General features: G+C 44.5%; 2 protein-coding genes and 1 pseudogene across 2 annotated transcripts; 1 reads left to right on the top strand and 2 right to left on the bottom strand.

Annotated features, from left to right (window-relative positions):
• Positions 1-55015: 55015 nt before the first annotated feature.
• Positions 55016-66849, bottom strand: FIGLA (folliculogenesis specific bHLH transcription factor). Its single transcript, XM_045548884.1, has 5 exons — positions 66595-66849; positions 63665-63817; positions 61710-61931; positions 55354-55388; positions 55016-55088 (listed from the first exon to the last, which is right to left on the bottom strand). The coding sequence occupies exons 1-5, from the start codon at positions 66844-66846 to the stop codon at positions 55073-55075; spliced, it is 678 nt and encodes a 225-aa protein (XP_045404840.1). The 5' UTR covers positions 66847-66849; the 3' UTR covers positions 55016-55072.
• A 6394-nt stretch (positions 66850-73243) lies between these two features.
• CD207 (CD207 molecule) lies at positions 73244-77995 on the bottom strand. The gene is made up of 6 exons (XM_045548885.1): positions 77864-77995; positions 77660-77776; positions 75483-75857; positions 74763-74914; positions 73898-74016; positions 73244-73394 (listed from the first exon to the last, which is right to left on the bottom strand). The coding sequence occupies exons 1-6, from the start codon at positions 77937-77939 to the stop codon at positions 73244-73246; spliced, it is 990 nt and encodes a 329-aa protein (XP_045404841.1). The 5' UTR covers positions 77940-77995.
• A 20512-nt stretch (positions 77996-98507) lies between these two features.
• On the top strand, positions 98508-101773 carry LOC123637437 (annotated as a pseudogene).
• The last annotated feature ends 10443 nt before the right edge of the window (positions 101774-112216 follow it).

The following is a 112216-nucleotide window of genomic DNA, read 5'->3' on the forward strand; positions in this document are numbered from 1 at the left end:
TGCCCAACAGTTCTCTATAGTTTGAATTTTCTCATGGAGATAATAAGGAAAGAGCTGTTTCAACTTCTGTATGTTTCTGCGTGTGTGTTTGCATATTCATGTGTCAGAGGTAATGCTATGTGCTCCCCAGCCCCCTTCTATCTGGATAGGACCGCATGGAGTGTGAGCAGAAGTGCGGGCACCACCTGTAGCCCAGGTGATTGGGAGCAGAGGTGCCTTCTCCGCTCTCTTTCTCCTTCCTTGCCTCCCTGCTGGAGGCAGAGGCTCCAGTGGAAACTCCCAGGCCCTAGGGAATGATGCAGCCACCAAATGGGAGGAGCCAGGTGTCACTGCAGGCAGCCCCCTGAGCATCTGATTGGCGTCTCTGAGGTTGTTGTAACAGCAGGTTGCCTACCGTGAACAACATATTCCCACCATTTCCCACTCTTCTCTTAATTCTATTCCACTTATTCTAGTGTCTCCTTCAGGATCACCAATGATCCATATGTTACATCTCTGTTCTCTAAATTTATCATTTTTCTTCTCACTAGTTTTATTGTTGACACTTTCCTTACATTCTGACAGTTTGTCACTGTTATTTTCTACTTTGCTAATTTTAATTCCCCAAAATTAATGTGGATTTTAATTCAGATACTGAACATTTTGTCTTTTTGCATACTTTCCTTACTTTATGTCCATTTTTACCCAAGATCTTTTTATCTTAGTCTATTCTCTCCTTATGACTGTCCTCTCCCATTTCTTAGAAACCATATTTTTTTTTGAACTATATTTATTAAGGACACAAGTTTTCTTACATTTTTTTTCTGGTTCCCATAGCAGATTATTGTCAGAAGTAAATGCCTCTTTTGAGTCTTCCAGATCATTTATCTTCCTCTAAAGTGTCTTTTCTCAAGACACTTCTAATTTTCTTTTCCTGTATTCTCCAATAAGGTGAAATAAAGTCCTCTAAGATACAACCTTCAGAGAAAATAGCTTCTAGCAAAAGGTGATAAGAAAGCCACATGTTTTCTGGAAATAAAGTGTGGTACACACATAATTAATAGTGACCTTTAATACTTCCGGGCAATTTTTGCACTAACATGACCAAAGCAATTACCTTAGTGATCAGTTCACTTAAGATTAGAGGTATAAAAAGATGGCCATCAAGGAAACAGGCCCAATCCCACAGCCAGGTTATAAGTACTCCTTTTATAAGAAACAAAGTTCAGTCAAACTCATTTCTGGGTGGTGCAGCAATTGGGCTATGAACATAAGACTCAAGGAAATAAATACTTACATGAGCCCATAATTCTTAAAAAATGACTCTCTGCTTCACAACTTCCTAAAATGCCATAAAAGTATTAATAAGATAGAGGAAGGAGGAGATGAAAGAGAAACAGCATGATAACAATTTGAGGGCTATCAGATAGATACTGGAGACCCTGGTCAGCCTCACTTCTAGGACATCTGCTTGAAGAAATGACATGTGAGGTGAGTCACACAAGTGAGCACAAGGAAGACCTTTCTTTGATGCAGGTCTCAGAAGTGAAGGCAGAGAGATACAGCCCAGGTGTTGATTTGATAGAGGGATAAAAATAAAGTGAACATTGGCATCTTGTATTTCTTCAATTCTAAGACATCCTTGATTGATTGTCACACCAATTATTTTAAATATTACTAAGAAAAAAAACATTGCCAATTATAAGTCATCACTGATTGGAGGACATATCCTAATTTCAAAGATGTTGAAATGTGGGGGGAAAGGTGTATCTTAGAATCTATGAAGTACAGAAACTCAACTTAGAATCTGGTGTCACCAACTAATGGGACTGCCTCTTGCATGGTGGGTGGCATGTCATCTACTGGGGCAGGGAACCAAGGGATGAGACAAGAGAAACAGGCCACAAGCGCTTGAGGAGAACCCCTTGACACCCTGATTCAGGGCTTATCGGTAGACCAGATTGGTTAGCTATCAATCCCTGCTTCTGCCCAGTACAGTGTCCTGACATCTACAACAACAAGGCAGACTGGATAAGCATGGCTTCCAAACAAGTTCTCACGCAGTGTACATCCATGTACACCTCCGTACATCCGCTGAGGAGGCATCTTCCTCCTCTGTGAAGCAGCACATCATGTCATAAGGCAAGGCCAGACTAAGACGAGAAAGCCAAAGCTTAAAAGACAACAAGAAGCGATGAAAGTGGAGATGGATCCACTACCGGGATTTCTGATGGGCTGGGCCCACATAAACCACACTGGCTGGAAGCATTCTCCAGAGGGCCTTACCACATAGTAGGTGCTCAACCAGCGCTAGCTCCCATCCCCTATACCTCTCTGCAAGAACCCTCCCAGATCTGCCGTTTGATTCTTCCCTGCATCTTCCCAAAGTTAGGAGTAGAGAGATCAGAGAAAACGAAGGACTGTGTTGGGGAGGGGTAAATACCTATCTCACTATATGAAGGACCCGGGGAACTGGCTCCACTCTGCAGGATCATGGCCAAGAACCCAGGCTCTGGATGGTACTAAGGGCCTAGGACTGAATCCCAGCTCTGCATCTTTTGGTTATGTGACCTTGAACAAGTTACTCGATTTTTCTAAACCTCAGTTTCTCCGTCTGTACAATGTGGAGAGGAACAGTCCCTCCTTAGAGGATTATATAAGGTAATATATGAAAGCACAGGCTTTGCACAGGGCCTGACAAATATTAAAGACTCCATAAATGTTAGGTGCTACTATTAAGTCATTCCTTACATGATTTATTGACATTGCAACAATTGAATTTTTTTAAAATCACCGTCTGGATTCCATCTTGCCAGCAAGTACGCATCTGGGCTGACTGCCCCATCAAATGTTCTCAAAGGAATGCCAATGAATCTGTGAAACTGAGCTTAATAAAATTAGACAGGTGGACTGGTCACGGTAGCTCACGCCTGTAATCCTTGCACTCTAGGAGGCCGAGGTGGGAGGATCGCTTGGGCTCAGGAGTTTGAGACCAGCTGGAGCAAGACTGAGGCCCCGTCTCTACTAAAAATAGAAAAATTAGCCAGTCATGATGGGGTGAGAGTGACAGCTACTCATAAGACTGAGGCAGGAGGATCGCTTGAGCCCAGGAGTTTGAGGTTGTAGTGAGTTGTGATGATGCTACTGCACTCTACCCAGGGCAACAGGGCAAAAAAAAAAAAATTAGGCAGGTTATGTCTGCTGCTGAATTTCTGTACTAAAGGCACAGGCAGATTTTTAGGTGATCTGAGTTTTAAATGGTGGGCTCTGCGTTTCCATCTGAGCAGGTAATCTAGAGCCTCCAGTGCTGGTGACAGTGTTGCCTGCATCGCTGGTGAGAATGCCTCGACTGGGTTGCAGGTCTTTCCAGCTAATTCCCTGTCCCCTTTGACCCAGCCACTTATTACAGGCACAAAAGGCCATGCCCAGCCATCTCCTGACACACTTGTGCCTTGGGAAGGGCTTCTTGGAGCTTGGAACTGGTCTGGGGAAAAAAGGTGGCAAAGGACTGCAAACCAAGGCCAAGAATCACAAAGGGTATCAAATGGGTAAATGCAAAGGAGACCCCACCTCTTACCACTCAAAAAAGGGCCTTTAAAGCGAATTCAGTGAGGCTTCACACACTGGTTAATAAGCAAATGGAATGTGTTACAGCCCAAGGGAGGGTACAGACAAAACGTGCCAAGTGATGGGCCACATTAAATATCCATCCAACGACCTTTGATAATGAACACCCACATGGCATCTAGCCCTTAAAAGCTGGCCCATGGAAATGTGTACCTACATGGTGTTAAACGAAAAAGGGTTTAGGGTGGAATAAATACATATACTTTAAGTGCCTGCTATGTCCAGGCACCATGCTAGGCACTGTCCTGCCATGAGCCTGTCATTCCAGAGTCCACCCTGTGCTGAGGGGAGAGGGGCCTTGCAGCTGTGTGACTTGGGCAACTCCCTGCACCTCTGTGTGTCTCATTTTTAGATGGTGACCTAACAGTGCCCCTGTCATAAGAAATGTCCCACCTGCATTTCTGGGTGGCCCCTTCATGAGGGATTCAGAACTTGGCTCAGTGGCCGGCTTCCTAATGAAGCCATGCAGCTATACAGGGCATAATGTCTCTGCCCCCCAGTCCCACTCTGACCCCCACAAATACTCCTATGCACGTGGGCCTTCCAGAGCTCAAGCCACCCGTGTGACTCACCTGCTCACACCAGAGGAGGCCTGGTGTCATCCCCCTTGCCGCTCTGGGTCCCACTGCCGGGCTCTCTGCTTTTGCTTTGGGTCTCCTTGACGTGGACCCCCTCTCGGGGCCGTAGGACTCAGAGCTGCTGCTGGCCATGGCTGTGCATGTGCTCCTCTGACACAGACGCAGGGCACTGTGCTAGGTGCCAGCCACTCACTAGTGAGGGAGACATGCTCCGTTTCCTCCAGGTGCCAACAGCTGGGGCCCTCCGACCTCCATGCAGTGTGGGGTGCAGGCAACACAGCTGCCCACGTTATATCTTGGCCTTCTTTGTGCCCAAGCCTCCCAGGAAGTGGGACAAAGGCCCCTGATGCCATCTCTCTCCTCCACCTCCTCTCCTTTCTACCTGGAAGGCAACTTTTTAAACCCTCATGATCTCAGAAGCATCATTACATAACAGTGAAGAACAAAGACTGCACAGGCTGCCTGGTTTATATCTCGAGTTCACCTTTACAAACTGTGAGCCCTTAGGCAAGTTACTGAACCACCCTGTGCCTCAGTTTCCTCATCTATAAGGCAGAGTGGCAATTATGGTAGCCACCCCAAGGGGTTGTTGCAATTGAATGGGTTCATCCAAGTACAACACGCAGGACAAGGCCCATCACAGAAGCAGCATTCAGTAATGCTGGGCCTATCCGGCAGTTCTCAGTCAGTGTGGGTAAACCAGGCTGGGCCAGCAGAAGGTGGGCACTGGCAAGGGGCTGGGAGGAACCCCATCTGGGAATGCTCCAAGGGGTCTGCGGTGGGTTGAATGGTGTCTTCCCCACCCACCAAATTTGTCTATGTCCTAACTCCCAGAACCTGTGCATGTGACCCTATTTGGAAAATGGATCTATACAGATGTAATAAAGTTAAGACTCTAAAGATGAAATCATTCTGGATTATCCAGGTGAACACTAAATCCCATCACAAGTGTCCTTATATGACACAGACACAGAGGAGAAGGCCATGTGATGATGGAGGCAAAGACTGGAGTGATGCAGCCACCAGCCAAGGAACACAGAGCCACCAGGAGCTGGAATAGGCAAGAGGGGATGCTCCCCTAGAGCCCTGGGCAGGAGCACAGCCCTGCCGCACTGTGATTTTGGACTTCTGGCCTCCAGAGCCGTCATGGCATGTCTCCAACCTTAATGTGCATACAGATCACCTGAGGCTGTCACTAAACTACAGGCTCTGATTCCGCAGGTCTGGGGTGAGGGCTGAGATTCTGCATGTCTCAAAGGCTCCCGGTGATGCCAATGCTGCTGGTCCACAGACCACACTCTGAGCAGGGAGGGCTTAGAGCATAATGTCATCAGCAGTACCATGATGACAAACAGAACCACTTGAACAAAGGGACAGGGGCTGTAGATCCCATTAGCCACAATGCTGGGCCACTGTGACAGTGTGTGAGAGCCCAGCTTGCAGCTGTGGGATAGAGAGTGGATGCAAGTCATTGACCTTTAGTGGCACTTGTCCCTGGCTCAATCAATGCTTCTGAATTGAACAGCAACTTACCCAGGCAATGCTAATGGATTTTGACAGCTCCAGTTCATCACTCCCTAACAGGGTCAACCAAAAAGTGGTTTCATCCTTATGGCTAGGGGGAAAAAATATTTCTTCATTCCTGGCTTACAAAGGGCCCAGGACAATTCCCGGGAGAATGGAAATTTTGGTGGCAGAATCCCAATTTCCTAATTTCAAAAAACTTGATGGAAACTTACAAATCAGGACTCTTGTCCTGTTTTTATGGGATAAAAAAACACCTGATCCAGAAAGGAGACAAGAATTCACCTCCAACATAACCTGGGCTCTTAGATGACTGGGTACGGAGAAGCTTAGTTTGGTAGACCAGAGAGGAGAGGCCACTGGCATAAATGCCCGAGGATGAGGGAGGAGGGGGTGGCTTTTCCCACTCACAGAGCCTACGTCAGGGAAAAAATGCTGGTCCACCAAATCCAATGCAGGAAGGGGCAGGAGATACAGATGTCAATTAGCCTGAATTCTCACTGCATTTTCCCACTGATCTCTCTCCAGGCCACCACCCCAATCCAGCCCACATACATGGTCATATTTCTAAAATGCTTCATAGAAACCATCCATGACTTCTCGTCTATAGCCACAATGGTCACAAGGCTTTCTATCAAGTACCAACTCCAAATGATCAATAGCAGCTGCCTTAGAGTTTGAGTCCTTCTTTGCACTCAGTTGGAAAGAACGTTAGGATCGATTTCCAGTGTCTGCCATGGGCTCAGGGCAGGGGGACTGACACCACGCCATTTCTTTCGGGACAGCAGGATAAAGTCATCTTAGCTTTCAAGCTCCTCAAGCTGCCATTAAGACATCATCTCCCACTCTTCTTCTACATGCAACGGGACCCCCTATTCCACCCCACACCAGTGCCCAGTGCTCCCCACCAAGTGACCCTGCCTCAGCGGCTGGGCTCAGGCCAGACCTTTCCCCTACCCCGGCCATTTCTTTCCATTCTCCAATGCCTAACTCCCCCTCGCTCTCCACGGCTCTAGTGCCTCTCATTCATCACCAGAACCTTCTTTCCCTGCTGTTACTCGTCTCTGCATATGAGTCAGGACAAAAGTGACTCATGCATGAGTATTCCCAGCTTTTCCACTCCCCTCAGACCCTTCTCCTCCCTGAACTCTAAGAGCCTGCCGTACCTCACTGCTCTTTTGAGCTTTGAACAGAGCGAACAGAGGACAGGACCTTCAAGGAAGAATATGCATTTTTAGAGGCCTTGTGTTGACAGAGGAGTGGCTTTGTGAGGTTCAAGGGCACAGGGTGGCAGAGAAAAGTGGATCTGTAAGAAATATTGCTGTGTTCCACAGTCTCCTCATTTCACACTCAAGAAAGGCAAGCAAAGCCCTGGAGTTATTACAAAGACTGCTGCTGGTCACCTCAGGCCGTCCTTGAGGCCACAGCCGTGCTCTCAGTCTGGACCTCATAGGATGTGGCCATGTGTGAGCATGACGGTTACCCAGCATGTGCTCTCACCTGGGGTGGCCTAAAGGGCCATTTCCTGCAGCTGTGGGCCAGGGTCTGGGCTGGGCCCCAGAGTCACAGAGTTGGGAAGGCCCTCGAGGCTTGCCCAAGCCCCTTCCTCTACAGATAAGAAGGTGCCTGAAGCCCAGGGAAGGGGGTTGGTCCACACCTTAAATTCCACCATGGCTGAGATGCCCACGAGAGGAGGTTGTCCTGGGCTGACGTCAGAGCATGCTTGTTAACGTCACTCGCCCTCCTTCAGGAGGAGGCCCACTAGGTGAGTGGAAACCCAATCAATCCCGCTTGACAGGTGTCGATTAAAGACACTCTAGGAAAAAGGTGCTATGTGTGAATATACGTTAAGTATTCAAGAAAAACCTGCTATGGACATTGCCAGGACCCATCTTTCTGCATAGATAGTAATCATCCCCAGCCCTTTGACCTCTGTGTCTTTGAGTTGGGCCTTGTCTGTCCCTCTCCAACCCACAAACACAATCCCTCTCCTGTCCCCTTTCCTCCTCCTCTCCCACTCTCGCACCTTCCCCTCCGCCCTCTGGCACAGACACCTTCCCTGAAGGCTTGCCTTGTCTCTCCCATGTAGGCAATGCAAAAAGGAAGGTGCATTTCTGATGGTGGGGTAGGCGAGTCTCACTAAAGGCCACTCTGGCCTGTTGGTGTGATTTTCCCTTTGACAAACCCTCAAGGATAGGTCGGGCTTCCAGCTCTCACTGAGTGACAGAGTTCCAGGGACTTCCTGGGCCTTTGCTGGCCTAACAGTTCCTCTGCCTTCCCTGCTGACCCCTGCAGGCTCCAGTGTCAGCCAGCTTCCCACCAGGTTGGGGGCAATGGAGGGCCCTGGCCCGGGACAGGAGGGGACACCAGGGCATTGCCTCTCACAATTCAGCTCAAGAGGTGTCTCCATGGCCCCAGCTTCCTCCAAAGAGGCCCCCATGTTCCAGCTTCCATGGCTCCTGGGCTGGACTAACACCAGCTGCTCCCTTTCTCTCTCCAGCCTCGGGGTGGAAGCGGCTTCCTGCTACGGCTAATCCCTGTGCCACCTCACCATGCCCCGTTTGATGGTTTTCAGCTCCTCCATTACCTGTGTAAATTTCCTGTGTTAAATTCCCAGTTGAGACATTTGAAGAAGTTTCTATTTTGCTTGTTAGACTCTGACTAATATATAGCCCAACACTGCCCCCCCCACCCCGGCCTTTCATTAAACCTATGGAAAACCAAGGCCAACACAGGTGTGACTGTCCAAAAACAGACACACTGATAGCTCGTTGTCAGGGAGTGGACTGGGTTTCTTGATTTCTGCCCTCCGCACCCCTGCAATATATGGCAGGAAATGCTTCCTTTTTATTTTTAATCCAAAAGACTTGAGAGTCACTGGAATCAACAATTTTGAAATATGTGATGTCTAAGGAGCAGCCACAGCAGTAGTTCTAGGCCTTTTGCTTTCCACGCATGCCCTCTGGGCGTTAGGAACATTTACACCTTCTCTGGGAGATGGAGACACCTCAACTAGAACAGCCCTCAGCCAGGTCACTGCCTGCTTCCCAGCCTCCGTTTCAATATTTAAGGAAATAAATGTGATACAAAAATGGCCATTTCCAGAAGCATTTAACAATTTCTTTTAATATATGCAGCAAAATTCAAGTCCTCAGATTTTTGGACCAGATGGCTTCTCAACTCTGCAAAGTAGGTTTAATTTAATAGTTATTTAAACATCCCATATATTTTAAATACACACAGCTTCTGCTAATTAACACTTCATAATTTCTCAAGAGTCCCACAGGCAATAGTTACCATTTTGTAAATGGTGAAAGATAGTGTCAAGAAAATGAATCCTATTTTGTTCCCAAATTGCAGCCCTGGGATAGTATATGTGAAATATCTCATCTCTTCCCCTCCCCCACCCCGTGTGAATGGAGTGGTGAGAGAAGATGACAGTGACTCCCCCAGGGTTGGATGACGGGGACATGTGAGCATGGCTCCACATCAGGCCCTTGGACACAGATGGTCTTCAAAAGGCAGACCCGCACCACGGGCCTATGGGCCAAGATTAGCTACACAGACCCATGCAAGTTAAACAGTGACCTAAGAAGAAGACATGGGCACACATGTGCACATACGTGCACTCACTGCACTGGCAGGGCGAGACAGCCACAGTGAGTGTGAGCTGAGAGGCAAGGCAAGTAACCCCCAGGCGTGGAGCGGGGCTGGGGCGCTCTGCCTCAGGTCTCCTCAGGCTGCTTACCCATCCTCCCCAACTCCCCTTTGCCTGAAGTTCAATCATTTGGAAATTTATTTGGCTGATATGTCTCCTCTCTGTAAAAGTCAGTGCCCCTGGGAGAGTAGATCAGATACAGTCATAATCTGCATAATGACGATTCAGTTAATGATAGACCAGGTATATGATGGTGGTCCCATAAGATGAAAACACCATATTGTTACTGTACCTTTTCTATGTTTAGATACACAGATAGTTACCATTGTGTTACAGTTGCCTACAGTATTCAGTGCAGTAACACGCTGTACAGGTTTGTAGACTAGGAGCCATAGGCTAGACCATATAGCCTAGGTGTGTAGTAGGCTGGACCATCTAGGTTTGTGTAAGTGCACTGTATCCTGGTCACACAACAATGAAGTCACCTAATGCATTTCTCAGAACATAGCCCCATTGTTAAGCGACACGTGACGGTATTTGTTAATCCTTCCTACCTCGGTGTGACCTAATGAGACAGCTTTCTTCCTGGTGCTTTGCAGACATCAGGGGCTGACAGGACAGGAAACCCAAAGAGAACACGGAGCGCTTAGGGAGACACACTTGGAGGGCTCAGGCTGCCTTCCTTTGTCGTAATGAGGGGCCTTGGACACCTGGGAAAAGGGGTACTTAGAGACTGGGGTGGCAGCAGAGAAGGAGGGAGGAGGAACGTCAGCTTACCCGGGGTCTGCCCAGGACCACCCTGCCTGGACGGGCTGCCACCATGCACAGCTACTACCGCCTCGGGACTGCTTCCTCTTTGGGGGAAAGGAGACATAATAAGCAAAAGGCTGACACTGAGGTAGGGGACAAAAGTAACTACAAAGGCCATGTGTGACTGGGGGAAAGCTCACTGTGTGAAAACTTCTTTATTGAAATCCTAAAAATAGCAAAGAACCAGAACAGGCTTTCACCTATCATGGGACTGGGAGTTCTAAGAGGGGAGTCTGATTTTGCTTATCACTGGATCCGCAGCACCTAGAATCGTGTTCTAAAAGAGGTACTCAGTAAGCATTGGTTCAGTCAGTGAGATCGTATGGATCTAAGTGCAGTGAGATCACACCTCAAGACCCTTCCAGTCCCCTCCTTCCTCAAGGCGCACTGACCGCGTGTGGCTGCACAGTCTTGCTGGAGTTATGAATGGGCCTCTGGGGAAAAGACAAATCCCTCTGCAGACCCCTGCAGAGATGCACTACTGAGCTCTGCTGGGTTTCTGCTGTTCCCTGGGGTCACTGCCTCCATTAGGTGCACCTGCTAGATGGCCAGGCCCCATGTGTCACATCTGGCAGTCCCACAACAGGAGGTAGACGCTGCACTAACCAACATTAAGTTTCCTTAACCAAACCTTCCAACAAGCAGCAGGCTCTGCACCAGAAGACACTAAAGGAAAATTCTTTGAGGTATTTTCCATCCTTCATTTTTGAGGCACCACAGGAAAAATGAAATTTCTGATACTCTGTTGAACCCAATGTCCCAAGGTGATGTTCACAGTCATATTTTCCATCTTCCCCTCCCCTCTCCTCGGGCTAAGAGGATGAAGTGGTGCAGGCAGCAGGTGAGAACCCAGCCATGATTCTGAAGGAAGGCTGGACAAAGTTGGTGGTTTGCAACCAAATCATGAAGTAGTACAAAAAATATATACTAGGAAGCCTTTGCATCTTCACAGTTTGCAAAACCATTTTGTCAACCCACCCAAAGCAGCTCTGGATGTAGCCAGTGCTACTCCTACCTAAAGCTCATCTACAAAGATCCAGATCTACAAGCCTCGCTCAATGCTAGGCTTACGGTAAGTCATCAATCAATTTGTATCTGATTGAGAAACATTTGAATGCAATGAGTATCTGGACCAATCAGGATCACATACATACGAAACAGAAAGCTTTTCCTGATCCCTGGGTGTACACTTGAACCATATACCATACAGAGAAGCCAGGGCTTGAAGCTGGCATTCCAGGCACTGCATGGGGGAAAAGGCTGGACAGACTAAACCCAGGGGTCTGGTCCTCAGATGGCCCTCAGGGGTGTGGGAGGTAGGAATGAGCAGGAAGACCCTGTCTGGTTAGAACCAGAGCAGCAAGGTCCCCAGGGCCAGGAGGTTGCCTCTACACAAAGAATCGGCCAAGTAAAGCCTCCCCTAAGCTGAGCCTGTTTGCCTGGGGAAGTCAGCGTCTTTCCCTGGGGACATGAAGGAAACAAAGGAACTATGTGGAGGGCCTTGAGTGCCACAGCTCACCCCCTGGTTACTGGGGGGAGGGAGACATGCAGGAGCTAAGTTTGAGCCCCAGAGCTGCGAACTTCACAAGAGGAGAGAGTTGCTGAAATGTCTGATAGAAACGGTGCAGGGTTCTGGCCTCCATCTGTCTGTTCATACATCTGTCTGAAGCCGCCTTCCGCTGCTAATTAATTCCCATCTCATCACAGTCACTCTTGGCACATAAGTCCTGCTCACAATTTCCCATCTATGTTATTTAGCATTCAAGAATTCAGTACACTGACATAGATGCAAAAAAAAAAAAAAAAATTGGCCATGTTTGAACAAATTAGCTACTTTTGTAAGCCCAGGGTCCAAGGGCCATCTCTATTAGATTTGCCATAGGCTACAATTTTGCAGAATCTTTTCCCTGAGTTTTTCCAGCAGCAGATGTTGCTTCTCGCAGGGAGATGTGAAATCACTGCTGCCTGCTCTTCTCCCCAGTGATCCCTAGGCTGTTTTTTAAGGAGGCTTTAATAATGCATAGGAGGGAAGGCGGTGCATGAATAAAACACCAAGCCACGACCAAGACGTGCTGCCTTGAAATCGGGCCTCCTGGTTAAACAAATGGACCAGCTTTTAGCAGGAGTCTTCTGATTTGCACCAAGAATGAGGGTTTGGATCCCAGAGCCTTTTCTTAGGGTGCCATCTGACAAGTGCAGCTTCGAGCCAACATCAGCTTATCAAGTGCTGAGTTTAATTTCCTCCCAGCAGCCTGGCCACACGAATCATTGCTAGTTGAGGAAGGAAGAAAGGCTTTTGCTTTAGCCTTCAAGATATGTAAGGGTGAGTACGTGTTCAGCTGACATTTTAAAACATGTTATCAAAAAGGGGTTGTGGGTCTGCTAAAATACATCAAGGATCAGAGGCAACGCAGTGGAAAGGAAGGAAAGATTCTATATCTGGATTCCCAATTTGCAGATTACGTAACTGATGTCATTGTGCCTCCTGGGAGCGTTTTAATATTGTTAATAATACAGTGAGAGTTGGCGAGTTTTCAGAAATGGCTTGCTGTATCGATAAAGAAAGGATTGCCTTTCTTGTCCCCAAGTCCCAGAGCTTTCCACAGACACACAAAAGCCCACCCCCAGCAGCAGATGAGCAGACTTCATCTCTGTTGTCAAGGAAACCAGTCTGTTCTTAGCTCTAGAATTAGAAAGCCGGGGCCTGGCCTCAGCAGTGCCTCCCGCCCACGTCTGCTGACGGGGCTGCTACCTCCCTCCTCCCCCCGGGACACCAGAGACCCTTTCTCTAGCAAAATCTCCTGCACGCTGCTGGAGTGACAGCTCCAGGCAACCAGTGGGTGGGTGCACGGGCCAGATGAACAGACTCGTGGGGAAAATGAGTTTATGTATACAGAAAGGGAAAGGACAATCAGCAAGTGTCTGGGACAACATGGTGATTGACCCATGTCATCAGGAATGGCTTAGGGAAGTAGGTGTGACCACCCAATCCTGGCCCAGCACTCTCTCCCTCCAAGACATCTACCTCCACATTGCTCTACATGGAGAGTCAGCCCACTGGTACCAACGGGCCAAACCTGGTACTCTGAGCTGACCCAGGGAGTGCAGCCCCCGAGAAGCCTAGGGTAAGCCCAGGTGGGGGCATTTAGAGAGTCAGGGGTAGCACATGGGTCTGGGAGGTGAGGAGAAAGGACCCCAATATCACTACTACCAAGGAAGGGGCAATCAGATGGAAAGGAAACAGAGAGGCAGAGGAGTGTGCTGCCGCTGGCAGGAGACAGGAGAGGGCGACCAGTATCTTTGGGGATATGCCCTGTGGAAACTAAGGGTGGGGAACAAATTGAAGGGGGCTCTGAGATGACACCCGTTAAGGACAGTCTTACCCAAAAAGCAACCCAAGTGCTTGATTTTCTGAACTCCCCAAGCCAATGTGTGTCCATACCCCTTTCAGAATTTAGCGCCCTCTACCTTGCACTACTCGTGTTATACCTGTCCTGTTAAACCAAGAGCCCTGACCCATCTTTCTATCTTCCATAGCCCTGGAAGAACGGCTTACACATATCAGGGGCCAATGAGGGTTTGCCAAGTATTCACGAATAGATGAATTCTTATTTTAGACACTGTGAAATCACCTACAGAAACTGTTCAGAATTTTGAAATTATTATCAGAAAGAATTTTAAGATTTTCACCTCTAAACAGTATTTCAAACAGTATTAGTTGGGTTTTCATTTCTACTAGTGCTTTATCCGATCGTCCCAATTATTATGACTGCCTTCTGATAGTGGTAATTTTTGTTAGCACAAGGAAAGTACAGTGAGACACCTGAACAGAGAAATGAAGGAAATAAAAATGTCCTCTGAATTACACCCTCCAAACACACGTGGTGCTTTGGGACAGAGAATTACATAATGATTAACTGAACAGAAAATGACTCCTAGGCCAGCAGGACCAGACTCTAATCTGACAGTGTATTAGCACATCCAAACTCCATGACACACATCACACACCTGGGTCTGCCCTGGAGGGATGTCATAGTCATGGGGACACAACACAGTTCATGCAACTCAAAATGTAAAATATCTCAAATCCTTTGCTAGAATTTCTCAAGCACCATGAAGAATAGAGAATCTCCTGGGGAGCTTTTTAAAAGCTTCCCTTTCTTCTCTGGTTCACTGCACTCAATAAACAGCCTTTTTCTTCTTGCCTCTATCTCCCCACTCCCAAAATGTCCTCTGCCGCAGCCTGCTCTGCCTATTCCTACTTCCCTCCTCCCTCCCTTCCTCTCACTCTTTCCTGACAATCTCAGTGTTGCATGCAAATGTAAAAGCTCATTGGATTTATCCTTTCTTTACCCCACCCCTGCCCACCTCTCCTCCCAAGCCCAGTCAGATCCCTCCACTTTGCAGCACACGAGCCTGTCGAGGCAGTGGTGCCAGGTACACAAAACCAGAGCCTTTCACTGCCAGGAGAGCAGGGAGGCTGGGAGCAGGCAGACAGATGGTGCTGACTTTTGTCTCATCACATAAAGGAAGACTATGTCAGGAGGAAGGAGAAGTGGGCAGGTATGAAGGCATAAAGGAGAGAGACAGAGGGGATTGAAGCGGGATTACAGGGTGCACCAGCTGGGCAGATGCCTGGAGAACTAACCATCGAGTCGCATTAAGACATCCTTGGTGTAAAGTAGAAACACAGCCCCAGTTAACTCAGGTTTCCATACATGACTCCTCACGTTGTAATGAAATGTAAACTGGTTCTTCTCCCATTGAATAGGTAGAAAACTTATGATAGCTCCTTGCCTGCGCTGACTTAGAATTTTTAAGTATTTTTGCAAAACACCCCTCCAGGTTTCATGGTATATGCATCATGGTCCCCTGAAGTCTGTGACAACATTCAGCTGAAATTTCTAAAGGAAGTAAGACATGACACAGTGCTAAGTATTGAGATAAGTTATTTAGCTGATTATATAACTTGTAAAACTTTTTGTATGCCTTTCAAGAAGCTGCCTAGTTGAGAAAATCTTATTAATGTTTTCCTGATTTTGGACATGAACAGAATCTATTTATCTCCACTCTGCTTTAAAAAAAAAAAAGTTTAACAAATGCTTAAATAATTTCAGCTTGGAGGTAGGCAGAATCATTAGTGCACCCAGGATGCTCACAGAAACAATTCAGGAGAGAGGGAGAGCATCCCTATTATGAAAGGCTTGATACTGTCCTGAAACATTCAGTTCATTCTAGTTCCCCTGTTCTGATTCCATCTCCCCACGAATTCTTATGATTGTGATTCAGCTTCTCACGTACACATGAGGCCAAAAGAGATCAAGTCCTGGGTGACGCATCACAGATTGCCTCTGATCTTCATACCACTCTTTAGAGTGGAAATTATTATCTCCGTTTATAGAAAAGGAAACTGAGACCCGGCAAGTTTTAGCAACTTGTGCAAGAGCACACAGCTACTAAGTGGCTGAGCTGAACACTGGACCCAGGTTCCTCTGATTCCAAAGCCCAGTATATCATGAGGTCTCCAGTTTCTACAGCTTGTTTAATTTTTAAAATAAATTAAATGCCACTTAGGAAACTCATCCATAAACAAAACCAAAAATCCAGTAAGAGAAGACCGAAATTTTCAAATGAGTACAAATATTATAAGAAATTCAAGTTCAGGATGGTGTCTGGCTAGTGATCCATGACTTACCCTTCCCCAATTTTTCACTAAATACCAATGTCAACTCACACACAAAATTAGACCATAACTCATAAGAACTCCAAATGTGAAGGCCGACAATTAGCCTAGAGCCAGAATGATGGATGAACATTTACTTAGCCATGAGATGGAAAAGAGAAGCACAAAGAGTGGCTGATACAGACACTTGTCTTTGCACTTGGGTGAAAGAAGGCTCATCCGCTGGAAGGTGAAGCTTCATTCCTCCCCCACTGCCTGCCTTCTGGCTCAGGGCCGGTACCCTCCAGGAAGCTTTGCTACCTTCCCACCATGATGTGGAAGCTGCTCCTTGAGAGGCCAGAGCCAGTTCACACACATATTACCCCTATGAGTATCTCTCATGCTTCATCTGCCCCAGGATTGCTGTGGTCAGTCACACAGCCTGGCCAGGGACAGACATGGATTCCAATGCTGTATTGCAGCCAGAGATTTGAAGACACAAATAAGAAGTGGCTGTGACAGGATGGGTGTGGGAGCCAGATAAAATCCACCTCTAGGCTACTTGGAAAGAGATATATCTAGGATGAAGCCATATAACATAATTAAAAATAATTAGCAGATAAATATACACCAGGAAAAAATAAATGCAAACAAACTATGGGTTATAATATTTATATGAGAGATAATAGAATTCAAGGTTAAAAGCTCCAGATGATTCAAAGATTATTTCTTTTTTTTTTTTTTGAGACAGAGTCTTGCTGTGTTGCCCGGGCTAGAGTGAGTGCCATGGTGTCAGCCTAGCTCACAGCAACCTCAAACTCCTGGGCTGAAGCGATCCTACTGCCTCAGCCTCCCCAGTAGCTGGGACTACAGGCATGCGCCACTATGCCCGGCTAATTTTTTCTATATATATATTTTAGTTGGCCAGATAATTTCTTTCTATTTTTAGTAGAGACGGGGTCTCGCTCTTGCTGAGGCTGGTCTCGAACTCCTGACCTCGAGCAATCCACCCGCCTCGGCCTCCCAGAGTGCTAGGATTACAGGCGTGAACCACCGCACCCGGCCCAATGATTATTTCTATATTTGAAAAAAGTAAATCTCACAATGAAAATATCATGTTGAACTATTATGCACCAAACAACATAGCACTGGACCCTCTCTCTCTCTCTCTCTCTCTCTCTCTATATATATATATATATATATATGTATATGTATGTATAGCAAAAACTGTTGAGAATCAGTGAGGAGATAACAGAATCACAATAATAATGGATTATATTAATATGCTTTTCAGTCCCTGACAGATTAAAGAGGCTAAAAAAGGGAGAGGGGGATAGAGGGAACCTGAATAGTTTGATTAATTAGACTTAAAGGTATCCCTCGCTATCCATAGTCTCACAATACAAACTCAGGAACCTAATAGATTTGGGTGACAAGATGTATATTGAACAATTACATTTTAGTAAGCAATTTTACTTCAAGCATCTAGAGCAGGGTGAAATCCTAGCTTAAAACGAATTCTTCAACAAAACATTTCTTCATTCTAGGAGAAGCATCATTTATCTTCAGGGGGATAGCGGAGTTTTTGGTCTTATTTTTTGTTGTTTTGGTCTAAGAAAAATTTTGATGGGTCTCTTAAAATATGAAAAGTTAGTTCCTGCCTCCCTTGTCAACCCTCACAAATCTTTATGTGGGAGAGGATAATGAAACAAAGGGATAAACTGCCCTGCAGAGAAAGTAACCAAAACATCAGAAGTGGCATGCCAACAGAAAATGGGAAAATCATGGGAGATATAAGGATAGTCCAGAGCACCAAAATAACACGACAAGAACAGAGGCACATAGAAAGGAAGAGCCAGTGAGAAATTCCCTGCCACAAAGAACAACCAATAAATTCTGAGAATCATTGATGTCTGACATTGAATTTAAAAGTTGTTTATGGCCTTATACTATAATTACCTACTGATATGCTCAATCCATTGATTAAAAGTCTGACATGCAGAAGAGCCTTGGTTAGTGGTGCTTGGGGAGAATGAAGCAGAAAGGACAGTGTTTAGTGAGGGCAAACCTATTAACAAAGAGGGCAGCTCCTCTGGGAGGCAAGCTTTCAAGCGTGAGGGACCTATTGTTCCAGGATGTGTTTCCTCTTCACTTTCACATATAGGGAGACGATGGTATTTCCCCGCCCTCTTCCAGTTCGGCATTGCCATGTGTCTTTTTGTGGTCAATGAAATACGAACACAATTTCTTCTGGGAAGAAGCATTTTAGCACCTTCCTCCTGCTGCAGCCAGCAGCAAGTTCCAGATGGTGCTGACTCCACCAGCTAAGTCTCTACGTAAGGAAGACATGGGACAGGACCCCCCACACACACCAAAACTCGACAGACATGCAGCAGGAGCAGGAGATAAATCTCTGTAGTGTGTGGCCACTGAGATCATAGGGTGGCTCGACGCTACAGCGCAACTTGGCCTGTTGTGATCAATAGTCTGGGTGAGGAGGTCACGGTCAGCCACAACAGTGACACAGAGTAAGAGGTTGACTGAGTGACTGAGACGTGTGAGCTCCTCCATCCAAAAAGCCTTGAGGAATCTGTGAAAGGCACTAGCCTTTTCGCAGTTTGTAGTATAGGAGTTTGAGCCATTTTGATCGCATATTAAAAGAAAAAGCAAATTGCGCATTAAAAACAGGCTAGAGATCTTAGAGATATTTGGGTTATATATTAATGGAGCATTTAGAAAAACTTATTACAAATCAGGCCACGAAGGATCCTCCAATAAACCCTAATAATTGAGAAAAACATATTCTCAACACATTAAAACCAGGTAATAAGTTTTAACAACAATAACAATGAAAAAAACTGTCACCTAGAAATCTTAAAACTCTCACTCTCCCCTAAGAATGTTTGTTCAGAAAGGAAATCTAAACTGCCATCTTCTATTATTTAGAAAATAACAAAGAGGACACTCTGCATCAATAATTAAGTGTCGAATATTGGGCTGCACTATGTATCAACAATTAGGGGACAGAGCCTTAGCTAGAAACAAACTTAGAACCTTTAATACTTTTATTAACAAGAATGAAAATAAAATATTTAAGCATTCAACTTTAAAAGTTAGAAAAAACAAAATAAACCTAAGGAAAGAGTAAGGGAAATAATTAAAATAATATAATTGGCCAGGTGTGAACTGGTCAGGCTCACACCTATAATCCTAGCTCTCTGGGAGGCCGAGAGGGGAGGATCGCTTGAGGTCAGGAGTTCAAGACCAGCCTGAGCAAGAGTAAGACCCTGTCTCTACTAAAAAAAAAAAAAAAAACAGAAAAAAAATAGCCGGGCATGGTGGCATGCACCTGTAGTACCAGCTACTCCAGATGCTGAGGCAGGAGTATCACTTGAGCCCAGGAGTTTGAGATTGCAGTGAGCTACGATGATGCCACTGCACTCTAGCCAGGGTAATAGAACAAGACTCTGCCTCAAAAAAAAAAAAATAATAATAATATAAATTAATAAAAAACAAAAAAGAAAATTGATAAATATAAGAACTGGTTATAAACAAATAAATAAATAGACAGACACATTCTTAGCAACTCATTAAAGAAGTAACAAATGGCCCAGTGCAGTGGCTCATGCCTGTAATCCCAGCACTTTGGAGGCCATGGCAGAAGAATTGCTTGAGGCCAGGAATTCAAGACCAGCCTGGGCAACATAGTGAAACCCGTCTCTACCAAAATTAGAAAAATTAGCCAGCAGCATGTGCCTATAGCACTAGCTACTTGGGAGGCTGAGGCAGGAGAATTGCTTGAGCCCAGGAGTTTGAGGCTGCAGTGAGCTATGATGACGCCACTGGCCACTGCTCTCCAGCCTGAGTGAGAGAGCGAGACTCTGTCTCAAAAAAAAAAGTAGCAAATATATAAAATGGGATTCAGAATATGGGAATATATCAGTATATATACAAAAAACAAAAATCTATGAGGGCTGCCAGAGGCGAGAAAAGGGGGCAGGAGGAGGCAGCCTGCAGGCAAAGCCAGCACAGCCAGGGAGGCTGGGGGCAGGACAAAAGGAGGGAGGGAGGAATGTGTGAAGTTGCTGGGGGATGGACTCTCTTTGGAAAGTGGCTGCTTTTTTGTGCAATTATTTGTGATGCTAGCATTTAATCTGACAACTTCTAGGGTGGGTCAGATTTTCAACAAGCCGCATGCATAATGAGCCTACGAGGAGCACAGTTCTAAACCTAGAAAACAATCCAGTTCTGGTTTTGCAGTTGTTAGAGAGGGAAGAAACAAACGTTTCTATGACTGGTTCATTGTACATCACACTACCTCAGATCAGGATAGTCTCCTCACACTAGGGCTGACTTACAAAGTACCACTAGTTACTGGAGAGGTAGGATGGAACCACAGTCCACCTGGGGAACATCCTGCCCCCAAGATGTGGTACAAGAGGTACATGCCAACCCTCTGTGGGTAGTCAGGATCGGGGCCCTCATTCTCCTTCCAGGCCAGGTCGGGCCCCTCCTGCAACTTGAACCTTTACTCAGTATCTAACTCGTGACCATCATTTGCAGCTCTCACTAAGCAAATACTGTTTATCGTCGTCCTTTGGCATTTACTTGACATCTGTGTCTCTGTCTCTCTTTCTCATTCTCTCTCTTTCCCTCTCCCTCTTCCTCTCTCACTTCCCTGGCCCCTCACTCAGACCACTCTGGAGTCAGGAGGCCTAGATCATAATCCCAGCCCCTCCCCAACACATCCCACCCAGCTGTGGGCTCCCAGGAAAATCCACTGACCAATTTTGCTGTCTCTCTGATGAGCAAAATAAAATGAGGATGTTGGGCTGGATTGGAAGTTTTTAAACTGTGTTCCAAGAACCCTGAAGGTTCCAAAGAGGTGCATCAGGGGTCTACAAGCATTTGATTCAATCTGTTTTAACTTTTTGAAAGACCATAATATGCCTTTAATATTCCTAATTCAAGTACATATGAGACTACCAACGCCTTGTGCTAATTCTTCTTTCCCTGACTTCAGAATAAAGCTTCCCTGCCTCCCTCTGCAGATTTGAGAAATGCCAAAAACATGTCCTTGGTTAGGAATGTTCTATTTCTGGGCTGTTTATTTTTTGGAGAGCAAAGCCTGTTCATGTGGGCTCACATGAATATGTAGGAGCAAGTACATCACCAGAGAATATGTGCATTGGGCCCAGTGAAACACCACAAACTCCATGAAGCTACTGGCAGAATTAAGTTTCGGGTGTTCTTACCTAACTTTTAGTATTTATACATATTATTTCTTTCTGGTGAAGTGAAATAATTACCCTTAAAAAGGAAAATGGAGTACTGGTTGAATAGAGAGGATTTTAAAGGAAAATATGATGATGCCTGTGATCAAAGTGATCAAGTTCAAGGTAAAACATCAAGTCAGACTCAACTGGTACCTACTGATTCTTTAACTCCTATTGGCTACAGAGCAGTGCATGAAATGAGAGGAATGCCACAAAAACTCAAAGACAAGAAAATACAGTAGCCTTTATCTGTCTTGGGGCTCACCCTTTAGGGCAATAAAATCCACTCAAGTCCTTGATGTGCTTTGTGTAGAGAAATCTGAGGAAAGAGTTCTACGTTCCCTGCCACAGAACAGCATTTGGACGGTACCTAGTGAGCCTAAAAATGAGGTCCTTGGCTACACTTAGTATAAAACAATCATCTTAATATTATTTTTTAAAGTTATATAATAATATTTAAGTTTGCCAATGTATGTTTAACTTTGCCCATGAGGGAAAACACATGCTCTCTTTGGAAATCTTATTAAATCCTATCTTATGGACTTTGTTATACATGTGTTAAATGAGAAGCTTGCTTCAAAAATACTGGTGCTGCTCTCAGAGAGCACAGTCTACTTGAGAATCCAAGACTGTGTTGAATGAATTAGCCAAGCAAGTCAAAATTATCATAGCAAAGTCATATGTTACGATGGCTTAGAGTCCAAAGTCTGTCAGTAAGGTCCAGATTGACTACAGTCAAAATTATCCTTGAACATCTCCTCAATGGCTATGAAAAATAGAGTATGGTTTCGTATATATCACCCCACATAGTATTGTGCATATGTAACTGTATAATGTGCACCATAGCGTATGACTCATAAAAGGACATGTGCAAAACATAATTTGGTCGTATTTTTACTCCATTTCTCTGGGAGCTGGATTACCATGAAAGAAATGAGAGCATAAGACACCCCTGCTCTGAAGGAAATGTTTAGCATTTCACTGAAGAAGAGGTGGAGTCTCGTGGTTCTCTCCATGCTGTTTCTTTGTACACCATAATCAGCCAGGTACTTTATAAGGGACAACACCTGCTTCAAAACACTTAACATTGGTACAAGTTTTTTTCTTCTCAGTAAGTGTGTAAAATTTTAAATAAGTTTGTAAAATTCTGAGATACAGGTTTATTTGTAAATAAATCTGATTTGAAAAACCCAGGAAGAGAGGCTTCCTGGAAGCTGTGGCTATGCCCTACTTAAAGTCCTCAAGTCTTGTGGGGAAGAATAAGAGTCAACAATGAAACAGGAAGGAAAAAGTGTTCCAGGCCAGGGCACTAGCATGTGCAAAGGCCCTGTGGTGGGTTAGAGCATAAAGAGGTGGAAGAACCAAAGGAAGGCTAATGTGGCCAGGGCAGAGCTGAGGAGCCTAGAGAGGCCAATGGGGGTGCCACATGGGAGCCAAATCGTGCTAGATCATATTCTCCCATTCAGCCATTTACTCACTCGTTCATCAGTCAAATATTTACAACTATTTACCTTCTATGTGTCAGATACTGTTCCTGGTACCAGGAGATACAGCAGTAAACAGGCCAAGTAAGAAGCCTGTTTTTACAGAGTTTACATCCTGTATGGATAATAAATATCACACTTTTAAAAACTCAGAGTGATATGAGCCATGAAGAGAATTAAAAGAGGGTGACATTTTCACCATTTGGCAACCACTTTGGGAATAATTGTTTCAAACAAGAAACATCACTGGATATAAAAACTAACAAGCAAAACTATGATGACAAAACTATGAAGATCCCGCAGTCTCAAAGTCTCTCTCCACAAGACCCTTAGTAATTATAAGAGATAAGCAGTAACTTGACAGTAGAGAAGTCTGACAGACACCACCTTAATCAAGTGAATGAACGTGTGTCCCTTGATAGGATGCATGGAGACGAGAACAGCATCGCCTCTCTGGTATCTGCCAAGAAAGCACAATCTGAACCTAACCACGAGAATACATCACACAAACCCAAACTGACGAGCATGTGGCAAAATAACTGGCCTGGACCCTTACAAAGTGCCAAGGTTACAGGAGATAAAAGACGACTGAGGAACTGTCCCAGACTACAGGAGCCCAGGGAAGCACGATCCCAAGTCAAATCCTGGACCAAAAAAATTATTCAGCTATGAATAATATTGATAGCAAATTGGCAAAATTTGAATAGTCTGTAGATTAGATAATCAGATTGTACCAATGTTAATTGCCTGGTTTACAATTGCCAAAAATTGTCATTTTCTTATGTATGAGAATGTCTTTGTCTTTAGGAAACACACACTGGAGTATTAGGGGTAGATGGACAGCATTACATCTGCATTTTATTCAAACGGTTCAGAAAAAAATTGTGTGTGCATATATAGATGTGTATATATATATGTATGTACGTATAGTGTAGAGAGAGAGAGAGAATGCCCTCTGGAGAGGTGACACTTAGCTTGAGATATAAATGACAAGAAGGAACTAGCCAAGGAAGACCCTATGAATGGGCATTTCAGGCAGAAGGAACAGCTAGTGCAAAGGCCCTGAGGCAGGAAGGCACGTGGTGGGTTGAAGGAGCAGAAAGAAGTCCAGTGTGGCTGAAGCTGAGTGGGCAAAGGGGCAAGTGCTATGACATTCAAGCAGAGAGGAATTTTGCCTTTCTTCTAAGAATAATGGGAAGCACTAATGAGCTTTAAACAGGAAAATAGCAAGGTCCACTGTGCATATTGAAAGCTCACGCTGGCTGCAGTGTGAAAAATAGAACAGAGGCTGGGGCAGAAATGGGCGTGCAGAGGCCAGTTAGAGGTGGCAGCAGATGTTCGAATGGCGATGATGGGGCTTGGAGTGAGGGTATGAGGGACATGGAGAAAAGTGGATAGGTTTGGGATGTTTAAGAGACAAAAAATCAAACACAGCTTGGCAGTGACCTGGAAGTGCCCTCTTGTTCTCTTCTTTCAAGCTTTGGATCAGTTAATGGAACTGAACCTAAGATTTAAAGGGGAACTATTAAAGTAGCCCTACCCCATCCTTGCTATGGGGTTGTGGTTGTTTTTACTTGTTTCTTATTCCCCCACTTCTTTCTGGACAGTGCCACAAAGTACAGAATCAGAGATGGAGAAAGTAACACTGTGGAACGAGGCCTTCGGAGTGTGGAAACTGTACTTAGATGTAAAGGGGTTGATCTCCTCCTGAGACATGGGCCACGTCTCTGAGGTTATTACAGTGCTTCCAACATCTGCACACAAAGCAGGAAGATGACATGTGCTGGAGGGGGACAGGGTGGGGGGATGGGGTGGGGTGCAGATCCCCATCCAAACGCAGACTACAGCCTCACCACAAATCCTCCCAGGAGAGCAGCTGTCTGTGCTAACTGGTAGATTGCCTGCCCCTCTTTCTTGAGAAAGCACAGCAGATGCTTTCTCTATAATGTCCAATTACTCCAAGGAATGTCACCATTTTTATGATTAATCAGTTGCGTACACTCAGAGACATATGTGAGGTGGTATTCAAGGACAACAAAGGACCCTGCAGAGAGGAGATAAATTGAATCCAACCCCTGCAGCCAATAATTAGAGAAACAGATTTAACTGTATATATTACATAAATATCTCTCGATGTAAATTATTGCCAAAACAAGAACTATTTCAATCTAAATTCACTGTGAACGCTATTTTTAAAAACTACAGGTTATGGAAATGATGGGAAAAGTTGTAAATAATAGACATGCCTTTTCAGAACTCCAATAATAATGAGCTAGTAAGCCTGTACTTGTGATTATCACCTGTAAAATAGCACCCAATAAATAAAATAGCTTTTGCACTTAAAAAGGATTCTTCCAAGAAGGAACCGAACCAAGCAGGAGTATTCCAACTTGCTTTGTAAGGCCCAACACAACTGTCAACCCCTTTGTGAGGTTTTCTCTGATCTTTGGGGCAGAATTAATAGGCCTCTCCTCTGAGCTCTTAGGGCACTCATCAGTGGGTGGTGGAATTATTTATCACGGTAAATCTCTCAGATGATGCTCTTTGATTACAGTACCTAGCATACTACTCAACTTCTTCTTCTCTCTGGAGCTTTGAAGGAGATGCAAATATTAAAAGCATCAGTAGTGGTTAGAGCTTGCAGCTGCTAATACATATGGAACAGTTCTTGGAGCCAGGTGCTAACTCCAGGCATTAACTACTTTAGTCCTCACGATAACCTTAATGAAGTAGGTACCACCAAGATGAGGAAACAGAGCAGGAGAGATAAATAGACATGCCCAACATCACACCACTAGTAACTGGGGACAGTCAAAGTTCTAACTCAAGCAGTCTGACTCTGCCACCTCCCAGATGGGGCAGAAGGGGAAAACACTGGCTAGGGAAGCAAAATACCTGGAGTCTTTATTTGCCAGTTTGTTAGCTGTGTAGCCCTAAGATACTCACTGAGCCCGCTGGCCTCTGGGATTTCCCTGTCTCCAAGAATTCAGGTCTCACCCACACTCACTGGCAAGACAGCAACAGCCCCCTGCCTGGGCTTCCCACCACTGACCCACAGCCTAGGGCTGCCAGATTAGCATCTGAGCCAAATCTTTTTGATAGGACAAATGTTTTTGGATGGATTTACTTAAGCATCATTGGTCTCCTAATGCCTTTACTCATCTCACAGATTTTGAAGATCAAATTGGGCTAAGTGCTGGGAGACGGCAAAGATTTAGCAAATGTTCCCTGCACTCCAGAAGCTAAGAGCCCAATAGTGGCTTCAAACAAGAAAGCTGAATCTCAAGATTGCAATCCAGAGCTGTATGATAAGTGCTCTCCCATCATGCCATGTGCTCATCCATCATGCCATATGCCCATCCTCCTCCTTTCCCATCATGCACAGTCACTTAGGCAACAGAAACTCATCCTGTCTTCTGCTACATTACCCTTTTCCTTCTATCTTCTACACACATTTTGTATTAAAGGGACAGTATCTCTTTATGGGTCAGTGGCTTGGGAACCACTTACAATCTCAGACTGACCTTTCTGAAACATTACTTAGTGATAAACAAATTGTTTTCTTTGTACTCAGTGGGATTAGCATTTGAAATTCATTTTTTTTTGGTACAGTAAGTCAATTATCAAAATGGTACAAGGGCATTTGCTACTTTCAGCTGCCACCTTTGGATATGAGGCTTGGGTGAAATGCACCTTCTTGGAAATCTGTAATGGCATAAAATGTTAATGGCTTTCGAAAAACCTCATGCTATTGCTGATAGAAAAAACAGGTGTTCTGTCATTCCTGATTGGTTGCCTGCACCCAGAAGCAAGGAAAGAGCTTGTGTTCGTGGCAGGCTATGGAGAATGGCAAAACCTGTATATGTTTTTCCCCCGGGGACACCATGCTCTCACTTGTGAAGAAAATTCCTGTTCTCAAGTTTGGTGACATGATTGCCTTATCCTGTGGGTCCTGCCCTCCTCCTCACCTCAAATCTCTAGAGGTAAGATTAGAAATGTCACATATTCAAACACTGATAAAAAGGAAACCTTTTTTTGGAATCTGTTCTGTGTCTCTGTATCATCTTTGACATTATTATTCATCAGGGTAAGCTGAGTTATGCTGCAGTAACTAGACTCCTTCCCCCTGGTCTTGTGTGGCCTCTCTGACCATAAAACAAGGAGAACCAAAAGGAAAAGAGATCTTTATAGCTTCGTCTGCTACCACAACAGGCTCCTCAGTGCAGGTCCATTTTATCTGGATCCAAAACAGAGCACTTCCTGTCTGGGAACCGCAGTTTGCTATTTGGCTCCCCCGGTGACTAGAACGTGTGACCACAGAGGTGATCATTAAAGACCTCTGCCACTGACTAGGTCTCCTGAGCCACTCTGCAGCGTCCATTGCCTCTTAGAAGATGAAAGTCTTTGTCTTTCCGCTGCTTTAAATGTTGGCCAGAAAAAAGCATTGTTTCTACGATGCATTTTGAGTATATTACTTTAAACATGGCAGCTACATGTAAAAGGGATTTGGGGGGGTTGTAGAGAGGTAAGTTCCAAATTCCATTAGAGAACATTAGAGAAAATGAAATTAGCTTAGGAGTGCAAACACACTTCAAGCCATTAAATAATTTAAAAGACACTTAGTGTAGCATGAAGCCATATGAGTATGGGTACTTAAACTGCTTGAGTTGCACTGAACTAAATGTTTGGCAGGATTAAAGTTGGAGGCTGATGCTAACAACCTAGAATTCTATAGGAAGTACTCGCTTGTGAAGGACAGCTGGGACAAATGTTTAATAAGGGCGACCTCCTGGTCACTAATGCCAGAGGAAGTTATGTGTGTAGCAGTCACTGCTAGCTAGGCAATATATACCTCCCCTTCTTCCTCCCTAACAGAACCTCAATTTCATCCAGAGAACAATATGCTCAACTAAAAATCTGCATTTCTCAGCCTTCCCTGAAGCTAGAAGCAAACATTTGACACAGTCTTGGTCAATAATGTGTAAGCTGAAATCTGCTGGGAATTTCTGAGACAGTCTAATTTCCTGATGGAAATAATATCCCTTCTCTCTCACCACTTTCTTCTATTTCTCCCTGTCTGAAGGTAGTTAGGAGGCTGGAAATGGAGTAATTGGTTTGCAAACTTTCAAGAGAAAGAACACTACCTGCTAAGCATGACAGAGCAGAGACAGGAGCCTGGCGTGTTGGTGCCGTCAGCAGCTGCTGCACTAGCCTTGGATTCAGGACCTCTGGGCTTTCTAAGGAAGGGAAATAAACACCTATTTGGCCAAGCCACTATGGCTGGGTTTCTGCTTCTTGCAGCTGGAGGTGATCTTTCACCAATATAGAGGGCTACACAGACAAAAGATTTCTCTGCCCAGTAAGTTGTAGAATCAGTAGGGTAAACACAGGTCCTTGTTACAGGACCTTTCTGAGCCTTTTATATCCTAGATGCCTGATGATGCTCTGAGAGGAGGGTAGAGTCCAGTGTCTCCCAAATTCTACTGACCATTGAAATTTTATTTCACATTACATCTCTTGGGAATAGTGTTTCAAAAAATATGGTTTGGGCAGCAGCGCTCTAGGAGTGTGTGTGCATACTTGCGTTTTCTCTCTCTCTCTCTCTTTTTCTCCCTCTTCCTCTACTACACCCCGGACCAAGGAAACAACATGTTTGTTGGACACACAAACATAAATTTTTAGCAAAAGTTGAAACATAAAACTATTGTAACTTTGCATAATGGGTTGAATAGTGTCTCTTCAAAATTCATGTCCACCTGAAACCTGTGACTGTGTCCTTATTTAGAAATAGGGTCTTTGCAGACATGATCAGGGTAAGATGAAGTCACAGTGGATTAGGGTGGTCCCTAAATCCAATGACCAGCATCCTTATAAGGAGGAGGAGATTTGTACACACAAAGTCACGGAGGAGAGGCACAGACCATGCGGTGATGGAGGCAGAGTAGAGGGATGTGCAAGGAATGCCAAGAACTGCAGGCAACCACCTGAAGGAAAGAAGAGACAAGAAACGATTCTCCCCCAGAGCTGGCATGGCCTTGCCAGCTCCTTGATTTCAGACCTCTAGCCTTCAGAACTGTAGGAGAATTGATTTCTGTTGTTGTAAGCCACCCAGTTTGTAGTACTTTGTTAAGGCAGTCCTAGGAAACTAATACTTTGTAAAACTGTGCTACAGTCTAAATGACTGCAATTTTTCCTGTGTCCAGGGATGAGAGTTAAGGGCCACGTTAAGGCCTGGCTATCTAGAGAGCCTGCTCCCCGCATCACCCCCCAACCAGCTCCTCCACCATATTTTAGAGTCTTATAAAGAATTTAAATTCTTCCTGTCACTTTTCCTTGAAATCAAAGAGCATCTTGGAAACTATGACATTAAAAAACGGGGAAAGTTGATGTTCAAATAGAAATGCCCTAAAGAACAGTTTTCAGAAACCCCAGATTTGCCATTAATTATCTGCCTCACCTTATCTTTTCTCAGCTCAACTTGTCTGATCTCTACAGTGAAGGGGTTGGACTGGAGATCTCTAGGGTCCCTTCCGCTTTGAAACTCTGGAATTCCAGGGGGAATGTTTCAGGTGTGTGACATTTGACGCACGTCACTCAGAAACATAGTCAGGCAGGGCTTGTTGGGATGAAAAGTCAGAGAAGCCGGCCCTAATGCTTAGGCAGCCTTTGAGCTTTCCTGCGTTCACTTACACGCAAGAATCTTACTTCCTAGGATATCTCTTTCAACTGAACCAGAAAAAGGAATGTGGGGTTATGTTTGGTGTTATGTTTGCCTTGTTATATTAAAAGTCCTAAAAGGGAAGAATGGTTCTTTAGGAGGGCTGTGATAGAAATTACTAGGACAAAAATGAATGTGTCTCTTTTTCCCACTCTTAAGAGAAACTGACACTTATAAAACTAGGTCAATTATTCACATTACAAAAGATGTCTTTATTTTCTGAACAGATTTACTAAATACTTTCTGTTTAAAACTGGTGTAACAAAGTAGTCGCTAAACTGCTCTTCTCCAATCTAAACAACCCAATCATTTTAGAGACTTCAGTCATTTAAACTAGTGTCCACGTACTTGATCATTAGGTTGTTTTTTCCCTAAATGCCAACCACTTCTCATCATACTTTGTATTGTGATAACAAACACAGAGCACAATATTCTCAAAATAAATCAATACAAAGGAAACTTAGGAAAGGAACACATCTTGGAACTTGAAATCATTTCCTCAATATATTCCACAGGTTACAGAAAATGCAAAGATGTAATGAGAAATAAAATAATCCTTGCTTTTTGCAAGGACACACAAGACACAATGTCTTAGTAAAGGTGCATCACAATATTGTAATTATCAGACACAAATTATTTCTAGTGCCTTAAATGCCCATAGCCCTCGTCAAAATGGTTTGGAGAAGCCAAAGACTATAAATTCTATAACACACACACTCTTTGGACACTTGCCTATGGATATTTGCAATATAATTTGTGCCTAGCAAGGACACAGTAAACTTCAAATAAGATACTCTCTCCCTAAATCTCTAAGTGTATTGATAGCACTATTGACTATTATATTTGCAACAAAGGAGAAAAATTAACCAAAAGAATGAGTTGGGTTTTTAAAGTAATAAACTACAGGTCTATATAGGGTTATCCAGTTATAAGTCATAAAGTTTATTCATATACTCAATCCACAAAGAATTATTTATTGTCAATTATGTGTCCACTTCTCTTATCCAATAAATGAGATTAATAATGCCATCTACCCTATAGGGTTATTGTGATGATTAGACTTTAAATAAATATGAATATAAATATGTATAATTAACACAGCCTGACATGTAGGAAGTACTGAATAAATATTAGCTACTACCATCATAATGGAGCCAAGTGGAAAGATCTGGGATATGTTGGAGGATTGAGCCAACAGAATTTGCTGAGGGATTGGATGAGAAAGTGAAGGAAAGAGAGAAATCAAGGACAACTCCAAGATTTTTGGCTTGAGCGCCTGGGAGGATGATGTAAGGAAAATGCAGAGAGAAATGGGTTTGAGGAAAGAATCAAGAGCTCCAATGGGTCATGTTAGGTTTGGGCTGAGATGCTTATAAGACATCCATGTAGAAATGTCCAAGTCTTCAGCCTCACTCCTCAGCGCTACTCAAAGCAAGATCCAAAGACCAGCAACATCAGCATTACCTGGGAACTTGCTGGAAATGCAAAATCTCAGGCCCCACCCCAGACCTATGAAATTGGAATCTACATTTTTACAGGATCCTCGGGTGATCAGTGTGCACATTAAAGTTCAAGAAGAAATGAGCTAGAACTCTGGGGAGATAGAGACTTTGGACTCATAAGCATATACATGCAGGCTAAATCCAAGGCCTGGATGGGCTTCCCTAGACAGAGTATATAAGGAAGACAGGGTGGCCCAGGGCAGAGCCATGGAGCTCTCTCACACTTAGAGGTCTGGTGAAAGAAAAGGGAAATGCATGGAGGAAAAGGAGGAACAGCCAGGGAGGCAAAGGAAAACCAGGAGATGAGGTATTCCAGAAGGCCAGATAATAAGAATGTCTCAACTGTGTCAAATGCTGCTGATGGGTCAAGCAAGATAAGAACAGAGGAGAGGCCATTAGATCTGGCAATATGGAGGACATCTTCAATGACCTTGACAAGAGCAGCCTCAGAGCCATAGAGAGGACAGAAGCCCATGTGTAGACAGTGGAGGACAAGAAGTAAGACAGGGAGCAAATGCAACTCTTCCAAGGAGTTCGGCTGAGAACAGAAAAAGAGAAATGGAGTAGTAGCTGGAAATACTTAGGAGATTCTAGAGCATGCCTGAATGCCAACGGGAATGTTGCAATTGAGAGAGACAAAAAGGAAGAGAGAGAAGAGGGGACGGGGACACGCTGATGATGCAGAAAATAGGAAGGCTAATTGCTAGAGTGATGTTTTGAGAGGGTAAAAAGGAAAAGAGCCCAGAAAGAAAGGTGGTCTCCAGTAGAAGCAGGGGCCGCTTGACCCAGAGCAGCATGTCAGGTGGGAGGCTCGGTGGTGGGAAGATGGGGGAGCTCTCATATCATTGTTTCTGTTCTCAATGAAGTTGGAGGCACCCAGCAAGGTGGGTGGGGTGGGGAGGAAAGAGGATTTAGAGAAAGGAAGAGTGAATTAGTCATTTCAGAAAGTGGGAAGGTAAATGCCTCAGAATTGCCAGGTAGCACAGGGTGCTTTTTTGAGATTTTTGGCCATGCATTTAAAAAAACAAAACAAAAAACCATGCACTCCGATAACATGCTTCATTCCTCCAAAAATGTCCTAATGTTCTAATGCATAGAAGCATGAATCATGAGAAAGAGCATCTTTTCCATCAATTCTTGTTATTCCTGTAAGCATTTTATTACATTAAAGGTCACCATCAGCACAGCAAGGCTAAACAAGGGAGTCATCGTAGAGCAACAGTGAGATGGTGATACAAAAGGACAGATGCCTCCTGTCCCCTCCATGAGATTTATGGCTGAAGGATGAGGCAGGAATTAATGACACGAAAACACAAGATGTCTCAAGGAAGGGAGTTTTTCCTCTTGTTCTTACAATTCACAGAACTGCTAGGAGATCCCTCATGAGACAAGTACTTTGGTAAACAACACCAGATACTGTTAATTGCCTTTAATTGAGTTTTCAACAAGCCCAAAGTCAATAATGCCTCCTTGGTTACCTTCCTTCCTGCTTGGAAACCAATCAAATTGAACAATCACATAACTCTTTGCAGCACTTTCTAATCCAGCTACATAAAGCCCATTCCTGTGACCCACAAATCAAGAAGCTAAAGCCTGGCTCTCCCACATCCCACATTCTCAGGCCTGGATGCACAACCTCCGTCAGCCCTATAATCACCTCCATTTCACTCCTTCAAAAACCCCATTGCCTTGGAAGCACACGTCTTCCAACTTGACTTCCCCTCACCCCTCCTTGTGACTGTTCTCTACTGCCCTCATTCTCTGATTACCTCAGCTCTTGGCTCCATCACTATCCTTACTCATTCCTGGTGACTTCCTCATCCATACAGTGATCCACCCAACACTCAATGTCACATCTCCATGGCCTCTAATGCCAGTCATCTCTCCTTAACCCTAGCCTCAGCCACCCTCCCCTGGCTGTGCCCTAGATCTTGCAGTCACTAATAATACCACCACCTCGCACATCTGGAATGTCAACATCCTACTCCTTGACCCTCCCCTTCCAGCCCACCTACTCTGGTATCCCCCTCCCAGCAATTCTCCAATGTCTCTGAGACCTTCTACTCATTTTTAACTATCTACCTCCAAACTCCACTCTTCCCATCTAGGTTAAATTAAACTGTCCAGCTGGGTAACCACTTCCTTATAAAACACCTCTAACTCCTATGGCCCCTCTCCCTCCATTGTTTCCACCAAATTTTTAAAAATGGAATCAATATTATAGCTTGTCTTCCTCCCCCCTCCCTAAGGGAGCAGCCCTTCATAATATAAACCACAAAATCCTCCAGAAGAGGACTCCAAAAGCAGCCTGTGCAGGAGAGAAGGATCAGATACCCCAGCTCCGGACATCATCCCCTGAGCACTACCTTCCTTTTAGGCAACTCTCCCCACATCCCCCCATACCAGCCCCCCTGTTTCCCTTTGAGACTAAGGAAATGCCCCTTCCCTGTTTGCCTGAGATCAGCAGAGCCTTGCCAATATTTAAAAGACAAGCAAACAACCAAAAAAGAGATACCATGAAATTTACGCACATGAAAAGATGCTCAGCATCATTAATCATTAGGGAAATGCAAACTAAAACCACAGTGAGACAATACTCTATACCTACTATGTGACTAAAACTAAAAAAAACCTGACAATACCAAGTGTAGCACAACTAGAACTCTCATACGCTGAGAAAGGAATGCAATATGATACAGTCATTTTGGAAACAGTTTGGCAGTTTCCTATAAAGTGAAGCACACACTTACCACACCACATTGCAATCTCACTCCTAGGTGCTTACTCAAGAGAACTGAAATCTTATATTCACACAAAAACCTCTATGTCAATGTATGCAGTGGCTTTATTCATAATCACCAAGAACCAGAAACAACCCAAATGGTTTAATGGGTAAATAGCTAAACAAACTGACATACATCCATCTAAAGATATATTACTCAGCAATCAAAAGAAACGAATGATTAATATTTGTAACAACATGGATGAAACTCAAAAACATTTTGCAAGACAAAAGACGCCTGGCACAAAGGGCCACACTGTGTGATCCCATCTATGTGACAGTCTGGAAAAGGCAAAACCAAAAACAGATGGGTGGTTGCCAAGGACTGTGAGTGCAGTGAGGGGATTACCTACTAAGTGGCATGAGGAAAGTTTTTTCTACCTTGATTGTGGTGCTGGTTACATTACTGTGTATATTTGTTAGAATTCATAGACCTATACATCTAAGAAAGGAGAATTTTACAATGTGTATATTACCTCTCAATAAGCTTGACTTTAAAAAAAACACAAGTAAATAAATTAAAAAGTGACCTTCTATATAATACTGGAGTTGACACAATAATAAATAATACCAGCAAAACAAACAGCAGCAGAACAGATCATGTTTAAAGAGCCGGTTTCTGATCCTCCAGCAGCTGCACTCCAGTCTTGAGAGAACTTGCATACGGACACAGTGCCTTGCCTGGCACCCAGCTTCATTTCAAGGTGCCATCTTGCGGCCTGCCATTGGCCCCAGCCACATCTTGAATAGGGCACAAAGGGCCTCACTCCAAATCCGCAGCCACCGGGGCCCTCTGATTGCAGAATCAGAATGACTGACATCCTGAATGGTAGACCTGTCTCACCCACACCACTTCAAAGTGCAGCAGCAAAAAAATCACTCATCTGCTTGATGACTATATCATGGGGATTACAAAGTGGGCATGGAAACCTTTCTCAAAATCTGACTAACTTTGGAAGGACGTTTGACCAGGTAAAAGGTAATGGAGCATCTCAAATAGGAGAGACACCAAGATAGTTACAGATGGACATGTGAACTTGCTCTGCAAACTGAAGCCCCATTTTCCTGACTCCTCATTTTCCAGCAGACTTGCTCTTTCTGGGGCACATCCACTCATCCGTAACATCCTACGAACCCAATTCAGAACAATAAAAACCAGACTCCTTTGTATAAACTGAAGCTATAGATCTGCTTTATAACATTGTCGGTTTAATTAAGTACTGCTTCCTGGGTGTCCCAGTTGCAAAATCTATGGATATTTGCCCCATTATTATGAATCAACTTAACAGATTTATCTTTGACAATCTTCTCTAGCTATTTTCATTTTATGTTTGAAGTTGATGAATGTTTAACATCATGGTTCAAGATTAAAAGCTCCAATTTTAATAAAACAGAAAACTGCACAAAACAGCAGACATTTTTTAATTATGGAAAATTTGAAAATAGACAAAATTAGAGAGCAGACAATAATGAATGCCAAGTCCCCACCACCTAGCTTCAGAGAAGACTGTAGTTTCCCCAAGAGAGTCCAGGTTATGCCTCTTGTTCCAATGTAATTATTAATAGCACCTCCTCTCTAAGTGTGTCAGTTTAGATGATACATTATACCCAGCCTCAACAATTATCAACCTATGGTCTATTTTAACTCACCTCTAATGCCACTCATCTCCCCCCCACACACACACAAAAGATTACTTTGATCCTAAACATACAATTTCATCCATAAATAAAACAGACATTTTAAGAGGAGATTTTAGTTATTTGACATCCTTAATCTTGATATATCTTCAGTTCAGAACTAAATATAACAAGTACAGTTTTCAAAACTGACAATAGTTTTACAGCCTATAACTTTAACATTAAGATATATAGCAGGACCCCAAAAACTGTTTTCAGTCTTAATGATCATCACTAAGGCTGAAAAATGAGGCAATAATCTCCAAAGAGATGGAAACACAGAAGCAACTGGAATTTCTTGTGCATTGTAACTCTGAATTTACTGTGTGAACAAAGAACCTTTGGCATCCACAAATCCCACCTTCTTACTCAGGTGAGAAAACCAGCAGCCACTCCCTCTGGGAGGAGCTACTCTATTAGTTCACTTACTTTTTCCGTTAGTTTCTTACTTGCCAGGTCTAAGTCAAGTACAGTATTGGCAACTTGACCAATGATCTTCCATAGCACTCCGGCAATAACTGCCACCCAGGTTCCTAGGTAAAGTTTCACTTCTCTTAATCCTCATTTTTATCCTAATCCCTTTTAGACTATCAGCCAAACTCTTCTTTCTAATGTTCCACTTCTACTTTTCTGAATCTCTATGGAGAAATAACTCAGCTTCTTGGAATTGTATGTAAACTAAAAGTCAATAATCTGAGTAGGGAGGAAGAATGCTTAAATGTTTCTGGATTATTGTAAGTGGGAGAAGATACTGGAATTGCTAGGTACTGCAGCTATTTGCAGGCATTTTCATAACAAAGAAAAGCAAACTTCACCAGAGTCTAAATTTAGATCATGGCCATGCTAACGGCCATGTTTTCCTACTATGTATGACTTGATGGAAAATGAACGCCCCTGGCTTCTAATCCAAGGAGGCGGCCTTATTCCACCTATCTCTATGTTTCTCTCTCTCCTTGGACCTCTCCTCTCACTACATTGATCATAAGGGAATAAAGATATATATTATTCCCTTATATTAGTATTATATTCCTAATCCCACAATGACCAAGTAAAAGTGGGTCACAACCAGAAGAGATAGTTCAACAAATTTCTGGAGGACAAAAAGCAGATGGTGGACTGGTGACTGATGTTTGAGGGCAAAATAAGCCCCAGCCTAGATTTCAGGCAGAGGAGGCCAGAGCGCCCAGGAAAGCAGGTGCCCACCTGCCTGGCAGAGCCTAAGGATGTCCCAAACTCTGACATGGCAGGTACTGTCGAGGACAGGAAGAATAAAAAGGGGCTGGACACGGGCACAAAATGCAGGTCTCTACACAGAGCAGCAGACTGTGCCCACACCCTCTCCTGCCCCCACATACAGCGGCCACAGCCAGGCACTCAACTGTAGTCACCTCTTTGTCTCAAAATAACATGCACATACGCTGTTTCTGAATTTATCAACTTCAATCACTGGATGGGTCTTCTTAGAGAAACTGCACACACTGCAGGGGAGAGCTAGAGCAGCTGTGACGGTACTGGCACCCCCAGAGGAAAGCCCTTCTCAGGGGGGTCATTTAGGAGGCCCCAGATAACAGAATTAACTTGAAATTCACCCTGGGAACATTTTCCAATTAGTATCCCAAGGGCTGAGTTGAGATATTAGAGCCCCTGAGAAGGTTATGAAATCCTTATTGTGCGGTGAACAATATCAACCCAGTCAGGTAATGAACACTTTCAGAGTTTTCAGATTTTCAAATTACCTTATAGACAAATCATAAAAACCAACAGTGGCTGGGGAACAGAATGAATATGTTATCAACTTTGATAGTGCAAAAGCAAATGTATAGCTAGAGGGAAGGAGGAAGCAGGCAGGGAGAGGTGGTGCTAACAGCCTTATCTTACAGAGTAGCGAGGCAAGTAACACGATCTACAGTTGACGGAAAGAGAAATCTGGTTTCAATAAGTACATCATCTGGAGTTGCAGGGATGCCCAGCAGAAAGGCGGTGAGGAGATGGAGGTGTGATGTAAATAAGCTACATCCTTGACTTTCATGGCAGGAAGTCATCAGACGACGATCGCAGCCGATAAATCCAGAAACAGAAGTATATGCATAGTATTTTGAGATACAGAGGCAACTACAGCAGAATGAACAACATAGCTAAAAGGGGTTTGCCTGTGGATAAGGGATGGGGTGGGATTTGGGGAGGGATTGTTGCTTTTTATTAGAAGTCCTTCAGTCCTATTTGATTTATTAACTATACACATCCATTGCCTTAAAAACTAGAAATTTGGAGACAGGAGAAGAAAGAAAATTAATGACATGTTTTGTGAAATAAGAGAGGAAGTCTCACACACAATACGGCAGGAGCGAGTGTGCAATGGTTAAGCTGGATACTGCATAACTATGGTAACAGATGTAGCTAATTTAGGACACAAATGGGGGTGCTGGAAAGATCTAAGAGAAATGTGGTGTCAAGAAGGAAGGAGAATAAATTCTAAATAAAGGGATGCTGAGATAATCAGTACGGATGCTCTGCCACCTGACAAGAAAAGGAGGCAAGAACTGAACCCGCCCTCACTTTTCCTGTGTCTTTTCACCACAGATTTTTCAAAGTAAAAGCCAAGAGATTCTCATGGGGGCTCCACGCTGAGTAAAGAACACCAACATGACGAAATTCATACTCCATAAAATAACGTGGGCGGAAAATCACGTCCATTGTTAAATGAGATTGTCTTCACAAAGTCTCCATGCATTTCAAAGTTTAATAACTTCATTTGTTCTTTGAGAAAAACAATTTATAAATGTCATCAAAGTGCTCTTGTATTGATTTTCCCTTCAATAAAATGATTCACAATCAAGCATAAGCATTTAACTATCCTTTCAAAATTCCACAGAAGATTACCAGAGGAATGTAAAAATAGGAACAAATCTGCGTCGCTTCTGGTTACCATGAAGGCTGCCATCCACGCGGTGGAAACTGTGAGGAATTGACATCTTTGTGACATCAGTTCTTCCCATACCAGAACATGACATTCCAGTGCTTTCTTTCTTTCTTTCTTTTTTTTTTTTTTTTTTTTGAGACAGAGTCTCACTCTGTCGCCCTGGGTGGCGACAGGGCAGTGGTGACATCAGTTTAGTGGCATCAGTGTAACTCACTATAGCCTCAAATTCCCAGGCTCAAGTTATTCTCCTGCCTCAGCCTCCCAAGTAACTGGGACTATAGGTGTACATCACCACGCCCAGCTAATTTTTCTATTTTTAGTAGACACGGGGTCTCGCTCTTGCTCAGGCTAATTTCGAACTCCTGAGCTCAAGCTATCCTCCCACCTCGGCCTCCCAGAGCACTAGGATTACAGGCGTGAGCCACTGTGCCCCGCCCGGCTGACATTCTGTTTCTTGAGTAAACTGGTATTGGTAGTTCCTATTTTCTGTGAAAATTGTCCATCTCATCAAGATTTTCACAGATGTTAGGATCCAATAATGCACAGTATTCTTATGACTTCAAGTCTTTTCTTCCCTTTGTTCCATATGTCATTTCCAGCATTGTGAATTTTTTTTTCTTTTTATCTTAATTAGGCTTGCTGGATGCTTGTCTATTTTATTGACTTTCTAAAAGAACCAACTTGCTAAACAAAAGGTGGGGGGGAGGGCGTACAAGGAGGAGGAAAGTGCTAGTGAAAGGTGTAGAAACCAAGGGGGCGGTGGTGGGAGAGCATGTTCCAAAAGACGGAGTGGTCTGGCCTCCCTAGGGCAGAGTGTGAAGGAAGAAGGAAACCAGTCGACGTGGTGAGAAGTTTGGGCTTTATCTTGAGGGTAGAGGAATGATGGGATTAGATTTTTGTTTCAAAAAGATCAACTATGGATGGAAAAATGGGCTAGAAGCAGGGAAGGCAGGAAAGGCTCGAAAGTAATCTAGGGTTTCAGCCAGGAGCACTGTGGCCATAAGAAACAGAAACCTAAGCAAACTAGCCCAGGCAGAGTGGAAGGGAAACCTCATCGACATAGGAACCAAAGTCTAGCTGAGTCTCATGAAAGCCACTAGAACTAGAATCAACTCAGGGACCTGTGGGGATAGGGTGAAGGATATCAAATGGTCCTCAGAGCTTCCTGATAGAAGCCAAAGGGATTTACTACTTGGCCTGGTAAGTTTTTTCCAGCCACTTCAAGGCTAGGCATACAGAAGATCATTCCAGATATCAAATGGAACACTGAAATTTGTTTTCGGGTAACCACATCCTAAGCTCCCTGGCCTCCAGCTCCTGCCCTGGGGCGAGGCCCTGTGTCAGATTAAATAAATACATTAGAGGTATTTACTGCTGGGCCAAGAGGCATTTATTTTTGTACTTATGTATCTTTATTTTTAGCTGCATCTGGCAAGTTAATCAGAATCGACCTTGTTTGAAGCCGGATATGTTAAAGCCCCAGTTTACCGGGAACTCCCTCAGCACATGTCAATACTGGGGTCCACCACTCGAGATGGCAGTACAGACAGACTTCCTAGAGCCCTTCAGTTTGTTTATACCCCCACTCTCACCCCAGCTCTGCTGAACATACACAGCTCATCCAACTCTGCGGCATTGAGCCTGAGGATTATTCTAGGACTCAACAGGGAGGACATCCCTGCTCCTTCCCGGGAGGGCCCCTTGTTGAATCGTGGGCTGATGTTGATTGGCACCATCTGTACCGTATCTCCTACAGAGTCCTTAAACAACGGGAATCTCGGCCCATTGTTTATTCTCTCCTTGTTCTCTAAAACTAAAATAGATCTGTTTTCCTTATTGTATTAATATTTGCCTGTGGTCATTTTGGAGAGAGGGAAGGTAAACATTTAGGCCTATGATGCCATCTCGAAACCATCTCCATTTGTGTATTTGTGACCTTGTACCTCCAGCCCAGGTCTCCCTGCCAGGTCTGAGCCCAGAAACACACACCTGCCTCTCTACCAGCCACCCCCATCTCAAACTCGTCTAAAACCGACTACTGTCTTCCACAGATTGCTTCCTTCTTGACTGTGCTGGATTACCCAGCAATCAGCCAACATGAGTTTAGAGCATCAGCAAAGCAGGGGCTCCAAACACTCTCGGGATGAATTTGATATATATTTTCTGAAGCATCAAAGTAGTCATCATGGAGACGTTATAGTTATAACATTGAGCAGGATACAAATGGTACAATTCTAATTTTACAAAGTTTAAGAGAGACAAGTCTGATGTATTTGTTTGAGGACAGCAAGTTTAGATTGTAAAACTATAAAAGAAAGCAAGACAATGACTACTATAAAAGGAAGGTGAGTAGTTACCTCCAGGGGGAAGGAGGTGATGTAGCCAGAGGGTTCCGGGAGCTGGCAGTGACCTGCAGGTGGTCACATGGGCATTCACTTTATAATGCTTTGCTAAGCTGCACATTTGTTTCATGGCCTTTTCTCTGTGTTATGTTTTATATATTTTAAGGGTTCTTTTTAATAAAGTAGTCATTGCCAGGGAAAAAATTTAAAACTTTCATGGACTTTCTTACACTTATTTTGATAACGTTGGCAACAAACTTATCTTCCGTAATACAAAATGCCAGAAGCCAAAGAATAAAATCTAGAGGTTTTAGGTGAGACGATTTTGATAAAAATTATATGCCCCAAAAAGATGGTATTGCTGCGTGAGGGCAGCATAAAGAAGTTCTTAGGCAAGCAAGAACAGAATATATTACCTTTTCTGAAAAAAAAATTCCAACTAATCAAGAAATCAGTAAAAATAAAGATTGAGCACAGGAAAAGGATTGAGTGCTATAGCCTATATGACTCTCAGACTCTCAGTCTGAAAAACAGCTGTTCATATGGCTATGACACATAATGTAAACGTCAAATTTAACTCTGGAAAGCAAAAGCATGCATTGTTTTTTCTTAAAAAAAAAAAAAGATAAACTGAATCTAAAAGCCAAGATACGTTTAAGGTAAAAAGTTAAATGGGGGAGGGGAGAGAAAAGAAAGAAATTCAAATGTATTAAATCTCTATAAGAATTAATAGACATAAGCACATTTTTAATGTCAGTGAGGACTAGTAGGAAAAAATAGATGGATTACTTCCCTTTTATCTTAAGAATAAGGAAATCTTATACTAGGATGAGGAAATAGCTTGGAATTTTTTTAATATAAACAAAAATCTTCAAAAATCAACTATGTCATATATAATAAATGTAAATTTGGTCTGAAAAATCCAATTATGTTGTTTAAAATAGACAGAAAAAAATCAAAATGACATGGAGGAAGAAAGCTTAAAAAGGAAAAGAATGAGCATCACACCAGAGAAATGAAAACAAAGATGGCAGGATCGCAGTTTTATTATCACACAATAAAATTTAAGACAAAAAAAAAACCATACAATAAGACAAAGAAGGTTTGAAAAGAAAGCAAATGCATTCCACCACGGACATGCCAGAGTCACAGCATTTGTGACTCACAGGGTGTGTCTCCATAGGATGACCAGCCACCCCCATTTGCCTGACACTGTCCTGGCTTTAGCAGTGAAAGTCCCTCATCCCAGAACCCCGTCAGGGCCCTAAGTAACACAGCACCAAATATAACTATTTAAAAATATATAAAATATACATAAATACATATTTATAGAATATAATTACATTACATTATATATTAAATAAATATATAAATATAACTATGTATATATGAGATTCATAGACATAAATGTATATGATATGTATACAGCAAAAGGAAAGCTGTCAAAAATACCACTACAGTGGAGACTAACATATCTCTTGTGCTCTTTGACAGATACTTAGGTACAAAGAAAATGTAAAAATAGATTCAAATGATATAATCAATAAACTTGTTTTAACCTACACAATTGAAATTTGCACCCCACAGAGCATAAACTTTCATTTCATTCAATGACATTAGCAAAGCTTTCCTACATAGCTAATCTTGGAAGATTGGCCAGGATGAATCTTTACTGGCAGCTTGCCGTTCCACTTGTTGTTGCTTGAGCTTGGGGGATTTGGTGCTGGTGGCAGCTGAAGACAGTTTTTGTTATAACTACTTTAAAATTCTTTCAGGCTAAAACTATGGCAGCCAAAGTCAAATATTGTGGCTGCAAACTCTTCTTAAGATTAAAAATTCTATCCTAAAAATCTTGAGTATGTCCCTATACACAGTTCAAAATGCTTAAACTATATAGAAATCCCCCTTGAAGTAAAAAAAAAAAACTTCTCACAGACTGATGGATTGACCTAAGTTACTTTTATTCAAATGTAACTTAAATAGGTACACTCATAAAGACCAGTTGTAAACACCTATGCTTTATAGCTTTTATATTATTAAAATGCCAAAACAATCTACAAATAAATATAACTATCAAACTTTAAAATGTCAAATTAATGAAATTAATTTACTGCAACAGATAATAATGTTTTGCTAAAACTAAAACACCATTGTGAGTCTAACAATAAAAAGTTGTAGCCTCAGGTCTAATTGCTACATGTTATCATTTTCTAAATTTTGACTTCAACAATACTGATGTACACAGGCATGAAGCATGCTGTGTAAAATAATATTAATAGCCTCAAAAGTGTGTTTGCTACTTGAAAATAATTAGATATCATAATTTAAAATTCTGCTATCAAACTATCCTGGAGTGTCTACATAAATAAGGTACCATTTCATATAATAAAAATAATAATAATCACATTTAATCACATCATTAACCCTTATAATATCACTGTGAATATCACTATGAAATCAATACCATGTATTTATGCCCATATTATCATAAAAGGAACCTGAGCAACAGAGAGGTCGAATAACTTGCCTAAAGTGCCACAGCTTCGTAGACAAATAGGCTTTGAAGTCAGGTACTCTGGCTTCACCTAACCATTACACCAAATGACCTGTCTCATTTCCTTGGATGTATGATATTTATCGAGGAGTTACTAAATCTGCAGTAAGTGAAGATCTAATCTAATCACAGCTGAAACCAACAACTGCAACTTTTTCAGTGTTTTCACTACAACACCTGCTGCTAATAAATAGCTGCACCCTTGATCCACATGAAGGTGGGACTCGAATGAGATCTTCATCCCTTGCCAATAGAGCAGTGGGTATCAAGAGCTTTTCAGTTTGGCAAGCGTGTGTGTGCCCTGTGTGGACTCACTTCTCTCTCCACTATTCACTCTATCCAACTCCCCTCTCCTTCATCTGTGCTGTGACCCCAGCCAACAGGCCTGCCCCTGGCTCAAATAGGAAGACAGAGAGGCAAACACAGACCCCAGCATAGGTTTGGGGCTTTCCATCAGGATGATCCAGAACAGATTTTTATTATTAATTATATAAGACTATCACAGGAATAAAACCATGTTTTTTAGAGAATATACAAAGCCATCAAAATACATACATCCTCAAAACCCCAGGGGGCTGAGAGACCTGTGGTGTGATATCATGAGTTCACATTGAGGGACACTAAAAAACAACCATACAAAACCCATCCTTGTGTCTGACAAGGAGGTGATTGAAGGTAACATTCCAAACACCGTATCATATTGGAAAAAGTACCTTTCTGGTCTTAGAATCAAGAATTGTTATGCTTCTCCGAAGTAGTTTTTACTTGGTGTTTTTATGTTCTGGACATGTGATATTTTGTGTTTTGTGTCTTTCCTGCATAGCTCTTACCACAACTGGTAATTATATATTCATTTGAGAGATTAAGTGATGAATGTCCATTTCTTGCATTTGTCTTTAAGTGCCCCTTCAGGGCAGAGACCACATCTATCAACTTCATCCCTTTGTTCCCAGTACCTCTCACAGAACCTGGCACATAGTGTCTCCTCACTGAATGTTTCAGTGAATAAGTGAACAAATGAGTTAACAAATAAATAAAACATACATGCCATGGGCTGGTCAATTTCCTTTTTGCTTGAGCTGCTGGAAAGTTTAGAGCTGGATTATTTCCTGCTCATAGCCAACACAGAGGGTCTCATGCTTGTGTTTTTGTATCAGCCTCATTCTTAATAATATTTAATGTCTCTACCCTTAGCTTTCTTTTTTCTTTCCCATCTACTTCTAAGTTAGGCTGCCTTGCTATATTTTATGAATTCCCTGTTAACTGTCTTAAATCCCTTTTGGAACAATGTAGATGATAAATAAATATATTTAACAAAGTCTTTTTTATATATATTGAAAATCTTAACACTAAACTCCCTGCCAACAAATGCATTTGATTATCTGCAAACCTTAAGAAGAGTTAAGGTTTGCTAATTCCAGCACTATACTAATATTTAAAATAAATTCAATCCAAGCCTGGAAACCTCAGGTAGTGTGTCATTTCAGGCATTGTTGTGTATTGTGTATGTAACAAGTACATTTCTAAGACAGCTAGGCAATTTTGTGGATAAGAAAGAATTTAGGGCTTGCTACAAAATTGTTACAGATTTTGGATCAAAGAATGATTTATATTTAGCTGTTTTCCAAAATGTATTGACATCATACTAAGAATGAAAAGTTTGCTTTTACTTGTGCCCTATGTGGGGGTGGGAGTAAGTGGTGAGAGAGCCTGGGCAAGTCTGATCACTTTACAGAATAAAGGTAGAACATTATAAAGTATATTTTAAATGGTCTAACCCCCCTTTTAAAATCTCTAACATATATTTAATTCATATGTTAGTGGGAGGTGTTACTTGCAAGTAACACTGAAATTTCATAGTTCTCTTCTTTGATCATATTCATTTGGAGCACTTTCACTTTGAATGTTGGCCAGCTATATTTCCCTTAAAATGAAACATAGTCTTCAAATCTCACTAATGAAAACGCCCCTTGCAACATGAGATAAACATCTCAAGACTCCCAACTAGACACACAACTGGAAGTGAAAGAAGTTGCGGGCACCCTCTCCAATCCCTTTGCTCCCAACCAGTATGCCAGACCAACCCCTCCTTTTGGGTTAGTTAGAAAACATGAAATGTCCATTTAGGAAACTGAGATTTGAGTTCTAGTATTGATAAGGTTCATTTGAATCAGTTGAATCTCAGATAACAAACTGCAAGAGGAGGGAAGAGTAGGCGTAAAGAACCAGATGGGTAATAATCATGTGTCATAGATAAATGACAATTTTTAAAAGAATTTGATAGGGTGTGGGCTGGGGCTTGCTTTTTTATTTTTATTTTTATTTTTGGAGGGGCTGGAGATTAGGGGTGAGAAAAGGAAGGAGGAGAGAAGGCAAGACAATAGGCCAAGCCGAGCGCCTGCCTGCTCAGCATCCGAAAGCGGTCTGCCCCTCCCTCCCTTCCCCCAACACCAGGTAGGCTGTGGTGGCGATTTCAAAACAAGCAGACACCGACTCCCGCCGCCCGCCGGCCGAGGATGGCCTCCGGGGTGCAGAGGGGAGGGAAGCTGCAAGCTAAGAGATGAACAGGCTGGCAAGACCTCCTCGGGGACAGTGGCCTTTTTTCCCTCCAAAGTGGTAGAGCCACCTAAAATCCAGACCTACGGGCCGCTCACGTGCCAGCTGCCCCATCCAAATGTGGGCGGCTGCCGACGCCACACCTGCTCCGCCAGCCGCTGCGGCGGAGGGCGGCGCCGCGGGCGAGCGGGAGGCCCGGGGGACCCGGCTCCCCTGGAGGGCGGCGGCCGCGCGGGGAGGGAAGGGCGGGGCGGCCCCGCGCGGCGCGGCGCTGCGAGGCGAGGCGAGGCGAGGCGAGGCTTGCCACCCCTCCACCCTGCCGGAGAAGAAAGCCCTACCTGTCAGGCGTTATGCTCTGGGCGAGGGTCCCACCGGCCCCACGCAGGGGCCAGCCCTTGCAGCCCCGATTTCCAAAGAGCCTCCGATGTTACATCACCAGAAACCTTTGGGCGCAAAAGCCACAGCCGGCCGGGGCTGCACGACGCGCTAGCGGCCGCTCACCTGGCTGGACCAAGTGGCTCCCGCGGGCGGAAGGATGCCGAGGGTCGCAACGCCTTGAAAACCAACAAAACCGAGGCAAGCCCACGATGCCCATTCCCGAGACCGCCTTACCTCCTGCTCCGCATCTTATCCATCTCTGGTCTTCCGCTGTGGGTTGGGTTTTGTTATTTGTGAGGGGTTTGGGGGGAGGAGGGAGGATGCTCCTAAAAAATCCACCCAGCTACTCTGCAGAGCCGTGTTTTCTACCCATCCCGCAGCCCCGCACTCGCCAGCCGCCGGGTTCCGCCAGCACGGCAGCTCCTGCGCGTCGGCGGCAGCTGCAGACCGCGGAGCTGCGGCTCCTTGACAAAAGGCGCTCGTTCCCGCTCGTCCCTCACAGCCCTGCGGTCAGAATTAGATCCATTTCCCGCACGAGGCTGGGAGGAAATGAGAGCTCTCCCGGCCGTGCGCGCTGACAAAAGGCCGCTCCGCGGTGCCCACAGCGCCCCCTCCAGCGGGCCGCTGCGGGCCGCCCGAGGGCCGCGGTGCTGCAGTGTCCCCGCCCGCCGCGCCCCGCCCGCGCTGCCGCAGCCCCGCGCCGGGCTCGCTGCCCACGTCCCGCGCCCGCTCCGCTCGCTGCCCCGGACAGCCCGAGCTCAACTGAGGATCTGTTACTAGGCGGAAAATCTGAACCGGAGCTCGCTGGGGATCTGTCTCGTCCCCAGCATCAAAAAAAAAAAAAAAGGCTTACACTTGGAGTATTTTTTTTTGTTGTTTTTTGTTTTGGTCTGGGAAGGGCTTCTAACCTTTGGAAGACAAGTCTATTAGTGATTTTAATGACAATTGTTTGTTTAAATTCCAAACCAAAATTATCCCTATCCTTATTCTGATTCTGTTTTCCACTAGGACAAAATTTTGGTTGTCCTGCCCCCAGCTACGGGCCCAACTCCCTCTGACTTTCACTGCATCCCCCACGCTCTCCTTCTCCTCCCCATCTCCCACCCCAGGGGGACAAGTGTGTAGTGAGGAGGTAACTGGATGGAGAACCAGGACACTGGCAGTCTCAGACCTGCTATTGATCAGCTGTAAGATGATGAAGCCACTTAAACTCTCTGGGCCTTATTGTCTTCCTCTGTCAAATGACAGTGTACCTAAGGCACCTTCCATTTCTAATGTTTTCTGACAATATTTCTCAAGGTCTTACCCTCAAAGAGTACAGATGTCAAGGGGTAGCTTGGGACTTCACACTCTAAGGGCTTTTAAAAATGTGCTTGTAAAAATGTGCAACTTCCAGAAAAGCCTCTGGTTGCTGATCCCAAACCAGATCCTGGCCTCTCGGCTCATTCCAGATTCTGGGGCACCACAGCCCTCAAACACCCCCCACAAAATCACTCAATCTCACCACAGTGCTGCTGTGGAACCAGCATCTTTGGAGGTGGGCTCAGGATTCGATTTTGTTTTGTTTTGTTTAGAGACAGGGTCTGGCTCTGTTGCCCAGGCTGGAGTGCTGTGGCACGGTCACAGCTCACTGCACCACCGAACTCCTGGGCTCAAGCGACCCTCCAGCCTAAGCCTCCTGGAGTAGTTGGGACTACAGTCACATGCCACTATGCCAGGCTAATTTTCTTTTGTGGGAGGATCACCCTGTGGTGGCCAGGTTGGTCTCAAACTCCTGGGCTCAAGCAATCCTCCCGCCTTGGCCTCCCAAAGCATTGGGATTACAAATGTGAGCCACCATGTTCAGTTCGGATTCAATATTTTTAACAAACACTTCTAGTGATTCTTTTGCACACTAACATTTAAGAAACACCACTCCGTAAGCTACTGATTTAGAAAAGAGAAAATGCCAATCACAGCCCTAGAACAAATGGCAGGTATTTTGTTTCAGATGCCAGGGCAAATTTGTCTTTCTGCTCTAGCTCTTCCTACTCCTATGAGAACACACACACACACACACACACACACACACACATGCACCCATACCTGGTCCCTGCACCTTCCTTCCCCATTCAGTGCTTCTCACTCATTCCCATTCCTTCCTCAAAATCAGAGTCCACAAGCCCTCTCCCCACTCTCCTGTTAAAACCTGCTAGAAGAATGACAACAAGCTCAGTCACACAAGGTGAAACCCCTTCCCCCGCCCCACTCCAAGGCCAAGGAAGCCAAGAAGTGCTATATTTATGGAGACATTCCTGGTGGCTGTTGCACTATTGGTGCCAACAGGTAATGAAATCTGGGAAGTAGGGAACCCCCCGCCTCTGGAGCCTTGAAATCACAGGTAAGTAAGGTGGGCTCTATTCCTTGATAGAAATTCAAAAGAGAACAGAGAATTTTTGTTTAGTCCCAAAACAGCAGGTTTCATAAATCACCACAATCATCTCCATTCCTCAAAATTTCGCTTCCTAGTGTGTTATTTAGTTTTCTCAAACAAATAATAGCAAACCCTTATTGGCTCCTGGCAATGTTCTGATGGCTTTACATACATTTTCACTTAATCCTCACAAGAACTCTATGAGTGAGGTACTGTTATTATCCCCATTTTATGGATGAGGAAACTGAGGCACAGAGAGGTTGCCTATGGTGGCACAGCTAGTGGGTGACCGAGCCAGGATTCAAACTCAAGCACTACGGCTCCAGAGTTTATGGGCCCTAACCACTGCACTGGATGGCTTCTCAGAGAGGATAGAAAAGTAGGCTTTTAAAAGCAGAACTGGCACAAGACATCAATCAGGCTGATACACTCTCCTTTTCCAAAAAAAAAAAAAAAAGTGATTCTGCTCCCCTAGCCATCACAGGAGTTAAAAAAAAACAAAAAACACCCAGCTTCTCTGAGACAGGACTGAAAAGAATGACACCATCCTGTGGCTTTAGGAATTGTTCAAATGTCAGACAGGAAACAAGACTTCATTAATTTCTACATGCATAGCCTATATGAAATTTTAATTGCAGTTCCAGAAATTCTCACTCAATTTCAAATTCATTTTGAAAGCCAACAAAAGGAACCATAGCTGCCTGTTGGCTCTGGCTATCCCTGGAAGATCACAGGACTTCAGATTTCCCACTGCAGCAAGCCCACGATGCCTGGCCCTTAATGAGGGACAGAAAAGCACAGGAGACCCCCATGTCAGACCCTGGAAAATCACAGCTGGCTAATCCCCAGTGGCCAGATAAAGAGTATAAAATATGATTTTCTGACTGATTTGTATTACAATTATTTCTCATCTCCAAGTCTTTTGACAAAAATGTTTCTGGCTGAGATACCAGCTTCTCAGATGGCCCCAATAAGCCCCGCCTCCTGGTATCCATGCCCTGTGTAATCCCCTCCCCTCAGGTGCCGGCAGGACTGTGACTCATTTCTGTCTAATAGGATACAGCAAAGAGGATAGGATGTCACTTCTGTGATTATATTACATAAGATTCTTTGTCTTACTAGCAGACTCTCTCAATTGCCTTGTTGACTTGCATGCTTTCATTTATTAAGTAGCCACATTGGGAAAACTTACATAGCAAGGAACTGAGGGTGACATCAGCCATTATCCAGCTAGAAACTGAAGCCCTCAGTCCAAAAATCCTAAAGGAAATTAATTCTGCCAATAATCATGTCAACTTAGAGGCAGATCCTTCCCTGGTCAAGCCTTCAGCTGAGACCGCAGCTGTGGCCAACACCTTGATTTCTGCCTCCTGAGAGAGGCTGAGGCAAAGATCTCAGTGAAGTCATGCCCAGACTCAACTCCTGGCCCATAGAAACTGAGTTAATTGATGTGTTGTTTTAGTTACTAGGCTTGCAGTAATTTGTTACACAGCAATAGGTAACTAATTCAGAGCCTTAGTACTCTCCAGGCCCAGGCATACTTATCAAAGGCCTTCCCCAGGGCATGTTGGAAATGCTGGAGAAATTAACACCCCTGGGATCAGCCCTCAACCAATCACTGCCAGGAGTTAGCAGATAACAGCCTGGCTGGCTCACCCCTGAGTGCTGGGAGGACACCTCTAAGGCGTATCTTCATTGTCTCCTGGTGTGTCTCAGCAGGAGTGGGCCCCAGCTGCCCACAGCAGTATGCCATGCATCTTTCATGATCTTGCTTTTCGTCCCTACACCACTTTCCCACTCCCCTGCAGGTTCTTCCTGGGCTTGCCTCCCAACTTACATTCAAATCATGGTCTACTTTTAGGGGAACCCAATTTAAGATGGGACAGTGGGAAGACAGTGCTTTCAAAGCAAGACCAACGATAATTGTAAGTCTAGATGTCCTGAAGATACCTCTCTCCCAATAAATGAAAGTTCAGCCAATCCTATGGCTCAGGCCTGCTCCGGAAAGAGAACTGAATTGGGAGTCCAGGGCCTAGAGCTCCAGTCTCAGTCCCAGGTAGTGTGTGGACTCAGGAAACACCGTGACCTCTTGTTCTCACTTCTCAGCTATAAAGTGAGGGTAACAGTGCTTGCCCTCTGTTATGGGCTGTGTCTCTCCAAATTCATATTGAAGTCCTAACCCCCCAGTACCTCAGAATGTGACTGTATTTGAGGCTAGGTCCTTTGAAGAGGTAATTAAGGTAAAATGAGGTCCTATGTATGGGCCCTAATCCAGTATGCTGGATGTACTTATAGGAAGAAATTTGGACACAGACTGTCATAAAGGGAAGACCACATGAGGACACAGCAAGAAGGTAGCCATCTGTAAGCCAAAGAAATCATACCTACTGACATCTTAACCTCAGATGTCTAGCCTCTAGATCTCTAGGATGGTAAATTTCTGTTGCTTACAACCACCATCTGTGGTCCTTGGCTATGGCAGCCCTAGAAAACTAATACACTCTCCCATCACTCAGGGTAGTTGTGTAGGCAAAACAGGACACCAGCTGAAAGTACTTACAGTCTCATTATTACTGATTAAAAGGAGACAACCAGCCCCTGTAACCCCAGCCACACCAGGGAATAATGACCCTGGGGCAGAGAGGCCCCAGACTCCACTTCCCACCCTTGAGTTAGGTCCAGACCTCAAGGGCTGTGGATAGAATGTGTAAGGCCTGGTAATGTGTCAGTCCCTCTGGGCAGTCTCTCATGGCCCCAGATGTGAAATACACTAGTTCCTCCTCCCTACTCTTAGGAATCCTCAAGAAGATTGTTTTTTTCCATGACCACCACTTGCCCAGCAGGATTTACTATTCTGGTATTGTTATTCCTAGAAGGGGTAAAAGCTCCCAGAGTCTGTCTTAAAACTTGGGGCTGCTGCCTCAGATAGACCCGGGGGTTTTGTTCCTGGTACCATGATTCTCTCACTACCTGGTGCCCCTCAGACAACTAGAACCAGCAGATGGCTCTTGTTCTGATTCCAACGGATTCCACTTTGAGTATGTACAACTCACTTCAATAAGGGTCTTCTCATCCTTACCCTAAGACCCAGTTCCATACAATGCCATTCAAAACAAACAAATCCCACAGCCAGTGCCTTGAAAAGTTTTGTAAGTCATTGAAGAGATGGAAAGGAGGAGGCGGCGGGGGGATTATCTCTCATACTCTTTGTTCAACTTGTTCCTACACCAATAGAAGTTGCCCTGGAAACTCTAACCCTTCTACCCTCCAGAGCTTTTCTTCTGTGGGTAGCTCCATTTCCTCTTTCATAAAGAAAGTTGGCCTCCCCTGTCTTCCTTACATTCTTTCATGCATTTCCACCCATTGCTCCTGATGAAGTCAACAAGGGGCCCAAAGCCCAGTCCACAAGCAAACAAAAATCCTCCTCAAGGCGCGGGAAGGAAAAAGGTTGTGATCCAACATTTGGGTGTGTCTGTGAGGTTATCTCTAGATGACATTAACATTTGACTTAGTAGACTGAATTAAGCAGATTGTCCTCCTCAATGTGGGTGGCCCACATCCAACAAATTAAAGGCCTGAATAGAACAAAAAGGCTGACACTCCCATGAGTAAGAGAACTTCTACCTGACTGCTTGAGCTGAGACATCAGTCTTTCCCTGCCTTTAGTCTCGTACCGAAACTTTGGCCCTTCCTGGGTCTCGAGGCTACCGGCTTTTGAACTGGAACTTAAACCACTGGCTGTCCTGGTTTTCAGGCCTTCAGACTCAGACTGCAACCATCTCATTGGCTCTCCTGACTCTCCAGCTTGCTGACTGCAGATCTTGGTACTTCTCAGCCTCCATAATTGCATGAGCCAATTCCTTATAATAAATATAATCTCCTGCTGGTTCTGTTTTTCTGGAGAACCCTAACACAGATTTTGATACCATGAGTAGGGTGCTGCTGTAAGAAATATCTAACAATCTGGAAGTGACTTTGGAACTGGGTAATGGAGGCTAGAGTTTTGAAGTGCATGCTAGAAAAGGCCTAGATTGCCAGGAAGGGACTGTTGCTAGAAATGTGGACATTAAAGACAATTCTGGTAAGCGTTCAGAAGAGAAAAGAGGAAAGCCAGAGAGAAAGCTTCTTTTCAGAGAATACACAGATAATCATAATGCTGGTAGAGAAATATGGACATTAAAGACCATACTGGTGAGGTCTCGGAAATGAGGAATAAGTTATTGGAAAGTGGAGGAAAAGAGATCCTGTTTTAAAGTGGCAAAGGACTTGGCTGAATTATATTCTAATGTCTTGTGGAGGGCAGAACTTGCTAGCAATAAAATTGGATATTTAGAAAAGTGATTTCTAAACAAAGAATTGAAGGTGTGGCTTGGGTCCTCCTTACTGCTTATAGTAAAATGGGAAAAGATAGAGATGAATTGAAGAAGAAATTGAAAGTAAAAAGAAACCAAAACCGGGGATTTGGAAAATTCTCAGCCTATCCATATTACAAAACTTGAGAAAGCTTATTCTGAAGAAAACACTAAGGTGTGACTGAGCAACCATTTGATAAAGAGATCATGAGTGTGACTCATGGACTCAATCAGCCACCTCAGGGGAAGCCAGGAATAGAGATGGGGTCATACCAGCAAAGACACTGACAATTTGAACTACAGGGGACAGAGAAAGCAGGACAGAATGACAGCAGGCTGTTGGCCTTCTAAGAGGCCATATCGCTATTTGGCTACAAACATGCACTATTCTGCAAGCAAAGGAAGGAATGACCTTAACAGCAATTCAGATATTACCAGGGCTGCCCAGGGAGCAGGGCTGGTTCCTCCTCAGTTTCAGTGGGCAAGGCCACCCTGCCAAGTCATGAGGATGGCACTGCCACCACAGTGGGCCTAGAAGACAGGACATAGAGCCAAAGAGGATTATTCTTGAGCCTTAAGATATAATGGAATTTGCCTTGCCAGATTTTGGACTTCCTTGGGTCCCATCAACCCTTGCTTCTTTCCTGTTTCTCCCTTTTGGAATGGGAATGCCAGTCCCATGCCTGTCCCACCACTGTTTTGGAAGCACACAACTTGTCTGGTTTCACAGGTTCACAGCTGGAGAAGAATTTTGCCTCATTTCTCAAGTCTCACTCATACCTGATTTAGATTTTTTTTTTTTATTTCAGGATACTACAAGGGCACAAACATTTTGGTTACATTTTATGACTTTGTCTCACCCAAGTGATGATTAGAGGCATGCCCTTCCCCTCTACAACGCTCACAGCATCCATTAGTTGTGATTTTACCCATCCCCCAACCCCCTAATCCCTGGAGAATATTACTACCGTGTGAGCACCACCGTGTTGATCAGTTGGTGTCAATGTGATGGCGAGTACACGTGGAGCCTATTCTTCCGTTCTTGTGATACCTCTTCAGAGAATGGGCTCAAGCTCTATCCAGGAAAATATAAGAGGTGCTAGATCACCGTCATTTCTTGTACTGATTTAGATGATATTTAGATGAGGCTTTGAACTTTAGAGTTGATGCTGGAATGAGTTAAGACGTTTGGGGCTGTTGGAATGGAATAAATATATGTTGCATGTGATAGGACATAAATTTGGGGGGAAGGCCAGGGCAGAATGCTATGAACAGAATCGTGTTCCTCCAAAATTCATGTTGAGACCCTAACTCCAATGTGACTGTATTTGGAGACAGGGTCTTTAGGAGGTATTAATATTAAAGTTAAATAAGGTTTTAAGAGTGGGTCCCTAATCCAATAGGATCAGTATCCTTATAAAAGGAAGAGAAAGCAAAGCTAGCTGGCTCTCTGTCATGTGAGGACATAATGAGAAGGCAGCCATCTACAAGCCAGGAAGAGAGCCCATCAGAAACCAAACCCTGCTGGACCATGATCTGGGGCTTTCTAGCCTCTAGAACTATGGGAATAAATTTCTGTTGTTTAGTCACCCAGTCTATGGTATTTGTTAGGGCAGCCTGAGCTAATACACTTTCTGTTCCTCAGTTTCCCCATCTGTATAACAGGAATGATTATGCCTAACTCTTAGCTTTGTTGTAAGAACAAGTTAACATATGTAAAGTGTGGAGAACAGAACCCAGCATATATTAATGCTATGTCTTTAGGAGCAGTTGTTATAAAGATGAAGACTGTCTTTGTGCTTAAAGTACTTGGGTTTCTAACTTGCACAAAGGTGCCATTTGGCCTTAGGTGGGTATTTAGAAAGCCTTGAAAATTCTCACTCCCATTGTCCGATGATTATGACTCCACATTCTTCTAACTCAAGTTTGCATTCCTATTAAAGATTAATTTCTCTGAGAGGGGTAACAGTCACTTATTTCTCGAAGTGATGAAAAACAGATAGAATGAAAGATTAGGTGTAGGTCCTGAGAGGATGAGGATGGAAACCTCATGAGCAGTCAGCAGCAAAGGCTGAAGTCTCTGAAGCCTATTTCTTCAAAGCATGAAGTTAAGAAGACAGTAGAGTTGAGTAAATTTGTGACAGGCAAAGCTATTTAAAGGGCAATTGTTAAACTTTGAATTGTTGAAAACTTCTGTTTTTGAAAAAAAAGACTAGACTCCAAAACTTTCAAGACTGCTTTTATTTGTCTCTAGAAGGTAACCCTGGGCCTTTTCACTCCTCACACTTGTGGAAGTCTGAAACAGAGAAGTCAGTCCATTATAAATGGCTAAAGGATAAGAACAGACAGTTCACAAAAGAAATACAATAAAGAAATATGCAAAATATTTAATTTCATTAGTAATCAGAGATGTTTAACTTTAAAGATATCATTTTCTACTCATTAAAATTCCATCATTTTAATAGATCTCATTGGTGGCAAGAATGTGATGGAATCATCACTCTCACACAGCTGGTGTTATTATGAACTGGCGCTATGCATCAAGTCATGGAACGACCTACCTGTGACTCAGAAGTTCTACTTCTGGGACTCTATCCTGAAAAAGCAATGAAAATACAGAAAGGGCTAAACACATCATGTTATTTGCTATGTTTATGAGAACAAAAAGCTGAAAACAACTTAAGTGTCCAACATTTAGAAAATCGTTCCATTCAATAGGTCATCTAAACATGCCAGTGATAGAAAAATCAAAATAGGACACACATGTTATGTATCCTATGAAAATTTCTTATTTTAAGTTACATAGGAAAGGCATTTGGAAGCATTTTAGAATTTTTCCATCAGTGGTTTTACTAAGGTGGTAAGATCATCTTGTGTCTTCTCAATTTTCTGAAATCTCAACATGAAGAAAAAATAAACTCATAACTGAAAAATAAAGTCACTCAAATCATGGCCAGGTAGTTTGGATGTTGGAACCCATTAAGTATATCACTGTGGATGATAAAACACTGCAACTGATTGCTTTAATTTATCTATTTTCTAGTCCACTCTCATATTTCAAGGTTGAATTTTGTTAGAATGAAAGGATTTAACACCATTACTCCAACACCAACAGTTCACTGACTTGCTGAATATTGGGTAAGTTACTCCTGGTTCCTTACTTTCCTCACATGTAAAAGGATATAATTGTATATCACAGGATGCTTGTGAAAATTAACTAGCTTAACATGTATAAAGTGCTAGGAACAGTATCTGGTACAAAATAAGTATGGGTAACTATTTTTTCTGATCTTGATCAAGTCTTTCCACTATACATGTAACCACACTTTTATTTTTTTGTTCAGACTTACCTTTAGAAGATTTATTTTTTAAAAAGTTTAATTTTTTACATATCTAGAATGTTGTATACCTAAGAGACAAATTCATGTATAATTACCCGAAGGGTTAAAGGATAATTGAATTCTATCAGCCTATGGTCTAGTGTATTTTAGATCATTGTTTTGTTTTTAAGAGTTAGCTGGAAAATTCCAGCTCCTCCTGGGAGTGGGGACAGGGAGACCCAAAAAGACCTGGGTTCTAAATGGAAATGGTCCAGCATGTCTGGCCTAGAGACAAGAAGGCACAGCACAGCCATGGACTTTCACAGGTGGTCTTGGTTTAGAGGTATAGTCTCTACAGTATCACGGGCAACTCTGAACAAAATTCAGAGCCATGCATGATGTAAAATGCCTGAGCTATAGCCACGGGTGACAAACAAAAGGAATAAACACTGGCAGGAGAGAGCATCCTGCCACCAAGCAATGCCCAACCCCAATATGGCAAAAACCTACACCTTGAAGCTCCAATTTTAGACGAGCCTCTCCTGGACCTTGAAATTAATCTTTAGTCCTACCAAGACCAAATGCAGTGGCGTCACATGGCTCATGGCCCCGTCTGCACACATACTTGCCAATTCACTCCCAAAGTGAACCTGCTTTGGCCCCAGAAGTTAATCTCCAACCCTGTCATCAGCAGATTCTTATGTACTTCATTCGGAACTTTGCCTCCCAGGAATGTTGTTGATCTTGCACAGCCTGCTCTGACCCCATCTCCAAATCCTCAAAAATGCCCATCCCTGCCACCACCAGGATTCCACTCCCCAGATCCTCTCTGAGAGCAGGAAGAAATGTGGCACTCCTGCAAACTGAAGCTGGAGAGGGCTTGCCTTCCAAATCTTAAGCTGCTTCTAAATCTTAAGCTCCATATGAGCATTTCAGCCCAATGAGGCACATCAGCTGCCACTAGGTCTCCAGTCAGGGCATGTGGCCAGGATCCTGAAACCCTACGCAGTCACCCCTCTGGGTAAGCTATGCTGAACCCTTATGAGGATGCTTTTGGCAAATAAAGGCCAACCTGACCATCATTTCCTTGGCTTCTTTATCTTGAACCCATCCTATTTCCTGATTATAAAATACAAGCTTTCTATAAGGTTAGTAAAAGTGGTATTGAATAATTGCTCAACTCACATACAAATAAGAATCTGAGTTAAATCTGTTAAAGAGAAAACTAGCCAGAAAGATACCTGCATAATAGGGACTTCAAAGAAAAAATAGTTTCCCCTTTTCTTTCCTCTTCTTGAACAATTCAGTCCTGATGCCATTAGTTGGGCCAGTTAGGTAGGGGGAGCCATGGTAACCCAGAGCAAGGTATGGGAGCCCAAGCAGGGTGAGATGGCATCCACGCCTAGAGGCAGCCCAGCGTAGGATACCAGAGACCAAGTGGACACGGGTGTGTGTGCCTGGGGGTGTGGCCCAGTACAAAAGTGGAAGAGCCCAATCAGGGTGAGAAGGGCACCCCCATGGAAGGGCTGGGGACCTGGCATGGGGAGTCAGCCCCAACTAGGTAAGGAGGGTGTCCATGAAAAGGGGCAATTCAGCGTGGGGTGAAGAAGCCCGAGCTGAGCAAGGCAGGCATCCATGTGTGCAGGTGACACAACTTGGCAAGCCAGAGCCTGAGCAGCCTGACGAGGTACCCACGCATGGCGGGCGGGGAACCTGCTTGGAATGTCAGAGCCGAGGAGGGGTTCTTGTGGAGGGACAGCTTGGCGTGAGTGCTAAAGCCCAAGGGGGTGAGGAGAATAGCCATAGGGTGAGGAGATGGCAGCAGGAATGGGAGATGGGTTGTACACAGGGGGTGTCCTCAGATAAATAGCTAATTCCAGGGCTGAGGGTGGGAAAGTGCAAGGTGAGCTTGGAACATCTTTTGCCAGAAATGAGTGATCAAAGAATGACGTTGAGATGTCAAATAGAAAGGTAGCCTGCTTGAAGGAGCTTTTACTGGCTACAAGAGGACAATCTGAGCAATAAGATAAATAATAAAATATAACATTATATGATAACCATCTACTGAATAGAAAACCATGAATCAATACTAATATAAAAAATAAATTCATATAAAAACCAAAATGTTCTGAAATATTTAAGTGAACAGTTAACAAACTATATATGGTACATCCATACCGTGGACTACTACTCAATAAAAAGAAGGAACAGACAATTAATATAATAACTTGGATGATCTCAAGGGCATTGTGCTGAGTGGGAAAAAGACAATCTCTAAATGTTACACTATTTTTATAACATTCTTGAGATAAGTTATGAGACGGAGAACAGACTAGTGGTTGCCAGGGGCTAGGGAGAGTGGAGAGGTGGGGGCGGGGGAGGGTGTGACCATAAAGGGGCAGCAGGAGGGAGCTCTTTGTGGTGATGGAACAGTTGCATCTTGACTGCAGTGGTGGTTCCATGAACCTACATGTGTGATAAAACGACATGGAACTATGCACACACACAGTACCAATGTCAATTTCCTGGTTTTGATATTATATTATAGTCATGGAAGATGCCACCATAGGGGGAAACTGGGCTAAGGATGCACAGGACTTCTGTGTACTATTTTTGCAACTTCCTGTGGCTCTATAATTATTTCTAAATAAAAAGTTTAATAAGTAAATATAGAATATTTGATGAGTAATGGGATATTTAGATAGTTTCAAAGCACCTCCTCACAAAATACATATTAATTACACAAGAAAAAGACTAACTTCAAAGTGGAGAAGCCTGCAGTCACCACTTTAAGCAAGTTATCAAAATGAATGTCATTAGAAATAGAACAAATCAAAATCTGCCTCCTCTAGACTCAATAAGTAGAAAACAGCATCGCTTCTGTGATTCCTGCCAAAGATGCATATCTGAATCTAATGGGGAGGAAACACATCAAGATACATCTGCAAAATCACTGGCCTGTAACCTTCAAAAGTGTCAAGATCATAAAAATCACAGAAAAGCCAAAGAACTGTTCCAGACTGAAGGATACTAAAGAGACATGACAACTAGATATAATTCATGATTCTCAGCTGGGTCCTTTTGCTAGACAGGACATTACTGAGTCTATTGGTGAAACTTGAACGGGACCTGAGGATTATATGGCAGTAATGCAATGACATTCATTCCTGATTTTAGTATTAACAGTTGCACTGTGGTTATGTAGAAGGATGTCCCAGTTTGTAAGAAATGCTTGCTGAGGTATTAGGGCTGATGGGACATCAGGTTGGCAACTGACTCAAATGGATCAGGGAAAAAAGTTATTTGTACTGCACTAGCAACCTTTCTACAAGTTGATTATTGTTTCAGAATAAATTTTTTATTTTAAAAATGAATGATTTGAATGTCAAAGGATAAGAAATGCTTGACAAAACTAATGAAATCCTAGAATACTTCTACAAAAATGACACTCTTTACAGTCGGGTCTTGGAAGTCACACTTGACAGAGGTGACATACACTGTCTATAAAAATCTCAAATGCATGATTCATTCTTCATTTGAAGAATTAGCACACTCTTCCAATTAACAACAAACTTGGTAGCTAAAAAGACTAAAAATTAAGTGGCTTATTTCCTTTTTTAAAGAAAATTCCTGTCACAACTTTTCTGTTTTTCGGTAAGAAATGTTAATCTCCACTTTAAATTGATGCACTGTAAGTGGCCTATCCCCAGAGTCAATTACCCCGTTCATACTTGCTACTGATGTTGCCAAGGACAGGCCTGCCCTGCTACTGGGGATGCTCTTGTCCCAGCCTAGGCCCAACAGGACCGGCAGGAAGGTATAGCCAGGAAGGGCTCCATGAGCATGACATGATGATATCTACTTGACAAGGACCAAGGAGGATTAAATGCAAGTCAGATTCTGGCCTTAATATCTAGTACATATTAATACTAGTATCTGTGGAAACATTACTCTTATTAATTTAATCAAGTTCAAGGTCATTTCTCACTCTTTTGTTTGTTCTCAGTCATTCCATGCCAGCTCCTATAGTAGCAACAGGAATTCTGTCTCCTAAGGGTTAACTGGCAAGGGAAGATTTATATCTCAAGTGGTCAGAATACGAAAATCTAGAGTGAGCATATGCACAAATGAAATCCTTAGAAAATAGTAATCAAATCCAAAATGGAAGTCAAGGCCAGGCAGCCCCCAGCCAGACATCAGGAAGCCTAGAAGACCTCAAATCAGTGCATCAGTGAGAGCCAAATGAGAAAACCCCAAACACATGCTAGAGAGCTGGGAAGCCTGTGGCTATTATTACTCACTAATCAATATTAATTGCTTATGGTGAGTCAAGCAAATTTGAAAATCTCTGTCCAAAGGGACACTGATGTGCCAGGTGCTATGCTAGATACTTTGCGGACATGATGTCATTTGAACTTAGAGTTATCTTATATACAAGGTAGGTATAATTATCACACCCATTCTACAGATGGGGAAACCGAGGATTAGAGGGATTCAGCTGCTCATGCAAGGTCACACGGCTAGCAAGTGGTAAAACCAGAGCTTGAACCTCAGCAGTGTGTCTCCACAGCCTACGCCCCACTGCTATTCTAAACTGCCTACCACAACCACCATTGTGACTCCACAGCCCACACCGTCCCCTACATGACACCAAGGAACGTGTTACAGTACGCTTGGTTCAGATTCCTACAAGGCTTCCTTATTTCAACAGTAATTATGTTACAGGGTGGCAAGGGACCTCATTTGTGTAACACTGATACACTGCAAGGGCAAAAAGTCCACCTTGTGGGCCTGGAGAAACACGCTGCTACTTTCAGTGGCCACTTTAGTTTGACACAGTATTAAGAGCTGTTACAATTAATTCCTTTATTACTTTTTAAATGTTGCCTTACAACCAGGCCAAAAAAGAAAAAAGTAGTTATCACCATGCATCTTTATTTATGACAAGCTACTTACTTCTTTTCTGGAGAGCACAGAGTCCAGAACAGCTTCTGGTGTGTTAAATAGGGTCATTTAAAAAATAAGTTAGGGCCGGGCGCGGTCTCACGCCTGTAATCCTAGCACTCTGGGAGGCCGAGGCGGGAGGATCGCTCGAGGTCAAGAGTTCGAGACCAGCCTGATCAAGAGCGAGACCCCGTCTCTACTAAAAAATAGAAAGAAATTAGCTGGACAACTAAAAATATATAGAAAAAATTAGCCGGGCATGGTGGCACATGCCTGTAGTCCCAGCTACTCGGGAGGCTGAGGCAGAAGGATTGCTTAAGGCCAGGAGTTTGAGGTTGCTGTGAGCTAGGCTGACGCCACGGCGCTCTAGCCACGGCAAAAGAGCAAGACTCTGTCTCCAAAAAAATAAATAAATAAGTTAGTCTATATCGGGTGGTTCTGGAGGAGTTTCCCCTCCCCCTGAGCTGCTTACCAATTAATTTAGGAACAAAATAATCTTCCAAACTAGCAAGCCCCGCCTCCCCACTCAGGTGCTTTCACAAAATTATCTTGTCTTAATCATATTTTAGCATGGAAAATGACACATACCTCAAGGTATATGTTTTGAGGGTTTTTTGGACATCTGTACGGCTATTTAAGAAGGAATACTTTACCAAGCTCCTAGTCGGGGAGATAACTCCAATCGTAGATGTCAAGCTCTGGCGACAAGCGAATGCCGGCTCACCACTGCCACCATCTGCCCAGGGCCCTTTCCTCTCATTCTTCAAGCCAGCAGCACAGCTGGTATGTTGGGTGTTTTTTGATAGCTCTCTAGCTGAAGATATATGTGGTTCAGAAGTATTGTTGCTGTAGTTCTGCTCATCTGGGTCTTGTTTCTAGAAACCATATTTAGTTGTCAAACAGTATACTATGACAATCAGACTTTCAGGATTTACATCAATATATGTCAAAGTTTTAACTGATGAGGTTTCATTTAAGTGATAAGGGCAATGCTTAAGTTATTACAGAGAGAAAAGTTTTGTTCAATTGATTGTATTTTGTTCCTCTATAGCCTTAAAATATTGTGCAATGGGCAACTGTATTAAAAATATTATAGCATATACAGGTCCTATATTTTATAATGAACACAGCACAAAGCACGTATATGACACAATTAACATGCAAGGAAAAACTAAGGTAGCCACCTGCTTATGTCCAAACGCTATGACCATGCCACAACCCGACCATCCAATCTGGCCAATGGGCAATCCATTCCTGCCACTGCAGAACATATCCTCCTAGCAGTCACCTGGCTAGGATTAGTGGGGAAGAAAAAAAATACAAAAGTACTATTGTATACCTGGCTATTTCTGCCCTAGGTTTCTAGAATAATTGTTTCTCTTCTTTCTAGTATCGTTCCTTCTCTTCTTTCCCTAAACAGATCATAGTGCTACTTAGGAATGACCTTCATTTGATCTAACGGCTGTTCTCCCTTCTGTTCTTTCGGTCCTTCTTTCTACTCTCAGACATCCAGGATGAATGGACTTGAAGTTTGCCACTTTCCTCTGCTTGGACTCCAGATATTTGCCAGTAATGTACCTTCAACCTCCCCTGAGTTGACTTCCAGGCCACTTCTCTTCCCGTCACAAACCCGGGCCCTGGTTGCCTCTCCTGTCCTGGCCTTCCTCCGCTTCTCAGTAGCTTCTCACACTGCGCCTCCTTGGTTTCCCAAGATTCTCTCCTCCTCAAGTTTATGACCCCTCTTGTTCCTCCATCTTCCTGCCACCTTCTCCTAATGAATGACTCCTCCTTCCTCCTGCCATGGTGTCACTTAGGGCTCATGTTTAAGGCCTTTTCTCTCTTCATATCCTATCTCCCCTGATGACTGACCCATTTTCAGGCCTTCAGTATTTGCCTCTCCATGAAACAAGTTGATACTATTTATTTGGTGGTAAGACATTTTTAAAAATGATAACAAAGGAATTTATTGTAAATCAGCCCACACTTCCTCTGCCTAATGGACACTTCTGAGCCATCCTGCTCTGATAATGGTGGTGACACTATGGTCCTTTACAGTTTACAAAACAAGTTGATTTACATTGTCCCACTGAATGGTCACAAAACTCCACAAGATTGGTCACCAGACCATTGCTGAGCTCTCCAGCTAGGCTAGTCACCCGGAGATGTCTCTCCTAAGGGAGTTCCCTTGGGGAAAGAAATGCCTCTTCCTTTCTGTGTCCTGTCTGATGTTCATTCTGCTGAAGGTAAACCAGCACCACAAAGTGCTTTTGTGGGTCTCCTACTAAGTCCCAGCTGTCATGGTTCTATCAAAGATTCAGCAGTTAGAAGGTAGGTGCTCTGGACAGTGACAGGAGGTAAATGTATAGATGGTCAGGGACTCAATTCCAAAGCTCATGCAGAGCTGGGTTCAAATCCCAGTCCTGACATTTCTTAGCTGTGTGGCATTTACCTATATTCTGGCTTCCCCCTCTGCAAAATGGAGATATAAATAGCTCAAAGGACTGTTATTAACTGGAAAGTCTGTGGAAATTGTATGGCACAGTGTCTGGCATATAGGAAGTTCTCAATAAATAGTGGCTATAGTTGTGCTAAATTCTTGAAACTTTACCTTTGAGTCTTTGGCTCCTTCCAAAACATCATTGAGAACTTGTATGTATTCAGTTGCACCTTTAAGGATATCGACTTTGCTAGGCTTCCTGCTTTGGGGAAGAAATGGCACGAGTGCCTTCAGTTTGGCAAAACCACGGTTGAGATTTTTTATCTAGAAAACAAAAAGGCACAGTGACACAAAGAGAAGCCAATTTGTAGAGACATCACCCCAAGCAATGGAAAGGGGTTGTGAAGGCTCATTTCAACAGCCCTTTGTCTGGGTGGCAAATCTAAACAGGCATGTGCCCCAAAAGTCACTGCTCCACCAGCAGTGCAGTTCAAAGGAAGAGGGAATGGCCCAAAATGAGCACTTTGAGTGGACAGGCTGGAAGGTGTGTGTGTTCACGCCAACCTCCGCCCCCCTTCCTATGAGAGCAAACCCACTGCATTATAATATAGGGGCAATTGAGAGTAGTGGCTAAAATCTCTCAGTCACCTACACCTGGATTTAAAACGCAGGTCAACCATTTACAGGTGTGTGTGGGATAGTTCATTTCTCTAAGTCCCAGTCTGTTCATCTGCAAAGGGGAAAATACCTATCTTGTAGCTTTTGGAAGGTAATTAAGTGACATAATGTACACATAAAACACTTCCCCCAAACCTGGCACATAGAAAGTCCTCAAAAAGTGGTAATGCTGATGAGGAACAAAATGTACAAATATTGTCTACCCAAGCACTGTGCCATTAACTCTTCCACCCCAGCACTGAGTTAATGATACAGAGTCAAGTGTGAGAGTCCAGAGAGTTAGTGAGACTTCAAAGGTTCCTCCTTTTTTATTTTTCTCTATTGTCCAGAGTCTAATCCCTTGTCCTGAAGGCCTGTAACTCCGATGATCATCCCCCTGGAAGACATGGGCCCTGGGAGAACTGGCTCCCACTACACCATAAAGCCAATATACTTATATTGAGAGTTCCTTCCCACCCTGGAGCAAGGTGGACAAGAGGCATGGTCAGCCAGTTCACGGGAGGATATAACCAGTAAATGTATGAAAAGATTTAACTTTAATAATCAAAGAAACTAAAACAGAAGTCAGATACCATTTTTCATGTACCACGCTGGTATCATTTTTGTTTTGCTTATCATACCCAGCATCAGGTATTGCATGAAAAAGAAAACAGCCTTATACCCTGTAAGAAGGGTAAAAAAAATTAGTAAACCTTTCTAAAATGCAACTGGGCACCTTGTATCAAAAGTTGTAAGATTGTACATGGCCTATGTCCCAATAATTTCATTTCTAGCATTTTATTCCAAGGCAATTAGCAGACACACACAGGGATTTACATAGCAGTAAAAAACTGCAAACAGTAAACATGTCCAACAATAGGAGACTAAGTTATACAAATACCTCCTTGAAAGAATACTTAAAAATAAGTGCTTTTGATGATGTTAAGTAAAAAAATTACAAAAATATGTACTGGATGATTTTGTAAAACTATATATGTGCACACACACAACTAGAAAAAAAAGACTGGGAGGGTATACACAAAAATGTTTACAGTAGTTATATCTGTGTTATGAGTGTCTCCTTTCCCTCTTTAGACATTTCTATATTTTCTGGGTATATTAACTTTATCATTAAAGAATAAAGGTCATTAGTTTTTTTTTTTTAGTGGATAAAACCAGGACTATGGGCACACTAAAAGCCCTGACTTAAGCATTATAAAATATCTATGTAACAAGAACACTTGTACCCCGTTAATATTTTGAAATTAAAAAAAAAAAACAACAAGGAAAACAGAACTAATTCTCTATAAAAAGACAATTCCTTCCTGGTGGGAAGGGCTGCTTGAAATACTGGATCATAATCTCATCTTAGGGCCACCAAATCAGATCACAGGACAATGTTTATAAAGGGTCTAGTGTCTGGTAAAATCATACTTCTCCACTCTTTCAAGTTGCTCAACTTCCCTTAAGTCTCCTCTTCTTCCTTGGTCCTTTCTCCTTATATATAACCTTTCCCAAAGCAAGCTCCTATCTGATTCACTGGAACTGCATTTTTAAAGGGCCTGGGGTGTTTAGGAACAGCCCCCAGCAGAACTTACTTCCCCAGTCCCAGGACTAAAGGTGCGCTCCTTCTCTCTTCCACCCATCTCTCTTCCCTCTCTAGGATCGCCTCTGCTGAAACCAAACCCACAGAGCGCAAAGGGCAGGAAGGAGACCACATCAGACAAGTTTGGGGCCGAGTTTCGCTAGAGATACTAAAAACTGCCAGCAGATGCCGCTCCAACAACGGCCCACGGGATCATTCCGGTGTGTGAGTGACGGCGTACCCAGCCTGACCGAGAAACAATCACTTTTTCTTGACAGGGGTTGAGTGGGAGTTTGGGTGCACACTGGGGCGTTGGGTAACGTGACTTAACAGTAACTTCCATCAGGCTCCCTTCTCCTCTCCCCCCGTATCTGCTTCGAGGCCGAGATGCAGAGGTCAGGGACAAACAAGGTGTGGGGGGAACCCGCTGCGTCCCAGGCACCCAACCAGCGCCTTTGGTTGTGACATTTAAGCGCAACTCCTGTGCGCTAAACTTTTAAAAGCACCTGCCAAGGGCGACATTTTTGAAGTCGTCAGGGGCCCTCCTCCATCGCCTCCCGGAGCGGTTCCTGCCCGTTCGGGAGGGTTAGCAGGTGAGGCGGCCATGCCAGCAGCCGCCAAAGAGCAGCTGCACGGAAGTGGAGGGTAAAGAGGCCACTGTCGTTCTCCCGACAAGCTGGGGACGCAGCCGGCCTCGTGAGGTCGAAGGCGCCTCGGGGCCCGCGTGTGGGCGGGGAGTGGGCGCACCGGGTATGGACCAGGTGTTTGTGGTGGGCAGCGGGTATGGGTGGGGCAGTCGGGCCCCTCTGGGCCGGGGTCGCGGGACGGCTGTGCCGAGGTGGCCCTGGGGACCCCTCACCCGCTCGCGCTCCTTGGCGTTGGCCACGCGCCGCCGCTCCAACACCAACTGGAGGTCCTCGGTCGACGAATAGCAGCCCGAGGGCAGCCGCTTGAGCCGGCAGATGGCGGCCAGCTGGGGCAGGGGCCCGAACTGCTCCCGCAGCACGTCCTCCAGCACCTCGGCCTGCGGGGCGCCCAGGAGGGCGGGCGGCGCCAGGCCGGGCTCGGGCTCGGGCTCGGGGGGCTCGGGCGGCTCGGGCGCGGCGTCCATGGCGGCGCGGAGGCCCGGGCGGCCCGGCCTTTCACCCGGGCACCTGGGGCAGCACGAGGCCCGGGCGGGGGCTGGACCACCTGCATCCATTCCCTGCCCGCCTTGGTTCCAAACCCGGTCCCGCGCTCTGGAGGCCGGGCCAGGAATCCTTCTAACAAGCCCCTCAGGTGAGTATCGTGAACACTGGATCACAGCACTGGTTCTCAAATTTGCGTTCACGCTGGAATCACTTGCGGAGTTTTCGGGTGTGTGTGTGTGTGTGTGTTTTAATGCCGGGGCGCCAATCCCTCAGTTCTGATTTAATCAGTCTGGGTTGCAGTCCGAGCTTCCGGAAATACATATACACAATATATGTGCAAATATACATTTACACAGAAAATTTTAATGGATACGCCCAAAACTTTCTTTAAAAATTTATTTTGAAATAAATAAAAGTTTCAGGAAAAGTTGCAAGAACAGTAACAAAGAGCTCCTGTATCCCCTTCACCGAGATTCTCTACTTGTTAACTTTTTTTCACATTTGCTTTCTCACTTTCGTTATTCTTTTCCATCTCCTTGGAACTATTCCCTTTCTGAAGTATTTAAGTTGCAAAGGCCGGGCGCGGTATCTCACGCCTGTAACCCTAGCACTCTGGGAGGCCGAGGCGGGTGGATCGTTTGAGCTCAGGAGTTCGAGACCAGCCTGAGCAAGAGCGAGACCTCCGTCTCTACTAAAAATAGAAAAAAATTATATGGACAACTAAAAATATATATTAAAAAAATTAGCCTGGCATGGTGGCACATGCCTGTAGTCCCAGCTACTCAGGAGGCTGAGGCAAGAGGATTCCTTGAGTTCAGGAGTTTGAGGTTGCTGTGAGCTAGGCTGATGCCATGGCACTCAAGCCTGGGCAACAGAGTGAGACTCTGTCTCAAAAAAAAAAAGAATAAAAAATATTTTGAAGGATAAAAAATTGTTTAAGTACAACAATAAACAAATACAGATCAGAAAACAATAGAGCATAAGAATGATTTACATAGCATTTACACTGTATTAGGTATTGTAAGTAATCTAGAGATAAAGTATATGGGAAGATGTATGTAGGTTATATAAAAATACTACACCATTTTAAATAAGGGACTTGAGCATCTGTGGATTTTTGTATCCATGGGGGTCCTGGAACAAATGCCCCGTGGATACCGAGGGATGACTGTATAAAAAATACATTTGGGGCCGGGTGCGGTGGCTCACGCCTATAATCCTAGCACTCTGGGAGGCCGAGGCAGGTGGATTGCAAAAGGTCAGGAGTTCAAGACCAGCCTGAGGAAGAGGGAGACCCCGTCTCTACTAAAAATAGAAAGAAATTATATGGACAACTAAAAATATATATAGAAAAAATTAGCCGGGCATGGTGGCATATGCCTGTAGTCCCAGCTACTCGGGAGGCTGAGGCAGTAGGATCCCTTAAGCCCAGGAGTTTGAGGTTGCTGTGAGCTAGGCTGACACCACGGCACTCACTCTAGCCTGGGCAACAAAGCAAGACTCTGACTCAAAAAAAAAAAAAAAATACATTTGGTCTTTGTCTGGTTACTGGCTCAGAGCTCCTAAAACCCTTGGAGTTTCCTGAGTGGTAGGGGTGTCTTTCCTTTTTCATAACAAGCCCCTTATGACTACACCTGGGTTTATGCTAGTTAGATGACTAAGGGTGGACCCCTGGCTAGTTTTAGGATGAGGGGATGGTCCCAGAAAGACCAAACATGTGTTTAGAGGTTGGAACTTTCAGCCACCCGCCCCAATTCTCCACTCCAGGACCTCCAGGTAGGGGAGAGAGGCTGGAGATTGGGTTATAAAAACTCTTTGAAAACAAGATTCAAGGATCTTCCAGGTTGGTGAACACATCCACATGCCAGGAGAGTGTCAAACCCTGACTCCACAGGGACAGAGTCTTCTGTAGTCAGGACCCCTCTGGACCTTGCCCTTTATACCTCGTCATCTGGTTGTTTGCATCCTTTACAATAGACTCTAACTGTAAGTATAGTGTTTTCCTGAGTTCTGTGAGTTGTTCTAGTGAATTATCAAAACTGAGGGAGTATTGTGGGAACCTCCAAATTTATAGTCAGCCAGGGAGAAGTGTGGGTCACCTGGGGACCCCACTTGTAACTAGCATGCTAAGTCAGGGTGATTTTGTGGGACTGATGCTTTAGCTTGTGAGATCTGTGCTAACTCTGGGAGTTAGTGTCAGGATCAGTTGAATTGTTGATGCCCAGCCTGTGTTGGAATTTTGGTTGGTGTCAGGAAAAAAATCACACATTTGGTGTCAGAAGTAGGGTCAGAAACCAAAAAAGAGTCCAGATAGGCAAAGCAATCTGGAGCAAAAAGAAAAAAAAGAGCAATCCTGAGCAAAAAGAACAAACGTGAGCTGGAGGCAATGCATTACCTGACTTCAAAATGTTACAAGGCTATAGTAACAAAAACCAGCATGGTATTGGTATAAAAATAGACACACAGATCAATGGAGCAGAACAGAGAACCCAGAAATAAAGCCACATATTTACAGCCAACTGATCTTTAACAAAGCCAACAATAATTTGCACTGGGGAAAGGACATATTCTTCAATAAATGCTGCTGGGAAAACTGGAAATCCACATGCACCTTCCCTATCCCTCCCCCACCACTCTGCGACCCCTGGGGTCCCAACTCTTATATTTCCCGTAAGAACACTATCTGTCAGCAGGGAATAAAACCCAGGAGATTGCTGTGTCCTTGCTGAGAGGTTTCTATGCTCTCTGGCTGGACAAAAACAAATGGACATTCTATACGTTAATACCAGAACCACTTGACAGCTGCAATCACTCACACATTTGTTTTTCCTGTCCCTGTCGAAGGATACAGGGTTGCTCTTAGAGATCCAAAAGTTTAGCTACTGCAGACCTCTAACTGCAGAAATCCCAGGAAGGTTTTCAGTCATCCAAATCAACTCCTACATCATAGGTTAGTTGTCTTCCAGAGAGCAGCTAGATCCAACAGTGTTGATGAAAAGGAAAGACCCAAGGCCTGCAAACAGGTGCCAAAAAGTAGGGAGGTGCTTTATATTAAAAAATGTGATGGCAGTAAGTCAACGACACAGGAACCAACTAAAAGAGCTCCCAACGGCCAAAGGTGGAATCATTTGAGTAAGAAAATCAATAAAGTAGTATTGGATTATAATCCAAAGTATAAGATAAATATCCATGAATCTATACTGATATAAATGAATGTTTTAATAAGTAAATAGATAAATCTCCAGTGCAGAAACAGTCTAAGTAATTTGTGTAGGTACTCCATTCTCAGGAAGGTAGAGCATAACTCCCTACCCTGTAGGTGTGGGCTGCACGTCGTGGCTTCCTTCCCAAAAGTACAATACGTAAGTGTGGGGAGGAGAGTAATTTTATGGTGAGTAAACTTGGCAAACACTACCTCAGCCTGGAGATCAAAGTCAACATCAACAATGATGAATCATCTTGATAGTATGTACCCTTGATGTGATGTGACGTGATGAGAATGGCACTTTATCTCCTGATCTTCCTCCCAAAACACATCACCCCAGTCTAATCATGAGAAAAACACCAGACAAATTCCAGTTAAGGGACAGTCTACAAAATACCTGACCAGTGCTCCTCAAAACTGTCAGGGTCATCAAAAACAAGGAAAGTCTGGGAAACTGTCACAGCCAGGAGGAGCCTAAGGAGACACGATGACTATATGTAATGCAGGATCCTACATGGGATTCTAGAACAGAAAAAAGATATTAGGGAAAAATTAAAGAAATATGAATGAAGTATGGATTTCAGTTAATAATAATGTGCCGATATTGGTTCATTAATTGTGACAAACATACCATACTGATGTAAGCTGTTAACAGAAGGGGAAATGGGAAACGGTGTATGGGCACTATATTATCTTCACAATTTTTCTGTAAAGCTAAAATTATCCTAAAATCAAAAGTTGTTTTAAAAAAGATGTTAGGTAGCTTATGGACTCTCAGAAGACCAGAGAGGCAAACTTTGGCATCTCTGCTGGCAGGAAGAATGCTCCAACAGCACTGAGACGCTTCCAGGAACAGCCACACTAATCCCGTCTGAGACCTGAACAAGCACCAGGACAAATCAAAGGTCTCTCATGGTTGAGTCCGACTGATGGGGCGTCGGTTACATACCTGCACCTTTCCGCAAGGAAGGCTGTACATGCTAACTATATTTCTAACTGGAGAAGGTGGAATTCAAAATACAGGACAGTACCTGAAACTGCTCAGTGTGAAGGAAGGACCACAGAAGTGTGGCCAATGTTTTCCCCAGGGACGTGGTTCTAGTGCGTGTCGGTGGATCTTGTTATTCCTGGAGGCAGTTAAGCTGTTAAATGCAATAAATCATTTGTCATCTTTCTTTAAAACAAACAAACAAACAATTAGGATCATGTCCAGCTGCCCTGCCCTGCCCTGCCCCACTTCATTTCACACCGCACTCCTGCTACGCCGGCTTCTCCCAGCGCCTCAGACGTGTCCCTGTCGCACTTTCTGTTCCCGCTCTTTCCTCGTCTGTGCCCCTGACTGCCTAAATCCCGCTCCTCTTTCAAGGCTCAGCTTACGTGTCTCCTCCTCAGGAAGCCTTATGAAATCCTTTGGTTTTAGACTTCCATAGAGCAATACAAATTCTCTTTTTGAAAACACACGGACTCTATCATTAATTGGATAACCTGTGTATGTTTCCTCCAAAAGTGGTCGCTCAGTCAGATGACAATACTTGACGTGCCCTCTCACTGCTGCAATAAAATATTCCTGGAAAATCTATACTTTTGTATTTGGATATAAAAGGACAGAAAAAAATACTTGACTCACCCCTACTGACTGACTAATCCTAATTCTTGTGGACATATACTATATAATATTTTATCTTTTAGTTTTTATGCTTTCTTATTCTACCTATCTAGTCTTTTTTTTTTCTCTTCTTGGTTTCTTCCTCTTTCTTTCTTTCTCCCTTTCTCTTGCTCTTTCTTTCTCTCATATTATATGGGCTACACTTTCTTTGCTTTTATTTTCCTAGTGCTTTGGAAGATAGACTATTATGTGGGTGTTGTATGTGTGTTGGTTGTCTAGCACTTTCCCTTTTCCTTACAAAGCACCCTGGCTTCTGGGATTGTCAGCATCATTCCTGACATTGTCATGCTGGTTGGGGCTGGGCCCTGAGCTCAGGGGCTACCACTGGTTCCCTTGCAGATCCCACCCAGCTAGGGTTCTGGACCACCCCCAGCAGGGCAGTTCGTTGCCACCCTCATAGATCTCAGACCCTCTTTTCTTCTACCTCTCTGTTTCCACTCTAGATCCCCAAAAGTCTCCCTGCCAACTTTCTTGTCTGTTTGTTTGTTTTTGTTTTGTTCTTATTTTTTTGGTCACAAAATGAATGACTCTGCTTTTATAGCATTTCCAGGGCTTGAGCTTTCCTATTCCTTATGATTTTTGACCCCCCAACTGTTTTTTGAGTTTACCCCAGAACTTCACATCCAGTAAAGCCGACTGCCTTTCCCACACATTCACTTGTACAACCAGGAACGAAAGAGTGCACACAGAGGCCTTGACCCAGGCAGCATTTTATTCTAAAGAAGCTTTGAAGTGAACCCATTAAGGTCCTGAAGGCCACTTCCCCTGCACAAGGCACAGGAAGAGAGGAAATGCAGAAGAAAGAAGAGGGGCAGGAGAGGTGAGGGAGGGAGACTGAACGGATGCTGGGCGGAAGGCAGGGCTGAGTGAGCTGAGTGAATGGGAGGGAGAAGGGAGGCTGAGTGCTGGCCCCACTCTGAACGGGATGCATGGTCATGTCAGCCCCAGGTCCGAACCAGGGAACAGGAGTTCAGGCTTCAGAGGACTTGGATGAAGAGGCCACTGGGGACATGCCATGGGCAGGGTCACCAGGAGCAGAGCTCCTCCCATAGCAAATACCAGCCACCTGCCAGCCACCAGCCCTGCTAAGTGGGGATTTTGGGGAATCGACCGGGAAAAGCCCTGAGTGACAGTATCAGGAGAATTGCTTGGTTGGTCTGAAGCAACTTCTATGTGATGAAACTGAAACTTTTCTGAGGGAGAGGAAAAGCCCAAGGTGTTGCCCCAGATTACAGTCCTGATCCTCGTTACTGAGGCAATTTGGACTTTTAAATATTCTTCACCTGCGCCTCCCACTTTATCCCAAGTTCTCCTGTCTACTCCAGCTGCCTCCATGGGGTTAGAGAATTGCCAGCCAAGGCAGATGGACTCCAGAAGGCCACTGGGACAATTTTGAAGCAAGAAAAATTAAGGTGCAAAGTCATCCTGGAGTATGAAGGAGAAAAAGGCTTTTCCTCAAGTTCAATGAGTGGTGGAGCTCAAAGGTTGAGTTTGGGGGCCAGGCGTGTCATAGTTCTGATGGGACGTAGGGTCGCTTACAGATGAAAGGGAACTTTTTGTCACAGGGGCCATCATTCCAGGACTGAAGTGAGGTCCTCTTTATATTGGCACAGTGTTCATTGTTCTCAGTATTATTGGGCTCACCTGGAATCCAGAACCTACCAAGTGAAAAACCAAAGAAACATTTACTTACAAAGTTGGAAAACCGAGAAGAACTTATCTCCAGTGAAGAAATGAGTTGCTTCAAGCCCAGCTTTGATCCTGGGTAATGGCATAGCAAGTTTCTGCACCTAAGCCTAAGAGGAAGGGGATTGGTAAGACCTCAACCTCTAAGCTTTCACTCACACCCCAAGGCAGGGACAAACCAACCCTCCGCTCTGAAGCCCCTACACAAACTCACACTGCAAGACCTAGACTCGGGACAGGATCTCTGCTAAAGCTAAGTAGAAGCCTTGCTGCCAAACCCCAGAGGGCATGACAGGCCACACATTTGTCCCAGGCCCCACAGCCAATGAGTAGCAGAGTGTACTAGATCTCAGTTCCAATGATCCTGCCGCCCTAGGACAGGAAAGAGTCAGAAACCCTGTGCTTGAGGGGCAACCCTTCGTGTCCTGGCCTTGGCCAGGGAAAGTCGGGCTGGGCAGGGGGTCTGGGTGCTTACCTTGCACTCTGGACCTTGTCGAATGGACTGTCATCAACCCAGGACCAGACCCCTTTACTCCCTGTTTTGGTCAAGCCAATCCAGTAGATAAGTCCTGCTGTTGCCTTAGACAGAAACTCCTGCAGGGAAGACAGGATGAGCAGAGGCATGGCCACGACTGCAAGTTTGAGCGTCTGTCTCTGGTTGTTCTTCCCACGTCCTCAGTGGCAGCCCTGAACCCACAGACACACTGTGCACACTGACCTCTCTCGAGCCTCTTCCTGCCCTCGCCCAGAGCCCAGTAAAGTTAATATTCTACCCAAGTCTTTAGGACTAGTTAGATGGCAGGGTTAAGACTCTAGAATCTGCTCCAGAGCCCAGGCTCCCACCTCCCAGAAGGAAGGAGCTGGTTCAATATTCTGCCTTGCCAGGCAGGAGACTTCTTGAGTCTTGTGGGATCATTAATACTGTTCAAAAATATTTCTGTTTTTCTGGGCACAGGAAAAGATTGTATCTCCATGCCCTCTGAAGCTAGGAGTATGGCATAATTTACTTTGGCCAGTGAAATATGAGCAGAAGTGACCTGTGTTATTTCTGGACTGAAGCTTCAAGAGCCAATGCACGATCTGCCATGTTTTCTTTTCCTGACTCAGCAATTGTGGAAACATGTTAAGGTGAAGTCTCCTTCAGCCTGGGTCCTTGAGTAACCACAATGAGCAGAACCCCTCTGCCAGCCCTTGTTGGACATGTAATATAAGTGAGAAATAATCCTTCCTTAGGTCACTGATATCTGGGGATTTTTGTTACCACAGCATAATCTTGTCCATCCTCCCTGATCTGGTGGCTAATACATCCTCTTCACAGAGCCCATAGGAACAGCACTCACCTGCTCACTCTCTGAGGTCACGGAGGTCAAGTGTGAATTCCTGAACAAACAGGACTGCTGGGCACTGTACCAAGTCTTTGGGGTGGGAGAAAAGTAATAGAAGTTCCCCTTGAAGTACCTCCAGCCTTGAGAAACCATCTGTAGAATGTCATCTGGAGAACAAGGGCTGAAGGTGAGTGCTGGTGTTCCTGTTGTCTCTGGGTGCTGGCTGGGTGAGGGCACTTAGGTGGGATCTCAGAGATAGCAGTGAATGGGGCTGGGCTCTGAGGTCCTTTGGTCCTTGTGTAGGGGACTGGAACACTCTCACAGATCCTTAAATCTGACTGAGGCTGATAGAGCCTCTGGGATTAGATGGACAGAGTGCAAGAGGATGGACCAAGAACCCATCTTTCGCATGAGGGAGAAGCATGACAAGTGGCTGAGCCCCTGGGTTCTAGGAAAGGAAATTGATAGGAAATCACTAGGTGTGGGCCAGAGGGACACTCCCTAGTGCTTTCACATGCTGCACCTTGGTGTGGGAGCCTAAGCTGGCCCCTAAGTTCTCCCCAACCCCAATGCTAAGCCCTCTCTCCTTAACTTTCTAGCCCATGCCTGCCCCTCTCCTCCCCTCCCCTCCACTCCCCTTTCCTCTCCCACTAGCCCAATGACCTCATGTCTGAGACAGGAAAGGTCCCATGGGCCACTGGTCAGCCCACAGTATCGTTTTTCTGAGCCACCTACTTTGTTGTTTGAGCAACTTGCTGATATTCTCCAAACTGCTCTGGAGTCCCCGGACTCTTACATTTAAAGCGCTGGCTTTATCCAGATCTGCTTTTAACTCCGGAATTTGAGCATTTAAAGTATCAACTTCCTTCCAACTTCTTGTTAAGTTCCGGATCTGTGTGTTGGCCTTCTCCACACTGGTTTTCAACTTGAGCATCTGAGAATGCACATAATCCAGGCTGGCGTTCACCATCTGGATCTGCAGACTGGCTGCCTCCACGCCGCCACTGTTCTTCTTAATTTCAGAACCCAGGGTGCTGATGTTGTCCACACGACCTTTCAGCAACTGGGCATCGGTCTTTACATCTGACATTGTGCCCATAAACCAGGGATCTGTTTTTGATACAGTCAAGAGATCAGCTGAGGGGACCCCCAGGGGGGATGTGGGGGTATTGTCAGGTTGATAAAAGGAAGAGAAGGGAAGATGACAGGTTCAAGCTTCCCAAGGAGCCAAAACAGTCCAAGGAGCTATCCCCGACCCTCCAGTCATTCATTAATGTACAACAAATGTGCAATGGGCAGCTACCACGTGCCGGGAACTCAGGTGGATACAGACAATGGGAAGATTGAAAAAACACAGGCTCTCTGTGAGAGGACCTCACAGGCAAATAGCAGGGATTAAAAGCCAGTCCTGAATTTTCTGAGTATTCCGGCACATTTTGTAAAGGGTGTCCTCCATCCCCCCGTCATTCTCCCCAGCACTTGATTCTCTCCGGACCCCATCACTTGATCGCCAGCCCTCTGCTTTCAGAGCCCCCAGCAATGGCCATCGGCTAGGGCAGCTCCACCCCTCCGTGTCTGTCCATGGGCCCCTCTGTGACCATGGGAAGGCCCAGACGTGCAGACTCCTAATCTGGAAGTGGCATCTTCTCCAGAGAATATGGAAAGGGGGATTACAAAACCATTTCTTCCTTTGCCCCACCCATTTTCACATTCTGCTCAGGTCACAGGCTTGGGTACCAGAGAGGGGACCAGAGATAAACCAAGATGCTCAAGGGCACATCGTGTGGAAAAGACCATCAGAGACCAGAGGTCTGGGATGGGACAAGTGACAGTGGGGTGTGGGGAGGACTCCGTTCAGAGGCTGCACATCTGAGATCAAATATGCCCCAAGGCCACAAAGGGGAATACAGAAAACAACAGTTGCTCGGGTTCCCTCACTCTGCCTCCTGGCAACCTGGCGGGAGAAAGAAGGCTCTGCCAGCAGCAGAGGCCATGAAGCCTGGCAAAGCGGGAAGAGAAAGACAGATAAACCACGCAACAACAAAGGGGTAGCAAGGCTCCTTTGACATGACCTTCACAGGGACAGGAGAATGCAGAGAGCATGAGGGGGGCCTGGTGAAGGGACTGAGCTGTGGAGATTTGTTCACTTGTTGAGCAGGTTCTCCCTCTGGTCAATTGGGGCCGAGGTCACACTGGGGGCTCAGTCCCTGACAGGACCAGAAAACATTGCAGTCATTGTCAGGGGCTGTCCAAAAGGCTCTGAACCCAAGGGCCACAAACCTCAGAGTGATAGGGGGTGTGGGGGAAGAAAATGGCATGGATGAAAAAATAGCTGAATGTTTCCTGAGGACAAAAGAATGTGTCCTTGAAGAGGCCAGGCACGGTGGCTTATATCTGTAATCCTAGCACTCTGGGAGGCTGAGGCAGGAGGAGGCCAGGAACTGGAGAGCAGCTTGAGCAAGAGGAAGACCCCATCTCTACCAAAAATAGAAAAAATTAGCTGGGCTTGATGGCGAGCACCTATAGTCCCAGCTACTTGGGAGGCTGAGGCAGGAGGATCCCTTGAGCCCAGGAGTTTGAGATTTCAGTGATCTATGATGATGCTACTGCACTCTAGCCAGAGGTGACAGAAAAAGAATGTCTAATAAAAAAAAAAAAAAAAGATTGTATCCTTTAGCACAAACATGCAAGCACTGATCCTAGTCAGAAGAGTCTCCCTGAAATTGGGAAGGAAAGAGCAGCAGCAGACAGAGCGCTCTGTTACCACAGGTGGAAAGAGGAGAAAGGAGACAAATGGAAAGGCCACAGGCAGGAGAGAGCACTGGAGAGCAGAGAAGAGAAGGTCTGGATCTCGAGGGAGCCCACTGGCCACAGAGAAGGACTAAGCCCAGGTGAGAAAGTGTGAGACTTACAGAGGATGGCCTGCAGCAGGACGGAGGCAACCAGGACCAGCGTCAGGCAGATCAATGCAGCACGGACCGTGGGTGCTTTCCTCAGGACCAAACACAGACCCGGCTTGGGAGGAGGCTCTGATGGAAGAAGAAGCAAATGTTTACTGAAGAATTATCAAAGGGCACAGAGCACCAAGCACATTCTGAGCAGAAGCCAGTGCTTGCCTTGTGGCCAGAGGGAGATGTTCTGTTTGTCCACAGTGAAGTGTGCATCAGGGGCCTCCCTCTCTGCAGCCTTCATCCTGAAGGTTCACCCTTGCCCTGATGCACAGGTGCTTCTGGCTGCCTGTATCCTCAAGGACCATTTATGCAGAGGGAACAGGAAGTAAGTCCCACAGCAGATCACCATGTCATCCCAAACTTCCCCATTCCTGACTTAGACACCTCGCCTAGCCTAGGCCAAAGCTCAGTCCCCTGCTCAAAGGTCTGAGCTTTCAGGAAGAGGACATTTGTCTTCCTCTCTGGGGGTCTGTTATATAGACAACCACCCTGTCCTAAAGCTATCCCATTTCTCTTGTAAGACTCTCCTCATCCATCATCCATCCATCCATCTATTCACCCCACAAATACATTTGAGTCCCTTCTAGGTACCAGACACTGTACTAGACATGGGGCCACATGACAAGTAACTCACAGTCCTTGCACTCAAGCAGCTCACAGTCTGGTGGGAGAGACAGACCTGAGCAAATATATTACATTGCAAGGTGATAAGCATAACAAGAGATGGATATGCTCAGTTCAAAGGAAGTACAAGGAATGGAGTAATGGTAAAAAGCTCCAGGTGGAGGGATAAGCATATTACAAAGGATGGGGCATAAGACAGCATGGAGTGCTTGGCAAACTGTAAATAGTTCCAGAGTTGTTGGAATGTAAAGGATATCATGGGGTGGGGGGTGACTAAAGAGCCACCCAGGGTCAGATCATGAATGAAGATCCTTTTGGATCATGTTAAGGAGCTTGACCTCTGGCTTTGTGGGTGACATAGGGTCAATGAAGGACTTCAGGCAGGAGAGAAACGAGGCCAGAGACATTGTAGAAAGATCACTCTGATGGTGATGAGGAGCATAATGTAGGGTGTGGGATGCCTGGAAGCAGGGAGTCCAGTTAGAAGACCACTGCAATAAGATATTCTACTTCCTGTTATTAATGCATCCTAGCTGACACAATATCCCATTACAAAATCAACTGGGAGATTCAAAATGTAATGTAAGAGTTGGAAAATGGGAGAAAATATTTGCAAATTATACATTCAACAAATGACTAATATCCAGAATCTACAAAGAACTCCAACAAATCAGCAAGAAAAAAATAAGTAACCCCATCAGAAAGTGAGCAAAAGACATGAACAGACTTTTTTCAAAAGAAGACATACAAATTATCAATAAACATATGAAAAAATGCCCAACATCACTAATCATCAGGGAAATGCAAATTAAAACCACAATGAGATACCACCTTACCCTTGTCAGAATTGCCATTATTAATAAGTCAAAAAACAATAGATGTTGGTGCAGATGTGGTGAAAAGGGAACACTTATACACTGTTGGTGGGACTGCAAATTAGTACAGCCTTTATGGAAAACAGTATGGAGATTCCTCAGAGAACTAGCAATCCCGCTACTGGGTATCCAAAGGAATAGAAGGAAAAGAAGTCATTATATCAAAAAGACATCTGTACCTGAATATTGATCGCCACATAATTCTCGAAAGTGCCCATCAATTGAAGAGTGGATAAAGAAAATGTGGTACCTATTAATATACACCATGGAGTACTACTCAGCTGTAAAAAGGAATGAAATAATGTCTTTTGCAGCAACTTGGATGGAGTTGGAGACCACTATCCTAAGTGAAGTATCTCAGGAATGGAAAAACAAACACCACATGTTCTCACTTACAAGTGGGAGCTAAACGATGGGTATATATGGACATAAAGTGAGATGATGGACACTGGAAACTAAGAAAAGAGGAGGGTGGGAGGGGGTGAGGGACCAAAAATTACCTGTTGGGTACAATGTACACTATTCTGGTGACAGGTATACTAAAGCCCTGACTTCACCACTATACAATTCATCCATGTAGCAGAAAATACTTGTACCTCCTAAATCTATAGAAATAATAATAATTTCTTTAAAAGACTTGGGTTTTCATCCCTGCTTACTCCAGCATGTGAACTTCTCAAACAGAATGGGGAGGCTCTGCAACATCAGACTAGGAACCGTCCTTTTTCTGTCTCCTCTCCCATCCACTCTGTCCCACCTCCTCTCTCCTTCCCCTGCAGCCCTAAATAGAGAGTTATTAATACATATGTGAGAGATGCTTGGGGTTGAGAGGGGCTGATCTGGGGCTCACTGAAGCACTAAATTTTCTCCTGGGTGACTTCACATGCTTTGAAGAAGTCTGCCAGATCTGAGAAACTTGGTAGCATAGCAGACTCTAGACAAATATTTCTTGGAATGTAGGAAAGAGGGGAGAGAAAAGGGGGAGGGAAGGAAAAAAGAAAGGAAGTCAGTCCAGATAATTGGAGGATGGATGGATGGATGGATAGATAGATGAATGAATGGATGGATGAGATGGGATGAGGGATGGATGGATGGATGGATGGAGGATTGGTGGGTGGATTGATGGATGGATGGGATGAAGAATGGGTGGATGGAGGATTGATGGATGGATGGATGGATGGATAGATGGATGGGATAAAGAATGGGTGGATGGACAGATGGATGGATGGATAATAAATGAATGGAAGATTTGATGGCCGATCATGACTACTGTGACATCTACACAGTCTGTGGACTGGGATCTGCCTTCCAGAAGCTACTGCTTCTTTCCACTCTCTCCAGAAGTTCTCATTCATTTTAATAGCACAGCCATAAAGGGAGGTGTGATTTATACATTATGCAGGAATGAACAAAAGCTCTGGCCACAAGACTAGAAAGCTGATCTGGCCTTGTTGAGTCTAAACCAGTGCAGCTGGATGACAGGTGGTATTAGGGGCCAGGGTTGGAGGTTAAATTGTCAAGGCCAAGGAAATAGCTACCAACACTTGCAGGGGCTTCTGCTGCCTTCAATATTTGAAAGGCTCCTGTCTTCCTCCTCAGCCTGGCCCCATCTGGCGGCACCTTGTACTTACGGGCCCTGCTGTTCTCTCTCCAGCTGACTGGGCCCCATGCTGGAGCTGCTTATCTGCCTGGATGAGGGAACCCAGAGAGGATCCACAACAACCTTCCAAAGCCCTGGGAAGAAAGCCGGATGACAAGGATGGTGTCCCATTTGTCCTGTCTCATCTCTTCCCTACCCACATGTCAGTAGCTCCAAGCCTGCTGTCGGCTCTAGCCTTTGATGTTAGCCAATCCCTAAACTAAGGGCCTGGCTCTAGCTCACTGCCTGCCTCTAAACTTTTGTGAACATACCCACTCCCTTCAGGCTGCTCATTTGTTGCAGAGCCTTGGTTCCAGCAGGGCTTAGAAGGTGTTAGAATGTTCTGCTTCTGGACTGTCATGCCTGGTACCCAGTCTAACTCCAGAGTCAGCCCTGCTCCTGGGACCTGTCCCTACATCCACAACCTGCCATAGTTCAGGGCCTAGGGGTGGAGAAGAATCCAGATTACTCCAGATCCTTGTAGAAGGTGTCTATCAGGGGTCCTGGTCTCCTCCTGGGCATTTAAGGGACAGAAGCTGCCATACAATATACCTTGGGCATGTCTGGTCCCTTCCCACTCTGTGAAGATGTTGAATGTACCCAAATCTGGTTTGTAGCTTGAGTTATCATTGATATAGCCCCCAGGTGGAAAAGATCAGGAAGCCTCACCAAGTGGGGGCCCATTGCGTAGGAAGGGGCTGGGGTCAGGGAACATTCATGCCAAGTGATGGAAATGGAGGCATCAGGTAGATACCACTGATTGCTGGGCAAAAGGCCAATCCAGCACGAGGAAGCTGAGCAAGAAGCGTAGAGTCCCAGGCTGTGGGGCCCTCTGGGGTTTCAGAGGAGGTGGGTGTGGAAGTTCCAAACCATAAAGAGTTTCATTTCCCACTTTTCAGGGAGAACGTGAGCCACAAGCTATTTTCCTGTACCCCAGTTCATCGGCAGGTATCTACGGAGCACCTCTCCCCTGCAAACCTCCGGAGGCACTGCCTGGCCCCCAGCCTGGGAGGAAAAAAGACAGGGCAGGAGGCAGGTACGACAGCCACACTTTCCAGCCAGCAGAGTAGGCAGTGCTCCTGGACACTCGAGCGATGCCCTGCTCTTCCTAAAAGAAGGGGAACTCTGGCCACAATTAGAGTGACCAAAAATTACTCCTGTGATGAAGGAAAGAGAAGTCTATGCTCATTTTCTTGTTTCCCCTTTCCACATGCTCCTGGGATTCTAAGACCGTCTCTGGATAAAGAGGAAGGAAACAGCTTGGCCACCTGTTCCCCTTTTCTGGTTGGGACCAGCCTTATGCTTGGAGGGGGGCTGTGGACATAATCAATGAGAGTGGAAAGAGGCCCGGGGTGTTTGATATGCCCCAGCAGTGCTAAGAGCCATCTCCAAGGAGTAGTAATCCAAGTCCCTCAGTCAAGGGACTCAGGCATGGAGGACACTAGAGTGGACAATGAGCTGGGGAGTAGGGACAGGGCAGAAGAAGAGAGGAAAGGAGGGGAGTGGTGGAGAGGGGAGGGGTAGAGTGACTATGAAACGAGAAGAGGTAACTATTCCAGTGGTCAGGCCTGGCCCGCAGGCCTCAAAGGAGACTCCTGTGTGTAATGTGGGGGATTTGACCAGCAGCCCAGACAATCAAGGGATTTCATGCCAGCCTCTGAACATGCGCCCTAGGAAAAGGGGACAGGGCAAAGAAACCAAGGAGTGGTAGGTAGGACCATTCATCCCTCTAGAGCAGTGGTCCCCAACCTTATTGGTACCAGGGACCAGTTTCATGGAAGACAATTTTTCCATGAACTGGGGGTAGGGAGAGTTTGGGGATGATTCAAGCACATTACATTTACTATGCTGCCAAACCTCTCTGCTAATGATAACCTGTATTTGCAGCCACTCCCCACCACTAGCATCACCACCTCAGCTCCACCTCAGACCACTGGGCATTAGATTCTCATAAGGAGCGCCCAACCTAGATCCCTCGCATGCGCAGTTTACAGTAGGGTTTGCACTCCTATGAGACTCTAATGCCACCGCTGATCTGACAGGAGGCGGAGCTTATGCAGTGATGCAAGTGATGGGGAGTAGCTGTAAATACAGATAAAGCTTTGCTTGCCCCACCACTCACCTCCTGCTGTGTGGCCTGGTTCCTAACAGGCCATGGACCAATACCAGTCTGTGGCCTGGGGGTTGGGGAGTACAGCTCTAGAGTGCCTGCTGTGCACCAGGAACTGGGAGACAGCAAGGAAGAAGGCAGCCATAGACCCTCAGAAAGTTTTCCTCCTGTTGAAAAACATTTCACATCCTTAATGCTAGGGAGAAGGGAAGACTCTCCCAAGACTAAAAAGGACTGAGGATACTACAGGGGGCCTCCCCAGGTCTCCCTTGACCCTGATAATGGGTTCCTCTTTTTTAAGACTTTATGTGGGGCCAGGTTCCTTTGAAACAGTGACAATAGGCCAGACCCTACCCACCAGGCTATTATAGCCGTCACAACCAGTGTGATATATACGTGGGTGGGCAGCCTAGCCACATGGAAGAACTGCTGTGTACCAGGGAGAGGGGTTGCCCTAAACTATTCAGGTCAAAGAACTCTTGCCTATGTCCTTAGTGGGAAGCAAAGTCATGTCAGAAAAGTAATGAAAAATTCTTGGGAAAAATGTGCATAATTTCTTTCTAAATCTTTTATTTATTTATTATATAACTAATGATATTGACTATAGAAAAAATCCAGGTTAAAAAAAATACCCAACATACAGGAAAAAAAATTGTACCCACAGTTCATTCTTGCTAACTATCCATGTGTATATGTATATATATCTACATCTATTTCCATAGCTATGTCTAACTATAACTATGTATATATTTATATAAGTATATAACAAGAAAATTCCTGTTTGTTTTTCCTAGCATCCTTCCCCATGTCAACTCCACTTCTTTTTTTTTTCTTTTAGGGACAGAGTCTTGCTCTGTCACCCGGGCTGGAGTGCAGTGGCCTGATCACAGCTCATTGCAACCCCAAACGCGTGGGCTCAAGAGATCCTCTGGCCTCGGCCTCCCGAGTAGCTGGAACTACAGATGCATGCCACCACACCTGACTACCTTTTTTATTTTTTGTAGAAATGGGATCTCACTATGTTGCTTAGACTGGTCTTGAACTCTTGGCCTCAAGCAATCCTCCCTCTTCAACCTCCCAAAGTGCTAGGATTACAGGTAGCATGAGCTACCATGCCTGACCTCACTCCCATTTCTGATAACAAAAAATCTCCTTCCACTGGGAAACTACTCCCCTTTCTCAATCTTGTTATTCAAATGGGGCTGCTAATCCTAGCTTCCGCCATGCATAGGAATGGGCATGTCACAATGATAGGTTCCAGGGTTTGGTCAGGAAGGCAGCTCTCCTCTCTCCTTAAATTAATAGCTATATAGATATAACTTTAGAGCTACTAGTAGCCAGTCCCCCTGTCATGTTAAAGAGCCCAAGACAGTAAGAGCAATACAGAGACAGAAGCAGAAACAAAAGATGAAGAGGCAAAGGGAGAGAGTCCTGATGCCTTTGTGTGCTGGATCCAGTTGAACCTGAGTTCCATCCCCCACAGACACTGCCTTTCTTAGTTTGGTTATATGAACACAAACAAAAACAAAACACTCTAATTTTCATTTGAATTTAGTTGGATGAACTTCTGTTTAATACTCATGTAATTGGAGTCTCCAAAGGGGGTGGGCAAGGGTAGAAATATATTCAAAGAAATAGTAGTCAAAATTTTTCCAAATTTAGGAGCTACTGATTCACACAATAATGTGGATGAATGCATTTTACAAAATGAAATAAGCCAGACCCAAAAGGCTATATATTACATAATTCCATTCATATGACATCTGAAAAAGGAAAACTATAAGGATGGAAACGGATTAGTGGGTTGCCAAGGGTTGGCAGAAAGAAAAGTGGTTGATTAAAAAGTAGAGGTATGGGGGAATTTTAACGGTGATGAAATTGCTCCATGTGGTTTTGCATTGGTGGACGTATCACTTTACGCATTTGTCAAAACCCATAGAACTATACATCAAAAAGAGTGAAGTTGATATATGAAAAACCAAAAAAAAAAAAAATCAACAAAGATGTTGGGGATCCCAGATGGAATGCAGACTGTGACAAATGAACCCAACTGTATTACAAATGTTTGATATAACATTTGCATTAAAAGGGATGAGAGAAAAACAAAATGACCGAAAAAACGTTGTACATCAGTATTTTGACTAAAAACTATAATACTAAGACAAAGAGAACTGTGCATAAACACTGTTCTCTAATTGGTAAATGTACTTCTCACAGGGGTATGGGTTAACAATTCTGAAGCTGCTTTATATGTATATTGGGGCTGAACAAATAAGTAATGGACAGTGAACAATAAGAGTCCCATTTCTCACTGTTGAAGAAAGAAATTAACAGATAAGAAAGACAGACTAAAATGTACCCTATAATACTGGGCTAGAAGTTGGAGACATCAGTATGAACTCATATTTACCTTCATATATATATAAATGTATATATATATATTATATCTGTATGTATGTATAATTACAGAAATGTAGAGATGTGTGTATGTATGGGTTAGTATACATATATCTGTTACCTAGCTTTGTTGGCTGAAAGAGCCTAGAAAGAATGACGCTCTAGTAGCAACAAGCACACACAACACCCAGATCTTGGTTTCTAAATACCATGCTTCAATAGCAGAAACCAGGAATCCCTGGAGAAATGGCTGATTCTAGGGCTGGGGAGGGGAAAACACAGATGAGCCTGGAGTATCTTGTAGTATCAAAAAGTAACAAAGTGCTCAAAAAACAAAAGGATAGCAGCATGTCAAAAAACCATAGGAGCCAACCTGAAAGAGCTCCCAATGGTCAAAGCTGGAGCAGTTTAGGCAACAAATTAAATGTTTATAAAACAAAATATAAGGGGGGGCGGGCAAGGGAAATATATGTAACCTAAACTTTTATACCCCCATAATATGCTGAAATAAAAAATATATATATAAAATAAATGTATGTAAGTCCAGACTAACATAAATAAATGATCTAATAAAAAAAATAAATAAACAAGGCAGAAGACACTAATTTTCCTATAGGAAAATCCCAAATAATAAACATATACTCCTCCCTCCAGGAGGTAGATCTTAATTCTTCCCCCTCCCAATTGATTTTTGGATATTGGTCTTGTATATAGCAATCCTACAAAACTTACTTACTAATTCTAACAATTTATCTGCGATACTTTGAGTTTTTCGATATATGCAGTCATATAATCTGTGAATAATGTCATTTTTATTCTTTCTTCCCAATTCTGTTTTTTAGTTTTCTTGCCTTATTATCCTGGCAAGGACCTCCAGCTGTTGAATAGAGGTGGTGATTTGGAACATCCATGTCTCATTCTTGATCTCAAAGGAAAAGCTTTCAGCATTTCAAAAGAAGACTTCTAAAATGAAGTAGTTCTGCATTTCCTGTGTACCTCTTACTCACCTCCCCATAAAGAAGAGGAGATTTTGCTTCCTATGTTGGTTCCCTACTGCTGCTATAACAAATTACCACAAACTTAGTGGCTTAAAACAATACAAATTTTACATTTCAGGATGTCAAAAGTCAAAAATGGGTCTCGCTGGGCTAAAATCATGGTATTGGCAGGACCGCACTCCTTTCTGGAGGCTCTAAAGGAAAATCCACTTCCTTGCCTTCTCCAGCTTCTAAGGCCACCCACACTGCTTGGCTCACAGCCGCAACAGCAGGTTGAGTTCTTATCATATCCCGTCACTCGGACACTGAGTCTGCTCTGCCTTTCATTTCTACTTTTAAGAACTCTTATATTGAGCCCACCCAGATAACCCAGGATAACTTCTCTATCTTAAGGTCAGCTGATTAGCAACTTTAATTCCACTTTGCCATGTACCTTAATATAGTCATGGGCGCCATGACTATAGGAACCTGGGACTGTAGGACATAGACATTTTTGAGGCCCTTATTCTGCCTACCACACTTCCTCACCATGTTAAGTGAGGGCAGCCTGAATAAAACCATTTAGAAAGCGTGGCATATGTCCCTGGAGTTTGCGAGATATCGAGTTTGGTACTGGACACAAGAATGAAAAGGATAAGGTAAGAAGCTTCGGCTAACCACCTGCCTTGACACAGCAGAAGAGAGATGAAAGACAAACTTGGGAATAGTCTGTTCTTCTAGAGATTGGTGAGGAAAAGATGTGTCAGTGGACCAGACTTGGACTCTTTCTAGCAGGAAGTTATTCTCAATTGACTGAGAGAGGCTGTACCAATAAGGACTGGATGGTCAGACCACAGTAAAGTAGGAGCTGAGGTGCGGCAGGAGCAGACAGCCAGAAGATGTATCACCTGAGCCCAAGAGAACTGCCCGCAAGAGATTCCCCAGCAATGCAGGTATCCTAAAAACCCCAAAAGCACACCTGAGAAAATGAATTAGCATTTAGAATTTGCTCCAACTAGAGGTTGCAAACATGAGATTTCAACTGTTCCAAACGAGGAAGACTCTTCTGCCACCTGGAGCAAGGCACAGTTTTCTTGGGGAGGAGGAGTGGTGGGAGGAGGAGAGCAGGGTGGGGAATATGACAAAAAGTGACCGAGCTTTCCCTCCACCACCTCAGACTTCTAAGACTGGCCTTGGGAAGGGGAGAAATGATAATTTGGTGAGAGTTTGCATTTTTCTGATTATGTGACTGAATGTTTTCATATATTAATGTGATCAAAAAAGCTATAATATCTGCCTGAGATTTTTCCAGGGGCGAAGAAGAATGAGTCAGGAAAGCAGGTTGACATGGAAATGATGGCAACAAATAAAGTTGCTTTAACCATCCAGCTCATTCAATAAACCACCGTAAGCTACTTAACCCTTAAGAGTCCCCACAGCTCCACAGACCAGAGACCCCTCATGGGATGGGAACCACAGCCTCCTCCATCACCTACACCCCCAGCCATTCTCAGGACCACACAAAGGGAGCTACTATGGTGAACTGCCAATTATTGCCTTGGACAGAGAAAAAGACAAGAGGTAAAAATGAGAGTAGCCACAGGCTTCATGAGAAGCAATGTCATGGGACACCCAGAGGAGAAACCCAGGATCAACGCTGTCCCCTTAACCACACTGGTCTGGAGTTAGCACTAGTTCCTTAGCAAGGAGGAACTGAAGATGATGACAGCATAACCCATGACAGATTTTATACTTCATTCATCCACATTTCACACTGCTCTTGGCCACGGTCCCCTGCGCCTGGTTGAGGGAGGAGTAATAGAATGAGAGTTGATCTCTCGCCTCCATGTATAATGTATAACTTGTACAATAATCACCTAGTCCTTGACCACATGGATCTTGGCTGGTGATTGGAGTCAAGTTCCAACTGCCCAGAGTAGGTAAATCCCAGCAAGTGTCCAGTTCTGTCTTAGTGAGGTTTTTTCGTGCTGCATGCACTACTCATTCAACCTGAGCCCAAACCCACAAAAAAGAACAGAACCCCCAAAACACAAAATCCCACAATAATATGTTCCATATCACAAAAGACATTCTGTCCTCTGCAAACAAAATCATTAAAGCCAATAACTTATGCAATCCCAACATATGCCCACATTCTAATGAATTACAGCACTGCTCACTTTACACACCAGTGCTGTGTAGGGTTCCCCCTAACTTGCCCTTCCAACTTTAACAACAGGTTTCCTTCTCCAAACATTTCCATTTTGCTCTCTTCCAGAAAGTCAATGAGATAACTGCTCTCAGCTGCAAATTTATGCTTCTGGTTTCTTCTTCCGTCTTACCAAGGTTGTAAACTTCTTGCCTCTACTAAGATCTTGAGCTGACTCTGTAGCTGGGTCTGTCACCATAACTAGAACCTAAAACCTTCATGTGCCTCCCACTGCTCCACAGAGATGTCCCTGAGGCTGCTGTTTTCATCCAGGTCTCTTAGAACAAACGTCTTCCATCATATCTATTGGGAACATCCCCACAGAAATGGATGGCAACCTCACCTCTCAATCATTGCCTCAGGCATTCATTTATTCATCCAAAGAAATGTCTCAAGTGCCCACTGTATGCCAAGCTCTATGCTAGATGTAGAGGTTTCAGCCTTAAAAAAAGCACCCATGGTCCCAGCCTTGCAGAAGAGTGCAGTTCTCTCTGGATAATTCTTGGCCTTATTGAAGGTAACAAAAATAAACTATATATTTGATTTAAGCCTAAAACAACAACAAACATTGTGAGTTAAAATGGTATAGAACATGGCATTTTTCCAAAGTACTTCTATTTAAAACATAGTGAAGAGATCACAGAGTTACTTGCTTTCATTTCCTGCAAATGAATCCATTTCTCATGACATAGCTGACTCTCAACTGGTCAGGCCTGCATGAACTGCATGTTCACACTGCCCTCCCCTTCCCCTGGTGGGGTGGGGGGAGAATGAGAGCTATACATCTAGGACCTTCTGGTGGTTCTCAGCCCTAGGAGCACATTTGTAAAAATGCCAGCACCCAACCACAGAGATTCTGACCTAATCAGTGTTGGTTGGGGCTTAGGCATCAATACTTTTATCAGCTCTCCAATTGAGTCCTCCATGCAGACAGGGCTGAAAACCACGGATCCGGTGGGAGAATATGTGTCTTGGAGCAGAATCCTAGCTCTGCCATGCACCAAGTGGGCGGATGATTTGGGGGAGCCTTGGTCACCCAAGACACTTCTGGTGACATGAGATAACTTCATGGGGGAAACACCCAGCTCAGTGTTGCATAGTAAGAGTTGCTCAGTCTACATGATTGTTGGGTGAAAATGTCTGTCAGCGCTTGCCCAGAGTTAATGATCTTGAACCAGAAAGGGAAAAGAAAAGCAAGCCATCTTGTGGCCAACAAAACAAAACTACAAGTTTCATAGCTCGACAACTCCAGAGCTTCATGTGTGTGCGCAGGGTCTTGAAAAAAGCAAGCCGTCACCCATCAGTCACACGCATGGAACACAGAACACATTCCCAGAGAGTCAAGAACACACCCAGAACCCCTCACCAGAGAGCCAGCCAACAGATGCTCACTGCATGTCCTCTGTGTGTCAGGCCCCGCAGTGGTGCAGAGCTGTGAGGAGCTTACAATAAATACACCACAAAGAAGTACATCAGATGCTGTGGGAAGTGACATGAAGGAAAAGTGCATGGAGTCACCAGAGCATGTAAAAGAGAAGCTGGCTTTGTCTGCAGGATTAAAATCACTTCCCTGGATGGAGACATTTCAGTTGAGATATAAGCGGAAAGTAGGAATAAACTTTCATGGCAGAGGAAAAGGCATTGGTGCAAGAGTGGGGTCCTGAGGGAATGTGGCACACTGGAAGAATGAAGGAAGGTCGGAGAGACTGGGACAAAGAGATGGCACAGCATGGTATTTGAGAACAAAGGTTCTGGAGCCAGACCACCTAGGTTCAAATCTGGGTTGGCTGCTTTCGAGACAGAGCTCTGGGCAAGTTATTTAACATCTCTGTGGTACAAATGCCTCATCTGTAAAATGGGGATGATAATGACATCTACCTCACAGGGTAGGGATTCAATGAGCTAATACAAGCACAAGTATATAGTAAGCACTCAATAAATGGTATTATTGTGATTATTAGTAATAGTAATGATACCCCTACTCTCTCCATCTAAGGATGGGAGCACTCCTCTACCTAGCAACACGTTGATTACATTGAACCCTTTCCATGAGTGATTGGCCCAGAGTGGGAGAATATTTTTGTCCCATGTCAATACTCACCAAAGAGCCCCCTAACATATATTGTCAATAAACAGTAGGCCAGACCAGATGGCCCTTCTGTGGGTGAGAGTCAGCCTCTTTGCCCAGCCTCCTGTGTGATGACCCATTGCACTCATGTTCAAAGTGTCATGGATGGGGGCATCAAAGAACAGTGTGCCCTTCTCTCCAGGGCTGCCACTGCTGAGTGCCCAACCTTCCAACACAGCAGCTAACTCTGAGCCTCAAAAGGGTACCATTCCCTGCGTGGATCGAAGTGCCACCTGATGGAAAGTTGATGGCATTGGACTCCTGCCATCATGGTGGGGGCAGTGTCTTATCCTCACTGACAAAGAAATTTACTTTGGATTTGGATTTGTTCTCACTGTTTGCCACACCTCTGTCAGCAACATCATCTACAGTCGCTTATTGACTGTCATGGCATCCCATACAACACACCCTTTTCCAAGGAACTCATGAAAGACAAAAAGCAATGGGCTTGTGCCCATGGGATTCACCCTACTTACCATATACCCCCTCACCCAGAAATAGCTGGCCTTATAAAACAGTGTGCTGGCCTATTGAAGAGTCAGTTACCGGCTGGAAGGCAACACCTTGAAAAGTTGGGGAGGTGTTCTGCAGCACGCAGCACATGCTCCAAAACATAGCTGTTTCTTCCCCAAAAATCCACGGATCTGGGTACCAAGGAATATAATTAGATAGCATCTCTCACATTGACAAAAAAAGTGACCCATCCTCAAGGGTTTTACTTCCTGTTTCTAAAACTCATGGAGGCCAGGCACAGTGGCTCATGCCTGTAATCCCAGTACTTTGGGAGGTGGAGGTGGGAGGGTTGCTTGAGGCCAGGAGTTTGATACCAATTTGGGCAACATAATGAGATCTTGTCTGATCATGGAGGGAAGTCATATGGCCTCAAGAACATAGCAGAAACGAGGGCTAAAGCTACTACTTGCATTTCCTTCTTACTGTGCCATACATATTTTTTCTTTTCATTTTTCTTTCTTCTTTCTCTCATTTACCATTGGATATAGCTGTTCAGAATATCCAGATGGGATCATGACAGAACCAGAGGAGGAAAGTCAGTTACTCAGTGATCCTGGACTTAAAACTGGGCACAATCATTTAAAAGACAGTGAGTTGCCTGCTCTTGGGAAGAGGATGTGTTTTCAGTTGGATAAGATATAGCTACACTGGATCAGGTGACATATGGGTGTTAGGCTGTAGAGATAGCTGTCCTTTTGGGCTGTCCAGAATACCCTCACTAATAAAGACAAATCTTAAAATTTGTGGTAGACAGGACCCCAACTCCTAGTCAGAAGACAAAGGGAATCAGATATTTCTTCTTCCCCACAGCCCAACGGCCGGGCAGCTGGAGCTCAGGCATATTTCCCAGTATCAGGCAATCAGATACCACCACCCGTGTGACTGAGACAGTAATGCACTGTTTCAGGGATGTCTGGGATTCTTCAAGGGACATCTTGGGGGTCTTCTCTGATCCCATCCTTCTTTGGTCCTACCCCCATTTCAAGCCTTCCCTTGGAGTCTGAGAGCAAATGGTCACCCTCCCAATAAATTCCTGTTATGCTTAAATTATGCAGACATGGGTGTGTGGTTTCCAATCAAGACTATCTGTAATATACCTGCCAAAATATCCCCTCTCCTTTTAAGACTGACCCAGCCTTACCAAAGTGTGTTGCATGGGACACTAGTCCAGTATGCTCTTCCCAAAAAAGGGTTCCAAGGTTAAACAAGTTTGTGAAATAGTTCATGCTGTACACCTTTCTTGGAGATTCATATTAAAGTCCTGAGAGGACCTGTGTTAAATTTGTTTAACACTTTTTTACCAGGATTTCCATCATCATTTTTCTTTTACACTCTCGTAGTGGATGATACTTCTCACGGTGAGAAACACTGGCCTGACTCCAAGAAGGGAAGATTCAGAGAGAGATTGCAGTTCCCTCTGATTTCCAAGTTCCAGTTTGCTCTATAACATCTTGCCACTTCCCCAGATGAATCATGCAAAGAATTATCGCCCCCTCCAAAGGAGGCCATGCTACCCGCAGAACACCACACCATCCTGTTGGATGGTCTCTGCCTTCCCCACTCATTTCAGAAGCTTCCTTAGACGTTTAGAAAGTGTTTTATTCTGGGCTCCGTTTAGGGCCTCTCTATTCTGTTTCTTTGATCTTCAAATTCTCTTAATATTACCAAAATAATAGTTGCTTTATAAAATATCTTAAAATATGATATATCCTATTTAACCTTTTTTAATTAAAATTTTCTTAGCCATTTTTAACTTGTTCTTTCAAATTACCTTTTGGCAAGTCCTATTGAGATTTTAAGTCTAATTTTAGTAAAGCTGTAAAATAATTTAGGGAGATTTGATGTCCTTTATATCCAGAAACACATGATGTCTCTCTGTTTCCTCTATATCTGTCAGTCAACATATTTTGTTTTCTTTTCGTAAGTACCAATCTTTTTTTTGAAAGAAAGAAGACAAAGTTATTATTATTTATAGATGATATGATTTTAGCCAAGGGTGATGGTGTGCGCCTGTAGTCTCAGCTACTAGGGGCGCTGAGGCAGGAGGATCGCTTGAGCCCAGGAGTTTGAGGTTGCTATGAGCTATGATCATGCCACTGTACTCTAGCCCAGGTGACAGAGCAAGACTCAGTTTCTAAAAAAAACAAAAAACAAAAAAAAAAGATGGTATAATTTTTAACCTATGAAATCTAAAAGTAAAATCTGGAAGAGTTATTTAAATCGATAAGAGAGTTCAATAATCATATGGACAAAAATAATCCACATGAATAAATTTCCTATATACCAAAAATAGCTCATTAGAAAATGTGGGTATGCAGAGAAATTGAGGGGCTCCAGATATATTTAGGAACAGAATTAATGAGACTTGGTAGTGAGTTAGGTGTGGAGGATGTTGGGCTGGGAGTATCAGCGAAATGTTTCAGAATTTTGTGTGGCCTCTTTTTGCTGTACTCTGCAGGGGAAGCACTGTGTTGGGTTATACAATCTCATTTCAATTCTAGAGTCTCAATTTCTGCCTCTAGGTGACACTGCTCCAGGTTCTTGACATTCCCGGTTTGAGCGCTGCTGGTGTGGTCTTTGCTACTTTGTTCTTTTCATTTTGATGGGGTGGAAGTGGGTGTGGTTAGTCAGCTCCTACTCCACCATCCCCCCAAGAAATCTGCCTGTGGGGTTCCCTTCAGCTATTTCCCCTCACTCTTTCTGGTTGGATTATGAAGAAACATCACCTGCTAGAGTTGCATAGGGGAACTGAAGGGAAGAGTGAAGATTTAGAGTCCTAAAGAAGAATGGAAGAGGAAGCTCACCAAAGATAAGGAAACGGACCGGCAGCTCTGAGATCACATAGTCACAGTGGCTCTGCAAATGTCACAGGCTCCCAGGCCCTTTACGTAAGGGATCCAGCATACACAGAGGTAGGCAGGGGAAATACCAAAGCTCCTTTTCTGGACTAACTTAAAATCTTGCAAATTATATCCTCAGGGGAAAAAATTCAATGTAAATATTGTTATCAGGGCATCAAATTATCAAGAAACACCCAATCAAAATTATAGCCTTTTAGGTTTAAGGGTTACACTTATAGTACAATACAGCAATCTCTGAAGTCCAGACCTCTTAAAAGACTTCTTTTTTACATGAAAATAAAATAAGATTATATACTTTCAGCAAGTCTCCCCACTAGGCAGGTGAGTAAAACTGATGCCTTTTGTGAATATTCTCAATACATCTCTTTATCAGAACTTTAAACAGATCTGCTTCTATAGTTTTGTGGGAGGGAATACTTCTCCTTATGTCCCTAAGATCTTTTTTATGAGCACCATTGTCAGCATTAAGCCTATTCTCAAGATTAACTTCGGAAGAAAGAGAATTTTAAACAAATGAAATATGCAGTTGTAAATTAAAAATAAAATCCTAAGCCCCTACCCAACTGAATGGACCCTCCTCCCTAGATCAGCATTCTTTCCTGGTAAAAGACTATGAATCATACTGGTTTAACCAGTCTACTGAGTATCCTTGTTTTACCTTTTTGACAGAGAGGGTGGCCATTTCCAACATGAATCTCATAAAAGGGCAGAAAACTCCAGTGTGCAGGCACTTGTTTCTCTTTTCATAAATATTCATGACTCCTCCTATAGCTTGTTAAATAAGTATATGTAGCCATCCCGCTTAGTATAAATTTCTGTTACCATTGTCCCTACCTTGAAGTGCGTGTTACTGGCTTGTGGCCAGGGGCCCTGCTTTCCTGCCTGCCAGAATGGCCACCCACAGGCTGCAACCCTTTATGAGAAATAAAGCTCTCCCTTCCAAATTATGAAACTTATTATTTCTTCAGTTAACACAATGGTTCACAGATATTTTACAACTGGCCCTCTGGTTCTATCTAGACAGGAAACCCTGACTTGTAGTATTTGCCAATTACCATTGTGTAAATATTTCCAGGATGGCCAATTTCAAGTTGACACTATGTTAAGGAATGCAGATTTGAGAAGGGGGGCACACAGTAGGCTCCTGAGAGCCTGCAAGAGCCAAGGCTAGCACACAACTGTTTTCTTCCTATGGCCCCAATCTACCCAACTATGTGGTTTCTCTCCAACCTTGCTCTCCAGAAGGGAGAAAGAATAAGGGGATTTGGCTATAGGTTTGGGATGGAAGGACAGGTATGCTAGGAGTATGACACTGTTAAATGCTATCAGGGAGGCCCAGAGTAGGGAAAAGGCACATAGATCCCAGTATAAAATGAAAGCAATGAGCCCCCAGCCCTCTTGAGAATTCTCCATTCTAAGAATTTTTTTGCCAATTTCCAACAACAACACACTGTTGCTTGTTTTAAGTTCTGTCTACAGATCTTCCTCTTCCCTGGCCACAAGAGGCCTGGCTGCTCCCCACAGCCACAGCTCCCTGATGTGAGGCATGGCTCCTTTTCGTGAGTGTGGCCTATGGTTACCTTCTTGGAAGTGGGTGACTTCACAGGGAAACTCCTTGGTTCCAGGGAGCAAGAACCACCAGGACCACAAAGGCCTCATGTTTGGCCACCAGAGAGATGGGGTGGAGAGGGGAGAGCTACATGACTATAAGGTACAAAACCCTTTCCATGACTGTGGCAACTCCAGGGACCTGAGACAACACACTTCCTGGGTATGTGGGGAGAAGTGAGATGAAAAATGGGATAGTAAAACCTAAATCTGATTCCATGAGTCCCTGCTCCAAAGGGTTCTCACTACCTTTAAAATAAAATATCTTTATCATCTAACAAAACCCTTTGGGACCTGGCCCCTGTCTATATCCACATTCCCATCGCTTACCACTCTTCTCCTCACTGTCTTTTTTTATATTTGGAAATATGGCAGCCTGTTTCTTCCTCAGAGCCTTTGCACTTGCCGATATGCATATGTATATGTATATATGTGTGCATTTATATACATGTATAACATAGATTTTTTCCTTGATGAACCATTTGAAAGTAAATGGTAGCACTTCAGCGTTATTTGATATTTCAGCCTAAAAACAAGGACATTCTCCTCCATAATCATAATACCATTACCACACCCAAGGAATTTAATGTGGATATAATATCAAAACTAGATTTAAAAGTTTTTAAACCCTTATAGCTGGGTTTATTTCCTGATTCCAGAGCCCAATTAAAGTTCAAATATAACATTTGATTGTCATGGCTCTTTAGTGTCCTCTAAGCTAGAACAGCCTCACTACCATCATCTCTCTCTCTCACATGCACACACACACACACACACACACACACACCCCTCTCTTTTTATCTTTTAAGACATTGATATATTAGAGAGCTCATACCAGTTGCTTGTAAAATGTCCTCAATTCTGGATTTATATGATTGCTTTTGCATGATTAGACTCAAATTATGGTTCTCTTTTAAAATAAACTGTTAATACAGCTTGACAGCCCCTCATAGGGGGTGCTGAGTGGGGATGGAGCTTGGAGCCCAGGATATGTGCAGAAACCATTGCCCAGCCTGGCCTCCATAGCCTCTGATGCTGCTCATATCCTAAGCTCTCCCCATCTGGAACAACCATGAGGAATTTTCTGGGCTAGCAAGTACTCCAGAGCTCCTGGGACCAAGTGTTTATTGCCTCTTGATAATGGTGCTTGAACCCCTGGAACAAACATGTTTTGATGGAAGACATAGAAACTAGGAAGGAACTTTATCCAGAGGCCCCTGTCCCAGGGGCCCCCGACCAAAACCCTGACCTACCCCACTAGGCAGAGAGACTTTTTACTGCCAGTGCCACCCACTTGGTGTATATCCTTTAGGACTGTACCTTGGGACCACAGAACCAGACATGTCACCTTCACCTATAATACCATCCACACCCAGCTTGTGTGGAGAAGAACGATGCATTTACTACATGAATCATGAGAACAAGAGCTGGTTGCAAATCTACAGGGAGGCCCTGGGACTCCTCTAGTGGCATCTTCTAAGCCATCCAGGAATTTGGATTGGCCTAGTTCAAAACTAAAGTGGTCAAATGAAGATTTATGCTTCTGGTCAAGATAGAGTAATGGAAACCATGTTTACTTTCCCACCTGGTGGGGGGGAGGGGAAACAGACAACATACAGGAAACAATGGCTTTTAAGACAGTGGACATCAGGCAATGAAGGACAGTGACCCCTGAGAAAAAGAAAATAAATGAGGTAAGCCCTGTGAGTGCCCAGCTTACTACCTTGGGACTTCCAGCCACAGCACAGGAAGGAAAACAGGCAGAGCCAGGCGGGTTCCTTGAGTTGAAGGGACAGAGCTGGGATTCTAGGGAGACAAAGCAGCTGGAGTACATAGGACAGAGTGTCAGAGAGAAGAGAGCTGTGTAGATACAGAACTCCAGGGACCTGCAGAGACTCTCCCATGTGTATCCAGCTGAGTACTAGTCAGCGCATGTGTGTGAGAAAAACCCGAGGCCGGAGAAAGAACTAACTATTTGAAAAGATTAGGAGGAACAGTGGCTGGTGCTCACATAAAGCCTAGAACGGTGTCTGGCCAACGGAGCCCGACTGGAAAATTTAAATGGACAGGGCACTGGGTAGAGTACTCAGGAGGGTACGGTCTCAGTGGTGGAGCACGCTCAGCCCCAGACAGTTCCTGCACCTGCCTCACACATCATGAACGCTAGACCCAAAAGAATCTGTTACCAAATAACTTAACTACATGTCAGCATAAAGCAAAGATTATACATATACAAAAATATCCAGTGCCCAAAAGCAAAAATTCATAATGTCTGGCATTTAATCAAAGATTATCAGGTATTCAAAGAGGCAAGAAAACAAGACCCATAATGAGGAGAATAATCAATCCATTGAAATTAACCCAGAATGATACAGACATTAGAATTATCAGAGAAGGACATTAAAACAAGCATTATAACTGTATTCCATATGTTCAGAAAGTTAAGCAGAGGCATGGAGGATTTTTTTTTAAAGACTCAAATTAAACTTCCAGAAATGAAACTACAATATCTCAGATTTAAAACACACACATAACACACATTGAATGGGATTAACAACAGATTATACATCATAGAAGATTCACAAACTTGAAGGCATAGCAATAGAAATGATCTCAAATGAAACACAGAGAGAAAAAAGAATTTAAGAAATAAAAAGCAGGTCAGAATGACATCACCATGATGGCAGAGTACAAGCAATCTGGCTTCACTCTCCTACACAGAAAACCAAAAATAACTATCCAGTGCCAAGGTTATCACCGGCAATGTTCCTGAACTCAAAACTAAAGCTGTGATGATCCCCAGGGCTACAGAGAAGTGAAAAATTGCAAGCAGATAGATGGTAAGAGAAACAGACTTCTCTACCTGCAATGCCCTTCCCCCAAGCTGCCAGGCACTACGTGGAAAAGTCCCCCTGGACTCAGGGTCTCCACCGGAAAAAGTGAGATTGAGGGGGACATCCAGCTTCTCCACCATCTTGGGTTCCCTTGCAAGAAAGCTGTTTCCGTCTCAACCCATGGGAAGCACCGTGAGTGCCTGTAGAGAGAAAAAACCCTGAGGGCAGCTGGAGACAATCCATGTAGGTGGGACTAGCAACCCCAGTGCACAAAACTCATGGGCTGCTCTTCGTATCAGCCAAAGCAGATGCCAAGTCAGAGCGGCAGTTCAGCAGCATCACACTGTAGAAAACGTGCTCCACGGATCCTCTGGTCACAAACCCCTAGCCGGCCTTCCCACACACAGCCAGGATGGGCAGTGCTTCGAACTTTTTGTTTTTTTAGAGACAGGATCTCACTGTGTTGCTCAGGCTGAAATGCAATGGTGTGATCATAGCTCACTGTAGCCTCAAACTCCTGGGCTCAACCAGTCCCCTCACCTCAGCCTTCTGAGGAACTGGGACTACAGGTTCAGGTCACCACCCACCTGGTTAATTTTTTTTAGAGATGGGTTCTAGCCGTGTTGCCCAGACTGGTTTCAAACTCTCAGCTTCAAGCCATCTTCTCTTCTCAGCCTGCCAGGTAGCTGGAATTACAGAAGCCAGCCACCACCTGAGGCACTTGAAACTTCTGTGGAACTGCAGCAAACCTGGACTAAGGGCTCCATCTAGTGCCCAAAAGGGGGCAGTGATCTAGGGCTAAGGGAACTCAACAAACTGCACAGAACCTCTAAGCAGGCGTACTCTAGAAAGACCAAACCAAGCCAGACAGTGAAGACTGAATAAAATAACTTGCTTTCGATGCGAACACGTAGATGTACATCCATAAGAAACAACAGCGAACAGGGAACCATGACCTCCCCAAATGGACAAAACAAGGAGCCAGTTACCAACCCTAGCAAGACAAAAATTTGTGAGCTCTTAGGTCAAGAATTCGGAATAGCATTTGGAAGGAACTCAGCAAACTCCAAGATAACCCAGAAAAGCAATTCAGAAATTTATCAGAGAAACTTAACAAAGAGATTGACATAATAATTTAAAAAATCAAACAGAAACCCTGGAACCGAGAAATACATTGAACCAAAAAATGAAACAAAGGGCCTCAACAGCAGAAGTGATCAAGCAAAAGAAAGAATAAGTGAACTCGAAAACAGGCTATTTGAAAAGACACAGTAGGAGGCGAAAAAATTTTAAAGAATGAAAATAAATGAGGAACACTTACAAAATCTAGAGAATAGGCTGGGTGTAGTGGCTCACGCCTGTAATCCTATCACTCTGGGAGGCCAAGGTGGGAGGATTGCTTGAGCTCAGGAGTTCGAGACCAGCCTGTGCAAGAGCAAGCCCCCATCTCTACTAAAAATAGAAAGAAATTAGCCAAACAACTAAAAATAGAAAAAATTAGCCGGGCATGGTGGCACATACCTGTAGTCCCAGCTACCCAAGAGGCTGAGGCAGGAAGATCGCTTGAGCCCAGGAGTTTGAGGTTGCTGTGAGCTAGGCTGATGCCACAGCACTCTAGCCCGGGCAAGAGAATGAGACTCAAAAAAAAAAAAAAAAATCTAGAGAATAGCCTCAAAAAAGCAAATACAATAGCTATTGGCCTTCAAGAGGGATTTGAGAAAAAGCAAGGGATAGAAAGAAATAATAAAAATCAAAGCAGACACAAACAAAATTGAGACTTAAAAAAACAAAAAAAATATATCAAGGAAATAAAAAGTTGAATTTTTGAAAAGATAAACAAAACCAACAAACCTTTAGCTATACTAAGAAAAAAAAAGAGAGAAGTAGCAATTAAATAAAATCAGAAATGAAAAAGAGACATTACAACTGATATGACAGAAATACAAAAGATCGTTAGAAATTATTATGAACAACCATCTGCCAACAAATGGAAAACCTTGAAGAAATGGATAAATTCACAAATACATACAACCTACCAAGATTGAACCATGAAGAAATAGAAAATCTTAACAACCCAATCAGTAATGAGATTGAAGCCATAATAACCAGTCTCCCATCAAAGAAAAGCCCAGGACCTGACGGTTTCACTCACTGCTGAACTCTACCAAATATTTAAGAAACAACTAATATCATTTCTATTTGCACTATTCCAAAAAACTGAAGAGGGTGGACTACTTCCAAACTCGTTCTACAAGGTAAGTGCTACCAATACCCAAACCAGACAAGGACACTACAAAAAAGGAAACTATAGGCCAATATCCCTGATGAACATAGATGCAAAAATCTACAACCAAATACTAGCAAACCAAATTCAACAACACATTTAAAAGATCATTCACACCCTTGCATCAACCCAGTCCCCCTGATTTGGTCACCACATCCTTGGCTGGCCTCAGAAAAGCAGTTACAAACTTTCTGGTCCATGAGAAGATCTGGTTCAACAAGTTCAAATATGATGATGCAGAAAGGAAATTCTATGAGCTGACGAACCGGCCTGTGGTTGGCTGTTCCCACCAGGAGAATGGCGCCACTGTGATCCTCTGAGACATCGTGGGAGCCAGAGAGGACATACTGAAACCCCTGGGCAGAAGCTTGGCCCCAGGGCCTCCAGCGGGCCTAGTGGAGACCACAGCAAGATTGCCAGCCTGGAAGTAGAGAACCAGAACCTGCCAGACGTCCAGGATCTGCAGCAGGCGATCTCCAAGCTGGAGGCTGAGCTGAGCCTGCCAGAGCAAAGCCCGCCCACCCACCAGGCCACAGCCCCATAGACCCAGTTTGTCTCTCTCGTGCACCAAGTGGAGCCCCCAGCCAAGAAGGCGGCCACACATGCTGAGGATGATGACATTGTCCTGACTGGCGGAGACAACAAAGAGGAGAATAAGGAGGCAGCCTGGCTGCAGGGGAAGAGGCTGCGGCAGTATGCAGAGAGGGCCAAGAAGCCTGCACTGGTGGCCAAGTCCTCCATCCTCCTGGACGTCAAGCCTTGGGATGATAAAACAGGCATGGCCCAGCTGGAGGCCTGTGTGTGCTCCATTCAGCTGGACGGGCTGGTCTGATGGGGTTCCAAGCTGGTGCCCGTGGGCTGCAGCATCTGTAAGCTGCAGATGCAGTGTGTAGTGGAGGATGACAAGGTGAGGACCGACTTGCTGGAAGAGGAGATCACCACGTTTGAAGAGCACATGTACAGTGTCAACATCGCAGCTTTCAACAAGATCTGAAGCCCGAGTGTGTGTGTGTGTGTGTGTGTGTGTGTGTGTGCATGACGCCCTGCCCGATTATAGACTGAGACTACAGCAAATAAATAAATAAAGATAATTCACCATGATAAAGTGGGATTCATCCCAGGGATGCAAGGATTGTTCAACATATATAAATCAACAAATGTGATACATCATATTAACAGAACCAAGGATGAAAACCATATATCATTTCAATAGATGCTGGAAAAGCATTCAATAGAATTCAACATCCCTTCAGGATAAACTCCAACAAACTGGGTATATAAAGGATATACTTCAAAATAAAAAACGCCATATATGACAAACCCACAGCTAACATCATACTGAATGGGGAAAAATTGAAAGCCTTTCCTCTAAGATCTGGAGCAACACAAGGATGCCCACTTTCACCACTTTTATTCAACATAGTACTGGAACTCCTAGCCAGAGCAATTAGGCAGGAGGAAGAAATAAAGGGCATCTAAATAGGAAAGGAAGAGGTCAAACTAGCCTTGTTTACAGATGACATGATGTTATATTTAGAAAAACCTTAAACCTCCACCAAAAAAGTGCCAGGACTGATAAACAAATCGAATAAAGTTGCTGGATACAAAATCAACATACAAAAATCAGTAGCATTTATATATGCCAACAGTGAACAATCTGGAAAAAAAAATCAAGAAAGCAATCTTACTTAAAATAGCTAAAACCCCCCCCCCAAAAAAAACCCTAGGAATAAATTTAACCAAAAATTAAAAGAAACTAACCAAAGAAAACTATGACACACTGATGAAAGAAACTGAAGAGGACACAAGAAAAATAGGGAAAAAGTCCTGTGCTCATGGACTGGAAGAATTAATATTGTGACAGCTGTGTCCTAAAAGGAAAAGTCACCCATTGGCCTCAGCACAGCAGCTGGGGACCTCGTCCATCCTACTCCCTGCAGTGGGAGGTCTGGGAGGTGCGTTTTCATGGTCTAGCAAAGGCTGGAGGTTAGGGACAGGAAGTAGGTAAAAGGGTTCTTGCAGAAACTCCCGCAGGGTGGTCGTTGGAGCTTCTCACCAAGCTGTTCATCTTGCTCCCCTAGGCCCTCCACTGCCTCCTCCCGGGCCTCACCCAATCCTGGTGACTTTTCCTTTTAGGACACAGCTGTACTCCCTCTTCTCCTTCATGCCTCAAGTCCTCCCGGCCTCTCTCTCCTTGCCCACACTCCCTGCTAGCTGCAGATCAAATCTTTCTGCAAATCAAGACACCACTCCCCTTCAGAGGCTTCACAGTCATTGCCAGGTCTCTATGTCCTTTACCCTTGGAGAAGACCTAGTTTGGCTTCTAAAACATAAATCAGACCATGTCACTCCCCTGCTTAAAATGCTTCCATAGCTTTCTCTCCTCCATGGAGTGAAGTAGACTCAAGAACCCCAGAATGACCTGGCAGCCGAGGGCCACCTCTCAGCAGCCCCTGAACCCAGCCCTGTATTAGCACCATCATGGGCGATCAACACTTTAAGCAAAACCATCAATAAATGCTTATTTTATATTCCTCATGCTTCATATTAAAAGGCAGGAAATATGTAATACATTTTAGAAGAACATGGAGCAGATATTGGTGGCAGATGTCAGAGAAGCAGGACAGTGCAGTGGCGAAGATCTGGGCTCTGGAGCCAGACCACCTGAGTTGGATTCTTGGCTTCTCCGTGCTGTGTGGCCTTGGGCAAGTTACCCAACGTCCCTGTGCCTCAAGTTTCCTTACATATAAAATGGGGGCTAAAAAAAGGTCTACTTCACAGGGTTGTTGTGAGGGTTACTGAATTAATAGATGTGTTACAGTGCTTGTGAGAATGCCTGGCACTTGGTAAGCGAATGTAGGGTTTTATTAAATAATTGAGCTACATGGACTTGACTTCCCAGGCTGCAGTGTGTCTGCATCTAGCCCTAAACCTGTCCCCAAGCTGTGATCCACTGCCTCTCCTCATACAAGCATACACCCCCCCCATCACCCCGTTGATCATATTTTGGGAGAGAATCCTTAAATTAAGTTCCCTTTAGCGTTGCTTTTATAGGACACGGACATGCCAAGCTTGATCTCCCACCACTGCCACCACCAATTCACACCCAGGCTCACATACTGGTCTGTCCTTCTCTTGTGTCCTTCTCTTGTGTTGCTTTTAAACATCTGGTCGTTAAACAAAGATCATGTGGCGAACACTGCAGAGGTCACTTCTCATTAAATGACAGGAAGAGTGGGCGACCCAATTCCTGAGGCCCCTGCCACGGCTCCCTCCCTGTGTTTCTGGAATACAATTGCATTTGTGCTCTCTCCCACAGTGACCCATAGGTGGCGCCATTACCCCTGCCTGGCACAGAAGGACGTCTGTCGCTTGGAGTCAGGTTTACACTGTGTGTGAATCTGACCCTCCTGGGATATTTGAAGCCCTGGATGATAGTTATAATGGAATCCTGGCTTTCCAGGGATCCCAGACCCCCTCAATAAATGTAGCTAGTAATACTAGTAATCTTCATCGCTATCTCTCACTCCTTAGGCCAGGACTCCTGAGACTTCAGCAAGTATACAATGTTGCTGGATTCTTTGTACAGAGAAACAGATGATGGCTGATTTTGGGGGGGGGGGGGGGGTTGTTTGCTTGTTTTGGTCTTTTTTTGCTATGGTTCTTCTTTACTCTTTGGTAAAATTCTTTTATGAAAATTTCAACTTCCTTAAGATACGGTTAGAGGATGCAAGGAAAGTTGGGTTTGTTTACCAAATGTTGAGACCTCCAAGTCCATCTGCAGTCCCCTGGACACCTGGCCTTTCCCTCCAAGCAGGAGATCGGAAGAGACTTCTCTGGGGAATCTAACCAGCCCAGGAGAAAGATCTTCAAGATGATGAAATTGATACATTTTTCTGGACATATTAAGAGGAGTTTTAGAGAGTTGGCAGAGTTTGAAGTTGAGTTATTAAATTCTGTGACTTTGAAGTACATAGAAAACTAGACAAATGAGAAAGAAGAAACAATTATCAATTCAAAGAAATTAGTGCAGGAAAGGAAAATATACTTTGTGAATAACGTTTGCATATGCATAATAATATAAATATGGAATATTGATGTGCCAAATGTTATTAATATTTATTGGTTTGTAGCATCCATTTCCAATCCTGTTATGTTCTCTCCTATATCACAGGGGATGGAAGAATGGAAACTACATTTCCAGATGCAAAAAGCTTGGGATCTCATTGTGATTTCAGATCTGCCACAGAGATAACATTTTTTGTCTGTTTGGCCTATCAATAATCTAGAAGTATGCTGAAATCCCCTACTAGGATGGTGAATGTGTACATTTCTCCCTGCAATCCCATCAGTTTTTGCTTTATCACTAGAAACTACGTTACATGCATACATGTTTAGAACATGCGTACATGTTTAGAACTGTGGCTGGGCGCAGTGGCTCACGCCCGTAATCCTAGCACTCTGGGAGGCCGAGGCGGGAGGATAGCTTGAGGTCAGGAGTTCGAGACCAGCCTGAGCAAGAGCGAGACCCCGTCTCTACTAAAAATGGAAAGAAATTATCTGGACAGCTAAAAATATATATAGAAAATATTAGCTGGTCATGGTGGCGCATGCCTGTAGTCCCAGCTACTCGGGAGGCTGAGGCAGGAGGATCACTTGAGCCCAGGAGTTTGAGGTTGCTGTGAGCTAGGCTGACGCCATGGCACTCACTCTAGCCTGGACAACAAAGCAAGACTCTGCCTAAAAAAAAAAAAAAAAAAATACTACCCCATGGATACCTGCCCAAACCTTCTGGGCCATTTTCATAGACTGAGGGTGCACACAATGGTTATCCCAAAGCAATAGGGTGGAGGCAGGGCAAGCCAAAATTAAAATAATAGTCTGCCCAAAGTTAAATTGCCACCTCCATCTCTTTGCAGTTTTTGTTTGTTTGTTTGTTTTTGAGACAAAGTCTCACTCTGTTGCCTGGGCTAGAGTGCCATGGTGTCAGCCTAGCTCACAGCAACCTCAAATTCCTGGACTCAAGCTCTTTGCAGATTTTTAACGATGAAGTTATTGCAGGGATAGTTCCAGTATGTTTCAAAAATCACAGGGTCCTATTCTTCTCAGCTTCAATGGGAAAGCTTCCAGTACTCCTCCAGTACTCCTCCAGGAAGTTCTTCACTTACTCATATGGAACTATTTCCAAAATAACTTTAAAAAACAAACAGGATGCAGAACAGTGCAGTATGCTGCTGTTTGTTTAAAGACAGTGGCACACGTGGGGGGGCGGGTGTGCATTTGCTTGTGCATAGACAAGACGCCCCTGGAAGTTTACACAAGAAAACTAACACTATTGAGTGCCTTTAAAGAGGGTACCTGGGTGACTATGGACTGAGCAGGGAATTGAAGCTATTATACTTTTTTGGTAACTTTTGATTTTTAATCCATATGACTTTTTTACAGTAAGTGAATAGCTCAAACACACACACATACATATACAGTGTTTGACCTTCATGTCCCAGGGATCTCTCCTAGCCTGTGACCCTACTAATGTCTTGATGGGTAGAGCACTGACCATAACATCTCAGCCTTTGAAACCCTCCCCATTTTTCAAAAACCCATTGAAATGCCACTTCCTTTATTAATCCTTCTCCAAACACCACTGCAAGAAGGTCATTTCTCTCTTATGAATTCTCAAGCCACTTTGGGGGCAACTATTTTAAGGTTCTGATGGCTTTCAACCACATAACTTGGTTATTGGCACATCTGCCATATGGCCCCTGCTCAGTCATTCATTTGGCCCTGAGGGATGCTCTGTGTGCCGAAATGGGCCCAGTATCCCAAACTCCACAAACTCCCAGTGGCATCTTGCAGGCCCACTTCAGATGATTCTCAAGCACACAAGCCACACACTTGTCCATATAATGTCCCCTGGTAGCCACTGTCCTGCTCAGGGCCCACCACATCCACCTGAGGAGAATCAGAATCCCACATTCAGATAGATCAATGAATTAATGGTCAAGGGCCACGTCCTCCAGTTTTGCACATACAACAGAACCAAGTCACAGAAACCAACAGTCCAAAGTGGCCAGATTTAGGGATGAGTGTTAGTCTGCTCAGGCTACTATAACAAAATACCTTAGACTGAGTAGCTTATAAACCACAGAAAATTGTTGCTCACAATTCTGGAGTCTGGGAAGTCCCAGATCAAGGCACTAGTAGATTTAGTGTCTGCTGAGGTCCTGCTCCCTTGTTCACAGATGGCCGTCTTCTCACTGTGTCCTCACACAGCAGAAGTGGAAGGGAGTGCCTTGCCATCCCTTTGATAAGAGCACTAATCCCATTCATGAGGGCTCCATCCTCGTGACCTAATCCCCTCCCAAAAGTCCCACCTCCTAATATCATCACATTGGTGATTAGGTTTCAACACATGAATCTGGAGGCAACACAAACATTCGGGTCATACCAGGATGAGAGCAGCATCCTCTGACTTCCTCTCTGTGACTGTTCTCCTGGAGAACAGTCCTCTGCCAGGGGATGCCCTTCCCATGGGACAGAAGAGGGGTTGGGAAAGGCCTGTCATCCCCCTGAGCATTAGGGGCCCCACATTCCATGACATATCTGGTATTCCTTGTTGTCATGTCCAGCTAAAGGTAATTATTGTCCTCTTAAGTTAGCAAACACAGTAAAGAAATATTCTACTTCAAGCTTTGAATGGCCTGCCTGCCCAGATGTGAGGCTGGAGTCTGGGGAAAGAGAGGGTTGCAGCCCTGAACAGAGCAGACTCAGATGCCCAGAGCTGAGCTGTCCCCCAACTTCTCTCCTCCGGAGCCTCTGCTAGGGAAGATCCTGCTCCTGTAGAGTCTACGAAGCCTTGCTCAGGTACAAACTCTGCATGAGTCCTGGTCCTCCTGGTACCAGGCTTGTACCTTATACCCACAGCTATTCTTGCATGCATCACCTTCTGGTCTCATTTGTCCCTGTGTGTGTCCCCCCCCCCCGCAATCACTCAAAATGGCCTCTAGTCACTAAGAGGAGAAGAAGGACAGAGCCAGCAGGCTACAGAGGGTGTCCTGGAGTGAGAGCTGCCATTGTTCACTACAGCAAAGTGGATATTTTCAGCATCCTTGTATCCCCAGGACTCAGCAAGTATTTCCAGAACGAATAAAGGACGTCTCCAGGGCTCCAGGTCCTGAGGGAGGCCTCGGTCCTGCCCCCTTCCCAGTCCCCTTCGGAGGGACCAGGATTAGGGAGAGTGGCTGCTGCACCTGGGCACACACGGATGTACCCGGAGAAATGAGACATGTCACCCATGAGAAACTCCCTGCCTGGACTCAGTTAGACATTCCCCCACCTCCACCCCTTCTCTGGTCTCTGGGGGCGGGAGATGGGGAACGAAGAGGGCTGGGGTCCCGGACCCCGAGCGCCTGCTCAGCGAAGTCGGCGCTGAGCGAAGCCCCCGCGGCGCTGCGAGTCCGCGGCCAGCAGGGGGCAGCACGAGGCTGCTCCCTGGAGGCGGCAGCGGGACGGCGGCAGCGGTGCCGGAACGCGGCGGCCGGACGGGGGCGGCGAGGAGAGCAGAGACGCGGGCCGGGCCTCAGCGCGAACACACCGAGGGGCTGGGCGCGGCCCGCGGTCCCTGTCGCCTGCCGCTGCCCCCACCGTGGGCGGCGCGGTGCAGAGACGGCGCAAACAGGCCTTGCCCGGAGATCCCAAGGATGCTTCCGGCCCACCGCTTTGCTGTGTGATTTTGGGCAGGTTGTCTGACCTGGCTGAGCCTCGGCTTCCCCATGGGAAGGAGGAATAGGGCCCGCCTCGCCGGGTCGTTACGACGCTCGTAAGCACACAAGTGCGCGCTTCACAAATGTTAACCTTTATCAGCACTTTTCCTATTACACCATAACGACCGTCTGTGCATTTCTCTCCTTGTACAGGGTTTTTCAAGCACCCGTGGGAAAGTAGCTATGGAATCTACTACATCCAGGAGTGGAATTTCTAGCTCATACGGTAGGAAAAGTCCCCAGGATGCCTGAGCTCCGCTAGGTGGAAAACGCGCGTGGGTCAGTCATCTCGGCATTGCCCAGCCCCAGGCCTGATCCTAGTAAATGAGCAGGGAGCTGTGGACAAGCCGAGGTGCAGACTGGGGCTGAGGTTGTCACGGGTCCACACTGGGCCCTACAGAGCCCCGCTCAGACCTCAGACCAATCAGCCACTGGGACCCTGTCTGGATGCCCTCAGACTCCAGCCTGGTGGCGCCCGGGGCAGCCCCACCCCCGCGCTGTGTGAAGGGAAGAGCCATTCTCTCCCCCGCCCCACCACTGTGGTTCTAACGCACCGCACCTCAGGTGTTTGGGCCACCTAAGAGTGCTTGGCCTAGGCCTGGTTCTCCCTCCACTTCTGCGTCTCTGTCTCCCTCTGTGCTTGTTTCTGTCACTGAGTTGAGGATTCCTCTTTCTAGGTTCTTCTTCAACTGCCAGGAGTCGGTATAGATAATTAGCCCTCCTCAACTCTGCCCCAAAGAAAGCAAGTTGGAAGCCGAGCCCAGTTGCCCCAATCTGCACCGCACGAAAATTCTACTCTGCTGCTCACAGCACAGCCCCACTCAGGCCCACGCCAAAAGGGTAGAGGACAGGATCTCCCCAGTGAGGCTGGGCTGCCTCCCTGAAGGACTGCTGGGAAGGAAAATATGTCCTCTTTAGTAGGAGATGGCTGGTGAGAGATCCTGGAGACCCTCCCCTGGACGGTTTTGTGTGGCTGGCCTGAGGCTTGGCAGTGTCTTCTCCCTCATGGCCTAGAGGCAGGACCACATCTAACCCATGCAGCACCCCTGTGAGAGTTAGCTCAGGCCAATTTTTTCAGTTCCCGTTTACCTTCTGGGCCAGCTGACCTTGTGTAGTGCACAACTTGCCCAACTGTATATGACAGAAACCTGCATCCTGTCACTTCCATGGGAAGTAAGATCTGAGATTGTGAATAAGCCTGTGATCAGGCAAATGTTCCCTTATCCACCTCTGTATTCTGGGTCCACTGGAGGAAAGTGGTGGTCAGTGTTCCTGTGAGAAAAAAGCACTTTTTACTCTATCAGTAGACCCACAATTCCCTGTGGCTCCTTCCAGAGCATCTGCCTCTGGGCCTGATGGAGTCTACAGAACAGTTTCGGGAAGCTCGTGGCCTCCTTCCCCACTGCCTGGCACATCCTGGCCAAGATGGTTGACTGCCCATCTGTGCTCAGCTCTGTCTCCTGGCAAAGTCCTCACTACCTAACTCCAGCTTCAATGCCTCTTCCTAGTTCTGAAGTCAGGAGCACTTCTCAGTGACACCTTCCTTCTTCCCAAACTCTGGTTCCTGTGTGAGTTCCCAGTTTCCACTACAGACTTGAGGACACTGTTATATGTGGCTAAATACAGTGTCTTCTAAATGTGCATCCTAAACTAAAAACACTAGGAATTTATCGAAAGAAATTGTGGCACAAACGCAAAGATGTATGTTCAAGGATGGTTATGGGAGCATTTGTTTGTGATAGCAAAAAACCTTTAAAAAGCCCAGATGTCTATTAATAAGGAAATGGCTTAATACCCCATGGGCCACTCAAGCTGTGCACTTCCATGCAGCTGATAAAAAGCTTTTCACGACATTTAAGGGGGGGGGGTATTTGGAGAACAATACAAAAAGTCAGATCCCAAGCAGGTTTTAAGAAAATAGAGGACTACATGTAGCTAAATGCATAGACCTGGAAAAGCCAAGGATCAGTAAGCTCTTGGGGAGATGCCGAAGATCACTGGGAATCGGAGACGTGGAAATTAAAAGAACAAAATATCCTTTGATGCCTACTTGACTGGCAAAATCTTGAGAGTGTGAAAAACCAAGTTGAAGGTGAAGGGGAAGTGTGGATACAGAAGACTACATGTATGTTGGTGAGTGTGGACTAGAGCAGCCATTCTGGACAGCAAGCTGGCAATGTTCAGGCAAGTTAGAAATTTTTATACTGTGTGACCCAGAAATTCCACTCCTGGTGTATATCCCAACAGGTCTCCTTATGGGTGCTTAAGGAAACCTGTATGAGGATGTTTGTTGTGGCATTAGTTGAGGTGACAAGGGAATTGTTGGAGCCACTGGATATCTTTCCTTGGAAGAGCAAACAAGTAAAATGAAGTGGTCACATACCATGGAGAGTTATATAGCACTCTGAAGCAACAGGGAAGGATCTTTAAAACATAACATTGCTCTTCTCTTCCTGAAAATTTCATCCAAAAGCCATTAGAGAGAGCCAAGTGAGGCAAGCACTCCCACAAGGGAGGGTGTGTGCCATGGTAAACCAGCATCAGGATGTTGAAATCCAAGCAGGGAGACATCCACACAGTGTCAGCTCTAGACATCCAAGCCCCAGTGGGATGAGAAGGGCCTCCACAATGAGGGTGGAGAGCAGAGAGGCAAGGCAGCAACAGGAAACTGGTTACATACCAGGGGACTGAGGACAATGGAAGCCAAATTTTCCACCATCAGAGAAGGGAGTTTTAAATACAGAAAAGAGAAAACTAGAAAGGGCCCTGTTGTTGGATTAGAACGAGAGTTATTAGTGTGAACTTATGGATATAACAAATGTAAATGTAACTGTGTATTTAGGTACATACATTCCCTGGCTCTGTCCTGGGTCTTTTAGCTGCAGGCCCCTATAGCAATGACCATAATTAGGACCCAAATCTCAGCTTCCAAATAATATTATCCACTAAAATAACCAAGATTCCTTAGGGGAAATGGCTGATTCAAAAGCTAGAGCATGGAAAAGTATAAAGGGAAATTGACATATCTTGTGCCAAAAAGGAAGGATATACTCAAAGAATGATAAAGACATGTCAAGAGGAAATAGAAATCTTTGACAAGGGTGCCAAGACAATTCAATAGGGAAAGAATAGTCTTTCCAAAAAGCCGTGCTGGAATAACTGACTATTCACATGCAAAATAGTGACGTTGGACCCTTACCTCACATCATATACAAAAATTAACTCAAAATTAATCAAAGACCTAAATGTAAGAGCTAAAACTATAAGCCTCTTAGAAGAAAATATAGGTCTAAATCTTTGTGACCTTGGATTTGGCAATGGGTTCTTAGATATAATATCAAAAGTACAAGAAACAAAAGAAAAAAACAGAAAAATTGGACTTTGTCAGAAGTGAAGAGTGTTGTGCTTCAGAGGACACTATCAAGAAAATGAAAATGCCACAGAAGAGGAGAAAATATTTGCCAATCATATATTTGATAAGGAACTTGTGTCTAGAATATACAGACACTCTTAAAACTCCATAATATAAAAGCAAATAGCCCAATATAAAAATGGGCAAAGGATATAAATAGACATTTCTTCACAAAGGGTATGCAAATAATCAATAAGCACATGAAAAGATGGTCAGCATCATTAGTCATTAGGGAAATGCAAATTAGAATCACAATGAAATACCACTTCATACCCACTGGGATG

The sequence above is a fragment of the Lemur catta genome, chromosome 4 (assembly GCF_020740605.2).
Source record: "Lemur catta isolate mLemCat1 chromosome 4, mLemCat1.pri, whole genome shotgun sequence".
Taxonomy (NCBI): domain Eukaryota; kingdom Metazoa; phylum Chordata; class Mammalia; order Primates; family Lemuridae; genus Lemur; species Lemur catta.

Excerpts from the sequence above, each read along its gene's own strand:
- CD207 (XM_045548885.1), bottom strand. The coding sequence starts at position 77,939 with ATGAAGGCTGCAGAGAGGGAGGCCCCTGATGCACACTTCACTGTGGAC. Across the intron at positions 77,777-77,863 it reads CATCTCCCTCTGGCCACAAG|AGCCTCCTCCCAAGCCGGGT; the intron begins GCAAGCACTGGC and ends TTCTTCCATCAG. Across the intron at positions 74,915-75,482 it reads CAAGTTGCTCAAACAACAAA|ATGACATTCTACAGATGGTT; the intron begins GTAGGTGGCTCA and ends CTTGTTCTCCAG.
- FIGLA (XM_045548884.1), bottom strand. The coding sequence starts at position 66,846 with ATGGACGCCGCGCCCGAGCCGCCCGAGCCCCCCGAGCCCGAGCCCGAG. Across the intron at positions 63,818-66,594 it reads ACGCCAAGGAGCGCGAGCGG|ATAAAAAATCTCAACCGTGG; the intron begins GTGAGGGGTCCC and ends TTTGTTTTCTAG. Across the intron at positions 61,932-63,664 it reads AAGGAGCCAAAGACTCAAAG|AAACAAGACCCAGATGAGCA; the intron begins GTAAAGTTTCAA and ends TATGGTTTCTAG.